Source organism: Vombatus ursinus, unplaced genomic scaffold (assembly GCF_900497805.2).
Source record: "Vombatus ursinus unplaced genomic scaffold, bare-nosed wombat genome assembly UNPS02014778.1, whole genome shotgun sequence".
NCBI classification, from domain to species: Eukaryota; Metazoa; Chordata; class Mammalia; order Diprotodontia; family Vombatidae; genus Vombatus; species Vombatus ursinus.
Genome location: NW_020954556.1, coordinates 50,411,466 through 50,546,573, shown reverse-complemented (window position 1 = coordinate 50,546,573; position 135,108 = coordinate 50,411,466). Strand labels below are relative to the sequence as shown.

The 135,108-nt window shown below is 36.7% G+C and overlaps 1 protein-coding gene across 2 annotated transcripts; it reads left to right on the top strand.

Moving 5' to 3' along the window:
• Positions 1-14,286: 14,286 nt before the first annotated feature.
• On the top strand, positions 14,287-90,906 carry PPM1B (protein phosphatase, Mg2+/Mn2+ dependent 1B). 2 transcript variants are annotated; one of them, XM_027865261.1, is made up of 6 exons: positions 14,287-14,472; positions 59,188-60,047; positions 72,164-72,281; positions 74,078-74,189; positions 75,376-75,433; positions 87,291-88,367. In XM_027865261.1, exons 2-6 carry the CDS (start codon positions 59,202-59,204, stop codon positions 87,594-87,596), a joined length of 1,440 nt encoding a protein of 479 aa, XP_027721062.1. In that variant the 5' UTR covers positions 14,287-14,472; positions 59,188-59,201; the 3' UTR covers positions 87,597-88,367. The 2 variants fall into 2 exon arrangements, with proteins under 2 accessions (XP_027721062.1, XP_027721063.1); XM_027865262.1 differs by lacking the exon at positions 87,291-88,367 and adding an exon at positions 89,118-90,906 and having other exon boundaries at positions 14,376-14,472.
• Positions 90,907-135,108: the final 44,202 nt, after the last annotated feature.

Sequence of the window (135,108 nt, the reverse complement as noted above, 5' to 3'; positions counted from 1 at the left end):
ATAGATAGATAGATAGATAGATAGATAGATAGATAGATAGATAGATAGATAGATACATAAAGGGCACAGGGTGAGCTGAAGATGAAGGGGTCATATCTGGAGAATAAAATTAAGGGATGAGAGAGGATTATACTAGGAGGAGAAAGGGAGAGGCAGAATGGGGTAAATTATCTCACGAAAAAAAACAGAAAAGGCTCTTACAGTGGAGGGGAAACGGGGGAAGTTGAGAGGGAATGAGTGAATCTTATTCTCATAGGATTTGACTTAAGGAGGGAATAACATACACACTCAATTGGGTATGGAAATCTATCTTACCCCACAGGAAAATAGGGGGAGAAGGGGACAAGAGAGTAGGGGGATGAAAGAGAGGAGGGCAGATTGGGAAAGGAGGTAATCAGAAGCAAATACTTCTGAGGAGGGACAGGGTCAAAAGAAAGAATAGAATAAATGGGGGGGCAGGATAGAATTAAGGGAAATAGAGTTAGTTTTTCACAGTATGTCTACTATGGAAGTGTTTTGCATAACTGCACATGTATAACCTATATTGAGTAGCTTGCCTTTTCAATGAGGGTGAGTGGGGAGGGAGGAAGGGAGAAAATTTAGAACCCAAAGTTTTAAAAGCACATGTTTAACAAAAATGTTTTCACATGCAACTGGGAAATAAGAAATATAGGAAATGGGGTACAGAAATCTATCCTGCCCTACAGGAAAATAGAAGGAGAAGGGGATAAGAGAATAGGGGGAGAGATAGAAGGGAGGGCAGACTAGGGAAAGAGTATACAGAATGCGTGCCATCTTGGGGTGGGGGAAGGGGCGAGATGGGGTGAAAATTTGGAATTCAAAATCTTGTGGAAGTAAATGTTGAAAACTAAAAATAAATAAATTTATTAATAAAAAAGTAGTGTTTGTTTAAAAAAAAGTAGTTAAAGTAAGAAGCTACCAGATGGGTTAATTCCTTTCTCTACATTTCCCTACCACCCTCAACCTCTACTTCAACTAAGGGATCCAATTTGTGCCCCTCTGCCCCAAACATAGCTTGAGATGCCTGAACAAAGCAGAACTTCCTAACTCTCCTCTTAAATATTTCCCAAGTACTTGTACATGCTTGCTTTTTCTTTTACCATCAACCTCACAATGATGAGAGGCAGAGAGAAAATCTGTAATAGGACACATCTTTGTCTTTCCTTAGTCACACCAGGTTTTAAACCCCTGACAATCAATCTTTGTGGAATTGAGTCTAAATGCTTGAGTCCACAGAAATAACTGTAATTAATTTCAAATAGTCAATTAGTAATTAGTTTTATATACTCAAACCAAATTTCTTAGTTTTTATCATTTTGTCAGTGTTCTAGTGTCTATAATCAAATTCAAGGTTGTTGCTTTTCCCTGATGCTCTGTATCATTTGTGATTATCATTACAACTTGCAATTATCACGTGAACATTTGTTAAAAGACAAAGATTTAATATAATACCCCCTAATTACCGACTGGTCCTGGAATTTACCTACACACACCCATTCTGCCAGTTCTTGTTTTTGACTTGTGTTTCTTTTCTAAGTCACCCTATGCTATTCCTCTCTTAGGCCTTGAAGCAACTAACTTTTGAGGCTATGGATTAAGAGGATTGTGAGAGGAGTTACATCATGATTACCATGATGCAGGAGGAAATTAAGTATGGTTGTATAATGTAATAGAATTGCCTATAGATCTTCTGTATCTGGAAATCTTGGGGACTAAGGACAATTTTAGGATAAGGAAGAGGGGAGGAAAGTAAAGGGGATGAGGCCTCTCCAGGTGCTTACCATATCTGCTGACTCATTTCTTCTTCCCCTTCTTCCCCTCCTTCCCCTTCCCCCAGCTCAGGACTAAAGAAGTGGGTTTATCTTCAGGACCAGCATTTTTAAGATTTCAGGGACAAACAGAAAGCCTTCTCCCTGAGTCCCCTCTCTGCCATGACATTTCTTCTTGTTTGTTATTATATGAAATTCTGTTATCAGGAGACCACCTTTTATTCCAATCACCTAACTGAGCTCCTTGTCTTAATAGTAATAACAGTTGACACTGATATAGTACTCTATGGTTTACCAAACAATTCACATACATTATCTCATTTGATCCTCAAGACAGCCTTGTGAAGAAGGTATGATTGGTATTATCATCTTCCCAGTTTTACAGGTGAGACTTGAAGCTGAACCTCAGAGACATTAAATGACTTTGCCCATGGTAATACAGGTAATAAATGTCAGAGGTGAGATCTGAACCCAGAGCTTTCCTAACTCCAAGTTCAGAGCTCTTTTCCCTACATAATATATCTTCAGTCTCCCTTCTACTATTTATCTTAAATGTTGCCATAAGATTGAGTTTCCTAAAATAGAGTTCTAGAATATCCCTCTTTCCAATTCCCCCTGCCCATTCCTACCTATCCAAATGTCATTTCCTTCATTAATCACAGAATGTTGGATCTGTAGAGGTCTTGGAAGATCATCTAGTCAAATACCTCATTTTATAGGAAGAGATCATATCACATAACATTACACAGTCAAGTCAAGAAGCATTTATTGTGTCTCCTGTATTCAATGTACTGCGGTAACTGCTAAGGATTAAAAAAAAAAAAAGGCAAAAACAGTCTCTGTTCTCAAGGAACTCACATTCAAATGGAAGTGAGTGGTATATCTTGGACTCAAATCCAGGTCTCTTTGACTTCAAGTTAAATTTATTTCCTTTCTTCTTCTGTTTTATATAGCCCCTATAAGCTCTGGGAATCCTTATCCTAACTACCACTCCCTCTGCTAGATTCAATTCACTGATGGCCTTGATCCCATAGATTTCCCAGGGCTATGCTGGTGGCAAGTTCTGGCATGGACCCTGTCCCTGGTCCTCTGGCAGCTCTCCTGACCTTTCAGAGTTCACAAAAGCCATTCTGTTTCCAGCACTTCTTTACCTAAGGCAGGAAAGAACAGATATACTAGGAGCAGAAGCAATAGCAAGGTCATGTGTTTATGGTTTCATGTTAATGTAGGGAGAGTAAATCACTGGTGCTAGCTTTCTCCCCCACCCAGAAGCTTAAAACAGTCCTTGCCTGGTCACTCAAACATAGCCAGGCAAGAAAGAGAGAGAAAGAGCTCACTTTGGCCTATTTTGAATACACACCCAGTTCCAGCTCAGAAGTCTATCAAAGGTTTGTTTCTTCATCATGTAGTTAGTGTATCAGAGAGAGTTATAGAATGAATTGCACCTGCTTAAATCCCTCCATTATTCATCATACATTTCCAGAAACAGTCTCACCAAGACTCCCCACATGGTTTGACAGCAAGTAGAGTGCACTGCTCAAAGGATGGGGCTTATTGGTAGATTCCATGCTATATTTAAAATATTCTAGTGATACTTAAAAAAAAAAGGGTCATCTCCCAATCTTCCCTCCTTCCCCAACTCCCATTGCCTGGAACTCTCTCCTTTAAGAGGTATAGTTAGGCAATGGCCATATGTGACAATATAAGCCTCATTCTGCACCTGTAATCTCCACTACCTCTCAGATAAAAGGAGGGAAGAATGTTTCATGGCCACACAACTGCCAAAGTAGTTTTTCATAAGGGCACATCTATGTTACTTCCCTACTCAAAAAACTCCAATAACTCCTATTGCCTCCAGGATCAAATATAAACTCCTCTTTTTGGCTCCATCCTAACTTTTTATTCTCATCATAATTAGTATCCTTCCTGTACTCTATAGTCTGGCCCAACTGGCCTTTCGGCTGTTCCTCATAAGCAACACTCAACCTTCCATCTCTGTGCCTTTGTACTGGTCACTTCCATGCCTAGAATGTTCTGCCTTCTCACATCTGCCTCATAGAATCCCTTACTTAAGACTCAACTCATGTACTAACTTCCGCAATAATCCTTTCCTAATCCCATTAACTGCCCATTTTCCTTCCCTAAACAACCTTGTATTTGTACATAGGTGGATAAGCAGTTCTGAAATACCTTCATAGTCCACTTGTCACCCAATTCTCATCTGCGGCTCCAAGAAATTATAACATGTAAAGTGGCCACACCCCAGTAAAACCATCTCAGCAGACAGGCTAAGGGAAACCAACAGGACTTAAACCTATCTGTGAGTTAGAGGGATGTCTACCTCAAGCATGTGAAGACTTCCCCCCCACAGAATGAGCAGATGAGAGTAGTTTGTTCCAATGGCCATGAAGGTGGCTGAAGCAGATGCTGTGGAGTGCTTAGAGCTTGGTCAGATATCAAAGATGCCAAGGTCATCCATTGCATTCTGGGCATTGCCAGTCATCTTGACTTTTGTCTTGGCATTGGACTTCAATGACTCTGGAAGAGAGTGAGGCTGACAACTTTGCACAACTCTGCTTCATTAAATGAATTAGATTTAAGATCCAATTCATGTGCAAGTCAAGATATCACCCATCATCCACTATTTTATCCCAACATTGTAATGTCATTGGTCCTTTTCAAAAACAGAAGATGAATAACATTTGTGTATGAGGTTGTATGATCTCTTTTCCCCAGAGAACTGAAGGAGTTGTACAGTGGTGGTGCAGTGGGGAGCAGAAGTCAGTGGAGGTGTTTAGTACACAGCTGAGTAGGATTGGGACAGGATGTGGAGATGGTCAGTAATCTGGGGCTGAGATGATGGGTGTGAGGGGAGTCCACAGCTCAAAATTTCCCCCAACTCCATCCCCCCTTTCTTCTGCTCCCAAGAAGAGAAAGAGCCAAAGTTGACCTTAATCTCTATGTTATTAAAAACTGTGGCTAACTATTAAGCTTTGTGGACTATTGCTTTGGATAAAGTGTTGAGGGGGCTGATTGGGAAAGACTCACAAAGGAGAGATTTAAAACTGCTACATCTGCCAGAGCAAGATCTCTGGCTGGAGATTTGTAACCAAAGGGCAGAAAGAAGTCATTTATTTTAACATCTTCCCTGGGCAGAGAGAATACATTCACTAGGTTTTTCTAGGCATCATAATGAGTCAATAACACTGCTGGAGGAGTAGTTGAATGAGTTAGGTGTGGCTATGCTTTGCTGTGGCTGATCTGAAAGGAAACCAACTCAAAAAGGGAGGTGGGAAAAGGGGTGTCCAAGGAGAAAGTCATGCCCCAAGGCAGGAGTGAGTCCTGGGGTAGATCAACCCATACAAAGCAGGGTAGGTGGGGGTAGTAAAGTGACTCACAGCTCTGCTAGTCTGCCTACCAGCCTAACAAGCACTGGATTTTTTAAAATGAATTTTTCTTGGTATTTTTGCCTTTAGATCTAAATTTCTATCTGTGACCCTCCCTTACCCCATAACAGAGAGCTATTCCTTATAAAAGCATTTTCTATTTTATATATATATTTATTTATTTATTTATTTTAGGTAATTGAGGTTAAGTGACTTGCCCAGGGTCACACAGTTAGTATAAAAGTATTTTTTAAAAGAAAGAGGAAGAGAAGGAAAAAAAATAGCAAAACCAATTTACATAAAAAAAAACAAAAAACAAACACCAACCCAAGAATCTGACAATATGTTCAAATTTTCACACCTGTGGATCCTCTGATCTCTGCCAAGGAGTGGGCATTTACAGTTTTCAATTCTTTGGACCCACAATAAGTGCTACTATAAATATTCTGCTATATATGGAGCCTTAAAAAAAAGTCAAAGACCTCATTGGGAAATATATCTAACATTGGAATTTCTGAGTTAAAAGATATGGACATTTTAGCTACTTTATTTGCATAATTATAAATTGCTTTCCAGAATTATACTAATTCACAGCTCCACTAACAATGTACTTCTGTGCCTGTGTTTCCACAATCCCATCCAACATTGACTATTCCCATCTTTTGTCCTCTTTGCCAATTTCAGTATTATTACATATATATGTACATGTTGTTTACCCCAATAGAATGTAAACTCCTTGAAAGGAACTTTTTTCACTTTTGTCTTTGTACTCTAGTGCTTAGTACAATGCTTGGCATATAACACACACATAATTAATGCTTGTGTGAGGAATGCTAACAGTTTGGTTCCCACAGAATTGATAAGAAAACAGGACAGGGGAGATTAGGTTATTGATTCCAGGTTTTCCAGCTCTCCCTTCCTTTTTTCTTACTTTCCTGCTGAACCAACAGTTCCTTGTTTGGCACCTTTTTGCAAACCTTGTTGACTGTGAGCTCTGAAGCCCAGCCAATGGGAAGAGGAGCTAGTGGGAGGGTGGGGATTCTGCCTTAGGGTCTACATAAACTGGCTTTGATCTACACTCCCTCGCACACCCTGGCTGGAGCCATCTTGAGCAAATGCTGGGTGTGTCCTTTCTCATGAGAAAGCAATAAAACTCCTTTTTGCCTTTCTTAAGAAAAAGTCTTTGATTATTTTTCGGGGTCACAAACACCCCACACACTTGTCAATTGATTAACTGATTGATCTGGAGTCAAGGTTGGTTATTGATCAGAGAACTGAAATCTTTCTCTCTCTCTCTCTATATATATTTACATTATTATGGTTACTGTGGAGGATGGATTGGAGTAGGAATGGAAAGCCAAGGCAAGGAAACCAATTAGAAGGTTTTTGCAATAGTCCAAGTGAGAAGTCATAAAAGCCTGAACCTGGATGGTGATTGTGTCAATGGAGAAAAAAAGATATATAGGAGAGACGTTGTGAAAGAAGAACAGACAAGATTCGACCAATTTTATTGTTCCATCAGCAGTTCGTTAGTGTGCCTATCTTCCAACAACCCCTCCAACATTTACCATTTTCATCTTTGCCAATCTCATATGTATGAAATGAAACCTCAGAGTTATTATCATTTGTATTTCTCTTATTACTAGAGATTTGAAGCATCTTTCACATGTTTGTTGATAGTTTGCATTTCTTCTCTTGAAAACTGCCTATTCATATCCTTTGACCACTTGTCTATTGGGGAATGCTTCTTGTTCTTACATACTTGTATCAATTCCCTATATATCTTGGATCTCTATCAGAGACATATACAGTACCATTGTCCGTTATTTTAAGCTGCATCCTTTCATGGTGTTCCCCATCTGGAAGTGAATCTTCCTTCTCCCAACTAACAGCATTGTATACTTACTATTACACTTTTACATTATATTTTTTATTATTGCTTTACGCATATATCTCCTATATTCTCTTCTATAGCCTAACAGGGGTTTCATTTTATTCGTTACATCTTTTGAAACCCTTTCTCAGCCAAAAGTAGTTCTCTAATCAAGTTTACTAACTCATGGAGGGGTTGCAATCTGTGTCAATGGAGGGAGTATTTATACCAACAAAATTCCAATATTAAAGTAAGACAGCAGGTTCACTCTTGAACATAAGGGAGTGATAAGAGTGGGACCGGGAGTCTGAGAATATAAGCGATCTTCTGATTTAGCAGCAGCCCCCATAAAACTCTACTTTGTGCCAATGTCCTCCCTAATTTCTTAAAATTGCTAGTGGGAAGCCTCATATGCAAATAGAATTAAGGGTTGTACTCAAACAAAACTTTCAAAAAACTTGAGTGTTAGAACACATTTAAAGATATTAACAGCAAGTTCATCTAACAGCTAAAATAGTCTTTTTACAATCAAATGAGTATTTACTAAGAGTCTACTATGTGGCAGCCACCGTGCTAGGTGCTAGGGATACAAATATAGTAGACGAAACAATCTCTACTCCAAGAGAGCTTTCATTCTGACTGGGTGAGACTACATGTAGCAGGGGATTTACCAATGCCCTGACCATGAATACATATGTAAGTATATACAGAATAAACATGTAGAATAAATACAAAGTATCACACTATAAGGTAGTTTGAGAGGGAGGACAACTAGTAGTGAGGAAGAGATCAGGAGGACTTCATGTAGAAGGTGGTACTTAGATTCTAATAGGCCTAAGTGAGGAGGAAGTACATTCCAGGTTTGGGGGTGGGGTGGGGCATTCAGTAAAAAGACAACAAGACAGGAAATAGTGTTTTGTGTGAGTAACAGAGAAAAGGCCAGTAGGGTTGGATTGCAGAGTAGAGCAGGGGTAATGACACTGGAAAGATAGTTTGGGGTCAGGTTGTGATGAATTTTAAAAGCTAAACAGAGTTTATGTTTGATGCTAGAAGAAATAAGAACCCACTGTAATTGGCTGAGCAAGAGGGAGTTGTGATTGGACTTGTGTTTAGGGAAAATCATCTTGGCAACAGTGTGGAAGATGGACTGACAGATTTTAGGCAGGGAGCAGACTTTGAAGATCACTGCAATAGTGTAGGGAGAAGTGATAAGGACCTAAACTAAGTTGGTAGCTCTGTAGGTAGATAGAAGGGGTTGGATGTGAGAGAGATTGTGGAGGTAGAAATGTTAAGATTTGGCAATTGATTGGATAGATAGGATGAAGGAGAGTCAAATGGGCATTTCTGAGGTGAAAGAAAGAAAAGGAAGACAATGGGTGGGCCATGAAGGTGCTCTGGTACCCTTTTAAGGACTCCTGAATTAAAACCCCAAAGGAACCCAGCCCTTTCCACTGTTTTTCAAGGGCTTACCCAAAAAATTGGCTGTTCTAGGAGCTAGGGATCACAACTTTCATTAATCCTCCTTCATCTGAGGGCTTGGTTTACATATATGTCAGACAGGCTAAGTAGTGTGATTTAAAGGAAAGCTTCTACTGTCCAATCAAAACTTCTATTTCCTTAGTTTAATCAAACCTTTCTAGTAACGCTTAGCACACTGTGTGAACGGCTGATAACTCACACTCCTCATATGTTTAACACAAATCAAACTCTAACTGAAAGCTTCATGGGAAACAAAGTATAGGTTTTCATACAATTATAGAATGTTAGAGCTGGAGGGAACTATAGAGATGATCCTGCCTCTGACACTTATGATTTCTATGACCTTGGACAAGTTATTTAATCACCTTGTATCTCAGTTTCCTCATCTGTAAAATGAAGGGATTGTATTAGATCACCTCTGAGGTCCTTTCCAGCTCCAGCTCTATGATCCCTTACGATCTAGTCTAACCCTTTCATATAAAAAAAGTCTTAACAATAGTCACCACACCAAACAAATTTGTCCCTAAAACAAAGATAAATTATTAAGTAAAATCAATTGGACCCAGGGCTGGAGTCCAACAGTGGATGCAATATTTTATACCTACAGACACCCATATGGACTCTCCAGCCCTTTCATTTTACAGATGAAGAAATAGAGAAGTGAGTTATCCAAGGTCACAGTCTAGTAACAGAACTAGGATGTAGAATCATAACATTTCAGAATTGGAAACGACCTTAGAAGTCATATAGTCCAATCTCTCCTGTCTAGAGCATCTCAATAATGATCATCTGATTTCCTTTAGAAGATCTTCAGTGACAAAGAGCTCACTACCTCTGGGAAAGCTCATTCCATTTTTGTTCAACTCTGTTAGGAAACTTTCTTATTATATATAGTAGGCCAAAACCTAACTCTGTAACTTCCAGGGTGTTTCAACTGAACCCAAAATACTCTGACTACGCATTTAGTGCTCTTTCCTCTAGACCTTTAGAAAACTCAGGGATATGATTGGAAGGGCAAGGCTGAAGCACAATTAAGAGCTAGGTTATGGTTAGTAGGGCTGTGGGAGAGAAGGGGCATGGCTAGGGCCCTAGACCTAAAGCACAGTTAGAGGAAATCAGTTTTAAGTAGTGGACAAAAATGCTAGACTTGCAATCAGGAAGACCCTGGGTACTAATCCTGCCACACTGCTGTGTGAATCTGAGTAGGTCACTTCACCTTTCCAAGCCTTAGTTTCTTTCTCTGTAAAATGGAGATAATGACACCTACCTCATAGGATTGTTGTGAGGATCAGATGAGGTCATGTATGTAAAGTGCTCTATAAACCTTAAAGAACTCTATAAATGTGAACTTATTATTAGGCTGGTTGGGGGGGGGGAGGCAGGTTTACATGCCACTTCTGACTCTAACATAGTTTTACCACCAGAGGATGAGCAGTTTGGAGTCAATACTTGGAGTGTTTGTTTAAGGTGTTAGTCCCAAAAGCAGTGGGTGTTAGACAAAAGAGGTGTGTTCAGCATTGTTTTCTGAAAAGAGTAAGTGTTATATAGGGGAGGTGTGTTCAGAGCTAGTCCCTGAAGATTGTGCATGGGATGTTCAACAACAGTAATTTTGAAGGCAGATACTCCTTGAAAGGAATGGAGTGTTAGAAAGGGAAGGTACAGGCACTTAATAAAATCTTTACTGAGTGTCAAATTAAATTTATTAAGCATGTACTATGTGCTAGGCATTGTGCTAAGAGATGGGGATACAAAGAAAAGTAAAAAAAAACAGCCCTGTTCTCAAGGAGCTTGGAGTCAAATGGAGGAGATAACATGCAACCAATCATGTGCAAACTAAATCTATACAGGATAAATTGGTGATAACCTCAGGAAAGGCACTAGTATTAAAGAGGACTGGGAAAAGGCTTCTTGTAGAAGATAGGATTTGAGCTGGGACTTGAAGAAAGTCAGGGAAATCAGGAGGCAGGGATGAGGAGGGAGGGTCTGTTTCATGCTCAGAGACAGCCTGTAAAAATACAGAGTGCAGAGAAAGAGCAAGGGAGCAGTGGCAAGAAGGCAGATGTCATCGTATCACTTGTTCTGTAGTTTTCTGAGAGGAGTCGGGCATTGGAGAGGGGAGATGAACTCTGGGCTCTTCATTAGAGGAGTTCGATGATAGGGGAAGAGCATGGGGGCTGTTCCCAGAGAAGGGGCAGGTGTGGGGCTGGGAAAGGGTCTGCAGGGATGTTTCCTGGGAGGAGTGGTCTGTTAGGCAGTTGAGTCATTTCTCTGAGGCTCACACTAGAGCAACCACAATTATTGTTGTAATGCTTCCTCACAGTTTGGCTGGGAGAAAAGCACTTTGTAAACTGTAAAATACTGCACAAATGGGAACTCATTATGAATCTATTTTAATCTCAAACAATGAGGACATTGTCTCTATAGGCAAAAGTCAGCAAAATAGGCAACGTTCATCTTTTTCAGCACATAGCAGTACTCAAAACTAGGCTCTGGGAGATTGGCAGAATAAATAATAATAATAATAATAGCCAGCATTTATATAGCACTTTAAAGTTAGCAATGAACTTTAAAATGTCCCATTTGATCCCAACAATAGCCCTGGAGGTTTTTGTCGTTGTTGAGTCATTTTCACTCCTGTCTGTGGCATGTCACTCATTGTGACCCCATTTGGGGTTTTCTTGGCAGATACTGGAATGGTTTGTCATTTCCTTCTCCAGCTCATTTCCCAGATGACAAAACTGAGGCAAACAGGGGTAAGTGACTTGCCCACCACCACACAGTGTCTGAGGTCAAACTTGAACTCAGGTCTTCCTGACTCCAGGCCCCAGGTGCTCTACCACTGTGCTACCTAGCTGATTATCCCCATTTTATAGATGAGGAAACTGAAGCTTAAAAAAGGTTAAGTAATTTACCTACGGTCACAGAGCTATTAAGTGCCCAAAGTAGAATTTAAATTAGTCTTCCAGATGCTAGATTCAATGCTCCTTTATCTGTTGTGCTACCTGTTACTAAAGGAATTCACATTGAGGCATGAATGACACATGTATTTGCATCTTAAAGTATTTGCAGTGTTTGTTGAAACAAATTGTGATTCTTTCACATCCCTATTCCTCAATGCCTCATGTTTCCAAGTGGCCTCTTGCTCTGACCTTCCTGCCATCTTACTCCTTCACCAATCAAAACTCCTATCCTTTCAGCATAAGATTACACCATCCCATGAGTATAGTTTTTAGGTCACTGTATAGTTAAACTGTGGAAGATGTAGGGGAGATATTCTCTAAACCCAAGCACAGGTAGCCAGACGGGAAGCACTTGCTTTCAAGAGGGCCTGAAGACTATAGAACCATGGCATTCAAACTGAATCACATGCATTTCTAGAGCTGATTCTTGGACTGACTGATTCCTCCATTTCTTGCAGCTATTTTCTGTTCCCAACTTCAGGCTCTCCCTTATGTGGCCCTGACTTTGGTCTCTGCTTCTTACTTGGGCAGATCTTTAGGTATGATGAAAGCAAAGAAAGCAATGTCCTGGCTCCAACGGCTGATGCACTCTAAGCATGAAGCTAGTCTGTTCAAATTGTGAGCCACCTATCTTTGGCATTCTTTTAGAAGATCCTCTAATAGACCCTACCCTCCTTTCTCTCCTCCCCCCACCCCTTTCTTGTCTTCCAGGTAGTAAAAATGTGGACTCAAATTTGCATCCACGCATTCACCTAACTCAAAACCTTTTCATTTTTTCCAAGTAGAACCCACAAGGCTCAGCAACAACAACAACAACAAAAAACAACAAACCCAAAAAACCCCAAAAGAAACAAAACAAAAAAAAAAAAAACAACATTCCAACAGCGGAGAAGGTTTCTTACAGTTTAGTTACATTATCTGGGGGAGAGGGAGGAGGGGAGGGAAAGAGGAGAGAAAAAGAGCCAATTATGGTGATCTCTCCTCTATTCCCTTCATAACAAACAAGATACATGGACAAGGGGATAAGGATATTACACTGTGTCTAGCACAGATGATTACATTGGTGGTAGAACAGCTATTCACTTCCTGGCTTCACAAGCACCCTCATGCTCCTTTTCTACTATACTCCAGTAGGTGCTTAATAAATGTTTATTGATTGACCGGCTGTTTGTACAACTGTTTGTTTGTTGGTTCCCCCATTAGACAGTGAGTTCCCTGAGGGCTGAGTCTGTCTTTTCCCTTCCTTTGTATCCTAGCGCTTGGTACAGCGCCTGGCACACAGTCAGTGCTTAATAAATGCTTGCTGACTGCCTACTGAAATGTCTGGAGTTGAATAACGGGTTAGCTTGGAAAAACAACCACAAAAGATCCTCCAACAATTCAGAAGTTGCAGAGCTGGGGACGCGAGTCCGTCACACAGAGGGACTCAAGCTCCGCACACTTCCCTAATTTCCCCCTCTCTCCCGGGCTCTCCTCCCGGCTGGTTGTTCCCGCTCCGTGGCTCTGATTGGCCGGCGATGATTTCATTGTCAAGGAACATCCGGGTCTCCTCTCCCCTCCCCCCCATAGGTTATCCCGTCCTCCGCGATACCGACCCGTCCCGCGACCGCCCCACCCCGTAGGACGAAGCAAAACAACCGCCTCTCCCTTGATCTCTTCTCCGTCCCGTCCGCCGCCTCCCGACTCGTCTCCCACGCCCCAGAGAGGCATCTTCGTCCTCCAATGAGGAACGAGGACGACTTTTTCCACCAATCAGAATTCAATGCTTGCAATCCGGGGCGGTGTAGGGCCTCTAAGCCCAAACCTGGGTGGTCTGTTGGTTCCTTTTTGGAGCTTGCTTGTACGCAGGGTTTAGAGGTCGGGAACAGCAGGGAAAACTCTTCATAGGGACGCGCCGGAGGTAGATGGGGACTCCGAGTTTGATTGATAGGGGAGTCCTGCCAATCGCGTTTCCGAGATCTCCCCGCCTTTTGCTTCCCATTTAAAAAAAGCCGGTGTGACGGACTTGGAAATTGGCTCAGTGATAGACAACCAGAGAAAGCCAATGACGTGAAGGTTTGAGCCAATTTGGACCAATAGAGAAAGGGAATGGTTAGGGTCGGGCTCAGCAAGATGGCCAAGCGTATGGGCGGTGTTTGATTGACAGCTCCCTTGACTTATGATCAAGTAGGCCACCGACACCAATGAAGGGAAGGTATTGCTGAGTCTGGTTAAGCATGAAACAAATCGCTTTAAGAGGATGGGTCTTCCTTAGTGGGCGGTGTTTGATGGACGTAGATATTGTCCAATTGAGAAAGGCCGTTGGTGCCCAATGGGAGATTTGGAACAGAGGCGAGGCCGTGGAGGCGGGGGAAATGAAATGCGGAGTTGCAATAGGGAGCCCAACTGGACAAGAGATCAATGACCGACAGGCCACTCAGCGAACCGGCTTCCGTGACAGAGCGCGTGGCTTCCTAATGGGCGGGGTTGGGGGCGGGGCCCACGGAGGGGCGGAGAGGAACGCGGACTTGAGGAGGAGGGGGGGGCACCCATCGCAGAAGGAGCCGAGTTGCTGCTGCTACTGCTGCTGCTCAATGGCGGAGAAGCCGCCCGGGTTCTGACCGACTCGTCCCCCGTTGGCAGTTGCGGGGGAGTTTCCTGCCGGCGCGGCTGGAGTCTCTGTTTCTCAGGGGTCGGTGGTTGGAAGATGCCCCAGAGAGACGAGGCCGCGACGGAGGAGGCGGCGGCGGCGGCGGCGGCGGCAGCGGCAGCAGCGACGGCGCTGAGGTGGAGGGAAGGAGGCAGCGGCGGTGGCGGTGTGAAGGGCCCGACGGTGTAAACAGCCCTTGAGGCGCGGCGGCCGAGGCCGGGGCAGAGGAGGAAGCAGCGGCGGCGAGGGGCCGCGCCTCCGTTGGGATCCCGGGATTAAGTGCGGCGGGGGTGGGGGGGAACTCTACGCGGGGCCGGAGCGAGACCCGAGGGACCTCTCTGTCTTCCCGCCCCAGGTAAGCGCCGCCCGTTGCTTCGGGCGAGGGGGAGAAAGATTCCGAGGGTGACGGTCGAGGTGCTCCTCCTCGGAGGCCCTTTTCGGCTGCTTAATCCCCTTCCCTTCCCCCACCCCTCCGGGAGCCCGGGACGCCAGGCCCGACTCCCGGCTAGGCCTCTGCCCTGGCCCTTTACTCGGCTTTGGCCCGGGGTTGGAAGCGATGGATGCGTTTCAGAGGTCAGCTCCTAGCGGCGGAGCAACAAATGTTGTTAAATAATCAGCTTCTTGCTGCTTCTCGCTCCTCAGTCAGGAAGCTGCTTTCTCTTTCTTTCCCGGGGGGAGTGGGGTGGTGGTGGAGGGGGTCCGCACTCCTGCACTTACTCTGGGCCTTAAATCATTCCTTCCTCTTCTGCCGGGTTTGCAGTCTTCTCTCCCCTGGACCCCTGCATCCCTTCCCATTTGTGATTTCCTTCTCACTTTTCGGCAGACCTTTCTTTATCTTGTCATTGCTCCCAACCATTATTTTAAGCCATATCCTTTATTTTCTTTAAATGGCTGCTTTTATGTTTTCTCCTTCATCCTTCCCTCCTCCCTCTGTTTTATCGTCTAGTTCTTTTAACTGTAGCTCTCTTGTGTCGCCATTCTTTGAAAAAATGAAAGCTTTAAACGGAATCTCGTGTCTCCAGGACTGATTTTAGACCCAATGTGTCTAGACCCAGTGTGGCTGAATCGCCCCACTAATTCTGTCAGAGGCCCTACACTGAATGTAGGTTGACCTGCTTTATTTGTAGTTTTTTTTAATTACTCTGTCTCATTCTTCCAGTACTTACTAAGAGTTAAAGGACAAGCTATAGACACTTGCTATGTAAATGAAGGGTTGGATGAGGATTAAACAGAGTTGATTCTTAAGTCTTGAAGTCACTCCTTCACATGTAGTTTAAAAGAAGTCAGATCTTTGCTCTTGTGTGTCAGTGCAGACTCTTGAAGCATCACCGACTTCTCATATTGATTTAGAGCTTAACTGCCCTAAAATCAGCAGCCCCAGGAAAACTTTTTTAAAAGAAGAAAAATGCACAATTTAGAAATGTTTTAAAACAGACCTCTTTAAATAAGCACCACGTGCTTAATATATCAAAATAAATTTGGCAGACTGTCATTCTTTAAAAGTTGTTTAGGAATTGGGCCTTGGGGATGTGTATCTACTTTGAATTTTGTTGTTGTTAAAATATTGACATCTCCTGTGATATGACGATTATTGAGGTTGATTGTTAGGGTTAACACAAGACTCCTTTGAATTTGCTACATGGCATGAGTGTAGATTTGTACAAGGATGAACAAATAAATCTCCATATGTTCTAGAGGATAAAGAAATGTCACCAAAACTGAATTTTAATAGACATTGGTATTTAATTTATTATTTTATGTTATGCAATAGCCAAGTTCTTATAGTTGGCCCACTTTTAAATAGAGCATTCCTAAGTAAACAATGAGGCAAGTTATTCTAGTTTTTTATATTTGCCTCTTCCAGTAATACAGGCTTCCTTTTTTATTATAACAAGGACAGACAGTAAAGTATTCAAGTACAATTCTTCTCAGAAGTGTTTCATAGGCCTAGTGAATCTATGTTAGGAGTTTATCTTTTAAAATGTTTGTTTTTTTTTATTGACTAAATGTAGGAAACTCCTACCAATTCTGTTTGGCATCTAGTCTGCAATTTATAGTTTTGGAGAGTTGTCTAGGGCACTGAGAGGCTGTGACTTGCCCAAGGTGACACAGGCTAGACTTGAACCCTGATCTTCCTGACTCGGGTTGGTCTTTTATCCCTATGCTGTGCTGTTTAATTATGGAAGTGTGTTTGTGTATGTATTTAGATAGATCTAAGATCTGTATTTATCTGCTTACATTATTTATCATTGAGACTAGGTTTTCAGCCATTTATGGCTTTTTTGTGTGGGAATTTTTCTGATTTTTTTTTTTAATCCCTTAATCTAGGGGCTTAAAAGACCCGTGTAGTGCCTTATTTTACAGATGAGGAAACTTGTGACCCAGAGATGTTTAAGTGATTTGCTTGAGGTCTCACCTCTGGTAGGTATAGATGGAAATTTGAATCCAGGTTCCCTAACTCCAAATCCATTGATCTTTTTCTTCTTTCTCCTGCTTCTTGCCCTCTCTTAGTGTCTCTGTTGTCTTTTTCTCTTTTTTGTGTGGACTTATTTTGCTATATCTTTATCCCTATCACTGTTTCTGCAACAGTCATTAGTATTGCATTATCAGTATGGTGTAATTTCAGTTTTTTTCTTGCATGTTAGTTAAGATTTCCTCAGTTCTTTGTGTGTCCTCTTGTTTCTGTGGTGAATTCACTTAGTGTTAGGTTAAAAATGATGAGCAAATCAATCATCTTTTTTTACAATACTCATAACAGTGAATGTTATACCATTTCTGGTTGTAGTAGAATAAAATATATATACTCAGTAATTAACATATAATTTCCAACCCCTTGAGACTGATTTGAAGGTATGTATGGTGCATGCAGTAGTCTATTTGAAATGATCAAGACTTCCAGGAAGAGCAGGTTTTTAACTTGACTAGGTCAGAAACAACTATTCTTGTTTAAAAATTCAAATATTTGGTATAAAGAAAAATTATAAGTTGGTTAACATCATGAAAATGGGGTATGTTGATCTTAATGCAATACCTGGAAGCCTGGGATTTACCATATTCCTCAGTTCTGCTAGGGGTTTAGTTAGAACATGGTTGGATAATTGGATGATCATAGTTTATGTAAGATAGTAGCATCCCTAAAATGTTTTAAGTTAACATCATTTTGAGTGGCATTGTTAAATATAAACATGTCTTTGGTAAATTACTTTTGTGAGTGATAACTACTTTAAACCTTTTCTCATATGAAGGCATTTATCTATATTTGACTGTACTTAATATATGGTTACACATAAAAGATTACAAAAATTTTACTTGTTGATAAGATAGAAACTGTATTTTATGTGATGGACAGTCCTCAATGCTAATTTTGTTAGTCACTCATCATAAATGTTGACCAAAGAGTAAAGTTACTGGCTTAATGTATGTTGGTAAAAACTTGAAATAAAGAATTGAAGGTTTGTGTTCTGCCTGTGAAAATAACCTGAATAATTGGCAATACTAAATAAAACACACACACGAAACTTGATATTGTTGATCTCCAAATTTTAGTTTCATAATGATGTTAAAAGAAATTTGAGATGCTGATTACAAATTTGTATAGTTCACTTTTCCCCCCTAATATTTAAAAATAATAGAATCACAGACTTGTTGACTAGGGATCCCTGGGAATGTGGTATTGTTACTTTTTTTCATTGATGTGTATACTTGATGTATTTTCTGTATTGGAAATTTGTTTTAGACTCAGAAATCATACTGGCAACTGCTGTGATCACTAATTATAGTTTTATAGCAAAATGTACCTTTTTAATATCAAATGAGTTGGGTATTGAAAGAACTGGTCAAATTTTATGTAGAGATTAATTGCTATATTGACTAGATTGAACAAGCCAATGTAGAGATAGATAGACAGGTAGAGACAGAGCAAGGTAGATAGCCCTTGAAGCTGTTATTCCATTATTACCACCCTCCTTCAAAGTATGAAGGCAGGGTAGGGTTTGGGGAAGTTTAGCAGCAAAATTTAATTGCTTTCACATGGTACTCCTGAAAGTTTAAGAAATGCCAGTCAATCCTTTTCACTGTCAGCTGCTTCCTGGTCTCTGTCCCTGCTGGGATTGACTTCATTTCTTTGTGCCTTACTTTCATCTTGGAAACTCATGGCTGGCTTGGATAATCTTGAAGGTCACTTCAGTTCTAATATTTTTTGACCTGAACTAATCCAAAAAATGTTGGGGGATGGGGGTGGGAAGTGGTGACTGAAAGAAGAGAAAGGTACAATAATTTACTGACATTTATAGTGATGGTTAGTTTATCTTTCCTCAAGATGATGCTTCTGTCATTAAATTCATTGAAAAAAAGACATTTTAGACTTTTGGTTAAGGTTAATTATTCTAAAAGGCATGTTAGGTTATCTGTGGCATCTGATCTGTGGTCTGAGGCCTTTTACTAAGTTTTCTAACTTCATTTTAAACTATAAATACTATATTCTGTAGAGTAGGAAAAGCATTTCAGCATGCTGCTCTTCTCTCCCCTCTTTTTATTAAGCACATGAGAATTATTCTGATTTGCTCTTATTGTTTTCTCAGTGCTGTGATAAAAAAGCTTTTTGATAGTTTTAAGAACTTTCTTAACCTTATATCAATAATTCTGTTTAGCACCTTTATATGTTCAGACTATGTTAAAAAGTAATGATAGGTTTTAGTATTACTATTAATGTGATAACTTTGGAGAAGTTTTGGCTTTTTAAAAAAAATTTTTTAATTAATTTATTTTGATTTATCAGCAATCACTTCCATAAGGTTTTGAGTTTTAAATTTTTCCTCTCTCCCCACCTCCCTCCCCAAGATGGCGAGCAATCTGATATAGGCTATACATATATATTCCTATTAAACATATTTTCACATTAGTGATGTTATAAGTAAGAATTAGAACCAATAGGAGGAACCACTAGAAACAGGAAACAACATAACAAACAAAACACAAACAAATCAGTGATTTATTCATTTTCAATGCTTTGTTTTCAAGCTTTTTAAAAATGCCTATTAAAATGTGTACTTTAGTGTGTTTTAGCTTTTACGTTCCGTCTTGTTTGTGTTTTTCATAAATCCTCCAGAGAACAACCCTCATAAACATTGAAGGCTTCTCCTGTGGACATCAGTGCAGCATTTGAGTTGCCCCTTTGTAATCCTTGTCTTTTGCTATATGTGATGTATGAATTGCCCTGCTACTTTTCTCTTCACACTTGACCTTGGTGATATCTTTTTTTCTGTTTCTTGTGTATAAGTTATCATTGGTCATATCCTGTAGAGTACTTAAACTCACCAAGTGAGCGGTGGAAAGAGCGCTGATTCTGGAGTCAGAGCACTTGTTTTCAAATTTTACCTTGGATAATTATATACCTGTGTGACCTTAGGCAAGTCCTTTCACTTTCCTGGATGTCAGTTTCCTCATCTAGAAAAAAGGGGCTTGGACTGGATGACCTCTTAGGTTCCTTCCATCATTGCTCATTTGTGTCGTCTGCAAGGTGCTTGATGAGTTATGGCCATATAGCATCACCAGGAGAATATTGGTGTTAAAAGATAGCCACCATGCAACAAGGAGTAGTTTGAGACTAATGAAAGCAGTGTTTGGATTATTATTTCTGAAACCACTTCCCTTCAAGTCAGCAGGCATTTATTAAGTCCCTGCTATGCCAGGCACTGTAAAATAAGTGGTGGGAATACAAAGAAAGGCAGAAATAAAACAATGCAAAAACCAAACAAAAAAGCTAGTCCCTTGCTCTCAGGGAGCCCACAGTCTAATGGGGGGGGGTTATCGGGGAGAGAGAATAACATGCAAGCAACCATGTACAGACAATTATATACTGGATTTTAAATTGGAAATAATCAACAGAGAGAAGGCACTAACTACCATTATTGTATTCCTTCCTGGCCTAGATTATTGTCCATCTTCAGCACATGAGATATTATTAATATTGATGGATAGATCATGCTAAGAGAAAGCACAGCAACGTTCTCAGAAAAATTTTCTTTGGCTTTTTTAAGTACCCACTACTAACTTGTACTGGTAATATCTAAAGTGTTGTAACTGCTTGTCATTAAATACTTTTCATAGCTTTTGTAACTAAAGTATTAATCAGTTTTTGAAATATTGAAATAATCAGCAACAATAATCAATAAATTAAAGAATGTAAATGAGAGCACTTTTGTTAAATTTATGTTAAATTAATGTTTAAAGTACAAATTATTAAACTTAAAGCTTACATTAATCCTAATAGGTTTTATCATCAGATATTGAAAATTGGTCCTTTTTTTTTTTTTTTTTTTTTTTAAGAGAAAGTTAAAATGTTACCTCAGGATTAAGTAGTTTGAATTAATTATAGAATCAAAGTCATGGGATTTTTAGGAACTGTGACTTTAGAAATGATGTAGCAAAACCCTCTCATTTTGGCTCTTATGTGTTAATAATTTAGAAATCTTTCATTTGTAATTGGGAAACTATTGTTTACACTGTGGAGGGATGGGGAGGATCATTTTATTTTTAATTTAGCATTTAACTCATCTTTTTAAACATGAAGGCTAGTGCTTTGAGGAAAAAGTTTGATTAGAAAATGATTGGTAGATGAGGACATTTGTGAAGGTTCTGAAGTGGAACTTTAGTGTCCTCTGGAAGGCTTTTTAAGTATTGATGACTTTGGGTTATATGTGTGATTTCACTTCAGAACTAATATCCTTTATTCTTCATAAAATTGTAGATTTTCAGAGTTGGAAGGAATTTCAGTAGCCATCTAGTCCAACCTATACCAGAGAAGATTGTGCACTAAGACATACCCCAAAGTGGTTACATACACCTTAGTATGTAGGAGTATGTAGGGGTTTGGACTGGGTTAGGAAATTAAATGCAGAAGGAGGTGTTGAGAAGTCCAAACTATTAATTAATAACTATGCTGGCATCTATCCTCTTTCTTTTTCCTCATTACAGATAATCTTTTTGACCTAGTTGTTGATTTGATTAAAACACTAGGCATCAAGGATTAAAAGAAGAGGAGGGGAACGGTTGCCTAAAATCTGTAAGCCTTGAAAGAGGCAGTGGGGGAGCAATGCAGATGCAAAATCCCTGGAGGAGGGGGAAGATAATGGGGGGGGGTAAATATAAGTATTGGAAAGAGGTGATTGGTCATGAGGCTTATTTAGTACCAACTACTAGAATCTGGAATCCCCATAATGAAAGGATTTGTTCTGTGAAGTTCGGATTCAGTCAAAGGACTGCAGTTGAGGACCTCAAGGGCCACGTGTAGCCTGGAGGCCTTGTGTTGTCCACCCCTGCACTAGGGGGCACTTGGAGCCTAGTGTAGCTTGGTTGATTTATGTGTGACTTAGTTTCCTAGGTTCAATGGGAATGTTTGTAGGAACATGTTTGATGATGATAATATTCCTTATGTTTTCTTACGTGAGTATAACTGAAAGCGTTCTGTAAGTAGTACATATAAATAACATCCTTTGGTTTCAGGTGATAGCTGCCACTCTTTTACTGCATCAGATTCTTTTGTTGTTTGACATATTTCCTTACAATGGCTGATAGAATCATCCTATCTCTTACTTTGTCACATTAAGGTTACTTTGTGTCACTTGTTTCTTTTTAATGGCTCCTTTTGACTTTTTAAATTTCTACTTGAAATTATCCCAACTTATTATACAGTAGTTACTTAGTCTCTCTCTTACCTGTCGTCTTTAAACTTTCAGCTTGGCCAAGCAGTTGATGAGTTTTGCCACAAGTATTGCAATTAAGTTGTCAATGAGATTTTCAGTTTTTATGGTTTAGAGTCAGCTAGGTGGTGCAGTGGCTAGCACAGTAAGTCCTGAATTTAAATTTGGCCTTAGACATGGCATTTCACTGCTGTTTGCCTTAGTTTTCTCATCTGTGAAATCGGGATAATAGTAGTGCCTATCTCCAAAGTTTTCTGAGGTTAAAATGAGGTAATATTTGTAAAACATTTTGCAAACCTTGAAGTGCTGTGTAAATTCCAGCTAGCTAATGTTATATATTTTGGTGCTGAATACCTTTTGTGGTTGTGCTAGGAGTAGCTTGGGGCCATTTGCCATTTTGTCGTCACTTGGGAATCACTGGTCTAGAAGATGAAAGGATCACATATTTATATGATGAACTTGATCAAATTAGTGATTAGGGCATGTTTCTTACATATCAAGGCAGGCTAGCTTGGGCCATTAAAGTAATTTTATTAGAATAATAATGAACAGTAGCTGTATTAGTGAAATGAGAGACATGACTTATTAAAAATGAGCAATTTTTTTCTTCAGAGTATTTTATTACTTTATTTGTGCTTCATGGGAAGGGAAGGATCTTTAAGCTTATTGTATTGACTTTCATTGTTCATTTTAATATTATTTATCTAAGATTTGTCTACAAGTCTCAGAGCCTGAATTTTAGATACCTTTCCCCCTTTCTATTTGATTTTTATAAATCTTATAGTTTTAAACTTTATATTCTTTTTGGGACTTGATTTTTATTTCTATAAAACTTTGGAGACTAAAGTTATTAAAAGATTTAAGCCTTTTTAAATGTACAGTATGAGAGTAGAATAATACTTTTATGATTGGGTTAGTATATTAAGATTTATTTGCTGCCTTATGAAATTTTATGCTTTAGTCTAAAATATTAATGTAACTGAATGTATTTTTTACAAGTAGAATACTTGGTTCACATAGACCTCTGTAGGGACTGAAAGATGTTGTTGGAGTTGGTTTAGAGAAATAATTAGGGAAGAAGTAGAATTATTAAGGTGGTCTTACAGCTAATTTTGGTAAATATGTTATTTCTTTAATTTGTGAATTGAATCATTTTCTCAGGTAGCAGGCCCGAGTCAGTTGAAGTTATAGGTCTTACTATCTTTGGCTTGCTGCTGCTGTGCCGCCTTGTTTTTGTCTCCATGTCTATTTAAACATTTGTAGTTAAGCTAAGTGGGACTATGTAAGTGGATGGCAGTTTTGTTTTCTTTTGATTTTGCTTTTATTTTCAAGGCTCTGTTAAAGAAGGAATGAAAAACATAGGGATGAGCAATTACTAATGGAGAAGATGGAAATAAATAGTTTGGAGTCTTGAAAGGAAGGAAAAGAATATAAAAATTGCAAGACAATGTGAAATGTATTTTTTAAACAAAGCTAGATGGGAAGTATCAGGGAGAATCTTGGTTACAAAAAAGTTTAGGGGCTATTCAATGGTTTCCTACTGTCACTGAACTTTTTGCAACTTGGTAGACTATAGAAACATTTTTGGTACCCAAACGGTGAAAAATGTAATGACATTGTAAGAGAATTTGTTTCTAGGCCTTGACATGAGAATTAAGACCTTCAAGGGTGTGAATTGTGAAATGCTGGTTGGTTGTTACACATACCTTTATAGTTGTGTTAAAACGGTTATAAAATCTTGCAGGTGGATGAAAATATTTTATTTAGTACCTGTGGAGTTTACAATTCATGTTGAACTAATGTGTTCATTTAAGTTTTTTTATTAAACTTTACAACAAAAATAAGCATACATATCAACATTAGTTGCATTCAGCAAGGAACATATAATCTCTTTAGACTATATGTTCAAATATATATACAATTTTGAAGTATATTTTACTCTCAGGCATTTGAAATTTCCTTTGATATAAAATCTTTAATAGGAATAAAACATCTGTCCAAAGTTGAATAGGTAGTTCTTGCACTTATAGTAATTTAGGTTCTTACAAAAGGCTTTTATGTTTTGTAATTCAGTTGTACAAATGTTTGTTGAGCACCTACTATGTGCAATGTGTAGTGCATATCAAAACAAAAATGAAAAAATCACTTGCTAGCAAAAATGTGTGTGTATGTATATATTTATAGATATGCACGTGTGTGGGGGGGGGGTATCTGGAGCTGAGTGGATCAAAAATGCCTCTTGATGGGAGGTGGCACCTGAGTGGTGCTTTAACAAAAACTAGGGATTCCACAAGGTCGGGTATAAGAGGGACAGTATTTCAGACTTGAGAGATGGAACGAATGCTTTGTACAAGAGATAGCTAGCAGGCTAATTTGACTGGAAAAGAATTAATGTGAAGGGGAAATATTATTAAATAAGACTGGATATATTGGAGATAGATTGTGAAGGACTTTAAAAACCAGTCTGTGGATTTTGTATTTTATCCTAGAGGCTAAATAGTAAACCCTAAAGGGTTTGGGTTTTTTTTTTTTTTAAAGAAGGGACAATGTGGCTAAATGTATATTTTCACTATATGAATTTTGAGAGACTAGAGGCAGTAAGACTAATGATGATGTTATTGCATTGGTCCAGGTGAGAGATGGAGGCTAGAGTTCTGTGTGATTGGAGAGGGATGTAATAGATGTTGATTCTCTTTCTACAGTAGGACTAAACAAGTGATTGAATCTAAGAGCTGAGGGAGAGGGAAGAGTTGAGGATGATTAAGAAATTGTGACTTTTAAGGATAGTATTGCCCTCAGCAGAAAAAGATTAGTTTGGGAGATCAGTGGGTTTGGGGGAGGATAATAGAGGAATATGATACCTTTGGGCTATCCAGGTAGAGTTGTGCCATAGGCCATTGGTAATGTAAAACTGGACTTAGAGTTGAATATATAGATTTGAGAATAATTCAATCTGTTGATCCATCCATCTTGGGCTAACTTCACCAAGGGAGAATGTAGAGAGAGAATAGGGACTAGAAACAAGTACTGGTTGACTTGGGGAGAACTCCTGTTCTTAATGAGCCAGAGGAGAATGTTGATTCAGAAAAGAAGACTGAGAAAAAATGGTCAGGCAGATATGATGAGGAGGAGGAGAGGACATTGTCATGGAAGCCACGGGAGGAGAGAATATCCAGATGGAGGAAATGGTTTACGGTATCAAAAGTTACTTAGGCCAAGTAGAATGAAATTGAGAAAAGTCCATTAGATTTGCAGGTAAGCTTGGAGAGGTGGCAAAAGGAGAAGTTAGCTTTGGCAAGATTTTTCACATTCTCATCATAGAATGAGGGATGATGAGCATTTTGAGGTGCAAAAAGGGGGAGAAGAGAAAGGATAGATTGCCTATCCTAGGCAGCAAGGTGTGCAGTAGATAGAGTGCTGGGCCCGGAGTCAGGAAGACTTGAGTTCAAATGTGGCCTCAGGCACTTACTAGCTGTGTGACCTTGGGCAAGTCCTCTATTTGCCTCAGTTTCCACATCCGTAAAATGGGGATAATAATAGCACCTTTCCCAGGGTTTTACTTCCTTGAGCTGCTCTCATGTACAGTAGCAACATGAATTTCTGCTTACAAAATACAACCTCAGGCAGAGGATAGAACCAGATATCTTGTGATGAATTTTCTGTCCTCTGCTGTCTTACCGGGTTTAGAAAGCAAACAAAATAAAAACCTCTCAACTGCTTTGAGTGCTAGCCAAACTCAGAGAATTAAGTATTACGGTTTCAACCTCAGGTCTTCCATATTGCCTCATGAACATGTTGTAACCATCACCAGCACATTCACTATTTTTTGCTTTTATCAGCCACTTAAAATAATTGTTTTAGTTATACTTTATATCCATTTAATGATTTTCTTTTTATATGTTTATCAGAAAGATATATACTAATGTGTATATGTGTATATGTATACACACACACACCTCCATCTCTAAGCAAGTGTTGCCATTGAAAAATAATTGCCTTGTTTGGGAGCCCCTTTAGAATTAACTTGAGCAGGTTTTTTTTTTTTTTAAATCAGGCACAGAAGAAAAGCTTTGTTATTTATTCATATGGCATTACCCCTTAATTGGTTCCTTTTTTCTCTTAGTCTCCTATCTATTCCGTTATTTCCTGCACCTTCCCTCTCCAAGGAATTCCCAGAGGGGGATTTTATTGGTGTTAGTTTGGTTTCAAGAGATTCTGGGGAGAGGGGCTGAGGATACCATGTGACCAGACTGAGAGTCCAGGAAAGCTTTATGTAGAGAGCATATCAGGAAGCATAGGCCTATAATTCATTTGTTTGCTACTGGCTTCTGTAAATGCCATAAGTAGGTGTGATTGGTTAGGTATCACAAATGCTAGGGTTGAGATGATAGAAATAGAGACCTACTGATTGTCTTTAAATATTGTAATACTTATTATCTGTAGTATAACGCATCCATTAGATCTCGTATTGAGAATGTTAGACTGGGCAACCTAGGATATTTATTTCTCTTTGGAGAAATTATCATTTCAGAAGGTATTTTTAAATCAAGCTCATTGGCCTATAGTTGTCAGACTTTATTCTTTTTTGAAAATGAGACTAACTTCTGTCCTCCCATCCCATAGGTCCTCTCAGCCCTCTTCTTTGTTTATGATTTTTCAAAGGTCTTTAACACAGTTCAGCAGTGACAGCTGTCATTTATTTTTAGTAACTGAGAATATGGTTCATCTGGGCCTAGTGATCTGAAATGCAATGATTTTGTATTCCCTCTTGCCTGCTTCTGTTTCCATCTTGTGTTTATGTATTTAAAAAAATCTAAGTTGGTTGCTAGGTTGTCCATACACCCACATTAGTCTCTTTTTGATTTGTTTCTCTTTATGTCTTTAGGATTTATCATTTTGAGTGCTTCCCATCCCTCCTGGGCTGACTTCCTCTATAAAATTTGTCTGTGGAATCCTACTCAACCTTCCTCTGAATCATTTGAAATCTGTTTTTCCCAAAATCTACAGAGTATGCCAGACTTATTTGCATGTCCAATTCTCTTTAGTCCTAGATTCTAAGATATAATGGCATACAAGTGTTTCTGAGATGAAGAGAATGGAAGAAGAGGTCAAATGGCCTCATTTTCTAATTAAAGAATCAAGGTCCTCCACTGAAAGAGAGGGGTTAGAAGAAGGTATGGGAAGCTTGAAGAAGGAAGAAAATTGGAATAGCTTCTGTGGGGAGTGAGATAGGAAGTCAGGAAGGAAAAACAAAACTGCCTTGCTTGCCTGAAAGTCCAGTCGAAAGGCCCAGTTGATGTTAGGTAACATGAATTTACAGCATATCCAATCAGCTCAGTTTTGAGATGTCCCCAGCTATGTTTCATAACTCCAATGGAAAAGAAGATGATGTTGAGAATGATCCAGGGCTGAAGTTTGGCAAGAAATGAGCAATGATAACATAAGTGATTGGAAAATACAACACAGTGTAGAGTTTAAATGACTGATAAATATTGGGTTGATGTTCATGTGAGAAGAAAGTAAAGTACTAGCAGAAGTAATGGATTGGGAAAAACTGAAGGATAGAGGGATTGAAGGTATGGATGAGGGGAAAGAATAGGTTTATAACTGGTGAAGGGTAGGGAGAGATGGAATGAAAGGAGGTAATAGATTAGAGGAGAAGGGAGGGGTGGAATGAAAGAAGGTTATAATTAGGGGAATAACAATTTCTAACTAGGGAATTGGAATACTTAGGCATGATAGTGAGACTTACCATATGACTGTCCTTGTGTGTGAACTGACGGGGGTTGAAGGATGAGTAAGTATGGGATTTAATAGGGTTATAGAATTGGGAGTTTAGGTAGTTTGAGGAAGAAGTTCAGTGGACATTAAAGGCCCCTAATACAAGGACAAGAGTTTGGAAGGAAAGGAATATGATGAGCCAGGCATGTGCTGACCCACTTCAGAAAGGAGAAAGAATGATCTGAGAGTAGTTGTGGGGAAGGGAGGGGTTGTATATGATAGTGATCATAATTTTGATTGGGTGGCAAATTATGATTGAATGGACTTCCAAAGAGTACAGGTTTCTGAGTAATAAAGGTAAGACCTGGAAATGACACTGGTATTTGGGGAGTATTCTTGCTCCCTCTCTAATTCTCTCTTTCCATTCCCTCCCTCCCCCCAACTTTCTCCTTTGTATCATACTCATATTCTCTTACCTCACCTCAGGTTTAGAGTTCCTTTTTTTCTTCATATTCTTTTCCCTCCCTTTCCTTCCTTCCTTTCTCCTTTCTTCCGTCTTTCCCTCTCTCCCTCCCTCCCACGTGGAATAACATTTTTAGGTAAGGAAATTTAATGTAAATTTGTTGCTTCTTCATGGTGTTATTCTTTGATAGAAATAGGAAAGTTAATATGTATGTAGAGCTGATTTGAGTGGGCATTTAGAGTTTTTAGGTGACAAAGGTCCAAGCCAAATATAAATGTCCAGTGGGCATTTAAGGGAGATTTGGGAATCATCAGCCAGAAAGTAGTAAAAGCCATGGGATTAGAGCTGTTTCCAAAGAAGAAAATCTACAGATTCAAATTTGTGTGGAGGCCCTTGGAAGAAAAGAAAGAACCATAGTGAAAGAGACTTAAGATATAAGGTAGGACAAGAGTCCTGGAAACCAACATACAGTAAAAAGAGGAGAGGATAATAATCAGTAGTGGCAATATGGTACAGTATACTGTCTTGAGTAATCATTCTACTCTGATTATTATGTTATCTGATATCTGTGTTGGCTTTTAAATATGTATGTGCTCACTCATAATCAGGAAGATCTAAGCTTTTAGTTTTCTGAGTAGTGATAATATGTTTTCACTTCCCTTGTAACCAGTTTTGTGCATTTGAGACTGGTTAGCGTTAAAGACTCAGTCTGTGACCAGAAACTATTTGGCTTCTGTAGGAATTAAAACTAGAACCATACTGTATTATGTTATAATTTTGTTCTCAACAACTGAATAAACCCATTGTAGGTGAAGATTACTGATGTCTAGTCAGGCAGACCCACAAAAATTTTTCTTGCAAAGATAATACAGGAGAGAGATGTGATTATTTTATGAAACTTTTGCTGTCTGGTTTTCTTAATTTGTTTTTTGATGGTACCTGGCAGCATCTTGGAGTGTTCAGGCTATCAAAATAACAGAAAGCTGCTGGAAGTCAGAACTCTTTCGTGCTGGCTCTTTCTTACATGCTCAGTGATAAAAAAAGCTTTTGGGACTGAATGGAGGCAGTTATTCTTGGTTTTTCCCCCCGTTGTCATGGTTAAATGACAGTCCTCTCAATGGTTATGAAAATAAGCCTTAAAATGTTCAAGTCTAAGATTTGGTAAAGACCAACTGTGGATATGGTTAAAAATGAATGTACTGTATAAACAAACATTTCTTAAGTAATATGTGCAAAGCAGTAGAACGGGGCTGCAATGGATAGAGTACCGGGCCTAGGGTCAAGAGGGTCTGAGTTCAAATCTGGCCTCAGAAAAGTACTAGCTGTATGACCCTAAACAAGTCACTTAACCCTATTTGCTTCAGTTTCCTCATGTGTAAAATGAGCTGGAGAAGAAAATGGCAAACTACTCCAGTATCTTTGCCAAGAAAACCCCAAATGAGGTCAAGAAGAATTGGACATGACTAATTGACTAAACAGCAGCAAAGATGAGCACATCTGTAGGCCTTGATTTCTTGGTGCATATTTGAATGGGATAGGAAACACGGTCTGGGGCTGACTAGATATAGTGATGTAGGTGAGTTTTTATTCATCATGATTTGTTTGGTCCCAGGGCAAAATACCAGATATACTCTCAGCATGGCAGAGGTCTCTGTCAGGTGGCTGTTCCTAGAAGGAGAAATGGGGGTGGGGAGCTGTAAAGGAATAGCAGAGATGCTGGATAGGTCCTGGTTTCCTGAGGGATGATTGATTATGAAGCATGATCTGGAGCCAGTTGACATGGTGGACTGGGTGAGTGAGTGATTAGGAAAAGCTTTCAAATAACAGGTTGAACTTGAGTTAGACCTTATAGGAAGGCATTTCAGCAAGTAAATATTGGAGGAGGGCATGAAGAACATATCCATTTCTATCTTAATACCTGGAGAGGCTAACTTGAGTTTGGAGTATTCAGTTTGTCTAGACCACTGAGTAGGTGAAAAGGTAAGGATAGGATAGGCTGGGATAGGTGTGGAAATACAGATTGGGGCCATGTTGTAGAGGATCTTGAATGCCAAGATTTTTTTCCCTCAGTGGGTAAAGAATAGAGGTTTAACTTTGTTTTTAAATGTATGTAGATACAAGTATACAGTAAATGTGTGGTTAATTGGATTTTTAAGATAGGGTAAACTGATTTTTTTCTAATTCTGTAAGGTTTACATATTTTGTTTCAATTTTTGTTGAAAATCTAAATGAGTTAGTGCTGTTTCTAGCCTTAGTGAGTGATGTTGAGCATGAAAGTTTTTTGCTTTTGGGTTTTTTTTTTTTTAATTCAAATCATTATACATAAGGTGATTAGTTCGGTACATTTGGATTTGGGGAAGGGAGCAAGCATGTCTTAAGTGCCTACTATATGTCAGCTGCCAACACTAATTTTGTCTGTCCAGAAGCTTTTTAGATTAATGTAATTAAAATGATCTATTTTATCTTTTTTATCTCTAACTTTTTTGTCTCTCTTGTTTAGTTAAGAATACATCTTCTACCCAAAGCTATGAGAGGTATAATCTGCTTCTTAAATTTTCTCACCTACTTGAAAAGTGTTTTCCTCATAGTATTTCTCAGTTCTCATAGTAATTCTGATTGATTAACCAGAAAATATAAATTGCTTAGGAAAGAACTTCCTATTTGTTAAAAACTGCTTGGAAAACTGGAAAGTAGACTGGTAGAAGTTAGCCTTAGATCAACACCTTTCACAATATTCCATAGTCTATTTTTTTTTTTTGCTTAGGCAGTTGGGGTTAAGTAACTTGCCCGGGGTCACACAGCTAGTAAGTGTCAAGTGTTTGGTCTGAGGCTGGATTTGAACTCAGGCCCTCGTGACTTCAGGGCTGGTGCTCTATCCACTCTGCCACCTAGCTGCCCCCATATTCTATTTTTTTAAAAAATTTTATTTTCAGTTTTGAATTCCCTCTCCACTCCAGCCCTTCCCCCACCCATTGAAAAGGCAAGAAATATGATACCCATTATACATATGAAGTTATGCAAAATACATTTCGACATTAGGTATGTTGCAGGGGAAAAAAAGAAAAAAAAGTTGCTTCAGTCTGCACCCAGAATTTGTCAGTTCTCTGGAGGTTGAATCCTTTGGTATTATTGTGGCTCATCGTATTGATCAGAGTGGCTAAGTCTTTCATAGTTCTTTGTTACAATGTTGCTACTCCTGTGTACAATGTTTTCCTGTTTCTACTCACTTCACTTTGTATCAACTCATGTAAGTCCTAGGATTTTCTGAAGTCATCCCCTTTGTCATTGCTTACAGCACAACAGTATTCTATCATAATCACATATTACAACTTGTTCAAGCCATTCCCCTTGATGGGCATCCCCTAAGTTTACAGTACTTTGCTGCCGCAAAAAGAGTTGCTATAAATATTTTTGTACACATGGGTCCTTTTCCTTTGATGTCTTTGAAATAGAGACCTAGTAGTGGTATTGCTGGGTCAGAAGGGGTATGCATGGTTTTATTGCTCTTTGGGCATAGTTCCAAATTGTTCTCCAGAATAGTTAGGTCAGTTATACTCCACCAGCAGTGTGTTACTGTCCCTGTTTTTCCACATCCCCTTCAGCATTTGTTGTTTTCCTTTTCTGTCATGTTAACCAGTTCAATAAATGTGACGTAGTACACTTCAGAGTTGCTGTAATTTGTAGTCCTCTAATTATTAATGATTGGGAGCCTTTTTAAATATGATTATTGATAACTTTGATTTCTTCCTCTGAAAATTTCCTGTTTATTTTCTTTGACCATTTAACTTGGGGAATGGCTTTTATTTTTATAAATTTGGCTTAGTTCCCGATATAATTAGGAAAGGAAACCCTTATCAGAGAAAATTGCTGTAAAAATTTTCCCCCAGTTTCCTGCTTTCTTCTAATTTTGGCTACACAATACACTCTAAATGGATATGTGATTTTAATATGAACATTTATGAAGTTTGAGGCCACATGATGAAGAATGTTGAATTTGGAGTCAAATTTAAGTTTCCCTATCCATAAAATGGGACTAATATTTGTGTTATCTACCTGATAGACTCATTGCAAGGAATACACTTTAGATTTTCACCCTGGACTGCTGTTGGTCAATTCTTGAGTCATGGTTATATAAAAGGGCAGCATAGTTTAGTGGATAGAGAGCTGGACTTGGGTTCAAGTTCTGCCTGTGGTATTTATTGGGTATGTGACCATGGCCAATCACTCTTTAACTCAGTGGCCCTCATAAGATGGGGATAATAATACTTAGTGGGCCTGTTTTGAGGCTTAAATGAGATAGTGGATAGAAAGCACATTGTAAAATAAGTACCTACAGGTGATAATTTTTCATTCTTTTAAAAAGATTTTCAGAGATTATGGTCTGTAATATATGAGGAAACTCATTCTGGTATTTAAAATTCGGTTGCTGATAAAGTTGATTTAAAATCAAATCAATTGCAACATAGTTCCTAGATGGCTGTCACTTTAATTTTTAGATATATCCACCATGCATTTTTAAATAGTTTGAATTGGGTTTTTTTTTTAGCCACCATTCTATATAGACACTGATTTGACTTAAAAAAAAACAACAACCCATAGCTAATTTAAGCAGATAGATACATGTCATCTTTTGAACATCAGTCATCTCCATATTCCATCAGGTATGTGTTTTTCAGAGTGTGAACTAGGAAATTTTACTTGCTTTATAAGTAAAGGAATATATCTATAATCCCATATTATAAATATTCACATTTGTCCAGCAAGCAACTGGGTTCTGTATTCTGGATTTTTTCACTTTAATATAGTAATGTAGTTGCTTATTCTTTAAAAGCTATTTTATAAATGTTTAATATAGCTTAATTAATATTGTTTCAGACAAGTCAGTATAGGGAAAGAAAATAGGATCATATTAACTTAAAAAATTTTTTTTCTTGGTTTCTTTTTTCGAGAAAATTGCTTCCCACCCCCCGCCCCCCTTCTTCTTTCTTGATTTCTCTGCTCTCCTCTGACTCTGCTGGTTGTACTGGCGACAGTTTTGGTAAGGTTAGAAGTCATTTTTGATTGCTGTAGGAGTTGAGCTAGTCAGTCTTTCCCTGTTCCTTTCTGGATCCTACTATTTGTTGTGTCTGGAATTATTTGTCCTGGAATGTAAGATGCCATAAGCACAGAAAAAAACTACCTCCATATGTATGTGTTTACCACTGCTTTCCTAGGTGGAGACCTATATAGGCAGTAGAGGAACAAACTAAAGTGAGAGTGGTCATATATGATTGAAAAATCTTTAATCATCACTTGCATCATGTAAATTTATGACTTTCTAACATTCTTTAAGTTACAAATTCTATTAAGAAAACTATTACTCAAATTTGGAAGGCTTATTGTCACATGCCAGGTAGAATATTAAATTCCTTTGTTGCTGTAGTTGAAGTCCTGAAATTAAATTCTCAAATACATAGCCACTTATTTTGTTGCCTGTTCTGTGCATTTTTAGTTCTATATAATTTCTTTGACATTGTCTTGCTAGTTGGAATATTCATTCTCAACTGCTTCTGCCTCTCCCCTTTCACTCCATGCACTACAAACTAATTTGTGTAAGAGAATGTTAAGTAACTTAACTTAAATTAGACACAAGGTAAAACGTAATTAGGAAGATAAATATGCTACATAAAGCCTTTCAATATATTCTGAAAACAATTAGGTTATGTATGTAACTGATGTAACAGTCTACTGTTTCTAAGGCTAGAGAGTTCATTGTTTATCCATTAATTAGGAGAAGAAAATATACAGGTACAGACTGATTCTTTTATTTTAGATAAAAGAGTTGTACTTGTAGTTACTAAATTTCTGGCAGTTAATATCTAATCTAGTCTACACCTCAAGACACCAAGACTCAGAAAGATGAAGTGAGTTGGCCAAGATGCTGCAGAATTACTTCATAAGATCATTGATTTTCAGCTAGAAGGAATGCTGGAGGCCATTCCAGCCCCTTCAGTCTTCCTGATTTATATCTTTCCACTGGATCCAGATGGCTTTAGAAGAGAGAGGCTAGTGATTTTGCATAGCTCTGCCTTACTTAAATCCAATTCACTTATAAGTCATGATATCACTTTCCTGATGTCATTGGTCCTCTTTGAGAATGAAGGACAAACAACAACAAACTATAACTTAATAAATGTTTGTTGAAATTTTCATTGAATTGATGTGAGTGTATCATTTCATAAAGAGTTTGGACTAGAGTGGTATTGTATAGTACATCATCTGTATTACAGGAGGAATTGAAAGTTCAGTTCTAAGGGCTTTGTAAAGTTTTATTGGTGCTTTTTATACCATAAGAATTTTTTAATAACCAAGCCCTCATAGAAATCCTTCCCCTCATAAAAAGGAAATACTTAAGCAAAACCAACATAGTCCCATCTTTACTTTTACTTTTTTCAAGTGTTTCGCTTCTGTTCTCAGTTCTTCAAATAAATTTTGCAGAAATTAAATTGGTTTTTCTGTTTGCAGATAACTTTAAATAAAATGATCTGTCATTTATGTACAAGTGTTAGACCTGGCGTCTGTTAAAACAGAAGTGACATTGTTTTTGGCAAAACAGTTTCTTTTCTGCATATGTATTTACACAGTATTTTCACACTCCATAAATTGAGCAGAATCAGTTACATACTACAAATTTGACTAGATCCTACTAGAACGTATACCCTACTACATGCAATTATTATTAGAATAAAATTATAATTACATATGGAATATGTAATATAAATGCAAATGTTTCATATAGCATGCACATAGTATTCGATAACATTGGACATAATATGCATACTTTATACAGTACATTATATGACCTAAAATATACAATTAATCGAATATTTTATATATTCTTTTTTTGGGGCAAGGGCTAGGTAATAGGGTTAAGTGACTTACCCAGGGTCACACAGCTAGTGTCAAGTGTCTGAGGCTGGATTTGAACTTAGGTCCTCCTGACTCCAGGGCCAGTGCTGTATCTACTGCACCACCTAGCTGCCCCATATTTTATATATTCTAATAGGAAAGAGTAGAGAAGTTGATATATCGAATCAAATGTGAGGTCATCATATGCCTGTAAAGGAAAATAGTTGTTCAAAGTAAAAACATTTCAATGTGGCATTTAATTATTAGAATTAAATATTGTGTAAGAAATATTTACATAAGTATGGAAAAGATATCTATAGCAATTATTATTCACTTTGTTAGTATGACAATATAAGTTTGAGTTTTTATTTTGTTTTGTTTTTATTTGGAAAGGTTTGATTCTTAGCTTATAGGGGCTTCATAAAATTCTTGTACATTTTTATAAACTTTATAGGTAGAATAGAAAATAATGTTTTATTGTAGTGGTTATATGCAACCATAAGTCTCTTTTATTGCTAGTTATCATTTATTACTAGTGCTGGTTGTCAGTTTTATTAAAATATTTTAGGTCTTTTTATAGGTGAAAATCATATGGTGAATTAATAAATAACATAGGAACCAGGAAGAATTCAGCCAAAAAGCCCTCTGATCACCCAGAATCTGTCCTTCACAAAAGTCCATGGACTTGGTGGCCATTTTTTCACCTGAGATTTGTTAGACCAAGTTGTATAGAAGTTTGTTTCCTCCCTTGTGGTGAACAAAATTGCTTTCTAATTACAGTGTGAAATACTGTTTATTTGGCTGTTATATTTCCGGAGAGACATACATAAAGAAGACATTTTAACTTGTACTCTTTTCCCATGATATCAGATCAGCTTGTTTAATGTTTATCTAGTTTTGGCAATGTTTTTATTGCTGTCTTTTTTTTTTTTTTTTTCATTGCTATGATTTCTGTAACATTCTTCCCTCTCATTCTCCTGGAGGGTTATCCCATATAACAAATAGTTTTTCTTAAAGATTAAAAAATGAAAGAAGAGGGAAAAAAATCAGCATAGCTCATCAGTGCATCAAAAGAGTATGAAAGTAATACATGCAATGTAGAACACTTGTGAACATCCCTCCTCTGTAAGGATTGGGGTGCGGGTGTCATCCCCTCTCTTGTTCTCTCCATACTTGTTCTTTATAATTTTGTAACCTACATTGTTGTAGCTATTGTATATATTGTTTTTTTGGCTCTACTTCACTTTGCACCCGTTCATGTTGATCCTCCCCATGCTTCTCTGTATTCCTGACGTTAACCATTTCACATTGCACAGAAACACTACGTTATATTTGTGTTCCACAACTTGTTTAGCTATTCCTCTGTGGATGGTCATCAACTTTGTTTCCAATTCTTTGCTTTTACAAAAAGTGCTACTGTAAATATTTTGGTGTATATGGGTATTTTCTTCTTATCATTGGCCTCTTTGGTGGATAAGCTGGTAATGGAATTTCTGGTTCAGAGAATATGAACATTTTAGTCACTTTATTTGTCTAATTCCACATCACTTTCCAAAACGGTTTTGCTCATTCACAGCTCTACCAGTAACTCCTCTAATACTTCATTATTCCTACCTTTTATCATCTTTGTCAATTTTTAGGAAATTTACATTTGTCTTAATTGTGATTTGGAATATTCTTTCATATAGTTGTTAACAGTTTGCAATTCTTTTGAGAAATGCCATTAGGTTTTTCTGTTCACGGAAGTAAAAAATTAATATAAACACTTTGAGGAGATTAATATTGGGTAGCTGAACATTTTAAATTTATTTTCTATTTATTGACTCTGGAACATGTATTAGAGTAAATTTGGATTTTATCATTTAAACTAGAATTTTTGAAACATTAAAGATGAATGTCAGAATTTAAAAATTTGTTATATGAAGGACTTCTGTTTTAAATATACAGAAGTTTTCTTTTATTTTTTCTGTTGTACTTAATAATCAAACTTAGGTATAGGAACTCTTAAAGAAGTTATTGGTGATCTCTTTTAATTGCTAAATCTCATGTTCTTTTTTAGTCCTCATTCTTCTGATTCTGCTTCATTTGATACTATTGATAACTGTTTTCTCCGGGATATTCTTCTCCCAAGAGTTTCCATGACCCTATTCTCCCCTTGTTCTCCTCTCTTTCTGGCTGCTCCTTCTTAGTCTTGATTTGTTGGGTCATCGTACATATAATGCTTCCCAACTGTTGTTGTTTCTCAAAGCCCTGTCTTTCTTTACTCCCTCTTGGTGACTTTATAGCTGTCATATATTTAATTATTATCTCTATGACAGTCACTGTTCAGGCCCATGTTGTTGTTGTTGCATTTGACTCTTCATGACCCCATTTGGGGTTTTCTTGGCAAAGATGCTGGAATTATCAATGACTTCCAGGACTGGCAGGATTGGGGAGTTAGCCTGGGACAAGCTGCTGCTGCTGCCCACGGCTTCCCCAGTTGCAAGCCAGCTCAGAGTCAAAGGAAATAACAGGATGCTACAGCTCTTTTAGAGAGAGTGAAGGAAGAAATTCCTTTATTCAGTTCTCAAGAGAATCAGGTGCACTCCCTCCCAAGAAGGAAGCACACTGAGCACAGAAGTGGGAGGGTATCAAAGAATGTGGGGCCCTGAGATTAGAAAGACCTTGATAGAAAGGTTGATAGAAATAAGAATAAGAGATAAGGAAAGACCAATTGAGTGGAAAATAGCCTCTGGCCATATCTTGTGACTTTGATAGTCACAGATAATAAAAAGATGATAAATCTTTGATAGTTCACAGAAAGTTTGGGCTGCAGACAAATGGGACCCAAATTCTTCCTGGGGTGAGGGGCAAAGGTTTTGGGTTAGGCCCATACCCTGTCGGTGGCAGAGGCATGTACAGAGAAGTTGTTAGGAGGATAGAAGTAGCAGACCTTGGTGGTGAGAGAGTGACAAGTGAAAGATGACACCTAGATTACAAACCCAGATGACTGGAAAACACTCACCGGTGCTAGGGAAGCGGTAAGAAAAGTAGCAGGAAAATTAGGAAGAAGGGAGTCTTTGTGAGGGGAAGATGAGTTCAGTTTTTGACATGCTGAGATGATGATGTCTGTGAGATATCTAGTTCATCATGTCCAAAAGGCATTTGGAGAGATGAAACTGGAGGTCAGGAGAGAGATTTGGGCTGGATATACAGTAGATCTAAGAATTATCAGCATAGACATGATAAATTCTGATCATGGGAACTGATGAGATTACCAAGTGAAATAGTACTGGAGAGATTAGAAGAAGGTGGTCTAGGAACTTGGGCAGCCAGTTGGTGGGCATGATGTGGATAAAGTTCCAGCATAGGAGACTGAGAAGGAGCTGTCCTACTAGCTGGAGGGGAAGTATTTTGAAAATCTAAAGAGAATGGTGTATTTTGGAGAAGGAGGTGATGGACCCAGGGCTTTGAAGCCTGTAGTGAGAATCCAGAAGTTTTTGAATGGTCCTTTAGATTTGTTAATTAAGAGATAATTGCTAACTTTGAATGGGGCAGTTCATTTGAATGACAAGGTCTAAACCCTGTGAGTGTTGGAGAAAGGAAGGTGGGACGTTGATTGTAAATGACTCTTTCTACATATTTAGCCCCAAAAGGAGAAGGGATATTGGACTATAACTGAAGGGGGTGAACTGATAAAAGGAAGGGTTTTGGAGGGGGTGAGGGAAGACTTGGACTTTAGCCAAGGAGCCAGTGGAAAGGGAGAGTTTAAAGATTAGTGAGAAAGGGCAGTCTGCTACATTAGCTGGAATGGAATGAGTTCACTTGTGCAGGATATGTATGTAGAGGGGGCTTGCCTTGGCAAGGAGAATAGTCACCTAAGGGATAAAGAAGTTAGTAGTGGAAGGCAAATGAGTAATATGAGATGGGGAAGAGAAGAAGGAACTCTCACTAAAATATAAGGCAAGGTTCTCTGCTGAGATGAGGAAGGTAAAGGGAAAAGGGAGCTCTTGAGGAGAGTCAATTATTTCATTGAAATGTGAAGCAAGGGGAGGTAAAGATAGAGCCAGTACAGTGAGCCTTCCACCCTCACACTCCTCCAAAAGACCTAAAAAACAGACCAGACTGAATCCTGATAGGGAAAGCCAAGAAAAAGTCTCAGTAAATCATTTTTCCTTCCTAAGTTGGCACAGGGACGCAGACAAACCTGCAGACACTGGGGATGGAGACTGGTCAGGGGTACCATGTTTCCAGGTGTTGAGGTTTAGAGTTGGGAGAGCTGGTTCAGGAGTGAAAGAATTCACTTAGACCTTCTTTGTAATCATTGGGAGCTTTATTGACTCAAAAGCAGCGGGCTAGCTTTGGAAAGAGGACTGGCAACTTAAAGAGGGACAGGGACAGGGACAGTTTTATAAGGACAGGATGGGGAAGATGGCTGCTTACAAGATAGTTTTAGAAGTTTTATGGGGGTTAAAGATTAGAGACAGGTCAAGAAAAGATTTTATGACATAGGATGAAGGAGGTGAAGGGAATTCTTTATGGACAGGGCATGAGGGCACAGGTTAAAAATTAAAGGACAGGGGGAACATAGGCTAAGGGACACAAAAGCAATTCTTTTGGTACCAGTTCAAGATAAGGGGGAAAGGACTTTAGGACACCCTTAAGTTACAGAATAAACTGAGGTTTCACAAAGTACTGGAAAAGCAACAATATTCTCTTAACTTTAGGGCACTATATGTCTTCTGCTTCATTGGGAGAGGCTATGTGTCCTATTATACAAACAAGGAATAGAATTTTGGGGGAGAATAGGCTGATACTGGAACTTCACTCTCATTTAAACTGGTTAGAGGAAGGAAAATATGCACACACAGATAGAAAAATACATCTCACTCAATAGAGAAATAGGAGGGAAAAGGGGAGGAGGGGGAATTTGAGAGAGAGTAGTTTAAGGAGGGATTAGTTCTAAATAAAACAACTGTAAGGATGTACAAAAATACAGCTTTTTCTTTTTTTGACAAAGAATGGGAATTTGGAGGGGGGGAGTTGACACAAGTTGTGCTGTATAAATGTCATGAAAAACTATTGTGCCCAGAGAAAAGATGAAGGGGATGATTTTGAAAAAACCTGGGAAGATTTATATGAATTGATGCAGAGTTAAGTAAACAGAGCCAGGAAAACAGTTTATACAATGGCAACAATATGGTTAAAAAAAAAAAAAGAAAAACAACTTTGAAAGAATTAAGGATTCTGATCAATGTAATGACCAGTCATGATTCTAGAGGACTAATGACCCCTTCTCTAGAGAGAGAGGTAAAAGACTCAAGTTTGAAGAATGAGACATATTTTTTTTGGAAATGGCCAGTGTGGAGTTTTGCTTGGTTATACATAATAGTAATAGGGGGTTTCATTTTCTTTCATTCTCCTTTGGGGGAGAAAAGGTAGATTTTTGTTGATTTAAAAAAAGATATGAGGCAAGGTTCTTAGCTGAGAAGGTGGATGGAGGAGGAGTCATGGGAGGTTTGTAGAGGGGTAAAAAGGTTTGGAAAACCCTCTGCAGAGTGGGATAGTGTATCATATAAGGAGGTGTAAAAGGATGCTCTTCTCACAGTGAGGGTCCAGTTGAGATGTAACATCAGTGAGTAGTGCATCTTGTCAGTATGGTTTGGTGACTTTCTCCAGCTTTGATCAGCAGCCAATGTGTTGGAATAAAGGCAATGGATGGATAGCAGAAATAATAAAGGCTGAGCTTCGACAGGGCAGGAATGGTGCTAGGGGTAAAGTGATAAGGAACTCAAGACCCCAGTATAAAACCGAACTGGTTTGTCGAGGGGTCAAAATAGGGAAGGAAGAAATGTGTAGCCAGTGTATGGGGTGATAGCCTGGGAAAGATCTGAGAAGTCAAGGGATTGGAGGTCACAGTATGGATGAAGAGTAGGAATTGGGGTTGCAGGACAGAAGGAAAAGTGGAAAGATGTCAAATTGTGATCAGATACAGAATTTTAAAGTTCAATGAACATGGAAGAATCAAGGTTGGTTCTTGGATTGATCAGAGTTCTTAAGCCTTTCAGAACTGTTTTTCTTTACAGTGTTGTTACTGTATAAATTATTTCCTTGATTCTCCTTCCTTCATTGTACATGAATTCATATACATATTCCTAGGTTTTTCTGATGTTGTCCTGTTAGGGGTGAGGGGTGGGCTTGATTTGGCCCACTCTGTTAGTCAAATGAGGCACTTCTAGTCACTGAACAGTTAACAGAAGGTTTACTTAATCTTAACATAGAAATATTGTTCAGCTAGAATATACAGCACTTTAGAAGTGCTCCTTCTTTATTGTGTTTATTGAGTTGATTCAGTCATGTCTGACCCTGACCATCTGTGACCCCATTTGGGATTATCTTGGCAAAGACACTGGAATGGTTTGTCATGTCCTTGTTGAGGTCATTTTACAGATGAAGAAACTGAGACAAATAGGGTTAAGTGACTTGCCCAGGGTCACACAACCAGTATGTACTTAAGCCTGGATTTGAACTTGTGAAGATAAGTGTTCCTGACCCCAGGCCCAGCACTCTATTCATTGTGCCACCTAACTGCCCAGACCCCCTTGATCTCAAGGGAAATGCAGTCTGAAAGGGTCCTTAGATGACCAGGAAGCCTAGTCAGTACTGCCAGAGACTGCCAGGAAGTTTCAAGTTTAAGCCTGGCCCCACCCTCAAGTCAAGGCTTTGTCTCCTTTTACTAAAAATCTAACCCATGCTGCGGGGTGGCTGGGAAAAGGACAACCTGGTAGATACTGGTACTGTCACATGTCCCTTTTATCATTTATAGCATAACAACATTCCATTACATATGTGTATACCATTATTTGTTTAGCCCTCCCTCAATTAATTGGGTACCCCTTTAGATGTCAGTTCTTTGCTGTAAGAAAAATTGCTGTATTTTTATGTCCTTTGGTTCTTTATTTTATCTCTTTGGAGTGTAGTCCTAGTAGTGCTGTCTCGCCATCTCTCCATCAAAGGGTTATGTGTAGTTTAGTTACTGTTGAGGTTCCAAGTTTCACTGAATGTCTGGAGCATGTCACTGCATTAGTGCATAGTGCATTAGTTACCTGTTTTACTGAAGCCCCTCTGACAGTTGTCTTTTCCTTTTTGTCACCTCTGCCAGTCTGATGGATGTGAGGTAGAACCTCAAAGTTGTTTTAATCAGCATTCTCTAATTATTATTGCATTTTTCACCCATGTAACTTGATAGCTTAGATTTCTTCCTTTGAGAACTGCCCACTTCTTTCCTTTGGTCATTTTATCTTTTGAGAAGTGGCTCTTGTTATTATTGTAATTTGAATCAATTTCTTATGTATCTTTCTCACCCTATATAATTAATCGCTTGCCAGATCTTACAGTTTTTATCTCCTCAACATCTCTTGCATCTGACCCCTTCTCTCAGTTTACACAGTTTCTACCTTAGGATCGTGGATTGTATATTTTAGATTTGTCACTAGAAGCCATTCTAGATGGAACCTCTAATTTTTACAGATGAGGATTAGGGTTAGTCTTGAGAGGTCAAGAGATTTGCATGTGGCTACAGCCGCTAAGTGGTAGAGACAAGATTGGAATTGAGGGCCTCAGACTCCATATCCTGCAGGCTTTACTATATAGTTTTTTGGACCCTCATCACTGCTTATCTAGATTATTACAGCCCCCACCTACTTGTTCTTTTTCTTTATCCTTCACTTTTTTTGCCAAAGTGATTTTCCTCTAGTACAGATTTGATCAGAGGTTGGAGTGAGCAAGGCCTGAATTGAAATACAGCTTCAAACACAGTTAGGTGTGTGACTCTGGGCAGGTCACGTAACTACTATTTACTGCCTCATTTTCCTCTACTGTAAAATGGGGATCATAATAGCACCTACCTCATAGGGTTGTTGTGAGGTTCAGATGAGATAGTATTTGTAAAGCACTTAACACAGTGCCTCTTATTTAGTAGGCACTTAATGAATGTTTATTCCCTCACCCCCACCTCTTATTTATTATGTCACTCTCCTAGTCAGTCAACTGGAGAGACTTCCTTTTGCCTCTCGGGGTAGCAAATATGAGCTCTTGGTCTCAGGGGTGGCAAATATGAACTCCTGTTTGGCTTGTAGAGCCTGGCCCCAACGTATCTTTCCAATTTCATTAGCTGTTACCACTTCCACCTTACCACCACATATATACTCTGTAGTCCAGTCAAACTGAGCTTCCTCTTTGTTTATAACACATGACATTCCATTTTTCATCTCCTGCTTTTTCATTCCCTGTCCTCCAAGCCTGGAATGCACTTACTCCTTCCCTATCTCATAGAATTCTTTTTTCTTTTAAGTCCAAGTTCAAATATCAACTTCTAGTTGAAGCCTTTTATCATACTTCACTTGTTAGTCTGGAATATTTGAGTTCAAGTACAGCCTATGGTATGTACACACTAGCTATGTGACCCTAAAAATGTCACTTACCCTTTCTGTCTGTCTGTCTTTCTACACGTCTTGTATCCCCAATGCTTAGCACAATGCCTGGAACCTAGTTGTTAATAAATGCTTGTTAATTGATGGATTAATAAAGCCATTGTTATAGAACATACACGTAGTAAGTGAAGGTGAGTCTTCTGTGTGCTTTCTTTAAATTGTTTTTTTTCCCCTAGATTTAGAGCTGGAAGGTATTTTGAGTTGAGATACAGAGAAGTAAGTGACTTGACTCAAGGTGGTATTTGAACAACAGTGACTGGTGATTGATTTAAAAAACAGAATCAACATGTTGATGTGTGTTCATAATGTTTAGTCCAAGGTTGCAGTTCATAGGGGAGTAATTGGTCATATGTTTTTCTGAATTTAATTTTCTTGAGGCTACTAATGTTGAGTTTTTTGAAGATTTAACAGTTTGTTTCAATTGTTTGAAATAATTGTGCACATTGAGGCTTAGCAAATTCAATTTCTATAAATAGCTTTGGCTTGTGTAGTGTCTTTTGCCTATGTGCTGTTAATACTATGCCAGCATCCTTTTTTTTCTTCTATATTTAGCAGATTATTTCAGAACTAGCTATGTTAAATGGCTTTTATACTAGTGATTACAGAGCAGTTCAAAAACAATTTTAAAAAAACCTTGTGTTTGGTTTGTTGGTTCTCTTACCTAATTCTGAATGACTTGAATTTCTTTCTTTTTATCTTATAGATGATTGACTGATTCCAAAGAGTTCCATATGTCATCTGAATTTTTAAAGTAGAAATGTTGCTTGAAATGTGTAGATATTAATCTAAATTAAGATTAACCTTAAGATTCATAACTGAAGATGGTTTGCATACTTTTACTTGGGAAACAACCCTGCTCTGTTGGTAATTAGTTCTTTGACCTTGGGGGATTCATTTAATTTCCCTGAGCCAGTATTTTCTAATTTGTTAAAAGGTAGTAATACTTATGTCTATCTTTGCTAAATTGTGAGGATTAAATGAGGGAATACAGTTTATGCATATGTATAATGCTGTATAAATGCCAGGATGTACTGGTGTTAGGGAAGACGAGTAACTCCTCTGCTATAGGGTCTACTGATTCATTTGCAGGCTCCTTTCCACCTTTGGTCACCCACTCTCACCTGTGGCTCCAAGAAACTGTAGCACTTGCCCTGGCCAAACTCTGGTAAACCCTTTTTGGGGATGGGCTAAACCAGGTTGAAGGTAACCAACCAAGAGTATGAGATAGGGAGGGTGTCTACACCAAGCCTGTGAAGACTTTCTCCTGGTAGACTGGGCAGATGAGAACAGTTCAAATGACCATGAATACAATATACAAACAGTAGATAGGACTGAAAGTAGATTTTTGGGAGAACATAAAAGACTATTTTGTGCTATAGTACATGTTTAGCAAAAGAAAAAGGATGCTTAAAGTATTAGAAAGATCTTTTACATGGTCCATGGACCAGAGAAGATTCTATCAGTCAATTAACATTTGTTAAGCTCTCCCTATATGTTTTGTTAGATAAAAGAAAGAGAAGTGGTTGAGTTTCTGGAACTATTCTTTTTTTTTTTTTTAGAGTTTTCTTTTGTAATCTTAGTGTAGTGATTGGGGGAAGGGTAGTACTGAAAGAGACATTCATTTATATTCATTTGCAGTATAGCACAAAACAGTCTTTTATGTTCTCCGAAAAATCTACTTTCAACCCTATCTATTGTTTGTATATAGTTGCTTGCATATTGTCTCCCACTTTAGATTGTGATTTCCTAGAGGTGGAGACTTAGTTTTGCTTTTCTTTGTATCCCCAGTGCATGGCATCTTACCTGGCACGTGGTAGATTCCTTAATGTTAATTGATGTGGACCCTCATAACTGCTTGCCTAGATGATTACAGCCCCCACCTGCTTATTCTCTTTCCTTATCCTTCACTTTTTTGCCAGTGATTTTCCTCTAGCACAGATTTGATCAGAGATTGTATCACTGTTTTATAGCTTCAGAATAGTTTTGTAAATGTTTAAAGATTTTATGATAAATTCATTGATATGATAAATTCAGTTAAATTGAATTGAACCAATGTTTGAATGCCTACTATATGCAAAAACCTGTGATAACAACTTAGGAGGTTGTAGAGATGCGTAAGATATGTTTCCTTCAAGAAGTTTGCAATCTATTACAGAGACTAAAACATGTATATAAATGATATTATCAAACAGGATATAATTATGAGTATCAGGGATGGTAAAATGGAGTCAGCTAGGTGGCACAGTGGATAGAGTGCCAAGCCTGGCAGGCAGGAAGACTCCTGAGTTCAAATCTGGCCTTAAGACACTGGCTTACTTTACCTTGCTTGCCTCAGTTTCCTCATCTGTAAAATCAGTTGGAGAAGGAAATGGCAAACCATTCCAATATCTTTGCCAAGAAAACTCAAATTGGGTCACAGAGAATTGGACATGACTGAAAAACAACTAAACAACAACAAAGGTAGTGCAGTGGATAGAGCACTGGACCTAGAGTCAGAAAGATCTGAGTTTAAATTGAGATACAAATACTTTCTGGCTGTGTGACCCTGAACAAGTCGCTTAACCTCTCTGTCTCAATTTTCTGAATTGTAAAATGATGATAACAGTAGCACATACCTCCCAGGAGTGTTATGAGGATCAAATGAGATAATAATGTGATAGCACAGTGCACGTAGTAGGTGATATATGAATGCTTATCTCTTAGCAGCCCCCCCCACACACACACTATAGGCATTCAGATGATTGAAAGGTTATATCTGGAGGTCAAAAAATCTTCATGGAGGAATTTGGTGTTGAACCTTGAAGGATAGGTATGGCAAGTGAGCACAGAAGCAGAGTGGTACTGGGTACATTATTGACAAAAACATTTCTGTGTGACTCCAGACATATCATTTGAACTTTTGATAATTATTTTCCTGAACTGTAAAATAGGGACATTAAAGAACTCCTATTTTATTTACTTCACATGGTTCTTGAGGAGTTCACATAGGATAATGTATTTAAAGTACGTTGCAAACTTTCAGGCACTATGTAAGTATATGTGATTATTAAATGGCAGAGGAAGGAATCCCTGTATTCTCAGGTCTGTTAGGAAATAGGCAGTAGCTCATTTTCAAGGCACATTTAGGAACACGTTATGATCATCTATCTTGAATTAAATGCCAGGTTTAGGAATCTGCGGTGTTGTTCCATCTTCTGATTGTGTCTGACTCTTCATGACCCTGTGGACCATAGTGTCCATGGGGTGTTTTTGGCAGAAATACTGGAGTAGTTTACCATTTCCTTCTCCAATGGATTAAAGGCAAATAGAGGTTAAATGACTTTCACAGGGTCACACAGCTACTCAGTGTCTGAGATTGGATTTGAACTCGGGTCTTGATGCCAAACCCATCGTTCTATCCACTAAGTCAGCTTGCTGCCTCTTAGAAATTTATACGGTGACACTATCATTTAACCAGTCACTTATTTACAAAACTTGTTCTTTCCTTAGACTTTTTCTCCCCAAGAATCCTTTAACAGCCCACCCAACAGGAGTTCCCCTCTTCTATGTCATCATCTTTGATATAAACAGGTCTTCATTTATCTTCTGTAGCCAAACCGGACTACTCATGATTCAAACATGTGCCTCTAATTTTGATCTCCCCCTCCTTCCTTCCTTCCCTCCTACCCCCCAGTTTTCTGTATTTGGAATGCCATCTATAACTTCCTCCTCTTGTGCTAGTTGAAAGCTTACCTATTTTTTAATACCCAATTCAAACTCCATTTTCCCAGTCCCTTTGAATGATGTTGCTGTACCTTTCGTTCACTTTTGTTTCATTTTGTATTTTTTTTTTATGCTCTCTGTGTATCATAAGACCCAGAAGATAGAAAGACAAAACAGTCCTGGTCTTCTGTAAAGTTTTCACTGGGAGCAAGTAGGGGGGATAGACAAAACAAGTAGACTGATAAATCCAAGTACATGTCAATTTCAAGAGGAAGAGAGCAGTAATGAAAAGGATGGGGGAAGGAATCAAGAAGGGACTAATGCCAGAGGTTGCATCTGAGCCATGTTTGAAAGATTGGGCTTCTAAGATGGAGAAGTGAGGAAGGAATCTATTTTCATGTATGTGAGGATAGCTTGTGCAAAGGCATGGGGACATGGAATATCATATATAGAGAATAGCTAGCAAGGTGGTTTGCAAAGGACAGTGTGTGAAGCAGTGTAACATAAGATAAAATAGGAAAGTGGTAGCAGATTGTGGAAGCTTTCAGATGCCAGATTGAGAATTTGATTATTTATCTTGGAAGACACTGGGGAATCACTGAAGATTTTTGAGTGATAGATGATATGGTTAGAGTCGTGTTTTAGAAATATCAATTTGGCAGCTCTATGAAGGATGGATGAGTGAAGGGAGAATGGAAGCGGGGAAGTCAATTGCAGTAGTCCAGATTAGAGGTGATAAGGAACTAAGGTAGTAACCATGTAAGTAAAAACAAGAGGATAAATATGAAGGATGTCAGTTCTACCTCCACAGCAAGACTTGGCATCTGATTTGTATATGGGGTTGAAGGAGGAGGGGCAATAAGTAGGGGTGTTTCCAAAGTTGTAAACCTGAAGGACTCTCAGGATCAGAGGGCCATCAATAGAAACAGTGAAATTGGGAGGTTTTGTATTTTGTAAATTGTGTTTTGAGGAAGAAATGAATTTTGTTTTGGACCTGTTGCATTTGACATGCCTGTGGAACATACAGATAGAAATGTATAGTTGTCAAGTTGGCAATTTGGGGTTAACATTCAGGAGAGAGATTAGAGTTGACTATACAGATTTGGGAAACACCTGCATGCCAACAGATGATGATTGCATCCACGGAATGTGATGAGACCTGCGAGAGAGGATTTAGACGAGAGGTTTACAGCTCAGGAGATTGAGAAGTCTTAGGTAGAAGAACCTAGAGAAAAGGATCATGGAACACAAAGGTAGAGAAAATGTCCAGGATAAGGAGTTATTCATCATTGTTAGAACCTGCAGAATGACCAAGTAGAAGGAGGCCTTGTTGGATTAAGCATTTAAAGAAATTGGGGATAACCTTTGGAGAGAACTATTTTAGTTGAGTGATGGAATGAGAAGCCATGTGAAAAGGGTTTGATTTGTGAATGAGTGAGTGACAAAATTGATAGAAGCAATGAATGTAGATGACTCTAATAGTTTGGCACTGCAAAGGAAAAGAGACAATAATTGGAAGGGCTGGCAGGGTCAGGTGAAGGTTTTTCCAGGTTGAGGGAGTCCTTGGCACCTCTCTAGGTAGAGGACAGAAAGCCAATGAATAAGGAGAGATTGAAGACAAGAGAAAAGGGGAATGACTGGAGGGGGTAATCCAATGTGAGGAGATGGGAGAGGCATGGGATAAAGATTGAGCACAAATAGAAGGGGTTGTTTTTGATGAAAAGGCCTGCTAACCTTTTCAATAAAGATTTGAACAAAGGCAAAAAGAATGGGGGATGATGAAAGGCAGAAGTTTTCAGTAGTCTAGTAGGATATGGTAGCATTTTTAAAGTTGTAAGGGATCTTAGTGGATATCTAGTCCAACTCATAGGTATGAGTGATAGCAGATTTTAGGTATGAGTGATAGCAGATTGTAGAAGGCTTCTAATGCCAGACTGAAAATTTTATTTTATCCTAGAGTTACTAGGGAACCACTGAAGATTTTTGAGTGATGAAAGAGGTGATGTGATCAGAGCTGTGTTCTAGGAATATCAGTTTAGCAGCTGTATGAAGGATGATCAATGAGAAAGGAGACTGGAAGCAGGGAAGTCAATTGGGAGGGTATTACATTCGTCCAGAGTAAAGGTGATAAGGGAACTAAGATGTGGTAACCATGTGAGAGCAAAGATAAGGGAGGAGATGTGAGGGATGTCAATTGAAGGAAGAATTTTCACTACCACGTACCTGACAGCTTTGCTTGAAGTTTTACAGTAAAGTTCTAAACCATTGCCTCCTGGAGCAGTCCATTCAACTGTTAGGAAGTGACCATCCTGCCAGTTGGAGAAACTTATCACCAAAAGATTGGCCTGAAAGGGATAGACTTTTTTTTTTTTTTTTGGTGAGGCTAACCATAGAGAAAGACGAGTTTCAAAACCAAGGAAGTTGTTTGGGGTGACAAATTCTGAAGGGAGGCCAAAGGGAATGAGATCTGAGAAAAGACCACCAAATTTAGCATTTCAGGGGTCACTGACAATTAAAAGGGCTAAGTACTCTTCTCTACCCTGAGTGTTAGTTTTGAAAGTGAACTCCCATTTTTCTTATTTGCTTTGCCCCTACTTCTTATTTCTGTTTGAGATTTCAGAATAAGTGAAGTTTTGATTTGTATAGGTTTTGCTCTATCATGTAAGCTGTTATATTTTTAATATAAATAAAATTTTGTGTTTTCTTTTGGGAGGATGTTAGTAGATTTATAATCTATTTACCTTTCATTTCCACAGAACTTTTTATGCTTTTTGCTCTTCAGCTTCATGCTTTCAATTTCTAAAAGTTGCTGTTTTGATCTGAAGTAATGCATTCTTTTGCATACTGAACAGATTCAAGGGCAACTTGAAATTTACATTTCTATCATAGAATACAGTTGGTAGGAAGTTTAATGATCATCTCTAGTACAATCTCCCATCTAATGCAGGAATTCCTTTTACAGCATCTCTGACAGATGGTCAAGCCTCTGCTTAAACACTTCTAGTAATAGGTAACTCGGTGTCTCATGAGCTGGTCTATTTGTTTTTACACAGCTGTAGTCTCTGAAGCTTCATAGGATTTCTATTTCCCTTTCCCATGACAGCCATTCAAATATTTGAAAACAAATATCATATCTTCTTGTTTGCTGACTAAACATCTTTCGGTGATTTTAGCTCTGCCTTTTAATGTTAAGGTTTTCAGGCATCACCCTTATAAACCTTATTGGTTGCACGGTATTTTATTGCCTTCTTAAAGTGTGACATCCAGAACCTAACTCATTAATCCAGACATGGTCTGACCAATGCCTGAGTATTTTCTCACTTGATTTGGACACTAATGCATTCCAAGATTTCAGTACTTGTTTTAGTAGGTGGTTGTCACTGTTGGCTCATTCTTTTTCATGTCATTAACACATAATTTCTAGTTGCTGTTTATTTTTTGCTTTTCATTTCTTTTTTTTGGCAGGGAGAGTGTGAACATTGTCCACATTGCCACAAATTGTACAGTTGAGTTTCCCACATGTAGGGAAATCTCATTGGTCAACTGCCTTATTGTTTTCTATAATAATATTTTGCTTTTGGCATTTCTAATCAAATTTAGCCCACAAACTTTGATTTCTGTTCTGGGAAGATATTTTATTTTCCCTTCTAGATTTTTTAATGAGAGAGTATAAGTTCACCATTTCAGACCTTTTCCAGAGTGTGATAATATTGCAGCTAATTAAATTTTAATACTAGACTGAGGATTTATATTGTGGGAAATATGTAAAATGTTATTTCTTTAGGTGTTTGGATATAATGTGTAAAATAACTAGCTTTTACCATAGCACTAAGAAAAACCACTTCTAAAGGGGTTTTCCAGTAGTCAATTCTGGTGCCCAAAATATCAGACCATAGTATGATATATTTTGTTCTTTTTGCCATTGTAACATTGAGTTATAATTTCAGTGCAGAGTTGAAAAATGTATTGTTGTATGTAATGTGGTAAGAGCATCAAGGTATTTCCTTCTAACCTGCTTTTTTTTTCTAGAAAGGAAGTTTGGGGCCATTAATTACTATTATTATACACTAAGATTGTCTTTATAACTTGAATGGCATAATGATGTTTCTTAATGATCATTAAGACTGGGTGTTGTTTCATTTAAATATCATAGAGCTTTGACTATAGTACAGTCATACTTTTTTAATAGCAGGAACACATGTACTTTGCAATTGGAAACCTTGGCACAGTAATCTTTTTCCCAACACTGACTTATAAAAAATCACTATCCCATAGGTTTATTTTTTCACAGAAAACTAAATTCGTCTTAAAAGTTTCTCTTGGGTATTAGTGTTACATTAATGAAGTTGAGGCTCGTGATATTTGTTTGCAGCTATTGAGACCAAAGATTAAGAATACCAACTAAGACATTGATAGATTCAAGTTTCTTAAACTGATTTTTCCAAATATATTTACTATCATTTTTGAGGAATAATTTTATACTTATTTTGAACATATTCTTTATTTTGAAAAGCTGTGTTATACTTGGGACAGGTTTTTTTCTTTTATTATTGATATATATATATAAATATATATAAATAAATATAATAAATTATTATTGATAAGCAAATACATTTATTCTCTTCAAAAATTTTTTAAAGGCTTTTAGTCAGAGGTAAGTATAGAATCAGGTTGGTACAATTTTAAAAGTTTAGAGGGGTTGGAGCTATTCCCTAAGGGAAGCATGTGTTTTTAATAATTGAGTGGAAGATGGTAAAACAACAACAATGTTTTAACATGTAGAATAATTTTTCAGACCTCTTAAAAGATACAATATTAAAATCTAGAAATGAGTTACAAAGGTTATACTAAAGGTTAAATTTTCTTTGTGTAGGCAGCTAGTTGGCACAGGAATCAGGAAGACCTGAGTTCAAATCTGGTATCAGACACTTGACACTTAGTAGCTGTGTGACCCTGGGCAAGTCACTTCACCCCATTGCCTCATCCCCTCCCCCCCAAAAAAATTTCCTTGTCTAATGAAAGCTTCACAGTATTGATGGTAGTACTTGAAAATTTGAGTGTGTGAGGTACAGTGGTTTCAGAATTAGGTTACCAGTGCCTAAAACTACTTTGAAATGTCTCTATTTCTCTTTAAACACATTTTAATTTCTTTTAAACAAGTCATCTTACAGCTCCTGTTACCTTTCCACTTTACTATTCCATGTCCCTAATTGTTCCATATATATGTATGCATAAATTAGAATGAGTAGGATGTTATATATATCCATAAATTAGATAGAGTGGGATGTGTGAAACAGACTTGATTTCTCAGCATGTTGCTAGATTTTTTTGTAGTTTCTAATGGATAAATATTATTTGAAATTTCATTATATTAGTAGACTTTATTGTCTTTTAAAAGCTTGTGGAATTTTTTACCTTCAGTTTCAGCTTCACAACTCTCACACTGAGAGGATAAATTCTTAAAATATCACAGAAAATTATATTAATTTTAATATTTTTTCCACTTGTAATGCTATTTAAGTTTAAAGTGACAAAGCACTGCTTTCTCTTTCACATACTGAATACCTGGCCTTTGTTTTTGGTAATTTGAGAGTTCTAGATTTATCAGTCAGCCCCACAGGTTAAAGAAAAATACATCAACCTCATAAAACCTTCTCTACCCTTGTTAAATGCCAAAAATATAATCTAGGCATTGATTTGTTAAACTATTACATGATGACACTTGTAATGCTATTTTAAAATGAATGGTAGGAAATATGGAGACTACCCAGCTCCATAGTTAAATATAACTGCAAAAGAACCTATTGAGTTTTAAAAATTAAATCTATCTTTGAAAATTTCATTGACTGTTGCTGAATAATTTTTTAAAGAGAAGACTTCTTAATATTTAAAGTTGTGATGACATATAACTTTTCTGGAAAATATTTGGAGAAAATTTTAAGTTTGATAATAGGATCATTCTTTGATTTAAAGAATATGCTCTAATAATATTAAAACTGTTAATGTCAGATAAGCTGTAGGAAAAATGTAGGAACATTTTAGATGCTGAGAATTTGGAGTATTTCAGGTGATAAGCAGCTTGCATTTGTTATTAACATTTTAAGTGCCTATGTGCCAGGTACTCTTATAGGTGCTAGGAATACAAAGAAAAAAAATGAAATAGTCCTTATCCTCAGGGAGTTTACATTTTCTTATGGAAAACATGATGCACACGTAAAAGTAAATACAGAAAATACAAAGCAAATAGAAGATAATTTGAAGAACAAAAATTTTAAAACTTGATAAGGCCTTCTAAATACAATCGACATATACCTTGATCCTCTGTGACTTCTGTGCGCAGATAAGTTGGGAATTGATAAGATGGTTAAAAAAAAAAGTTGGAAAATATGGATTAGCAATAAGAAATGAGAGGGCAAAAATTTGTGGACTACAGAATGATTAAGAATTGGGAAGGTTGGTGCTAGATGAGGCAAGTGTTGTATTGACAACACACAAAAGAAGGTGACTTGTTACTAATAGGGATGTCATTCTTGAATCACTTGTTTTTGTATATTTAGGGCTCCAATTTGTTAGAGCAAAGATTAAAATTAATACCCAGATGAAGGAAAGAAAAATAAGAAAAAAATAGGCCATACAATTAAACGGTTTCAACCTTGTTGACAAAAAAATAGAAGCAATGACATCTGCACTGATCGTAGTGATTTCACATGGATGTTTAACACTATAAACCAATTACTATAAAGAAGAGACCCAACTGAGCCCAAAAAATCACCTTAGCAAACGTGACTTGCTTGATAAGCAGAGAGGCATAACAGCCAGAGACATCACAGGTTTAGATTCATTTGTATAATATTATGAAGGAGGATGGCAGAAGATTATGAATAATATATTTTCATAAAACAGAAAAGCAATGGTAGGTAAAATTAGTTTAAAGAAAGCTTGATGAGAGACCCAACTAAGTAAGGTCATGGTGAGAACATTTAAAGATCAAACTGAAAGGGAGTCAGCAATTAGAAAAAATATAGGAAAGATCTATACACTTTTTAAGAATAATTTTTCTAACCATTAAGCAAAGAAACACAGTTGGACTATAACACTGTAGACCCAGATGTGCTTATAGAGGAGATAAGCATGGCAATAAAGAAAAGAAAGGTGGGAAAATCAGTTGGATTAGACCAAATGTGTATAGAGGTGGTTTTGCTAATGGCAGTCAATTGTGAAGGTGTTAAGAAAATGATTCACAAGGATCTAAAGGAGGGGAAGATACCAAAGGAATAGAAAATCTTGGACTGTATTAATAGTGTTTTTTTTAAAAGGCAAGGGAATATTAAATGCATACTTCCGTGTTTATATTTTTTTATGAATATACATGCACCAGAGGCATTCTTGATGTTAATAAGGAATATTATGCAAGCTGTATACCATAGTAACTCATATATTTACATCACACAATTGATTGAAAGATGTGGAAAACCTACCATACTTATATACATTAGTTAACATATATAGTTAACAAACTATAAAAAAGTCATTTGAGGAAAAATGCCATCTTAAAGGTTCTCTCAGTGTTTTCCATACATCAGGATTATGCATGACTCACTGAAAGATATAACATCAGGGAAAAAAGCCCAATAGCCTTATTTCAATCCCTTCTCAATCAATTAACAAGTATTAAGTGTCTACTATGTGCCTGGCACTATGCTAAGGTGTGAGGGATATAAGTCCTAAAAATAAAACATTCTCTACACACTATAAGCTTATGTTCTGATGGGGGAGGCAAGTACATGTAAAACCTATATAGTATAAATGTAAAGTTTATAAATACAAATATTTGCATACATAATAGTTAAATACAAGGTAGTTTAGGAGGGAGAGCATTCGTAGTAGGGTACAGGGGAAATCTTGAAAAGCTTCGTGCTGAAGATGATGCCTGAGCTACATCTTAAAGGAAGAGTAGTGCTCTGTGAGGTGGAGGTAAAGAACTTACATTCCAGGTTTGAAGTATAGCCAGTGAGTACAAGCACATTGGAGAGATAGTGTCTTGTGAATGTGAAATAGTGTCATTGTGAGAAAAATTGAGAGGCCAGTTTGACTGGGTTGCAGAGTTCAGAGAGACAGTAATATTCAATAAAGTTGGAAAGATGTTTCTGCCAGATTGTGTAGGGTTTTAAAAGCTAAATAGAGGAATTTATATTTTATCCTAGAGGCAATGGGAAACTACTAGAGTTGGTTGAGTAGGGGAGTGATATGGTCAGATATTCACTTAAGGAGAATAATTTGTTAGCAGAGTATAGAATGGACTATAGATTTGAGGTAGGGAGAACAAGCAGGAGGGTGTTTGAACGATTTAGGTGAAAGTTGATGAGAACCTGAATTTATGTGGTATCTCTATTAAGTGGAGAGAAGAGGCAGATGTGAGTGAGACTTGTTATGAAGCAAGATAAAGGAAATAGAAAGATTTGGCAACTGATTGACTTTCTGGGATGAGGGAGGGAGAGGAAAAGAGATAATGGCAAGCTTATGAACCTTTGACACTGGGAGGATGGTGGTACCTTGCATAGAAATATGGAAGTTTGAAAGAGGAGAGACTTTAAGCGGAATGAGTTTGAGATGTCTTTGCTACATCCAGTTTGAAATGTGCAGTTGGCTTGATGAAGTAAGAAAAGGTTTTGAATAGCTTTTTTGGAGAGTGAGCTAGGGAGTCAGGGAAGAATAAAAAGGTCCCCATTGCTTTGGGATAGTGAGGGCCCTATTGAAGCTGTATAAAATGCATTTGTAATGTACTCAATCAGCACAGTTGTGAGACTTATTTAGCTTCAGCAGCAGCTGGTGTGGAGGAGTGGAAGTGGATTGTGGAAGTAATCCATATTGATGTTTATCTAGAGAACAATGGTGATGTAACAAAAAGGCAAGAGTGGAGAGCAGAGTATTTTGAGATGAACACTTCTCTTATTCTACACGTTGCTTCTATTAATGCAGCTTAAGATCCCATTACCTTTTATGACTGCTATCTTAATAAATCTTCCAAATCTTTTTTATGTAAACTTGTTCTCTAGCTACTTTCCAAAAGTTTTTTTTTGTTTTTTTTTTCCTAAAAGTTTTTTTTCCAATTCAGCTGTAGTACTTGAAATCTAATGGGAAAGAGATGTCTTTTCAGATTCAGCCCATTCTAATCTATTGGTCTTTTTGGATCCTAATGCTATCATGTAAAACACCAGCAATCCCTTCCAGCTTTGTATGAAATTTAATAAGCATGTTATCACTGTTATTCTACTAGCATATTCCCCTTAAGTTGACATCAATTCATCAATCAGTACTTCTTGTTGTTAGTTGTTTAACCAGTTCTGAGTTTACTTAAGTTATGTAAGCTTTCTTAAGTTAAAATCCCTCTGTCTTGCCTATGATGACTAAATAAACTTTGTTGGGGTGAGTTGGTGAAATCCAAGCATCATGATGATAATAATTATCATGATGATAGTGATAAGATGTCTAAGGCATTCCCATGATTTGCTATTACTTTAATTTGTCACCGAGTCTTATGACCTTATTGATGAAAGTCATTGGGTGTTAAGCTGAAATAGAAATGGGGGACATGAACCAGACATAATTATCCTTTTGGGCCATTTATTGACTTAATTTTGAAATTAATGTTTTATTACATTTTAAATTATTTTGTTAAATATTTTCCATTTACATTTTAATCTGGTTTGGTCTGCGCTCAGGAGTGTTGTGGACCGCATCTGATACTTCTGTTGTAGGTGATCCAGAGATACAGTGCACATTTGAACCATGCCTATATAGTGTACCTATATAATAGCCTCATCTGAGAAGGAAATTAGGTTCATCTGGCATAATTATTTTTTTAATGAACACATGCTGATTCAGTGGTCATTACTTCTCTCTCCAAATGTCCACAACCTGTCTTGAACAAGTAATATAACTTCTGAGTTTTCTGTTAAATTGTACTGACTTGTTCTCAAAGTTTTACTATTAGTAGTGTTTTTATACTTGCAAAGAACTGAATCAATAGAGGAGAAAATAGAATAAGTAGAAATTTTTTCTTTTCCTGTATATTCTGCTTTGAAATCTTTTAATTATTTGCAAATGGTGGGATTAATGTTTCCATTATACACTTAATGTTTCATATGTTTGTTTCTTATTTCATTCATTTGCAGTGAAATAAAATTTCAGTTTTAGCTTTTGGATAACCCTTAAGATTTTCTGTAGTAAAATTACTTTTATTTTATTTTTTATTTTTTGGTGAGGCATTTGGAGTTAAGTAACTTACCGAGGGTCACACAGCTAGTAAGTGTTATGTGTCTGAGGCCAGATTTGAACTCAGATCCTCCTGAATCCAGGGCCAGTGCTCTATTCAGTATGCCATCTAGCTGCCTCATAAAGTTACTTTTAAAAAGCATATCTTGACTATGTGACACTGGGCAAGTTGCTTAAAACTGTAGGTTTTAGAGCAGTTGCTAATACACGTTGGAAGAGCTTTTCTTTGCTGGGAGTTCATTATACAGGTGAAATGATAGACCTGGACCAAAAATCACCCCCAGAATTTACCTCTCTTTTTTCAGAAACTAGACTTTTGGTTTAAAGTCTCCAATGTGTTAGTGCCTTTAGAATTATATTCATGATTATTTTTGTGACTTTTAATTATGTGTTACAAGATTGCCCTTCTAAGGATTCTAACGGTGAAATTTTTCAACCTATTTTTCTGCAACCTGGCTGAATTGAGTTATTTAAGACTTTTACATATTTTTGGTTTTTGCCGTTTTTGAAGACTGTGAAGTAGCACCTTTAAATTGTTCTAATTTTCATTTCTCTGGTTATCAGTAGATTTGAATATTTAAAAAGTGATTGCTTAAAATAAATGAGAGGTAACATGGTATATAGTGCATTGGCTTCAAAGCATGAAGATATAAACTTCACCTCTCATACTGGCTGTGTCATGAACAAGTCCCTTCACTTCTCATTGCTCTACACAGCATCCTAAGAGTATAAATTTCAGAGATGGTACCAACTTGCATTAGTAGAGCAAATTTTTCCATCTAGGAAATCACAGGTCCTAGACCTTACCTTTATCCTTATAACTTATGCATTTATTTAAAAATTATCTGTACCTCCTCTTTGATTATTTTTTTCTAATCATGATTTAATTCGATTAAATAATTATGTAAAGTAGTTAGTGTTTTTCAATGTAGCAACTGTAAGATCTATTATAAGAACTGTTCTAAGATTTCTAAATGTTCTTTCCATACCAGTCAAAGAGCCATAGGTATTCTAAGCCTGTTAAAACGTAGATGTGACAATGCTCTGATTGAAAGTGACTAAGCAAGTAGATTATATAACCATTTTTGGGAACATGCATCCATGTTTGAGAGAGAAATTTCAGAACAAAGTTCAGTATTTAGATATAGTGTTTATTAGGATTTTGACTAAATTTCTTTCTTCCCATTCAACAATTTGTTTTAGTGTTTTGACTTGTGATTTTGAGTGAATGCTAATCAATATGTTATTAGTTAGGATACATAAAACACAGAACATATTCTCACTTTCTGGAGTAGCATTCTTCCTGCAGGCTCTCCCTTATATTTGCCTTCATCTCTGAAATTTACCCTGTCAGAAACAAAATCTTGATGCCGTATTTCTTGGTTTATAGTATAAGACAAGCACATATCCTCAGTTATTTTATAAGAGAATAATTTGACATTTTAAAAAGCTTCCAATCAGTTTTGAAAAACTGATTAAAATTAGTGCCTTAGAGTAAATTTAGTTTTTACTCAAATTTTTATTTGATGCCCTTTATCTCCCCAACCCCATATTAGTGGTTTTAAAATAATACTGCAAGAGCTGAGATTTCAAGAGTCTCTTCCGTGTGTATGTGTATATACATATGTATACACATATGTATATTATATACGTATGTACATATACACATGCTGGTACACTTTAGTAAATGTTTATTTCATTAAAAATACTTTTGAGTCAGAGTCACATCTATTAATGTATAATAAACCTGGATAGTATTAGTGTCTTAGCTTTTGACAATTTGAATCATTTTATATAGATATATATTTTTCTTTTTAAATTGAAACATCTATCCTTTTTTTTTTTTCCAGATTCAGTACTAAACATGGGTGCATTTTTGGACAAACCCAAAACTGAGAAACACAATGCTCACGGTGCTGGGAATGGTTTGCGTTATGGCCTAAGCAGCATGCAAGGATGGAGAGTAGAAATGGAAGATGCTCATACAGCAGTTGTAGGTATTCCTCATGGCTTGGAAAACTGGTCATTTTTTGCTGTTTATGATGGTCATGCTGGATCTCGAGTGGCGAATTATTGCTCAACACACTTATTAGAACATATTACTAATAATGAAGATTTTAGGGCAGCAGAAAAACCTGGATCTGCTCTTGAACCTTCAGTGGAAAATGTTAAGAGTGGAATCAGAACTGGCTTCTTGAAAATTGATGAATACATGCGTAACTTTTCAGATCTCAGAAATGGGATGGACAGGAGTGGCTCAACTGCAGTGGGCGTTATGATTTCACCTGAACATACCTACTTTATCAACTGTGGAGATTCACGTGCTGTCCTTTTTAGGAATGGACAAGTCTGCTTTTCAACCCAGGATCACAAACCTTGCAATCCAAGGGAGAAGGAGCGAATCCAAAATGCAGGAGGCAGCGTAATGATACAGCGTGTAAATGGTTCATTAGCAGTTTCTCGAGCTCTGGGGGATTATGATTACAAATGTGTGGATGGCAAGGGCCCTACGGAACAACTTGTTTCTCCAGAGCCTGAGGTTTATGAAATTTTAAGAGCAGAAGAGGATGAATTTATCATCTTGGCTTGTGATGGGATCTGGGATGTTATGAGCAATGAGGAGCTCTGTGAATTTGTTAAATCTAGGCTTGAGGTATCTGATGACCTGGAAAAAGTGTGCAATTGGGTTGTGGACACTTGTTTACATAAGGTATGTAAATATTGCTACTAATGAACTGTTACATTGGGTTTGAAATAGCATATTAAACAGCAACTAGGGTTGTCTAACCAGTAAAATTTAGAGCAAAGGTCTGATATTAAAGATTACATTAGGAGAGACTCTTGTCCCAAAGTCTTTTGTTAACCACAATTGACATTGAACTGTTTTCCTATCATTTTCTACGTGACAGTGGGTGGTGGGGAGTTCATAAAGCTCCCTAAACTTAATGTAATTGTTGGTGGGAATAATTATAACCTGAACTTGAAGTTTGTACAAGTTGGGTTGTTTTAGGATGTGTTTCTGTGACATAGCCAAACCTTCATTGCAGGTAATGATTCTAAGTCAGACAATCATCTAGCATTTATTAAGCACCTACTATATTTGTCAGGCTTTGTGCTGAATGTTGGGGATATAAAGAAAGGCAAATAAAATGAAACTCAATTCCTGGCTCTCAGGGTGCACATGGCTTAATGAGGGAGACAGCATGCAAACAGATAAGTATAAACAGGATATATACAAGGTAACTTGGACATAACCTCAGAGGAGAGGCACTTTTATTAAGAAGAATTGGGAAAGGCTTTTTGTAGAAGATGAGACTGTAGCTGAAACTTGAAGGGAAGCCAGGAGGGAGAGATGAGGAGGGGAGGTTCCGACCTAGGAGGACAAACTAGTGAGAACACTTGCCATTGGGAGATGGAGTGTCTTGTGGAAGGAATAGCAAGGAGGCCAGCATCCCTGAATTGTAGAGTACGTGGAGAGGAGTAAAGTATAAGAAGATTGAAAAGGTAGGAAGGGGCCAGATTGGGAAGGGCTTGAAAAACCAAATAAAGGATTTTATGTTTGATCCTGGAGGGTGATAAGGTGCCACTGGAATTTATTGAAAGGGGAACAGGCAGTGATATGTTCAGACCTTCACTATAGGAAATGTTCCAGGGATGGAAGTTAAGTTATCAATTAATATTAGGTGATTTCCAATTGCTTTGTTTTGATGCCAGTGCTCTTTAATTTTTTCTTTGAACTATTGTTCATTCTAAAAGTGGTGGCCTTTTGAGTTTTTAAAAGTTCATTCATGTATTTGTCAACCAAATTTTAGTTTTAATTTCTTCACTCCTAGCAGATCAATTATCTTGGTGATATATTTTCTGTCTGGTTGGTTGTAGGTCACAACCTAGCCATGCCTTTTTGAATAACCTCACTTTATTGAAGGATGCATTATTTCTGTCACACTCTTAAGAACTTGTTTTTTCTTTTTAATACTATATTTAGTATCCTAATACAAGTGTCTTTAAAATGTTATTATGACAAACTTTTCATATTGCTTTCTTAATAATTGGGTTCATTATTTCAACCTCAGGTCTTTTTCTTTGTTATCTTTTTTGTTTGGCTTTTTGATTAATCCAACTATGTATGATTCTCTATTCATTTTCTATGTACACATTCCTTTTTTTCCCCCCACTTTTTTTTTCTAACTAGTTGTTTCTAATAGAGTGAGGATTATTGATGAAGACTTTTTTTCCTTTTTATATTCTGTAAGTTTTTGTAGTAAGATGAATAAGACTAATCTTCAACTTTTTTAGAAGCCCAGATTGGTCCATTTTATAGTTGAAACTTGACATTCTGTGTTATTTGCCCAGTGTAAGGTTTTTCATTTTTGTTTGGAGTTCTGCAACATTTTTTTGCGTAGGGGATCCATAGAAAAATGAGAATTGGAGTTCCATGACTTTGGAACACAGTTTTGTAAATCTGTTATTTTTGTGATAGGACAAAATGTACCTGAACCTAAATGATCAGCAGCCCAGAACTTCTGAGCAAATAGCCCATGATTTGTGATGTCCTAGATCTTTGAACCAGCCAAAGAGCTTCCTTTAGCTCTACTGTGTTCTAATTGATACCTGGGTATTTTGTTACAGTCTTGCTTTATATTTGTCAAGGACTGACATGTGCTTTGTCTCCTTGAGACCTTGTTTCTCTACAGAATTCTTGGCCTGACCACCTGGCTACATTTTTGCCCACTTTGTTTCTGTTTTAAAAATTTTCAATCTTGATTTTTAAGTGAGGTTTATTTCTTCATGTTGTGTTTTCAGTTGTTCTGTTATGAACCTCTACGGTATTTATGCATTTCAATATTTGTGATTCTTTTAGTAACTCTAATGTTGTCTATTTTCTAAATTCCTAGTAATTATTCCATTTTCTAATTTATTCAATGGTAGTTTGATCTCTTGTTTGGTTCTATTCTAGACTTACACATTGTCTTATGAGTAGTCTGAGCAGGACATCTGTAGAGCATTTATTGGTTGATTATTGTCAGTTCGAAGTTAAAAATTTAGATTTACTGTAAACTGAAATAATTATAGAAAAGATCCAGTGAAAATCATAACTTGAAGTGCAGTAACACTGTTGTAGAGCTTCAGAGTTTGTGGTAAACTGCCATTAGAGAAGGAAATTGTGGGGTCTGTGATTCTATTGATTCTTTAAAAGCCTATGTCCAAAAATATCTTTCCTAAGGTGGGAGAACATAGTTCTTTTCTCTGGAGGTAAATATTCATACACTGGACTATCTGCTTTGTGTCAGGAGCCTGTATTAATTTTTATTTATATCTTTGTACCTCACAGTATTTATACATAAATTAGGTGACTGTATTTAATCACTCTCTCTGCCCCCTCTACTATATAAGAAATCAAGCATTGTGGGTGGCCAGAGAAAATTTCAGTAAATGTATCTTTCATTTGTCTTAAACTCAGGTGGATTTAAGAAACATCACTGCATTGAATATTGGAGGAAGAAATGTTTTTTAAAATGTCCTTATTTGCAGCTTAGGATTAGGGTTAGGGTTAAATTATGCTTTTAAGAATTGTTGAGGGGCAGCTAGGTGGCACAGTGGATAGAGCACCGGCCCTGGAGTCGGGAGGAGCTGAGTTCGAATCCGGTCTTAGACCAGACACTTGACACTTACTAGCTGTGTGACCCTGGGCAAGTCACATAACCCCAATTGCCTAGAGCCGCCCCCCCCAAAAAAAGAATTGTTGAGTACCTACAATATATTAAGTACTAGCAGGTAAGAGGGAGAGATAAAAGAAATGTAGGGTATGTCCTGAACCCAAGCGTCAAATGGAGGGTTAAGTGCCTCAAGTAATAATTATTGTAAGTCAACAGACATTTATTAAATACTTGCTGTGTGCCTGGCACTGGCATTTTTAATTATAAGAGTTACTAGGAGTGAGTGATCCTTTTATTTATTGAATATTGTTGTGATAAGTAAACCCAAATAAACTCAACAAACATACCACAAAAGACATTCTAGGAAAATAATTCAGTGAAACAGTAGAAGAAAGTGAATCTGACTATGTGAATCCTTATGCTTTTGTAGCTCATTAAAAGAAATGTAGGATTAGGATATGTACTTTAATAAATTTAGTACTAACATTTATTTGTTGTATTAACCCTGAATTTTGTTGCCTTCAAATGTTGTCTTCATTCATGTAGCTATAGTTGCTGTGTTTTACTGTATCTTTTGTTCTGTTGAGAAATATATTTTGCTGGAGTGTTTGGAGGAGGTCTCATAAGGAAATGAGATTTGAAATAGATTGAAATTTCAGGTTTTAGGAAGTTGAAAGTAAGGCCTTTTTAGGGAGCTGATATGAACAGTATGAGAAGAAGTATGAATCCAGGAGAACAGTTTCATCCTAGGGACAGTAACCAACTGTTTAGCAGTAATAGTAAAAGGCTGAAAGTGGAAAGCTTCTTGAGGCCTAAAATAATGGCCTAGAATATAAAAATGAAGTTTTAATTTTGCTGTATAGACAGTTGGGATCCATTGAATGTTGCTGGAAAGATTAGGTATGCAATCAGTGTAATTTTTTGGGAAGAGAGTTTTGGACCCCAAAATGGATTGGAAAAGATTGAGAAGAGACAAGGAGATAGGTTTAGAGGCTGTAGCAAGTAATCTGCATGAGAAGTGAGGCATTTAGTTGTGACCTAAATTTTAGTGGTGCTAGTAGGAGTAGAAAGGAATGGTTTTAGTGATTTTTTTTTTTTCTTCAAAGGAAGAGTCTGTCAGGTATGGGAGATTGCTGAGAGGGGGGAAAAGATGAAATTTTGATCCTCGGTGATTAGAAAAATGGAACACCATTTAGAGGGGTGAATCCATTCTCCCACTCCTGCTCTTGGAAGAAGAAAACATTTTGCTCCTCTTCTTCCCTTTTCCCCAAATGTTAGTTGGGGAGGGAGACTTAGGAGTGGAATTGGCACGATAGATAGGCATTTCATTCCTGAGAAGTCAGTAGAGAAATGATTGATTACTTTGAGAGTAGTGGATATTTTCAGCTTGCTGGTTGATGTAGACACTCACTGGTAGGGATCTTGAGTTATATACTTAAAGATTTGTTTTTTGGAATGGAAGTAAAATACTTTATAGTATTCTGACATTTATTATAGAGAAATATAGATATTACAATTTACAATTCTCATAATCCAAAGGTAAAGCTTTACACTAAAACATCAAGCATTTAATAGGATAGGGACTGGACCTGTGATTTCATTGACAGAGGAAAACTTGGGTGAGAGATCTTTCTTTTAATGCAGTCTGACACCTTTGGAATTTGGGACTTGCCTACGGCTTCAAGAAGTTTAAATGACTATGGTCACTTAGCCAGTATGTATCTGGTATTTAACAGAGTTCTGTGGTGAGTCATCTCTAAATTAACTGCTTTGTAAAGCCAGATTTCACATGTCGTGTTCCTATATTTTCACATATGTAGTTCAGGCACTTTGTTACTTTCACTTGGACTGTTGTGATAGCCTATTGTCTCAAGTCTTTTGCTTAATAAATACTTGTTGACTGATCTCTAGTTTAGGAACTGTGGAGGAAACTGGATGTACATATAAATGAATAATAAATACAAGGCAATCAGAGGAATTGTAGTAGCAGCTGCCGGGATCAGGAAAAGGTTCCTGTAGAATGTGGTGCTTGAGCTGAGTTTTGAAGGAAGGAAGTACCTTTGTGAGTAGAGTCCATTCAAGGTGATAGCCAAAGCATAGGCACAGGGGTGAGAGATGGATGTACTAGCATGTTCCCCAATCACCTCTGTGACTGTAAATTAGAGAAGTGCAGTCCATTTGCATCATTGAAGGTAGTTCTTATACTGGAAGTTCCTACAAGGGTGAAATCACATGTTCTAAATGCAATTCAAAGTTGTCAGTACTTATAGACCCTGACAAATAATACTCCTTAAGATAGGATATTATTATAAGAACCTAGACTTTAAAATTTTAAGATATTTGCTTTATGGAATTATGTCTTAATTAAACCAACTGCTTGGTTATTCATGGCAACTGAGGCGTAGAGATAATTGAAGCTTATTGGTATTTCTAAAATATTATATTACTTAGTTTCAATATATTCCTGCACTAATATCTTAACAAAAATTTCTACTAACTCGTAAAACTGGTTTGCTTATTTAATTTTCCCACCCACCATCTGCTGTAGATACTAATGAACATTGAAATTGCCAAAAGGCAGATAACCAAGAAGAGAAGGACCAGAAACAAGACATCAATAATTGATACATCCTGGATCTTCAATCCTTGAATCATTTTAGAAAATTCACTGTCTTTAGAAGTAATACCCTCTGTAGTTTTATTGCTTCTTGTATTGGTTTTTCTAGAGGCAAAGACCAAAAATTTGTGTTGCAATCCTACATGATGGGGCAGAGGAATTTTTAGTTATTCTAGTCAGTCAGGTAGTCTGTCAACAAGCATTTATTATATTATATTCTAAAAGCGTATCTGACACTGTGCTGGAGGCTTAGAATGCAAATATGAACAAAAAAGAAAGATTGTCTCTGCCCTCATTCTAATAGAGGAAGACAACACATGGAAGATGAAATGAATGAGGGAAAGGAGGTACCTTGTAGGAAGCATTATGGAGAAGTCTGGATTGCAGCCTGGTGAGAAATGAAGAGAAAACTGGCCTGTGCACCCTCCTTAAAATGGAGGTTCTGTGAGGAGCTAGTCAATCAGAGAGATTAGCTGCAGAGGGCTAAGAGGATTTCTGAGGTGTGAAAGAACTGAAATGATCGTACAGGATTTCTGAAGGATCAGAGAATAGTTCAAGTCATAGCTATTGATGTGAACATAATGAATTCAAAGCATTTGTTTCATTAAAGTAAGTCATTTGTGTTGTACTTTTAAGGTTGATAAAGTATTTTCTCTGCAGTCTTTTGTGTTAGGTAGTAAAAGCATTGCTGTCTCCATTTTTCAGATGAAGAAACTGAGGCACAAAGTATGAAGTGATTTGCCAAGATTGACACAGCTTATAGGTTGCAGACATATTTATACTTGGTTCAAGGGATGAGTACTTTTCTCACTACACAACAGTTCTATCCCATAAATTGTAATAATTATATGTATAAAGATGTAATGAGAAATTGTTTACCACCTATATACTTATGGAACATCAAGTGAAAAATATATTTATCTAAACCCTTATCTTGAAAAATATTTACATATTCCTTCATAAAGTTTTTATAACTTCATTGAGCATATTTCTTGTTCATTAACTGACTTAAGCTATTCCTGACTTAAAATTAGCAATCAGGAAATTATAACCTATGAAGGCAATATGATTAACTTCTTTGAATTAAATGAAGAGTACGTGAGTTATGAGCAGCAGGCTTTTATTTCACTTAGCAATTCAAATAACATAATTTGATAGGAACTTATAAAAAGCAAGTAAAATATTAAAATGTTTATTATTAATACAGTACTGAAACTTAAATATTTGGCAAAGTACAAAATATAAAGTTTTAATTAATAGAGAATTAGAAGTACAGGTAAATGTAAAAGTAGAGCATTTGGATGAATGCTTATTTCTTGTAGGCAATTATCTTTTCTACCTACTGATTCTTTGTTTATATTTGAAAGAAATGTTTTGTAATTGCTTCCTATTATATTATCTAAGATCAAGGGGGGGCTTGTGGATTTTTGGCTGGCTCATCAGGTAGCACTTTTAGCTCATGTTTAAGTCTTCTCCTTGGCTTTAGAACAACAGGAAGCTTTAAAAGTATGGTTTTAGCATGATACTAACTTTTGGACTCTTGTATATTTAACCTATGTAGGATGGGTGGATGGGACATAATAAATCAAGAGGTAGAGAGGCTCTAGCTCCATATAGAATATTTGTCCCCTTTGTTATAGTCAGCCCTGCCTGTCTAGGTTATGTTATCCTAATGTTTTTTGTTTGTTTTTGGTAGATGAATAAACAGTCAGAAATTTAGGTATTTAAGTCAACCATTTTTTATCTTTCTGTAGTAATTAATCATCACTAGTTGCTCTAAAGCTTGTCTCTCTTATTCTCAGAATGGATTTGGGGGATACTTTACAAATTTTGATTTAAAATTTTTTATTTGAAAACCTTGTAGATTTTATAGCTATACTTCATTACAAAAAGGAACTTGATAAACCAAGGTTAGAACATCACACTTGATTGATGATAAAAAATCACAATGACCTGCATTTGCCACTTACCATCTTTGTGACCTTGTACAAGTCACTTCACCTCAGCCTCACCTGCAAAATACTGTTGTCTGAGGTCCTTTCTAGATCTAAATCTGTTTATGTTTGTAATCACAGAGTCTGAAATGGCAGGGATTGCAGAGATCATAGTATGCAAAAGCTGGAAGAAACCTCAGCGATCATCAAATCCAATTATTTTTTTTCTTTTTCTTTTTTTTTTTTCCCTTCAGATGAGAACATTCAGGCCCAGATCTACAGTAACAAATGCCCGAGCCAGGATATTAACACTAGCTTCTCCAATTTCAAGAACTCTTCCCTCTATACTTTGTTTCTTCCCCATAATGTAATCCCTTCCAAGGGATTCCAGGAATCTCGTCTATCCCCCCCATCCCGGACAAGAAGCCATTGAGTTTTTGCTCGATTTCTGTTGATGGAGAACCTGCCAAGAGAGCTGATTGCACTTAGAGATAGCTCTTAACTGTTAGGAAGTTGGCTTTTTTTTTTTCTGGCCAGTTAAATTGCCTAGAAATTTGCTCCCCTATATCTTCAACTTTATGTTCCTAGTTCTGCCCTCTGTGTAGGGCCAAACAAAATTTATTATTTTATATAAGACAGCCTTTTGTATTGTTCAAGATCCCTATAACCAAATTTTCCCTCTTAAATTTTCTCTGGATTAAACAATCACCAGTCCAGCGCCCTTAACAGTTATTCATCCTGTCTTACTATAGTGAAGGGGAATGGAGAACAAAAAACCAGCCTTTGGATTTGGTGATAAAGAGGTTGTTGGTGTTTTTGAATAGAAGATGGTTAGTAAAATGATATAGTAAATGATATAGTTGCAAAAGGTTGAGGAGTGGGTAGGTGGTGAAGCAGCAGATGACTGCTTAAAGGACTGACTGAATTTGGGGACAATGAAAAGATTCTTTATTAAACTGAGATCCCTGAAGTTAGCTCTGTTTCTAAAACCAGCTTTTTAAAAAAAAAAATGAGAGTAAAAAAATTTCAGACGATAAAAGCCTATTTCACTGGAATCAAATTTAGGGAACCTTGTCAGATTAGTTCAACTTTCCTCATAAAGAAATACTTGAAGAAACTAAGATCAGGAAATCTCTTGTATCCCATTTCCCATCTACATACAAGAAGGTTGATCTCTTCTTCCCTTTGAATTTGTTTGACTCAGAGGTCTGATCTGTTTTCCAGTCAGCAAATTGTGAGTGGGCTAGAGCTAAAACTGGGATTTGATAGAATCTTACAATTTGTCATCAGTCTTCTTCCTTAAACAAAGATCCCCACCACTGCACTCTTCACCCTTACCTCCACTATAGTACCTGGAAGATTAAAAGAAGATACTACTTTGTTCTTCACACCTTGCAATATTCTCTTTTTATTTATAGAAGCTTTTGAATATGTGTCAAACACTTGAGGAATATGAATTTGTATAGTATTAGTCCTGTAAATCTTGCTTAAGTCTAGCTGATAAATAGATATAAGTAAAATAGATGGTTGAAACCTCTAATTTGGGTGTTACTATTTACCTCTCAGATACAAGAAAGCTCTTTCCAGAATTACTCAGGAACTCATCACTGTTAGAACATTACAATCTTCTGAGACCTGAACTTTTGAGTGCCTAAAATAAACATAGACTAGATATTTAGTTTCTGTTCTGCAAATATCTTTTGTCTATTTTAACCACTCCCTAATATTCCTTCCTTCCTTCCTTTATTTATTTATTTGGCTAGGCAGTGGGGTTAAGTGACTTGCCCAGGGTCACACAGCTAGTCAGTGTGATGTGTCTGAGGTTGGATTTGAACTCAGGTCCTCCTGACTCCAGGGCAGGTGCTCTATCCATTGCTCCACCTAGGTGCCCCATTTTTTTTTTTTTTTTTTGTGCTGCCTAATATTTAATTAAATACTTTAAGCTTGCTATAATGTTAGAAATAAGATTCTATGGATATTTGGCTTTTAAATTCTTAGTGTGTGTATATATATGAAATAATAGGTGGCAAAATTCTGAGTATGGAAGCTGAGTAGTTAAAAGAGTTTGGGTAACCCTTTGATACCATGAGTTATACAATAATGTTATAAGAATAAAATTCTTTTTAGTTCAGATTCCAGAAAGGCTCTAAATTGTCAAATGGAATATACTTCAGGCATAGTTCCCTAGAGATTATTGATTTTGTGGTATGATTGAAAAACTGTTTGTTTTGCAAAAGTTCTTATTTATTTTATGAATAATATAATTGGGAAAATGTTTCAAGAATTATGGGTTCCATATTGGAATGAAATAGGTAGGTGTCATTCATTTGGAGGCACTAATTAGGCACTGCGGATGTGGCTCTGCACATACCTCTCACATCCTCTTCTTATCTCCCTCTCCCCCAAACAATAACAGCAACAACAATTCCCAGAGCCCAGGGAATTGAATTGGTTAGACCATACATATCTCTTCTGGAACTTTTGAGACCAGCACTTTCAAAGCTCCTGACCCTCTGATTTCTGTGAGGATCTCCTTGTTACTTCTGACTCTTTGTTAGATGAGGGGAAAACAGATAGCCTTCTCAAACCACAGCAGTTTAAAATGGCATTGGAGCTGGACAGATCTGGGGAAGTAGTGGGTGCCCCTCATACCTTACCCTTCCTTTGCAGAACTTGAGCTATTGTAGAATGGGTTTTGACTATTGTCCTGATTTTTAGTTGGGTGGACTCCCTGAATAACTCATACCTGCCTCCTTTTTGGTGCCCTTTGTGGCATTCTCAGTACTGACAACCTTCTCAGGCATAAAATATATTGGAAAGTACAGTTGGAAAAACAACCATATGATTTTAAAAAGATTTAATTTAAGTATTTTCCCTTAGAATTAGCAGACAGATGTTTTAAGCATGTTGCTTTCAATCTTGTAGGTGAATGCTATATATTGGTAAGACTTATGTAGGACTGGCTGTTCTTTCCACATTGAATTCATTAATTAGTATTTTAACCATCTGAAAAACCTCATTGTGCTAAAATACTCTCAACAGTGAGCTTAAAGTCGATCCTCAAAAAAAATTTTAACTCCATTTATCTGAATGCTCGTTATTTGGCTATAATTTTGATTCTCCACAGTCATGTTATCTGGTTAGTGTGTTTTAGAATCCTTAAATTGTTCTGCCCTTTTTGCATCCCTGCTTTGGTTCATCGTCTTTTTTTGGGGGGGGAGGTCTGGGCAATGGGGTTAAGTGACTTGCCCAGGGTCACATGTCTAGTGAGTGTTATGTGTCTGAGGCTGAATTTGAACTCAGGTCCTCCTCACTCCAGGGCCAGTGCACTGAGCCACCTAGCTGTCCCTGGTTCACCTTCTTGATTTTCCTGGTATTTATTTATTCCTTCTTCAATACAGTGTAATTGTGATGAGCACTATTTGGATATGATCTACCAGTTAGGCTAAAAACAAACAAACACACAAACAAAACCCCCTTTTTTTTTTCAGTGAATTCAGCTTTTAGAAAAGGGTAAAGGGCCTAGACAGGCGGAACAGATGTAACTAATTGGAGTATAATTAACAGCAACCACTAAGGAGACAGGAATAAGGAAAGGATCATCAATAAACAATTTATTAAGCTTCTATTATATGCCAGGCATTGAGCTAAGCTTGAGAATACAAAGAAAGGCAAAAGACAGCCCTTGCTGACAAGCACTTCATAGTCTGATCAAGAGGATACAACATGCAAACAAATATGTACAAACACACTATATAAAGAATAAACTGGAAATAAAAGAATCAAGGGGCAATGGAAAAGGTTTCCTTTAGAATGTGAAATTTTAGCTGGGACTTGAAGGAAGCCCAAAGGCAGACATGCAGAGGGAGAGTATTCCAGGTATGGGTGAAAAATGCTGAGTTGGGAGATGGTGTATCTTGTTCAAGGAACAGCAAGGAGGTTAATCAGAAAGTATGTTTGGAGGTGTGAGGTGTAAGAAGACTGGAAAAGGAGGTGGTGGGCAAGTTCTGAAGAATTTGGAATTCCAAACAGGTTTTATATTTGATCCTAAAGGTGATAGGGAGCCATTGGAATTTATGGAGTGCAAGATTGGGGGTGGAGAGGGGATGATGACTGAGGAGTGAGTGGTGTGTGACATGGGCAGACTTGTGTTTTAGGAAGACTACCTTTGGCAACTAAATGGAAAATGCACTGTGATAGATGAAGTCTTGTGACAGGCAGACCAACTAGCTGGCTATCGGCATAGTCCAGGTATTGAGGGGATGGAAGGTGGTGGCAGTGTCAGAGGAGAAGAGGGTGTAAAAGGTAAAATCCGTAGGCCTTGGCAAGAGATCAGATATGGAAGATGAGACTGAGTAAGGAGTCAAGGATGGTGCCACCTAGGTTTTGAGCTAGCTTGTGTAAAAATCAAATGAATAGCTACTTAAGGGTCTGTATGGATATCTGGAAACCATAGCTCTTTCAGGTCATTCTCAGATTGTCGTTAATCCAGTATAAAGCTGTATTTTCTTCCAGGATACTTACGTATTTGTATAATTCCATTTTAGATACTTTAAAGGGAATGATTAGAAGCTGGTAAGCAAAATCTTATCTAATCTTCTCCTTTTTTAATATACAGGGAAGTCGAGATAACATGAGTATTGTGCTAGTTTGTTTTTCAAATGCTCCTAAGGTCTCAGATGAAGCAGTGAAAAAAGATTCAGACTTGGATAAGCACTTGGAATCACGGGTTGAAGGTAAGAAAGCTACTCTGGTTTATTTAAGAAGAAAAGAGGGGGGAAACTGCCTCTGCTTTTAAAACAAAGAGGTTGGGGTTGGGATTGGGATGGAATTTATACAAGTAGAGATTTTTAAAGAAACCCTTTTTTGCCTTGTCAGTATTTGGGCCTAAGGTACTTGAGGGTCCCATAGAAAAAGAAAAAAGTATATGCTTCTTTTAAAATTATTTTCTAAATGGCAAAAAGTGGGGGTATATTATTTCAAAATAGTAACAGTTCAAAGTCTACATTGCTGGTAATACTGAATGATTATAATGACACTTGTCCTAATTCATCATTAGTAACTATTATGTACTTTGTTTTCATCACTGAAATTCTACTAGCTTAAACTCTTTTAAGAGTTTTGTTATTAGCTGTCATATTTTTATTCAGGTTAGATTGCCAAACAGGATACAATGGAAAATTTTAGTTTAGAATTTACCTTCATACTGATGGTCGTATGATGTTTATGCTGACTTTGTTATTAGCACATACCTTTTAAGAGGTTGGTAACCACCTTTTGGAAACCTGTGTATTAAAATGTACAAAGTTGGTACTAACTGCAGGAGTAGGATTAGGGCAGACAGTTTTGTTTATAAAGGCTTTCTGTACATTTTCACCTGTTTTTAAATATTTCCTCAAAATCCATGTTTTCCTCCCCACTAAAAGCCACCAAAGTTTCTTTTAATGTATGCTCCCCATTCTCCCTGCCGAGTAGTACCTACCCCATCTGACCTCTTATTCAACTTGAGTTCTTACTTCTTCTGTGACATGTTCCTATGTCGTTAGATACTCTACCAGTCCTTTCCACCCCTTTGCACTATTTAAACTGTTGATCATATCTTATTTATCTAGTTCTCTATTTTAATTTCCAGTTTTTAATACAAGAAGTATACTTAGCTGGTGTAAGAATAAAATTGGTGAGATGAATAAGATACTATCTGTGAAAGCACTTTGGGGAAAAAAAGTTTAAAATATTACATAGATACACAAAAAGTATTACTATAGCTAAATTAAACTATTTACAAAGATTTAGTTATGAAAGTAGCTTACATTTCTAGTGACATGTGGTTCTTCAAAATATGCTTTTCTTCACCCATGAAAATGCCTAGTTAGTAGTTACTTTTAAGGTAAGTGGCTATTTTTAAATTTATACAATGTATATTATAACTCCAAACATTTATTTAATTTAATTTATTATGTAAACATTTATTAGAGTTTTGTATCTATATAGTTCTTTTTTGTTGTTCATAGTCATTAATATAATATATATTTAAGATATATATTATGTAGCTCTGTTCTTTAGGAGCATTTTTTCCATAACCAAATTTTAAAAGGAATATTCTGAAGGGACTCAACAGTACAGTTTGAAGTTAAGTTCTCTAGTTTTCCTAGGTGTTTTGTTAGAAGATACAGACAATATCTAAATATCTTACCCAACTGGACTAACCCTTGGTAATATCCAGTTCTTGGGGATCAGATATCAACTAGCTTTGTAATTTTATAAATAAATTTTGAACCTTTTAAATTTTAGTAATTTGTGATTATAACTTGAAACAAATTGCAATGTTCAAGAAAAACCATTTCTTATATACAAGCAAAGGTGAAATTTCAAAGTATGTTAAACATTTACAACAAGACTTTATTTTCTGCTCTTTTTAAAAATGAATACTTTTGACATAACAAGGAACCAGTGTATGGGTTTGTTTCTGTCTTTGTTTTTTTACTTCCTCATGATCATCTTATTAATTCATGTGTTATTTATTTTCATGCAGAAATTATGGAGAAGTCTGGTGAGGAAGGAATGCCTGATCTTGCCCATGTCATGCGCATATTGTCTGCAGAAAATATCCCTAATTTACCTCCAGGGGGAGGTCTTGCTGGCAAGTAAGTAGAAGAAAGATAACCAATTTTGAATTTTCTATGCATAGTAATTAAATCTCACTATGAATAAGAGAACATAAGTATTCTTATGATAGATAACTTACTCATTTAATGCTTCAAAGTTTACAAAATACTTTATATTTATCTCATTTAATTTTCATAATAACCCAGTGAAGTAAATGTTACAGTTATTTATCTTCATTTGATAGATGAGGAAACTCAGCCTCAGAGAGATGGAGTGACTTGGTCATGGTTGGAAAGTGAGTGCTTAGTGAGAAGGGGACTTGGTGCCTGAGCCTTTCCTTCTTCCCATGTTCAGTAGTCCCACCCCTGTGCCAAGTAGCTTAAACACCTTGATTCTCCAAACCTAGTAGGGGCTCATCCAGGGCTTCCATTAAATTAGATCAATTTAAAGAGCTTTGCAAGCTTTAAAGCATTATACAAAAGCTCAATTGTTTTTACTATTTTACCTACTTTCCTTAAAGGACTACTAGGTAAAACTTGGAAAAGGACTATTTTTTTTTTTAAAGGAAATTGGGGTTAAGTGACTTGCCCAGGGTCACACAGCTAGTAAATATCAAGTGTTTGGTCTGAGGCTGAGTTTTGAACTCAGGTCTTCCTGACTTCAGGGCCGGTGCTGTATCTACTGTGCAACCTAGCTGCCCCTGGAAAAGGGCTATCTTGCTAGATAACTCTTTTTCTTCTTCTTCTTCTTCTTCTTCTTCTTCTTTTTGATTAGGCAGTGGGGTTAAGTGACTTGCCCAGGGTCACACAGCCAGCAAGTATTATGTGTCTGAGGCTGGATTTGAACTCAGGTCCTTCTGAATCCAGGGCCGGTGCTGTACCCACTGGGGCACCTAGCTGCTCTCCTAGATAACTCTTAAATAGTCTTCTAGCTATTTCTAATGGACCTTTCTGCTCTACGAGGCAGGAGCGTTTTCAGGAACAGGCTATAGGCCCCCTTCATTGCTAAAGTAATGAAGAATGTGTTGTGCAGGATAAATCAAGATGATTCAGCAGATTCTAGGAACTAGAATTTTTTTTGTGGAAAAAAAAATCTGTCTTGATAGCATTAATTTTAAAGCTGGCAGTACACTTTGGATATAGTGCAAAATTAAAGCTATATTATTAATTTACTGATTAACTTATTTTAAAATATTTTCACAAAGGTATTTCTTCATGTTTTTAGGCGCAATATTATTGAGGCTGTTTATAATAGACTAAATCCACATAGAGAGAATGATGGGGTAAGTTTTTGTTTTATAAACTTTAAAAGTAATTTTATAATATGATAAATTAAATATAGCTAGAGTATACATAGTAAACTTTAGATGTGATAAATGTTTCATTCATAACAATATAAATCAGTTGTCATAAGCTAGTTTTTAATTCTGTTTTTACAAAGGAATATGTAGTGCCTGCCTTTGGAAAAATTCAGTTATAATATAGATTTTTTTTCTATTAAAAGTTGTGTTAGTTAAAAGGAATCTTTTATGAATTGATTTAAGCTTAAGTTATTAGAGTTAAAAGTACCTCTTTATGTGGGTTTGATATTGTCTATCTTTAAAGTAGTAGTTTTTATGTTTATTATAAACTTACTCAAACATTTTACCTCCTTTCATTTCCCTTTCCCATCTCTACCCCTTTCTTTATTTTAGAGAGGCAATATGCTGTCTCACCCCTTGTCCCCTGTCAGTAGACTGTTAGCAACAGGCAATAGATTTAAAATTATGAATTTTCTTTGTTTTTTTCTGAGGCCAGATAAGCAGAACAGTTCAGTTTAATTTTCCCATACACCTATTCATATGAATATCTGAAAATAATTGGATTTTTCTGTTATCATAGAAATATAAGAATCTTAGAGAAATCCTGCAGTAAGCTCTTAGGGGAATGTGTAAATCTGAACTGAATCATTATACTATGGGATGATCAGATCATGTCCTTTCCCCTATAATTTCTTATTAATGCTCTTTTGAAATTCTGATGAACTTTTCAGCTAGTCATCAAAATATACACAGTCATATCAACTATAGAGAATTTTTAGCGCTCCAAATTTTAAAGTCAGTTTCTTCCCCCCAGGTGAGAGCTTATTTGCCCATAGCATGTATAAGGCTCTACGTGTCTCAAAACAAGTTACTTGGGTTTTTAAATTTTACTTGGAAAGCTTAGATAGGAACCATAAAGCTCAGTGGAAAAAATCTTTCAAAATAAATAACTCTAACACCATTCACATATCTTTAACTATTCTTATGAGGCCGTAAGAGTCTTGGTTGCATTGTTGCCAGAAGTTGTTATTTTCAGAGCAGGATCATCATATCATTCACTCACCCTATTTTAGCAGCACAAATACTTCCAGGAAAGTATCATAAATACATAAGGTATTTAATGAGTTTTAAAGAAGTTGATCCTGAATAACACTATTGATACACAGACAGAAGAACTTTGACTAAATGAATATAGGGCATTAAGATATCAAAATTGTGTGTGTGTGTGTGTGTGTGTGTGTGTGTGTGTGTGTGTGTGTCTCTTCAGCCATGTTGTAAGCTCCTTGAGGTCAGTAGCCGTGTCATAAAAATGTATATACTGGAATATTTAAATTGACATATAGGAGAGTACTCTACTATTTGTTTGAGCAGAGGATTATCAAGCTGAAAGGGCCTTTAGAGAAGATTTCATCATAGACTATTGATGTAAAGGTGGGCAGCTAGTCTAACCCCTTCATTTTATGGATGAGACCCCAACAGGACAGGTGGCTGTAACACAGTTACACAAGTAATAAGTGGCAAAGCTGAAATTGTTAGGCTTCTCAGCAAGCATTTATAGTTGTGGAAGACTTAAAATGCTACTTCAACTATGATAAATATTTTTATTTTAGTCAGCCAACATTGTGCTAGACATTTTGACATCTTCCAGAAGATAAAAGTTAGTAGTTTGGTGAGCAGAAGTGGAGTCAAAATCACTTACTTTTATACCTATGAACATTTTGTTTTTAATACATTACTCTTGTATATGTTAAAAAAAAAAACTGGGCTAAAACATAGCTTCCTAATATTTATATAATCTGAAAAGAAAAGCATTTGGAATGTTTTTCTTAAAACATTGTTGAAGTATTATTACCTGGTAGATCCATTTAAATATTTAACTTTTTAAAAATAAGCCCTCTCAATCATTGTATATCTTATAATTCCTCGATCATTGTTTAAACCTTCCAAACTTTAAAACAAAATCTGATTCTGCTGAATTGAATTGAGCAGATATTCAATTTAGCATATGCTTATTAAGTACCTAATATATACAAGGCACACAAGGCAATTTGTCAAATATTTCAGAAAGTAAAAATTTGCTTTTTTAAAATTAGTGTGGGGGCAGCTAGTTGGCGCAGTGGATAGAGCACCGGCCCTGAAATCAGGAGGACCTGAGTTCAAATCCGGCCTCAGACCAAACACTTGACACTTACTAGCTGTGTGACCCTGGGCAAGTCACTTAACCCCAATTGCCTGAAAACTAAAAAATAAAATAAAATAAAATAAAATTAGTGTGAATACAGTCAATCCCTCTGGGGGGCCTTTATTAAGACAGCTTTCATGTTGTAGCTATGACTCAAAGCAATTAATTGCTTAGTAGCTGATGATAAAAGCCAGCATCTCCTGGAAGTCTTTCTAGTTTGGTACAGATTCTGTCCAAGTCTTTGCTTTCAGGAATTCCCAGTCACATCAATGCCATAATGCAGCTTTAGAATAGGGTTTGAGTAGAGGTATTTATGAAATATTTGAAAATAAAGTAAAATATATAAAAATGGAAATAGTCAGGAAGGTATATAGTGTGATGAATTAATTGATTTTTAATAAAGTGGGGGTTATCAGTTGTATAATCTGAGTGCAAATGTTGAACTGATCAGTGCAAAATGTTGAAAGTCATAAGAGAGGCTTCCTTTGTGTTGGCTAGCAACCTTGTATAGGAATTATGAGCAGTCATGGATAAGAATTGCAGAAAATGTTGTCTGTATTATAATAGGAAGTTTCCACTCTAATAAGATCTTTAATAGATAAGTGAAATTTTTTAAGCATATCAATTCACTACTTAACTAATTCACTAAACCTAATTCATTCATTTATCCAAGAAAGATTTTAGTGCCTTCTTGTAAGATACCACTAAAAACTAAGAAACAAAAATAAACAAATGAATAAAAAGAAAAGAATAAGACATGGGTCTTGTTCTTAGGGAGTCATAGTCTAATATACTTTAAGGTTATTTTTACTTGGCTGTATATAATTTTAAGTATATATTAGTATTTATATAGATTTCTCCCCTTAAGTCCCTGAAATTCTTGAAAATAATAGCCCTAATTTTTTTTTTCAGTGCAAATTGATTATTAATTAAGATTTGCAATATTATTCTCAGAGAATAAGTTATACATGGGATTGACACAAGTTGTGAGGACAAGAAAGTTAGGGTCTCTGGAGGCTGAGTAGTATTTAATGTACTTTAGAAAGTAACATTATTATTAAAGAATAATTCTTGTAACTTTTATTACCTTCTTATTACCTTTATTCTGGTAAGTATATAGTGCTTGCGTGTGTCTGTGTGTCTGTGTGTGTGTATCTGTGTGTTCATGTTCCCTTTTAGGTGTCTGTAAGATATTCAAAGAGATTTTGTGATAGCCAACTTCGTATAGCCTTTTTATTCCTCAGGTTTCTTAAGTGAAGTAACAGTTTTATGTTGAACCCTGTTTACATGCCCTACTATGGAACTATATGAAGTTAAAGTGTTTCCTGGTATTATAGGATACCATAGCATATAATCTTGTCCTAAATATCCTAAGTGGATACATTCCTTTATTTAGTTCCTAATTTAGAAGAATCTATTAGAGGTTTTGAGGAAGTGCTTCTGGATGATAATTAACTTTAGTGTAGAAACTTTTATATTCCTTTGGGAAAAAATGTGTTGTTGCCTACATTTATGAAAAGTACACAATAGGTGTATGAAATAATAAAGAGCCTTCAGGGAGTTTTCACTTTATTTAGGTAGATGAGGTTCAGTTGTTTAGTCATTTTTTTCAGTCATGTTTTCTTGGGAAAGATATTAGAGTGGTTTGTCACTTCCTTCTCCAGCTCATTTTACATATGAGGAACCTGAAGCAAACAGGGTTAAGTGACTTGTCCAGGGTCACACAGCTAGTAAGTGTCTGAGGCCAGATTAGAACTCAGGAAGAGAAGTCTTGCTGACTTCAGGCCTGGCACTCTATCCACTGTGCCACTTAGCTGCCCTAGTTACATGAGATGCTAAGATATAAAAGGCTAAATAACAGTTTAATACACTAGAAAAAATGTCAGAAGGCAGAACGTAATTAATTGTCAGGTGAATTGTGCGGACCATAATTGCTGTAGGAATTTAAGAGGCGCAGTAGAGGTTATTTCACAGTATAGATAGCTCTTAGTCGTGGGTAAAGGTTTTTAACTGTCTTAAAAGAGAGATAATGTTTAGATCAGTGGAGAGAAGAAGAAGGCATAATTCCAAATCAGAGGAGCAAGCAGTTACAAAAGAGTAAAGGCAGGAAAACTTAAGACGTGTTCTGGATTGAATTAGTAAGTTCATTTTTCTGAAATGTTTAGAAGACTAGTGGGAGAGCAGTTATGTTGGGACCTGGCAGTGAGGAAGTTTTGAATACTAGAGTAAGCAGCTTTGGACTTTATTCTGATGGGAGCCATTGAAGCCATTGAAGTTTGTTTTTTGTTACTAAGATTTAGGAAGATTCTGAGGGCCAGGAAAGAGCTAATCAGATAGAGATCAGTTGTGTGACTATTAAAATTATCTAGTCTAGTGACAATAAGAATCTGACAGTGGAAATGGAAATAATAAAAGTGACAAAAATTGCAGAGAAAGATTCAACATTATTTGGAGATCTGATACTTGGTGGGGAGAAAGGAGTGGAGGACGGAAGCAGTGTCAAGTCATAGCATATGGAAAAAAGTTTGAAACTAACACATGAGTGTGTTTTAATCTTTAATGTTAACTTTTAGATTTATTTGTGTCATAGTCTAACTTATTCTGTGCTTTAAAAAATAATTAGGGAAGAAGCCAAATTTTTGTTTAAAATTCACCTGGTTTTCTCCTTGGGTTTGTTCCCATTATTTAGAAATGTTGGCATAATGACCAAATCTTTTAAATTGGCATTCCTTTTGGTATAAAGAACACAGTTTAGTTTAAAGGAGAGTTTTCTACCCTTACTGTGATAAATTCTGTGTACTTTATTTTACTGTTCTCTTTAGTAGGTCATTTTATAAGAGTGTGATACTGGAAAATTTCATAAATAGAATCACAGAATATTAGAGTTTGCATGTAGTTTAGTCCTCTCACTTAGGAATTGAAGAGACCAAGACTTTCAAAGGTGAAGCACCTTGTCTAAGGTCATAGCTAATAAGTAGTAGTATGAGGTCTTTAGCTTGAATCTCCCAGGTTAAGTCTAGTACATGTTAATTCCGCTATATAGAAACATGAAAAATTATCTTTAAAATCTAATATGCTTATTGTCATTTTACTTTTTCCCTAAATGTAAGATTCTTTCATTGGGACATGAATGGCCACTGTTCTAACCAGTATTAATTGGTGGTTTCATATCAACTAAAAAAATGTTTATGGAGTGCCTTAAAAGTTTACAAAGCACCATGTATTCATGGATGATGGCATAGTGAAAAGAGTACTGAATCTGGAATCAGAGGATGAGTCTAGGCTTATATATATGGGTTCTGCTGCTTTCTACCTGTATGACTTTGGCACAATTCACCTAACAAAGGGAAGATCACTTCCCTTTTGGGTCTCAGCTTCCTCTTCTATAAAATGAGGCAGTTGAAGTAGTTGATTTCCAATGTGCCTTCCTGCCATCCTCACAACAACCCTGTAGTTATTATATTGCCTTACCATATCACCAGTAGCATCCTGTCAGCCTTGGATGACTCCTACTTTTTGCTGCTGTCACTCTTTATACAGGTGCTGCTGAATTTTCTCCAAAGGTGGAGAAAATAATGCAACCATTCTGACTGGGTTCACTATGTTGCTACACAACCTCAACTGGGTCCTTGATAGCGCTAGGCAGTGCTTCTACACTTCCCTTCTTAACTTAGTATCCCACTCTTTATGGTGGCTCTTTATCCCTCCTCAAACCTCTCATGGCTCCCCTTTTCCCCTACTCTCATCATTCCACTGGAACTGATGCCCCAAGTTGTTAGTGATCTCTTCACTGTCATATCTAAGGAGGACCTTTTCTTAATCCTCCTTCTTGACCATTCTGCAGCCTTTCACACTGTTGATCCCCTCTTCTCCTTTGTACTCTCTTTTCTCTAAACTTTGAGACAGCACTCTCTTGGTTCTCTTCCTACCCATGTGACTGCTCCTTCTCAGTCTCCTTATGCATTCTCTCTGTCCTGGGTCCTCTTCACTTGCTGATGTCATCAGTTTCCATGAATCTAATTACCATCTCTGTGCTGCTGATTTTCAGATCTGTCTATCCTGCTCTGATCTCTCTGCTGACCTCCAGTCTTAAATTTGCAGTTGCCTTTCATTCATCTCAACTGGATATCTAGTAAACATTTTAAACTAAACATGTGCAAACTGAATTCATTGTGTTTCCTTAACCTCTCTTCGTCCTCCCTCACTCAGTCCCCACATAATTTCCCTATTACTATTGAGGGCTCTGCCCTACTCCCAGTCTCTCAGGAGCATATCCTTGGAGTTATCCTAGACTCCTTGCTATCTGCTGCCCCTACTGCCCACCCCTGGCTGCCCTCATCTGTTGCCAAGGCCTGTCAGTTTCACCTTTGTATCACTTCTTGAATATGCCTCTTTCTCTGATTTATACTTTCCCCTCCTTGATACTGCCCCCTCTCTAGTACAGTCCATCATTACCTCATACCTGTATGATTGCAATAGCCTGCTGGTGGGTCTGTCCGTGTCCAGTATCTCCCCCTCCAATTTATCCTCCATTTAGCAACCAAGGTGATTTTCCTAAAACACAAATCCAACCCTCCACCCCACCTTAGTAAACTCCAGTGGCTCCATATCTCTTACAGGAGCAAATAAATATAACATCTTTTGTTTGGTGTTGAAAGCCCTTTATAACCTAGCCCTCTTTTACCTTTCCAGTCTTCTCACTCCTTATTCCCTGCCTCGTACTCTTCAATCCAGTGTCACTAGCTTCCTTTTTCTCAAACAATACATTCTTCTCAGCTCCTAACATTTTGTCTGGTTGTTCCCCCATGCCTGGAATGTTTTCCCTCCTCATTCGGAGGTAGCATGATGTGAATCTCACTGAACATTTCATTTTCTACAGGAAGCCTTTCCTTGCCATACTCTTAATTCCAGCCCCTCTCCTCTCAGTTATTTCTTATTTTTCGTATAGATAGCTTGTTTGTTGCTCTTCCCATTAGATTGTGAGCTCCCTGTGGGCACTGTTTTTGTTCAGTGGTTTTGGTGGTGTCCCAACTCTTGATAAAGATGCTAGAGTGGTTTGTTTGCCGTTCCCTTCTCCAGTTCATTTTACAGATGAGGAGACTGAAGTGAACAGAGTTAAGTGACTTTTCCAGGATCGCACAGCTAGGAAGTGTCTGAGGCCAGCATTGAACTTAAAAAGATGAGTCTTCCTGGCTCCAGAGTTTAGCATTTTATCCACTGAGCCACCTGTCCTTCTTTGAGGACAGAGACTGTCTTTTGCCTCTTTTTGCATTTTGTATTCCTTACCACTGTGCCTAGCAATTTAGCACTTAGCACTTAATACTGTGCCTGGCAAAAGGTAGTACTTAATAAATGGTTATTTTCTAAAGTGGGTTAAGTGGTAAGGATATTATTTCTTCTTTCATAGTCTAGGAAACAGGTAAGTGACTTGCTCAGGGTCACTTAAAGCTTATTAGTAAGTGATTCTAACTTAAATTTCTCCAGTGTTCTTTTCATTGTACTATCACTATTGAAAAGAGCCTTAGTATTACTACACAGGCTTCTTTTACTTCTTAGCTATTTTCATTTCTAAAGAAATTTTAATATCCTTTTGAGACATTGAAATCATATACATTTGATTAACTGCTATTTTAAAATTTCTGTCAGTTGGATTTCTATTCAGGTGAAAATGTGATTTCATTTCCAAGGAGGCAAGACCTATAAAAATCATTGAATCTTTGGCAGTGTCTCTTCATGCTATCTTTTCTACCCTCTGTGTCTATTAATAATGTTTGATTCCTGAGACTGATTTTAAATAAATTTTAGAAATATTAAAGCCTATAAAATAACAGATTTTGGGAAAGAAGACAGGTTAGCCACTGTAGCCTTTTTCTTTAGTGACAGATATAACCGCAGATAACGGGAAGTAAATCTTCTAGTACACTCTTAAATGTATTGATTTCAGGTTATAAAACCTGTGTCCTTAACTCAGAAGACAATGTAGTGTTGTGAAAAGAGCTCCAGCTTGTGAGTCTCAAGACCTGCCATCATGTTGCTATTCCAGTAATTAGTAGCCATGGTGTCATAGGATTTGAGGGAAAGAACTCTTGATTTCATTGGAATGGAAGCCAAAGTGAGGAAACTTCCCAAAGCTACCAGGACAGTTCAGCAGCTGTTCTACAGCAGTATGTCTGGTATAGTCTATATCAAAGGTGATACTTGAACCCAGGGCTTCTTGATTTCAAGACCACTGTTACACTCTCTCTCAGGAGAGAACATTTGAGATGATCTGTGAGCTGCACTGTTTTTGCAGTTCAAGGCACCTTATTTTAGTTTGAGAAAGTCTGTCATATACTAGAAAGATTGCTGGATTTGGAATCAGAACTCAGTCAGGCTCAAATCTGGTTCTCTTATTACAGTCGTCAGTTCATTTGCCTTGCCTACACCTCCATATCCTTATCTTGTAAGATGAGGGAGATTGGACTAAAATTACTTCTCTGTTCCTTTCCATCTTTAATTTGATTCTGTGATATTGTTTATAGATTATAAAAGTAAGGTCCAGAGGTTTTAAATGAACCTATGCTCATACAGGTAGTTAGTTACAGATCCAGAATGTAACCCCAGGTCCTCTGACTCCAAATATAACCATGGGCAAGTGATTTTCCCATTTTGGGCATCTATTTCCTCATCTACCAAATAAGGAAATTGCATCAGATAATTTCTACCATCTTTTTTGTGGCTGCTGGGTGTAATTAGACTAATTATTTTTAAAATCATAGGCTACATTCTAGCAAATACCAGGGTATATGAAAGAATTATACAAATTTGTAGAGAAACATAAACAGCTCATAAGGGGGTTAGTGTTAAGAGGTGAGTTTCATCAAATTAAAATCAGCAATCATTAAATGCCTTTTTTTTTTTTAATAAGGCACTGTGACAGGTTTTGAAGATGTGATCCCCCAAATAGTCTCAGGCCTCAGCAAGCCTGAATCCTCCACTGGAGTTGTGCGTATTAGATACAGAGGGATTTGAGGAAGAAGAGAGCACACATAGTTGCTTCCAGATTGGAATCTGGCAGAAAGTCATCTAGTAGCTCTGCTCATTCGTTCACATCTCCATCAATCTGAAGGCAGGGGAGGGGGGTGGGTGAGAGGGTGGGGAAGGAGTAGTCAAGGCAGAACTGGGAAAATCGTAAACTTAGAGGGCACATTTCTTAGACATCGTAGGTACTCAATCCCAGAAGAAACTGATAGAGCTTTAGAGCATGGGTGACATTCAGTTTTAGTGAGGGTCCAGAAAATATTCCAAATAAAGACTTCAGAATTTCTAAGGCAGAAACATGTATGAATGTCTTTTTGTAGTGCATTTTCATGCCCCAAGAACATGGCCATTAGTCCTTATGAGAGCTTTTAGATATTTAATGTAGACATTTTAAACCCCGCCCCCCCCATTTAAGATAAATTGTGTGAAGTTGTCAGCAGAGAGAGATTGACAATTCATTTCTATAAGGTAACATTTTTTTTTTTCCCAAAATGTCATCTTGAGGTTATTTGAGGAAAGTTAGTTTTTAGAAGAGAGTAAATGGGCTGTTTTCCCAGCCCATGCTTATAGCTATTTACTTGTACTCAAGCTACTTCTGGCCTAAAGTATTTTAGTGTCTTTGATGTGTGGAAGCCTTGAAGTGGGCGGTATGGTTCAGTAGTAATAGACATTCAATGGCATTCTTTTCCTTTGCTTTCTTTTTAAGGATGATTACCTAGCAAAGTATTAGGCTGTTACTATTACAAGCTACTAAGCTTGAAATCCTTAGGATTACAAGATTTTGTTAGAGATGAAAGTAACAATAGCAGTTGAAATAATTATGAATTTAAAGATATAATGTTATTTAGAGTTTAAAGATCTAATATTTGGAAATAGTTTTGCATGATAAAAGCTAACCTGAAGCTTTAAAATGTGAGTGCTTTGATTTATACTAGTTTTCTAATCTTTATAATAATGAGCAGTAATTATATTCCATCAATAGAAATTGGGAATGAGAATTTTGTTATGTTGACAAAACATTTGGAAGAGGGAATATTGAGCTTCCAGGACCCTGCCTTCTATCAGCCATACCTTTAGATGAGGAGAAAGCTGTGAGCTGCTCTAAAAGATTAGAAATATTGTCTTAAATACAAAACTAGACACTAGGTCAAATTTAATCAGATTCCTCTTATTTGTATTTCATTTGGCAGTAATTGAGACGGATCCTCCATAAATAGCACAAGTTTTCGCCATTAAAAAATAAGAATTCATTAGATCATTATTTTGCCTAATACTTTTTGTTATTTTCATTCCTTTAAAGATCCATGGTTTCTTTGATTTGAATATTTCCTCTAACACTGTAGAGTACAGTCCCTTAATAATGGCCAAAAATTCATCATAAGTTGTCCAGCCTCTTCACAATTAGCTAGGTTTATCCTTGGGAGACAAACAAAAACATATCGCCCGTCTTTTTACTCAAATCCTTTCCAGCTCTTTTTTTTAGTGGTGGGGGAGGGAAGGAGTGAATTTTATTTTAATTTTTTTTAATCTAAATTTTTATATACTGACAATCCAGAAGAACTGATAAATTAACAAAAATTTAAATATACAGAGAACCATGTAGGGAGTTGGGATAAAAAGTTAGCAGTTTTTAAAATAGCTCATTAGGTAAAATGTGCTCCCTTAATATGGAAATGCAGATCATATTTCTCCAAAGGTGATAAAAGGTTTATATCAGGTTATCTTATATCAAATAACCCTTGATTGATAATCTGTAGAGAACTTCAAGTAGATTTTGAGTAGAAGGTAATGAAAGACTACACAGTAATAGCTAAAATTTAATAGTATGTAAAATTCAAGTTGTTCATAGTTTGAATTAAAAACATTTAAAAATCACTTATATCTATATTAGTATCCTAAGCTTGGTTTAAGAAGAAGAGTTTTTTTTTTCTCTTCCAAAATGTTAAGTTACCCAAACCAAGTCCAGTTTTGAGTAATAATAATTTATAGACAACCTTCTAACATAGCTGTTTTTAAAGCAGATTCATGTGGTTGTTAACTAATACTTTTATGTTCTTTTGCAAGGCTTTAAAACATTATTATATATTAAACTTAATTTTTTGTTTTTATAAAAATTTATTTTGTTACTTTTTGGATGGGAGCTACTCTCAAATTCCCATAACACTAAAGGCATTTTTTTGGTTATCATTAGGAATACTTATTTTTCAGATAATTTGGAGTTATATGATTTATTATTAATAAACATCATAAGACCATTTGTTAGATGTACAGCAGGGTATACTGGAAATTATAACTAAGTTATATAAAATGAGATCATTGAATTATTGTTATAAGAGTGCTTTCAATTTCAGAAATTTTAAATGCTTTCTAATAAAATATAGCATTAAAGAATATAAAGATCTGTTCTCTAAAAATAGCATTTTGAATACTGCATATTTAATTGATGATTAAGCGTGGACTTTTTTCATATGTACATGGTCAGACTCCTTAGATTCTGCTTGCTTAATAAAATGGTCTTATGTTTAGATAGTATACCTCATGATAGAAAAATGAGTGTTTTTGCTATAGTATGTTATGTTATATGTTAAATTATCCTAGTTTGTCTACTGACACTGGGGTCTTGAATCTTAAAAAAAGGCCTCCGATGATGCTGAGGAAAGTGGATCACAGGGAAAATTGGTGGAAGCTCTCAGGCAAATGAGAATTAATCATAGGGGAAACTACCGACAACTTCTGGAAGAGATGCTGACTAGTTACAGGCTAGCTAAAGTACAGGGAGAAGAAAGCCCTGCTGAATCAGCTGCTGGAGCTACTTCTTCGAACAATGATGCTGGAGACCCAGTGACAGTGCTGGAACCCCATACTGAAACAAAATGTGATCTTGCTGAATTAGAACATTCTAATGAAGATGCAGGGACAAAGATGAGCGATTCACGCATATGAATTCTCTCTTTTGTTAATATGTTTATGGTCTTTGATTTGACGGTTTTGCCTAGCTAGTATAATGTATGCATTTGTGTATCAGTTTGTTATGTGAATCTTGGAAAACTAGTTTTATGTGTACAGTCTTATTTTTTAAGAAGGCCATTTTTGCATATATTTTTTATCAGATAATTCAAAGTTTGGTATAGTACTTTAAATTTAATAATTATATATCCTATTTCATTTTACAGGGTGTGCCTGAAATCAGGTCACCAGTTAAAGTCAGTAGTTTGGGGTTTTTTTCTGTTTCTTTCTTGAAATTGGACTACACCAGATGAGTTCTTACCTGTTTCATTAAACTGAGATTAATTTCTGTTGTGGACAGGTTCTTTGTTAATACAGAACTTTATTGTTTTACATTGTTTTACGTATTAGTGAACTCAAAAGTTTTATAATTTTGCCATTTGTTTAGTATTAGTTATTACAGAAAGGCTAATGGTGGCCTTTATTTCTTTCTTGGAATGCTCTCTGACATGTTTGAAATTGTATTTATTTTAAAGCACTGTAGTTTTATTTTTAGAACTTGTGAGAGATTGAATGTTTCTTTTGACTTTGTGTATTCTCTATAAAACAAATATAGTTTTAGAAAAAGTGTACTATACCTGAAACTGTGGTTTGTAGTTTCTGTATAGATGATATCTGTACAACAAAATGTATATGGAATTGTTTAGTATGGAAAAAAAAAGTTTGTGTTTAAGACTTCCCCCCAATAAAGCATGAAATGTGGAATAATTTATGCATGCTGTAATTTTTTAAAATGGATTTTAAAGATTACAGTTTTTATATCCAAGTGTATACTGGAAACCTAATCCAAATTAGAAATTTGTACTTAATATGTGAGCAAATCTTTTATACAAACCTTTGGTCATTTTTAACTGGCAGGAAAAAAAAGTACATGTATGAAAATATAAAATTTTATTTTGTCCATATAATTTTTAAAACTAGCTACTTTGATAAAAGTATTCGTTGCTTAGAAATAATAAAACAATTGCTTTCTATTTCTTATGCTAGGAATACTTTTAAAGCTGTATTTTTTGCTTTTGTTATAATTTATTTTCAAATAAAAAACTATTGATCACTCAGCAGAAATGATTTTTGTTTTTCCCCTGATGAATGTGAAATTCTGTACAAAATCAATTTTCTGGCTCAGCTAAGAAGGCTTGTTTTTCTGAAAGTAATTTATGGATAAACTCTTAAGTTACTTTAAGTGGAATGGAAGTGGCAGTGATACTCATCGGTATATCTATCTTCCTGCCATTTCCAAATGAATTTTTGAAGTATGATACAATTGTGATTTGGAATTTTTAAAAAGGCTTAAGATAGTGGGAATGGAAATGACCTGTGTATAAAAGCAGCTTTTCAAAAAGAAGGTACTTTTGTTTGTGTGATTTTTGTTTTCCTTTTTAAACTTTTGAAATTCAGTCCATCATGGGAGTAGTATAGGTGAATAATATTAATATTCTTCCTTTTCTCTTCCTGTAGGGTGCTGGAGATCTAGAAGACCCATGGTAGCCTTACAAATCTACTAAAATGCTTTTGATTCTGAAAATTGGGGGAAAAACTTTTAATCACAGTTTTCTTCAATACCAGGGAATAATTCTGGTGGATTTCCAACATTTTGTGAAATGAGCAGAAAATTATCAGAATTTTCCATCATATGTTCATTTTTGTGTTTTCTGATATTGCCACTCTTAGCATTGCCTATACTACAGTATTTTTGCCAACCTCAGGCATACTGATTACATCTGTATTGAACTTGATTACTAGAAACCAATGGAGTGATTCTACCATAAATCAATAAACAACCATAAATCAATAAATGTGCCTGAGGTGCATGGGATTATAGTTGTACTCTGAAGATACATTCTGATTTTTATTTTAACAAAACTCACAACATATAAGCATGTAAGAGTACAAATAATTGTCTGAGACGCTACTTATTTCACTTTACCAAGTTGGAAAGCTTTTGAGGCTCTGTGGCTTGAAATGTCAGTTGGGCAATATGCTATAGGATGTGAATTTATTAGTATTGTTATTTTTATTTTTATTTTTATTTTTCAGTTTTACCTGTAATACCAGACTGGGTTCTCCAACAGTGTCCAAATTGTGATGTTGCCTTGCTTCAAGATAAGTGTATTTGGCAATAATAAGATCATTTTAGGCATCAAAATTCCTTCAGAATTTTACCCATGTGCACAACACATCTTTAACTTCTAACTTTAGAAGTCTCCTTAAACCAAACTGATTTAACTTATAATTAGTTGCAATTTGCTTTGACATCTCACTGCTTCAGTTTTTTATTATGAAAATTTGCCTTTATAATGTAAATTGTGATTTTTTTTGTTCTAAATGTGGTTTTTCTATAGTTTGAATTTTCAGCTTAAGATAAAAACAGAAGTTTTATGTAAAATTGGTATTTTTATTTTGTATTATTTTCAGAACTCAGAATATCACTTTGAGATTACTATAAATACAGTTAAAATTATCTATTTTAGATCTAAGAAAATATTACAGAGATATTTTCATGGGTTCCGTGACCTTTCATTTTATAAACAGTGGGCATGGTACAGAGTGGCTGTCATGTAAGGTACTTGAAGATTCTTAGTTTAATTCTATTTTTGCAATAACATTAATTTTTCTGAATTCTTTTGAGTTGTGCATGTATTAAGCCCAGTTAATGCTGAACATGAAGAGTATTTATCTAAAAGAAGCTATTGGGTAGGGGAAACAATGAATGTATCCATCTGTATATGATTTACATGATGTGGATGCCTTGTAAACATTTTTCCTATTTGTTTAAACTGTGTTTCAGCGAGGATGTTATTGCCCTGTGTGTAGTTTAAGCTAATGAGTCATCAACTGGTTTTGTGTGAAATGGAATTCATGGTATTTTCTGTAACTTTTTCCGTAAGCTGTGTCTGTAAAGTGATACATTTGCCTACAGCCAGCTTTTCTAATCATCCAATTTCATTGTGCATCTGATTTTTTTTTTTTTTTTTTTGGTCTATAGACAATTATTGCCACGGTATTATTTTATTTATTCATTAGATTTTAGCCTTGTAAGTTAAAGTGTTTTAAATAATGTTAACCGGGTTTGGGGGTTGTTAAAAGATAGGGAATGAAGAATGCAAAATGGTTTATTGTTCAGACTGTTCGCTCTGGTCCAACCCTGTACTGATGATAGTACCTCCCAGTATGATATTGTGATGTTTCATACAATGCAGTGAACATAACCAACTTGTTATCTTCAATAAAGGATTGATAAAAACAGTGTGATATGTTGCTATTTTGTATAAGGCATTTTTATAATTAATATATTTAGAGTATATTATTTTAAATTACAAAATATGCAATATACATCTTGCTATAAAACTTGATAGAGAATCAAGTAGGTAAAAAATTATTTCAAGAAAGAAATTTTAAAAAAAAATGCATAGAGTAATACTAATTAAACTCCATATTACTCTTAAAGTAGAATTGTACCAAAATGTCTAACTTTAATTTTTATCCACCTTTTTAGGGGGATGGTCAGAGTGAAATCAATTCTTATAACTTCAGAGGTTTAAAAAAAAAAAAGAAACGAGCAGGTGTCCGTATTCAACAGTAAGTTGTTAACAGAAATACCCAGTTCCTTTTGAACACTTTAATGCTATTCTAATTTGTTGGCCATATTTAAAATTCCTGTAACATAGACTTGATGTCTCTTGGGCCATTGTGATATTGAAAGTTTTTTAAATGTACAAGGTAAATCTAATGTATTACAAATTTCCCCTCCCCCTCCCATTACAAGTTAGAATGTAAATGAGAGGATCTCATAATTTGAGGTTAAAAGTAACTTTTGAAACTTTAACACATTCTGTAACCAAATCACTTTCAATGTGTTATAATCTAGGTATATATTATATATATAATGGCTAGATATATATTATTTTTGTGATGATGTCTTTTTCTGAATTCCATCAGTCCTTCAAATTCCAAATAAAACAACTTTAACAACTGTCAAAAATCAAGTTTGACTAGGAAAGAGAAGTAGAACCTTCACTGTTTTTCTGTACTGTTACTTGGTGCTAGAACTTTTGTTTGAGCTTGCTGGAACTGTGGAGTTTAGCTTTTGATCAGAATTGGGAGGAAGGGGTGCCATTCGGGAAAGAGAAAGGTAATGAGTGGTGTTGTTTGAATTTTGGATCCATTATTTCTGTCATCAAAACTTCAGAGGTTTTAAAAAAAAAATCCCCAAAATACATGGAAATCATTAGTCTTAATAGTGGAATTACTTCAAACTAATAATGGCTTTTTATCTGCAAGTCTTGAGTGTCTGGTGTGTGTTTATGGTCAAGAATTATTCATAGTGTTTTCTTTTACATTTCCAGGTATTTCCAGTGGCTTTTTCACCTATATGATAGTTAAGCTAAGTTTTAATCCCCTCATAGGGACTTAATTCTGTCTTACTTAGACTCTTGAATTTTTTTTTTTATTAAATATCTCTACTAAGCCTGAAAACAGGAGAAAGACTGTTATTACTGAAATGAAACAGTAGCAGCCCTGTCTAAAATATCCATTTCCTCAGGTCAAATTTGTGATTTTAAAGTTACAGCAAATATATTATCAAACCAGGAGTTCGAGGTACTTAAAACCATTATCATGCTAAATTTTTATATGTACTAATTCAAATTTATTGATAATATGAAGAAATTATCACCTTAGCAGACATTTTGCCAACAATAATAATAATTATTATACGGTGTTCTCTTTAGTTCAAAGGTGGTGTTCTGACCTTTCCTGGTGGTTTTTTTTCTTTCTTTCTTTCTTTCTTTTTTTCTTAAGGATATGTGCCTTGATTTTTCTGCCAATAATATGACTCTGGCTAAATATTAACTTTTTTTTTTTTTAATTTCCAATCACATCAGCCTGATTTGAACTAGAAATTAGAGTGAACTTCTTAATTAATCAGGTTAATTTTTCTAACCTAGACAGTCTCCATGTGCCCACCCGCCTCTAAATCATTGGAACCCACTCTTATAGGAAAGTAGAGCGTTAGGCAAAATATATACATTCATCAAGTTGGATATCATGTACCTTATTCTGTGCCTGTAGTCTGCTCCTTTGGTTTGAGTTCTGTTGTCCTATATTTTCATGTTTTATATTACATGTTATAGTCATATATATTGGTTATTATATATATTTGAAGTAGAAGTCTCCTGAATTTTCTTTCTTTTTTTTTTTGAGTGCTAAAAAATTATTCTAGCTTTGATACTGAGGGAAAAGCAATTGATGATTTTTGTCCATCAATAAAAATGTATCAAGTGCATGCTCTGTGCTAAGTACTAGAGATACAAGGAAAGGCAAAAGACATTCAGTTCCTGCTGTTAAGGAACTTGTAGTCTAGTTGGGGAGACAATGTGCAAATAACTATGCGCATAAAAAGCTCTGTATGGGGTAAATTGAACATAGTTAATAGAGAGGAAGCCCTCGAATTAAAAAGATTAGGCAAGGCTTCTTGTAGAGAGTAGGATTTTAGGGGCAGCTAGGTGGCGCAGTGGATAGAGCACTGGCTGTGGAGTCAGGAGGACCTGAGTTCAACTCTGGCCTCAGACACATAATATTTCCTAGCTGTGTGACTCTGGGCAAGTCACTTAACCCAATTGCCTCACTTTAAAAAAAGAAAGAAAATAAGTAGGATTTTAACTAGGACTTAAAGAAAGCCAGGAAAGTCATAAGGCAAATGTGAAAAGAGAGGACATTCTTATTAATGGGAGTCAAGTCAGTGAAAATGCCCAGAGTCAGATGAAGTGTCTGCTACTAGAGTTTATTGAGTTAGGCCAAGGTCTCAGACTGGCACCTTAGGTAGATTGCTTTTTCAACTGAGTAGAGGGTAGACTAAAGTGGAAAGAGACTCCGTGGCAGGGAAACCAGCAGGTTATTGCAGTAGTTCAGGTGCAGGGTGATGAGAGTCTGCATGAGAGTGGTGGCAGTGAAGAGGGCATACGTGAGAGATGTTATGAAGGTATGAATATCAACAGGCGTTGGCTACGGATTGGATATAGGGAGGGTGAGAGTGAGCAGGAGTCAAGGACAACACCTAGGTTGTGAGCTTGGGTATTTGAAGTAGGTGTCTCCTGAGTTTCTTTTATTCAGGTTCTGAAAGATTAATCTGGCTTTCAAAATGAGGGAATTGTATTTAATGATTTTTATTAGCTATCTAGTGTTTATTGAAAAGGAATGTTCATTGAATGCAGAAGTAACATTCAGATGTTGTTATAGGTTTTAAGAAACCATACCAATTAAGTCATTACAGACTTACATTAAGAAAACTTTAATAGTTTTCAAAATGGCTTGATATTATGTATACCACATTCTTTTATTCAATCAGAAAATTGATAGGCTTTGCAATTTTTAGATAAGTTTCTGCCTGTATTCATATTTTATTTGTAATTTGAGTAGTAATTGTCTGAATTAAAGCATAGTGCCTTGAACATAAACACTTAATATGTTTGTTCAATTGAGTTGAATGAAAAATCAGTGTAGTGAGTGCTTTTAATAGTTGTAGGGGCATACAGTTTATATTGTCTTAAATTCACCCTGTCTGTCTCTTTCTACTTCTTTCCCCTTCTGCTCCCTCCTTATCTTCTTGAGGTCATTTGAAACATGACAACCCTGACCAGACTGCTCTCTTTTTTGGCATAACTGCTTCGCACACCCATTACTTCCTCTCTCCAGCTATCTTATCCAGGTCACTTGCCCTCATGAATCTATTCTCTGTTCCTTTTTCCAGTTTACCTGTAGTGTTTCTCTGCTTACTACCTTTCTGGTATCTATTTCATTTGTTAGTTTGCTGTGATGTATTTTCTCTTGACCTTTTATTGACTGTGGACACTTGTTCCATAATCCAGATAAATTAGGATCATAAATTATGAGCTGGACCTCTTAAAAATAATCTAGTCCGACGTTCTCATCTTACAGATGAGCAAACAAACTTAATGAGATGAAGTGACCTGCCTATGGTCATACAGCTAGTAAGTACCAAAGCTGGGATTTGGGCTCATCTCCTTTTGACTCTAAATCAGTCAACAAATTTTTTTTACTAAGTACTTAGTACATGCTAAGCAGTGAGGGTATAAAAAAAGGCAAAAACCTGGTCCCTCTTCTCAAGGAGCACGTGTTCTAACTGGAGAGACAAAATGCAAATAATTTTGAATGCATAGGAAAATAACAGTGAAAATGAATGAAAGACAATCTTAGAAGGGAGGGCAGAAGTGAGAGGTGAGGAGGAAGCTGGGAAAGGCCTCCTGTGGAAGCTGAGATTTGAGCTGAAGTGCTTTCTGTTTCATTAGGCTACCTCTTGTAGATTATATTTCCTGATTCTTTCTTTCTTAGCTATATTAGTGTTTCTAAAAAGAATTTTGGTAATATTGGCATAAATTTGTTCTTGTTAATCCTGCCACCTAGTGGCAGCATCAACACAGACATCTCTGTGGAAATGTATTCCCTGAGAGATGTGCTCATGGACTCCCAAACATTCACAGACACCCTTTCACAGAAACAGACTTAGAGACATCATCAGGAACACAAACGACCCCAGAGTTTTGCCCCAGAGATACACTTATAAACAAAGACTCTAGAGACGTAGGTATACCCACAGAGGGAGATGCACCAAGAGAAAAGGGAAACGGACACACCCTTGGAAAGCAGAATGTAAAGAATCAGATAATGTAGGGTGTAATCCTCTGTTCTGCCACATCTTTCTTGTGTGAAATTGTGCAAATCATTTAATCTTTCAGGTTCTATATTCTCTTCTGTGAACTGAGAAAGTTGAAGTGCAATATAAAACTTCTTACATAACTCTTAAAATTAAGTTTCTGCTAGCTCTAAATCTATGATCCTGTGATTCAGAGGCAACTTAGCTTTTATGTGTGGGTAGATGATCATGTTATAGCAAACAGAACATTACACAGAATGGTTGTATTTAATAGCTATGTTCCTGTCCTAGTAGAGAGACAGTATCATATAGTGCCAAAGTTGTCAAACATGCTGCCTGCAGTCTGTTATGCTCCCAAGTGCGGCCTGAATCAGAAAAAAAGTGGAATTGGGAACTATTCAACAGAATAAATAAAAATATAATAAAACATACATAACAGGGACATTTTAAAACTAAGTATGTGGATTGCAATGATCCTTATGTCTGAATTAGTGATCCTCATTTCTGTGTCTGTATACTAAACACTTTACAAACTTTAAAGCCCAATGAGAATGCCAGTTATTATTTATACCATGTCACCAGAGGAATATTGATGTAAAGAAGGTGAACCTTGGGGTTATGAAAAGAACTACAAAATGCCCTAGAGTCACCTCAATCCATTCTTTTTAATTGTGCATGTGCACGTGCAGTCTCTGTCAAAGATACGTGTTTTGATGGATCCACTTAATGGGCTGTACATCCAACTGCTTATCGTGGCCCAAATAATACATATTTTTCGCTCCACTTGATTTTTCCTGTGTGGATTGTTAGATAAAATTTATGAATCATTATTGATCTCATTTAGGAGGTTTTGCAGTGTTTGGACTTTGGAGTAGTCAGGATAATAGCATCTGCAAACAAGCATTTGGAGGACCTCACCATTATTGAAAATCTTTCTTTGATTTAGGCTTTGTGCTGGTTATCATTCATGAGAGTAATACTGTTGACTATTTTGCAATACCATTTATTTACCATAGTACCATTTAATACCATAGTATTGCAATTATCTTCTCTCTTTCTAAATTCTTATAATGAGAAGATCTTTAAAGAAAGTTAGTTTTTAAGTAGTTGTGTATATTTTAAACAATTATATGTGTTGGCTTGTTGGAGGAGAGCCTTTTGCTTTACTGAACTTTTTAATTGACAGGCACAATGAGGATCTTGTATTATCTGAGCTTTTCCATTGAAATGTATGTCAGTAATGATGTAATATGCTATAAGAGTGTTATTTGTAAAAGCTCACTTCTTCTTTCTCATACTTTCATGAAAGATGTCTTCAGTACAGGTGTAGATGTAGGTCACGTAGGGCCAGTTGTTATGCTGATAACCTCGTGGTTGCATTTTTATGTATTAATGGGGTCTGTGATTTTTTCCCCCTAGCCATTTGGTATCCTTTCTTTCAGATATCTTAAGAATCAGTATCTAAAATATCCTCAAATTTGTGTCTGATCCAGTATGTGTGTTTGGTCTAGTCTAGTAGTCCTTCCCATCTTTGTCATCTTCAGGGTCATTTCTACCCCTTGGTGCACCACATTGGGCACTGTTACATAGGTCCGTTGCTATAGAAAGAAAACGGTGTTATCAAACTCTTGACAGATCTTTTTCCTTAATCAGTTATTTGTTGTCTGTCCCACTTTCCTTAGTCTGTTATTTGATCTGTTCCACAGTTTTTATCATCAACAGCTTCTTTAGACCACTTCCCTCTTGTGTGACATAGATGCTTATTTTTTACTTGTTCTTTTAGAACCATAGATCTGAAAGAGACCATAGAGGTCACCTAGGTCAACCCTCTTGTTCCACAGAGGAGAAAACGGGCTCATGAAAGGGAAGTGATTTCCCAGTGTCACAGATGTCAAAGACAATATTTGAAACCAGGTCTGGGACCTAATAGTGCAGAAAGATTGATCTTTGATCCAAGAAGAATGGCTGGCCATAAGCAACTGATTGCAGAAATGACTCGTATCACTTATCAATGATTTCCTTTTTTAGAGAACATAATCAATATAATTATGTACTGTTTGGTACTTATCATGTGTAGCACCTTCTGACTACCTTCTGGAGGAAATTTTACATATCATAAAAGCCTGAGACTTGTGTATAGTCTTTGAGTCTCTCGTCTCTTTATTCCTGAGCCGTATTATTTTTTTAACATTTTTTGCTATCCTCCCCGTTGCTTCACATTCAAATTACTGAGTAATGAAGTATATTTTTATTTCATTTGAAGGATCTTAGCAAGTTCTTGTCATTTTTCTCTCCTGTCATCTCTGCAACATATGCTGGCATATCTGCTGCGATTATATTCACGGTGGCCTTTTTGTTTTTCACAAGCATAATTGGGCAGGGGGAGGTATGGGAAAAAGCATTTGTTAAGTACCTGGTATATGCCAAGCACTGTGTTATGTATGCCCTTTATAAAATATTATCTCCTTTAATCCTCACAACAACATTGTGAGATGTTATTATTATTCCCATTTTACAGATGAGGCAACTGAGGTAAACAGAGGGTAAGTGACTTGGCCAAGGTCACATAACTAGTAAGTGAATGAGACCAGATTTAGAACTTAGGTTTTCCTGACTGGAGGCCAAGTGCTCTATCTACTGCATTACCTAAGTGTGTCCAGGTAATAGAAGATGACCAAGTATTCTGTGAATTCTGTGAAAATCTGATATTTATTATTTCCCTTGGTTGCATGATAAAACTAATCTACTTCAAGGAGAACCTGTGAGCTCACTTATCCTTTGCTTATAATTCCTTTTGTTAAGAATTGTCAATATTAATAGGATTTTGGTCCTCTTAAAGTATTTGAGCAAGCATCTCACGTTTAGATTAGTGGTAGTTGTGTCATAAACTGGTCTATAAACTCTGGAGTTCTTAAGACTATTGGCTACTTTTTCTGCCTTTTTGTCAGTATCATTGCAGAAGCACAGTATTGAAGGCCATTTTGTACTTTTCTTTGTTTTCCTAAGTTTCCATCACAAAAAAATTTATTACTAAATGGCCAAACTACTGGTATTTGGCTAAGCTGCTTCTTAGAGTGAGACTACTCAGCCTTTCTAGTATGGTAGAACTTACCATGTCTTTCTCGCATAGCTTTTAAAATCCCAGAGTCACTTTCATGCTATAATGAGGCATCAAAGGAACACTTCGTGGTTGGATATGCATCCTGTATACCAGTGTAATTTTATATGTGAGCTGTATATCCAGACCTGATACATATGTAAAATTACAAATTCATGTGTGAGTTGGCAACTTATAGTCTGAGGGATAGTGTAGTGGATACTTTTGGTCATGGGATTTTGCCACCGAGACTTGGATCATAGATTTAAACCTATATGATTCAAATCCTATTAGTTGGGTAACCCTGGGCAGGTCACTTAAGTGGCACCTTAGTTTTCTTTTCTTTTAAATGGGGATAACAGTAGTAACCTAATTATTATCTTTAGCCAGTCTTTTTTATAGAACTATATAGGGAATAAATATAGGCATTAGAGCTCATTAAAGAAATATTTCTTAGTATACACATTGTGGATTTAAGAATTTTCAACTTTTTTTGAAAACATTCACGTAGGAAAAGTTTTTCAGAAAATTTTAATCTAGGTCATCAAGTCATGCATCCATTCTCCTAAAATCGCATAACCATCAAAGAGTACTTGCTGTTTTTTTACAAATACCTAGGCCTGTGAGGCACAAAAGTAGATCTTGACTTTGAAAGTCTCATCAAAGTCTTTGAAGGTATTATTTGGGTAATTCTATTTTTAGGCTTACATTTTATCAGGGGAGAAAATATATACATGAGATAATACATTTAAAGCACATTGCATATGTAAGTATATAGATATATATTCCTTTCTCTTCAACTGAAACATGTAGTCCTGGACATCAGTGATGGTTTTGTGACCTACACCTTGTCAAGCTCAAGTGCTACACACATAGACATTTAATAAATGCATGCTGAATGAATGACAGATATATTCTTGAATTTGTGATATTTATTGTAGAGTATTTAATACTGAGAAGTGTTTTCTTCCATTTGTCAAATAGAATTTTATTTGGTATTTCTACTGTATCAAAAGGATGGCATATAAACAATCACTGGAAAACAGTGATACTTTTGTAACCTTATAATAAAAGTACATAATTTCTTTATAATAAAGAAAAAAGGAGAAAAGGTTCAGCAAACCTAAACACCATATAAAAAAAACTAACATGCAGTGTTTCATACTCTTTTTTTTACACATTATCTGCAAAAGAAGGGGGAAGAGGAGTAATCTAATATATCTTCTTTGGGCCCAGCTTGGTCATTATAATTTCACAGCATTTAGTTGTTATTCTTTCTGTTTACTTTGTATTTGTTTTCTTGGTTCTACTTACTTCACTTTATATAAGTTCATGTAAGTCTTAAATACTTTTCTGTATTCATCATTTCTTACAGCATGATAATATTAAATTACATTTGTTTACCACGATATGTTTAACTTCCCCAATCACTGGGCATCTACATTGTTTCCAGTTATTTACTGCTAAAAATTTTTACGTATATTTAGGGCCTTCTAGTCATTGACTTCCTTGTGATAAGTACTGAGCAGTGAAAAATCTTTCAGTCAAATAGTATGGATATTAGTCACTCTCAAATTGCTTTTGTTGTTTTCTTTTTTTAGGCAATTGGGGTTAAGTGACTTGCTCAAGGTCACACAGATAGTAAGTGTGAAGTGTTTGGTCTGAGCCTGAATTTGAACCCAGGTCCTCCTGATTTCAGGGCCAGGGCCCTATCCACTGGGCCACCTAGCTGCCCCCTCAAATTGCTTTTGAGAATGATTGGACCAATCTACAACTTGAAAAACCTTTTTGGTTCTAAGTTGATGGTTGAAAAAAAAATTGTGGCTTAATAATTATACTGTTTTGGAACTTTTATGGATTTCTAACTGATCTTCATGCTTGCTTGCTGAAAATAAATTTGGGAATATTTTAAATAATTCTTATGATGACAGTCTTTCTTATCAGTTTTATGGAATGAACCTTCATGTGCTTCACGTTGGCATTTCCCTGTGACAGGTTTTGGTTTTATATTTAAAGATTTGAGGCATGCTAATCAGTGATTCAGTTTTTAAAAATTATTTATACTGATTTTCAACTTCTTTATATAGATGACTTCCAAACTTATTTCCAGTTTCAGTATCTTTTAAACTCCAGTTCTCTGTTTTGAACTACTGTCATCTTAGCATATCTGAAAACAAATTTCTCTTTTCTAAAACCAGCTTTCCCTTCCCTGTTCCTATCTGGCATCATCATTTTTCTAGACTCACAAGATTGAAATACTGAATTCCTTAACTTTTCCTTCTACCTTACTCTCTTCATGTAGTCAGTGGCCAAATTCTATCAAATTGTTTATATTTATGAACATTATATATTCCTTTCCACCCTTAATTTTGATCAGTAATACTTAGTATCTTGATTATCTAATTTCTGTGCTCCAGAGCTTTGGTTAAGTCTTGCCTTATTTTCTCCATGAAACCTTCCCAGATCACCACAGCACATGGTAATTTTCCTTTCCTCTGAACTCTGAAAGCTTTGTGTAGCACTATATAGGGCTCATTTGGAAGCCAGATTCTGCCTTGTATTGTTTGATAGAGATAGGTATTATCATTTTCCCAGACTGTATATTGTAAAACTTTGAGAACCAGGACCATGCATGACATTTATTTTTATTCCCTTTAAGAAGGATTTCCTAAGAGCATAGGATTTAGAGCTTGAAGGGACCTTAGGGCTCATATCTTCCACAGCTTCCTCATTTTGTTAATAAAAAGGGCTAGAGGCATGTGAAGTGATTTGCCCAGAGTCTGAAAGATGTGAGTAACGATGCGAGTAACAGAGCTGAGGTTTAATCCAAGACCGTCTGCCTCTAAATCCAGTGCCCTTTCCACAGGATGTCCGAACATTTCAGACAGGGTGACTCTGCTGGCAGATGGGTGTTATTCCAGCCACTCCTGGATCAGGGAAGTGTTTCATTTAAGTGTCAGAAGCTCTTTGTATTCTTTGAATAATATTAACATGGGATAGGTGATAAGATCTCTTTTCGTTTTCCAAACGTAGGGCCATTTTAATAAACCACTATTAACTGTCTCCTGCTTAATGAAGGAGAATGAATGATTTTAGTAATGGAATCTAAAGGTTTTATGTATGCTGGAGGTCATTTGAAATGCAGAGGTGCAAGGCAAAGCATAGTGGTATAAGAAGAGCATCAAAACTCCAAATGTTTGAGTCTCAATATGACAAATAGGGGTCTTTGTTTATTTTAAACTCTATAGTGAAAAAGAGAGAGGAGGGCAAAGCTGGTGACTGCTCTGGGTTGGTAGGCTGACACCTGACAACAGAAGGCTGAACTGCCCAGTTTTATTTTGCTTCTGTTTTCTCTCTAAAAGAATGACCTTTGGACTGGAAAGAGCAATAGAAGTAATTGGGACTAATAGGGATTTGATACCCAAGTTAAGTCTGGAGGTAATAAGAAAACATCTGGTAAGATGAATTATACCCTCAGGTACTGAAAGAATTGGATATGTTTACTGAACTACCACAGGTGCTATTTGAAAGAGTAAAGATTGTAAGGGGTACTACAAGAGTAAAAAACAGTAACTGTTTAACTTTTAAAAAGGGAAGACAATGCAATCCTACAAGCAAAGACCAGTGAAATTGATTTGGATTTCTAGTAAATTATAGGATTTATTATTGAAAAGATTGTTAGTGAACACTCAGAAAAAGAAGCATAGTTTCATTAAGAACAAGTCATTTTTGACATTTCTTTTTTTTTGGAAGAATTAGTAGACTGGTATATCGGGATTATTGTAGATACAATATATATTGAGCTTAGCCAAACATTTGATGAAAGTTTTGTGGGAAAAAATAGAAGTGGGGTATATAGTAGTACAATTGGATGGATTCAGAGCTGGTTGGTTTTAAGGGTTTAATGTCATGTTGGGAAAATCACCAGTGGAGTCCTTTGCTATCAAAACATTAAACCATTTTTATCAGTAACTTGGATGAAGGTATAGATGGCATGCTTATCACTTTAGGAGATGGTACAAAGCTGAGATGAAAGGATTCCCTTCTAAAAATCTTGATGGACTAGACTTGGACCAGATAATAAGAAAATTGAATAAATATCAAGTCTTACACTTGAGGCTTTTTAAAAATTATCTCAAAAGATTAAGGAGGCATGACTACATGATGATTTGTCTAAAAAAGATCTAAAGGCTTTAGTAAACTATGAGATGAATGTAATATGGCAACCAAAAAATTATAATAAAGAAGGTTTATGCTTCTAGTCACAGGGGAAGTTCTGCCCATCCCAGTAAGGCAGCTTCTGGAAACTTCTCAGGCTCTCTCTGGATGGATGCTTCATGAAGCCAACTGGGATGGTCCCTTTTCTTTAGGCCATCTGTGACTAGAGTCACATAGGCAGTTGTTGCAAATAAACCAGTTCCCTTGCCTGAGCATTGGTGTAACACATACTACCTGGCAACTCGTCAGCTGTTGCTTATACTTCCACTGGTCAGGTTCAGACAGAGTTCAGTACTACAGCTGGAACTGAGAGGAGACCATATGTTCAGTCTCTCTTGATACGTAGAGTGTTATATAAATTCCCTATTGCCTTCCGTGGGGAACATGATAGCTATTTTCAAATGCTTGGAAAGCTGTCACAAGAAGCAAGAATAAGAATTGCTCTGTTTATCTCTGGAGCACAGAGCTAAGAGCAGTCAGTGAATGGAAGTTGCACTGGAGAGGTAAATTTAAGTTTGAGATAAGGAAAAACAACAATTAGATTTACGCAAAAATGTAAGAGGCTGCTTCAAGAGCTAAATTTCCTTTCGGTAGAATTCTTTGAGTAAAGACTGAATGATTATTTGCAGAGTGTTACTAGGACTCTTATTCAGACTTAGACTCAAAGGTCTCCAAGGTTCTTTTTGAAGTTTGAAATTTTGTAATTCTTTGGAAGGGCTCTTGGACATCATAAGATCCTAGATTTAGAGTTGGAGTAACCTTAGTTGTGTCATACGCCGTCCTTCTGCAGAGAGGGCAGGTGATTTCTTGATGGGCATTGAACAAAGACTAGTGGTGGAGCTGGGACCCATTCCCAGAGCCTTGGATTCCAAATCCATTGTTTTTTACCCTGTACCACATGACATCCCACATTCTGGTCCACAACCCTAATTTTTCAGCAGCAATTCAATAGAATGAACATTAATAATCCTAGTACTTTTGTGACACTTTCCCCAGCCTCCTTATTCTTTCAAGGAGCTTATTGAAGGGATACTTATGATGAAAATAGGTAAATACAAGGTCATTTGGTGGGGGAGAGTACTAACAGAGCTCAAGAAAAGCTTTCCTGTGGGAGGTAGTTAGCATGTGAGCTTAGCCATGAAGAAAGTTATGGCTTCTAAGAGGTGGTATTCCATTGCAGGCATAAGGGACAACCTGAGAAAAGGTGTGGTGGTGGAAAGTAGAAGGTTGAGTTCAGGAAGTAACAAATAGACTGGAATGTAGAGTGTATAAAGGGGAATACCAGGTAGAGGAGAGGTAGTCTGGAGCCAGTTTGTGAATAGCTTTAAATACCAAGCTGAGGAAATTTTATTTTGTCTTGGGGATTTTGTCACTGAAGATTTTTGAGCAGGGGAGTGAAATGGTGATACTTGTGCCTTAGAAAGATTATTTTGGCAGATATGTTGGAGAGATAATGGAGAGCATAGAAGAGAGTCCAATTAGCAGACTATTTTAATTGGCAAGAGGTGATAACCTAAAGTAGGATGGTTTACTGTGAGTGAAGAGAAGGGAGTGGGTGTGAGGTGTGTACATAGAATCTACTGGCCTTGCCATCTGTTTGGATATGGAGGGTGAGACAAACAGATCACTCATGGGTTGTAAAACTGGGTGACTGACAGGACAGTGGTTCCTTCCACAAAAATAAGAAAGTTTGGAGGAGGGATTTGTTTAAAAGGAAACATGAGGAGCTCCATTTTGGACATAATGAGATGCCGAGGGAGCATAAAAAACAATTGTCCAATTAGACAATTGATGATATGGGACTGTAACACAGGATAGAGATGAGGGCTAGCTAGAGATGTACACTTGGGAACCATTAGCATAGAGAAGGCAATTTAACCTATGGGAGCTGATGAGATCGCCAAGACAAAGGGTGCTAGAATAGCAGAAAAAGAGAAACAGATTCAAGACAACCTTGGGAGACACTCAGAATTACTAGGTGTGACAAAGATGGTGATTAAGTAAAGGAGACCTAATGATAGGTAGAGGGTGATCCAGGAGAGAGGAGTGTCACTCAAGCAGAAATGAAAACATATTTGGAAGAAAGGCATGGTCGGAGAGGAAGCTGGAGTTGAGCTGGACCTGAAAGGATGATCAGGATTGATAAGGAAAGGACAGCATCCCAGACAGGAGCAGCATGAGTAAAGAGGTTTACACTCTTGTTTAAACCAGATGGTATCACACATACTTCTATTACTTTTTTCAAGCTTTCTGATGCTTTGATCATTCTTTTCCTCTTGACTTTCTTTTTAACCATAATTTTAGGGGTAATATTTTTGTAGACTTTTAAAATTTTATTTAAGATATTTCTTTGTCATTAATAGTCTTAAAGGCTTATTATAATAAGAAAATGATCGTGAAGTCTCGTCTATGGTGTCTATGAAAGAAAAATTACAGTAACTTAGTTTTGCCCTATGTCCTTTATATGATATTATGTAACATTTATATAGTGTTTAAAGTTTACATATGGAGTACTTTCCTCACAACAACTATATACTATTAGCATAAGTATATTGGTACAAGTATTATCTTATTTTACAGATCAGGAGACTTGTCACGATCACACAGCTTGTAAGAGTGGCTGCTGGTACTGTGGAAAGAGCTGCTGAATTTTGCATCAAACGGCTTAGGTTTGAGTTCTGGCTTTGCCACTTTCTACATTAGGCAAATCACCTTATCTCTCCAGTTAGTGAATTGAGACGAATATATACCAAGCCAACCCTCAATAGACAGTGGTCAAAGAAATTAGACATATTTCTGAATGGGAAAAAAAAAGGGAGCATATCAATAATTATCTGAAAAAAATGTTCCAAAATAGGAATAATAAGAGAATGCAAATTAGAACAATTCTTTGCTTCTATTTCATATGTATCATATTGTTGAAAATGGCAATCGGAGTGGCCACAGGACAGTCACAGTAATGCACTACTTTTGGAGCTATGAATTGTTCCAGACATTCAGGGAAGTGATTTGGAACTATGCCCCCAAAGTCACTAAATTGCGTAATACCTTTTAAGATGCAGCAACGTCACTGATAGGTATATATCCCAAAGAGATCAAAGAAAGAGGGGAAAGACTCATTAAATAAATTCACAACCCCACTTTTTTATTTTAACAAAAGAGCTGGAAACCGAGTGCCCACGAATTGTGGAATGGCTAAATAAATTATGTATAAATGGACTATTGTTGCGCTATACAAAATGACAAAAAGTAACAGATTCAGGGAAGATTGGAAGAACTTATAATGAACAAATTCAGCATGAAGTAAGAACAATTTATACAATGGTTGCAACGCTAAAAGAAAACAGCTGGAGAAACTTAAAGAACTCTGATCAACATCTTGACCACGTCTACAGAAGAGAGAAGTAGGAGTGAAAGGATGTTCAGAAAGAAACAGGCAACCAGGGCAGTGTTGGAACTATCAGGTTGAATTTGAGGTATACAGAAACAAACTGTATGTAGCAAAAGTGCAGTATTTCATATCTAGCCCTTTTTTCTCCTGTTCTTTATAGAGAAAAACATTCTTGTTTCTTGACATTTGTCCAATTTTAATAATAAAAAGAAAAAAATTTTTTAATACCTCCATGCTTCAGTCTTCACATCTGTAAGACAAGAGGGTTGCACCTCTAGGGTCCTTTCTTGCTTTTAATCAATGTTCTAAGTGATGTAGGATTTGAACCCATATATCTTCATTTCAGTAATACACTTTAAATTTATTTTTAAATTTTATTTTTGATAGCTTTTGTTTTAGTATCACCTACATTTTCCCCACCATCCCTTCCCCTTATTTCTTTCCTGAGAGCCATTCTTTTACAATATAGAATGTTTTAAATGAGAAAAAAATTCATAATAATATACTTTTTAAAGTAATAATTTATTACTGACTCAAGAAGCATGCCCTAATGAAATTTATTTTTTGTTGTTTTTGCCTTAAAATATACCAGCCTTTTTGCCTCATTCATTCTGTTTGCTTTTCCTTAGTGATCTCATAGGGACTGTGATTTCTAGGTTCCTGTTACTCGCTGCTGTTTTTTAATATCTTGGCAATCTGAAGTGAGTTGAACCTTTTCTGAGGCATAGAGGAAAAGAACCAGTTAGGTGTTCACATGAAAAATACAAACTGGTGTCCCAAAGAAAGACAGGCTTTGAAGCCCTGTGGTTCTCAAGTAAGTTGGACTACTGAGTTCAGAAGCAATGAGTTAAGAAATACCCAGCTTTCTTTGTAGCCTCAGTTCAGACCTAAAATTGTTAGGAAGCCCATTATGTATTTGATTTAAATTTTAAAATAAGATTAAAATAAGCATAAGTCCCGCCACATGTGTTTTTATCGTTTTGTTACAAGAAGATCTCCTGTGGTGTCAGTTGAAGGTGGAGCCAAAATGACAGAGTGGCAAGAATAAAAAGTAGAGCAAACTCCTCCACTTCTACCCTACACACAAAACTTCCGTACATCTAGAAGAAACCAACCAGACTGAATACTGATCAGGAAACCCCGTAAAAAGTCGCAATCATTTGTCCAGCCTAGGTTGGCTTAGGAAAACAGAAGTCTGTGAAAATTGGAGAACAAGTTCTGGCCAAAAACTTGGGGACACACTAGACACAGTGCCTAGGGACTGAAAGAACAGGACCTTTTTCAGGGTGTAGGAACAGGGGCCAAGTGTCAGTTTTGTTCTACCCCAGTTCTAGATCACAGTTCCTGGGCAGATTAAGGAGGGGAGACTTGCACCTAGGTTAGATATTCCAGAGAAAACAACAATTGCTGGCCCTGCACTGTGTACTGAGCAAAGGAGCAGGTTCAGATGTGAAGAGCTGCTGCGTGGCTCTGACACCAAGAGCAGAGGAGAATCTCAGTTCCAACTTCTCGTCCATTATGGAGCCTATAGAGAAATAACTAGGGCAGGAATTCCAGATCAAAGGGAAGCCTATAGTTCTGTAACTCTAAATCAGCGGAGCTTTCTACCTGGTTGTTTGTAGCTGAAACTACAGAAGGAGGCATGTCCACCGGTCTGTTGCTCAGACCCAAATCCGGGGTAGGAACTTACAGAGCTTAGACCACAGGGAGGCAGAGGTTATACTTTACCTGCAGCAGATTGCTGAAGTAGCACTGAAAGCTTGCAAATCTCTAGTCTCGAGCTATCCCTGAGATGCTGGGATAAGAGAACCCTCAATATGCCAAGAAAGCAATGGTAGGACCAGCCCAGACATTCCTTTCTGAAGTGCAGGGTCTAATTCAAAGTCTGAAGTCAGGAAGCAGGCTGGAAGAATGAGCAAACAAACAAAAAAGATTCCTACTTTAAAAAGCTACTATGGTGACAGGGATATTCAAGATACAATTCCAGAAAAAAGAGAATGATTCTGAAACATCTTTATGCAAAGCTTCAAAGAAAAACACAGCATGGGCACAAACTCAACTAGAATTCCTGAAAGAGATAATGTAAGACTTTAAATTTTGTTTTATTTTATAAGTTAAGTGAGAGAACTAGAGGACAAAATAAGACCTATGGAAAGAAGAATTGAAGCAGCAGTTTAGAGCTTAACAGAAGAGGTACACATCCTTTCCCAAGCAACAGACTCCCTGAAAATTATAATGGGCCAAATAGAAGCTAATGACTGTGAGACAACAAGAAATATTAAAACTGAGTCAAAAGACCAGGGGAAAAAAACAAAAGAAAAGGTAAGGTGTATAATGGCAAAAATAACTGACCTGGAAAACAAATCAAGAAGAGATCATTTAAGAATGATTGAAAGTCACGACCAAAGAAAGAGCCTAGACATCCTATTTCAAGAAATCATAAAACTGCCCAGATCTTTTAGAGGGCAAAATAGAAATAGAAAGAATCCATCATTCACTTCGAGAAAAAAGCCTCAAAATGAAAACTCCAGGAACCTCATAGCCAATTTCCAAAGCTCCTGGGTTAAAGAAGTAAAAACAAAACAAACAAAAAACAAAAACAAAACAAAAATTATGCAAGTAGCCAGAAAGAAAGAATTTAAGAAGGGTCAGCTAGCTCTGGCCTTGGAGTCAGGAGGACCAGAGTTCAAATCCAGCCTCAGGCACTTTTGACACCATCTGTTTGATCCTAGGCAGGTCACTTACACCATTGCCTCACCAAAAAGCAAAAAGAAAGAAAGAATTTAAGTACCAAGGAAGCATAGTTGGGATCACCCACAGTATAGCTGACACCACCATAAAGAAGCAGGGAGTACGGAATGCAGTGTTTCAGAAGGCAAAGAATAGGCTTATAATCAAGAATATTGTACCCAGAAAAAATGAATAATGCTGCAGGGAGAAAATTAACTTTTAATAAAATGGAGAATTTTCTAGCATTCCTGTGAAAAAACCAGAGCAGCATAGAAACTTTTTTTTTTTTTTATGGTGAGGCATTTGGGGTTAAATGATTTGCCCAGAGTCACACAGCTAGTGAGTGTTATGTGTCTGAGCTCATATTTGAACTCAGGTCCTCCTGACTCCAGGGCTGGTGCTCTACCCACTGCGCCACCTAGCTGCCCCAGCAATAGAAACTTTAAAGTTCAAATCTGGGAGCTGAGAGAAACATAAAAAGGTAATCATGAACAAATAATCATAAGGTTCTAAATAAAGGTGAATAGTTTACATTCTAGCATGGGAAGATAATACTTATGTCCCATCTGGACCCTGTTAGCATCGGAGGTCATAGTGGGTGTTTAAATTAGTTGGAAAACCTGGGAGTGGTTCATAATCTTTAGCAGGAGCCTGCAAACTGTCTGGCAGGCCAAATCTAGCCTGCCTGTTTTTGTATGGAGCCAAGACTTTTTTTTTTTAATATTTTAAAACACAGTAAAACTGTATTAAAAAAAAATAAAGTCATTCTTAGCTTGCAGATCATACAAAAACAACTGGTGGGATTTGGCCCACCAGCCATTATTTGCTAATCTCTGTTGTTAAGAGAATAATGGAAAAGGAGGGGAAGAATGCTTTGATGTGCGTAAGTTGTTTCTTATAATTGAGGTGCACAAGTTCATCCAAACAAGAAGGAATGGGTAGGGGAATGACTGATAAGGAAGGGGTGGGGAAAAAGAGGCTGACATTTGAACCTCACTCTCATCTGAAGTCAAAGGAGGGAAAAATGCACGCACAGGAGAGCACTACTTCAGAAATACATTTTACTCAACATGGAAACAGGAGGCAAAGGGGAAAGAAATTAGATTGAGGATAGATTATTTCTTGTTCCGTTGTGTCCGATTCTTCATGACCTCATTTGAGGTTTTCTTGGCAAAAGAACTGGAGTTGTTTGCCATTTCCTTCCCCAGCTCGTTTTACAGATGAGGAAGCTGAGGCAAACAGAGTGAAGTGACTTGCTGAGGGTCATCCAGCAGGTAAGTGTCTGAGGCAATGTTTTAATTCAGGTCTTCCCCACTCCTGGCCCAGCACTTTATCCACTGTGCCATCTAGAGGGTAGACTAAGGGAGAGATTAATCCTAAGTAAAATGTTCTAACAACCTACAAAAATAGTCATAGCTCTTTATGCCATAAAAAAATGGGAAACAGAGGGGATACACTTCAATTTGGGAGTGACTGAATTTACTGTGTATAAATGTGATGAAATACTGTGGTGCTATAAGAAATAATCCATGCGATGATTTCAGCAGCCTGGGAAGATTTGTATGAACTGTTGCAGGGTGAAGTAAGCAGTGACAAAAATATTGTAAAGTCAAACAATTTTGAAAAACTCGGAAACTCTGATCAGCATCATGACCAACCATGATTGCTGAGGACTGATGCTGAAAAATGCTCCTCATCTCTTGATGGAAAGATAAAAGATTAGAGTGCAAAATGGCACATTTTTGAAGGACATAGCCAATATAGAAATTTGCTGTACTTGACTATGCATATTTGTAATGGGATTTTATTTTTCTTTCATGGTGGGGGAGAGAAAGGAAGGCAGATTTTTTGTTCATTATTTAAAAATAAAATTTAATTTTAAGAAAAGTATTTGATGTTATTTTGAAATTATTTTTGTATTTGATGTCTTCTGCCTCTAGCTTGATTGCTATATTTCATTAGCTTAAACATATCAAAAATCAGATCTGTGCCAGTTAAATCTACATTTCATACTTTTCCCCTTACTTATTTTTGCAATCTAGAACCATGTTTTTAATACCAAGTGTAAAATTCTGCCCCTATGTTTTAAACAAATTCTCTAATATTCTAGTTGATGATCCCTATTTCACTGTTGCCCAGGTGGCAAGTATTTTGGTTTTAAAGTTTGTAATAATTTGTAATAATTTTTGTTTCAAGACTTTATTAAAATTTTTATTCTTCTCTTTGATCTTTCCAGCTACCTGTTTGGCAACACAAAACAACATTAACAAAACTGGGTCATTCAAAAGTTACTTCTGTGTATCATGTATCATTCAATACCTTGCCTGTTTTTTTTTGCCAATGATGAACTAGATTCTTAATTAAATTCTTATACAACACACTCAGAAAGTTACAAATTTTCATATTATTTATCATCTCTTTATATATTCAGTTATTTCTATTAAAAATAAACCTCAAACTTAATTCTGCATCTCTGACCTCTCCAACTCTACACCTCTTACCAGATATCGCATGCCTTAAAATTTCTTTTTAAAAAATTGTCTTTCCTTTCAACTTTGCCATCATCTTCCTCATACCAGATATCCTCAGAGAATGGACAAACAGCTTACTTTCTGAATGTCAGTCAAATACCTCAGGCTTAGGGTCAGAAAAAGGCAATAATAGCATCATAAGAGGATATTATAATACTTTATCCTTTGACAATTGTTTAGCTGTTGTTACATATAGAATCATCCTTTGTCCTTTGCTAATAAATTACATTTTCCTGTATTTATATTTATCCTTTCAAATTGTAATCCCTTATGGGTAGTGATTGTCTTATACAATAAACTATATTTCCCCAAGTATGCATTGGTGTTCTGTACATATTGAGCACATAATATACATCTAATTATTATCATGTTTTGCCTTTTCTTCCTGTCCTTTGCCAAATCACATCCAGTCTGCCATCAAGTATTGATGATTCTCTTTGCATTATTTTTCACATTTGTTCCCAGTTGTTTATAGTTTAAATGTTTATCCCCAACACTATTGTTTGCATATAGTAGGAACATAATAAGTCTTTAAAGAATGAATGAGGGGAGGTGCAGCCTTGGAGTCAGGAGGATCTGAATTTAAATCCAGCCTCAGACACTTGACACTTACTATGTGACCCTGGGCAAGTCATTTAACCCCCATTGCCTCACCAAAAAAAGAATGAATGGCTCCAGGTCCTAATTGACCTTTATTAATGGATCCTAATGCCTAGATTGATGGATCAAGCTTCTTTTGTTGCATTTTACCTCTTACAATTGATACAATTGATCCATGTACATCAGGAAGAGATATCTTTTTTATATATATTCATAGTATATAATCTTGTACTTTCTTCAGTTGCTTTATGACACAGTACTCTTTATCTTTCATCATGCAAATAGGTGGTTGGGTGATAATTTATGGTACTTGGAGCACTGCTTGAAATACTAAGATTAAGTGGCTTGGGTCAGAGGCAGTATTAACAGGGAAGGATGAGAAGGAAACATTTATATAGCACCTACTATGTGCCAGAGACTGTGGTAAGCACTTTATAAATATCTCATTTGATACTTACATCTTCCTGACCCACCAAGGCCTGCCCTCTCCACCATAGCCAGCTGCCTCTGATATTTAAAGAAAATTAAAATTTTTTCTTGATATTAATGACATTTAACAAGGCTTTTATTTATCCCTTAAACATTTAGAGGAGTCATGAAGCTGTATTTAAGAAACTGCTCTAGTTATACATGTGGAGGGAAAAAATGGAGAAGCATTGTCTTCATGAAAAACTTATTCCATCTGGCTTTTGTTTGTGATGTTGGAGGTTTCTCAGCACTTTACTTTTTATTGACTTTGGCACCAGTGCTTTGTTTTGTATCACCAAAATGCTTTTTTTTTTCTCCATTTCTATTCATGTAGCTAAGATATAACTTTCCCTTCTACTTTTAAATTTCTCCCCCCTCAGCCAAGGTTTGTATTACACCAACTTACAACTTATTAAAACTGGATCTCTATCACTGGTTCAAACATAATAAAGATAATTGCAGATCTGAATATCTGTTTTCACAAGTGGGTGTTCTGTTGGTATATCAACATGTCCAAAAGGGAACTTATCTTACCTGAGACAGTGTCTTCCTTTTGAATTTCCTATTGTTGTCAATAGTACCATTAATAAGTCATCTATGCTCACTAGTACCAAGGTTTCAAAATCATTCTTCTGCTACTGACGGAGGAATCTAAAATGTGCAACTTTATACATCCCAAAATAAATACCAATGTGCTATTCAGAGTGTAATTTTCTGCCATAAACAGGCAGCCACGCCATTATAAAGTAATAGTAGAAAACTATCATTTATAATATATCCTCACTATGCTTGGATGACTTCTTCCCTTAAGCCCAAAGAAGTTAAGTGACTTGATCATAATCACACAATCGGTAAATGGAAGAGCCAGGATTCAAACCCATCCCTTAAGTGCAAATCCAGCACTTTCCACTGTACCATGCGGTCTTCTGTCTAGATGGATGGCATTCTAATTGGGATGGGAAGAGGAAAAGGGAGGTTTTTGAGGAGGGATAACTATTCAAGTCACTTAACTAAGTAATGAGGACACAAAATTGAAAAATGAAGTTCTTGCCCTTAAAATCTAATAGAGGTCATGGGGAGGTGGAGCCAGGATGATAAGAGTAGCAGAAAAAAGTGTTGCAATTCTTCCATCTATAAAACTCTTTTAAATAGACCTAGAAAGTGCACCAGAACAAATACTGATTGGGAAGTCCCCAAAAAAGTCACCATGATTGCTTTGTCCAACCTAGGTTGACAGAAGGAGAGAGAGCTACTGACACTGGGGACTGGATCGAGGTAGGAACATGGTATGAAAAGTGCTCCGTTGTCTAGGCAGAGGCTGTGTGCTAGCATGGAAGGAGGTCCCAGACCCATGTAGGGGTACCCCCGAGCCCATACCAGGGCACTACAATGGCAACAGGTTGCACATGGCAGCTTTGTCACCCACTACCCATTTCTAGTTCACAGATCCAGGGCAGACTGGAAGACCTGTGCTAGAAGTGACATTCCCAGGTAGGGAGGCCCTTGTTGATGTGTAGCAAGAAAAGACATTCGAACACAGGATGGGAGAGAGGCGTAGAGAAGGTAAACATGAGTGTGAAGTCAAAGGAACTGTTAAACTGTTTACATTCCCAAATGGGAAGATGACAAACGTAACTCCTAAGAACTTTTGTAGTAAGAAGTTCAAAAGCAAACGTTGCTGCTCTGATTCAGACCCCAGGAGCCAAGTGGGATCTCAGTACCTGCATCTAGCCCATCCTGCAGAGGAATACTAGGGCCAGAATCCCAGAGTAAAGAGGACTGAGCCAGCAGAACTTAACTGGTTAATAGGGGCTGAGTCCAGCAGTATTCCATTGTTACTCTGACTGAAACCCAGGTCAGAAACTTGCAGAGCTCAGACCAAGAGGACAGCAATAAGACTTTGCCCTGGATCAGACCACTTTGGGAGCATTGAAAGCTTGCAGGTCCCCATGCAGTCCCTGAAATCTTGGAATACAATACTCAATAACCCAAGCAAGTAGTAACAGGACTAGCCTAGAACTTCCCTCCAGAAGTGTAGCAGACCCCAGACCTACCATTAAGTTTGAAGTCAGGAAATCGGCTAGAAGAATGGGCAAACAAAAAAGAACCTCACCATAATGAACTATTATCTTGGCAGGGACGTTGGAGACACCGATACAGAAATAGAGAATGACTCCAAAACATCTACTAGTGTCCCGTCCCGCGGGACATCAACGGAGGTCCGGACCTGTAAAAGAAGGAGGGGAGCAGGGGACACAGGAAATGGAGACAAGACAGGCTTTCTGATCAAGTCTCGTTTATTGAAGGCAAGCTCAGGGTAGTTATACACACCGTAAGAGGGAGTGGGGGAGTTCCACCACCGGTATAGGGGCGGGGTATTCCAGGAAGAGGTACAGCTTTGTCCGTAATTTGTTCTTATCACAAGGACCACCAAAGGTATAGGGGTATTCCAGGAAGAGGTACGTAATTTGTTCTTATCACAAGGAGGCCTTGACAACTGCAACCTAGTAATTTTCCAGAGGTCATACTGGGCCTGTGGTCCCTTACATACTAGCAATGCCTCAGAGAAAAACTCACTCGACAAGATTTCTTATAAAAGATGAAGCAAGAGTTTAAAAAAATAAAAATTGAAAGGGATCTCAGAGGTTGTCTTATCCAACCCCTTGATTTTACAAATGAGAATTCGTCGTATCAAGTTATTGTTAGCAATGTGCCATAGCCTTCTTATAAATACAATGTCTTAGAAACCTTTTGGTTTATTTGTAGTTCTAATTCTTCTGAGATTTGGGGCTCCATGTTTATGGCCACATAACATCACCAGAAGAATATTGTTATTAAGGAGATGTGCTTTTGTAACAGTAAATAGAAAAGTAAGAGGGAAAGGGTCTAAGAGAAGGGATGGTGTGGTAAGGAGGGTGAATTTAGGGATGCAGTATTTAGAAGTGGAGCCAAGATGGTGGAGTAGGAGCATTGTAGCATCCCAGCATTCCCCTCCAAACGACTTTAAAATAGTAAATCAAAGCAAATTCTGGAATGGCATAACCACAAAAGTTTGAGGGGAGACTTTTTTCCTGCCCAGGACAACTTAGGAGGTCATAAAGAGAGGTCTTTGGCACAGGGGTGTGGGGGCTGCCTGGGAGCACAGTATGTCTGCAATACCTGCCATGGACCTTGGAGTTGGTGGCAGCAACAACAGCAGTAATAGCAGTAGGAGTACAGAAGCTCTCACCACCTAGAGATGGGGATTAGACACTTGGTAAGAATGATTACAGGGGATCCCTGTACGTGTAGTGGGCACAGGACTAGGCACCGTTTGAAAACGTCATTGTGCATTACTCCATTCTGGGTTGCAGTTCCAGGATGGAGAGGAGCATTAACCCTTGCAGTCCAAAGTGAGCAGAGGCTTTTTCTGAGTAAAGACCAGAATGCAGACCAGGAGAGCAATGACCTTACTTCTAGCTGGATCACATCACCTTAGAAATGCTGAAAACTTACAAATCCCTAGAACTAGCTGTGAAAACAATGGGACAAAAAAGCCTGAAGCTTAAAACAGTGCCCATCCACATGAAGAGGGAAGCAGAACTCAACTCTTCACATAAACTTCAAAGTCAAGAAATAGACTGGAAAAATAAGCATGCCAAAAACAAACAAACAAACAAAAAAAAACGCAACGACGACAACAACAACCCAAACCTGAACATAAAAAAATCTCTGTGGTAACAGGGAAGCTCAAGATATAAACTCAGAAGACAGTGATGTCCGTAAGCAAAGCCTCAAGGAAAAATGCAAAATAGACACAAGCCCAAGAATTCCTAGAAAAGCTAAAGAGCCAAAACAATTAATTTTAAAAATCAAAAGTGGTAGAGGAGAAATTGGGGAAAGAAATGAGAGCAATGCAAGAAATATTTGAAAAGACAATTAAAAGCATAAATAATTTATTAATAGACAAGGCCTGTAGTCAGTGTAATGGCCTTGGATCTGGAGACCCCAGAAGTACTGAAGCCCACAAAGTGCCCTAATCTTTTTCAGTCGCTCCAGATCTTCATGCAGCTTATTATCCAGACTGTTGGCCAGAATTTGGCTGTATTTTCCATCCTTTATATCTTTCTGCCTGTTATGGAACCAGTCTGGAATTTTGTATTGCTGAGGATTCTGCATGATGGTGATCACATGTTCCATCTACATCTTCAGTAAGCTCACTAGTCCTCTTGGTGAGGTCAACGTCTGCTTTCCTCAGTACTACTTGGGCATATCTTTGACCAATAGCTTTGTGGATTTTATGGCAAGAGCTATTTTTCACCATCCATCAATGTTGGTGTTGAGCACTCTCAAAATATGCTAGAACTTCTTGATGATTACAGGAGACATGGCTGCAACAGCAGCATGAGAGCCTTCTCTGGAAGAGCTGATTAACAGCTTGTTGAAAGAGTTACAAAAAATGCTTAAGAAAATAACTTCTTAAAAAACAGAATTGATCAAATGGTAGAAGATTATGTTCACTGAAGAAAAAAATTCCTTCAAATCAAATCCTTGCTTCACTCTCGTGTTTATTGTAAAAGGTTCTAGTGTATACCCATTGCATATGATGCTTGCTTTTGGTTTTAGAAACATATTTTTTATGATATTAAAAAAAGTTTCTCTTTGCCTATACTGTAGGGTTTTTAGCTTAAAGGGGTGTTGTACTTTGTCAAAGCTTTTTCTGCATCTGTTGCAATGATCATGTGGTTTGGGTTTTAATATGATTAGTTATGTTAATTGTTTTTCTCATGGGAAACTATCTTTGCATCCCTGGTATAAATCCTATTTGGTCATAATGAATAATTTCTTGAATAAATTTCTAGTCAGTTTGATATGATTTTGTTTAAAATTTTTGAATCAATATTCATTAATGATATTGACCTCTAGTTTTCCTTCTGTGTTATATTTTCCCTTGGTTTGGGAATTAGGACTGTATTTGTCATTTGACTCTTTCATTTTTTAGTATTAGATTATTTAGTTTCCAATTTTTTGGGGGGGGCAGGCAGGGTTAAGTGACTTGCCTAGAGTCACACAGCTAGTAAATGTCATGTCTGAGGTCAGATTTGAACTCGAGTCCTTCTGACTCCAAGGCTGGTGCTCTATCCACTGCACCATCCACTTGCCCTCCAATTTATTTTTAATCTATCTTTCCATGGCCCTTTATTCCATGTAATTTTTATTTCATCATGATTTGAAAAGGATGCATTTAATATTTCTGCCTTTCTGCATTTGAATGTAAGGTTTTTATGCCCTAGTACATGGTTAATTTTTGTATAGGTGCCATGTACTTGTGAGAAAAAGGTATATTCCTTTCTATCCCTATTCAATTTTCTCCAGAGGTCTATCATATCTAACTTTTCTAAAATTCTAGTCATCTCCTTAACTTCTTTCTTGTTTATTTTGTGGTTAGATTTATCTAGTTCTGTTTGGCTTTTTTTTTTTTTTTGAGGCAATTGGGGTTAAGTGATTTGTCCAGGGTCACACAGTTAGTGATTTATCTAGTTCTGAGAGAGGGAGGTTGAGGTCCTTTACTAGTATAGTTTTGCTGTCTGTTTCTTCCTATAACTCACTTAACTTCTCTAAGAATTTGGATGCTATAATAGTTAGTGCATATATGCTTAGTATTGCTATTACTTCATTGTCTATAGTACCTTTTAGCAAGATGTAGTTTCCTTCTTTGTGTCTTTTAATTAGAACTATTTTTGCTTTTGCTTTGTCTGAAATCAGGATTACTGCTCCTGCTTTTTTTTTTTGTACTTCAGCTGAAGCATAATATATTCTACCCCAGCCTTTTACGTTTACTCTGTGTGTGTCTCTTTGCTTTCTTATAAACAACATATTGTGGGATTCTAGCTTTTAATTCACTCTGCTATCCACTTCTGTTTTATGGGAGAGTTCATTCCATTCTCATTCATAGTCATGATTACTGTGTATTTCCCTCCATCTTATTTTTCCCCTGTTTATACTTTTCTTTCTCCTTTCACCCTGTCACTCCTCACCAGTGTTTTGTTTCTGACCACCACCTCCCTGAATCTGCCCTCCCTTCTATCACTCTACCCCTTTTCCCCCTTCCCCTCGTACTTTCCTATAGGGTAAGATAGATTTCTTTACCCAACTGAGTGTGTATGTTATTCCCTCTTTGAGCCAAATCTGATGAGAGTAAGGTTCAAACAATGCTCACCCCCTCCCTTCTTTCCCTCTACTGTAATAGGTCTTTCGTGCCTGTTCATGTGATATAATTTACCCTATTCTGCCTCCCCCTTTCCTCTTCTCTCAGTATAATCTTTTTTTTCACTCCTTAATAGATTTTTTTATTATCACATCAAAGTCAATTTATATCCACACCCTCTGTCTAAATATACTCCTTCTAACTGCCCTAATAGATTTACAATTCTTAAGAGTTACAAGTATCATCTTCCCATCTAGGGATATAAACATTTAGCCTTATTGAATACCGTGGTTTTTGTTTTCCCCTTCCTGTTTACCTTTTTACGCTTCTCTTGAGTCCTGTATTTGAAGATCACATCTTCTGTTCAGCTCTGGTCTTTACATCAGCAAGGTTTGAAAGTCGCCTATTTTATTGAATGTCCATCTTTTACCCTGAAGATTGTGTTCAGTTTTGCTGGGTAGTTGATTCTTGATTGTAATCTGAGCTCCTTTGCCTTCCAGAATATCATATTCCAAACCCTGCAGTCCTTTAATGTAGAAGCTGCTAAATCCTGTGTAACCCTGACTGTGGCTCCTTAATATTTGAATTGTTTCTTTCTATCTGCTTGCAGTATTTTTTCCTTGAATTGGTAGTTCTGGAATTTGGCCACAATACTTCTTGGAGTTTTAATTTTGGGATCTCTTTCAGGAGGTGATTGGTGGATTCTTTCAATGACTATTTTACCCCCAGGTTCTAGGATATCGGGGCAGCTTTCCTGGATAATTTCTTGAAAGATGCTGTCCAGGCTCTTTTTTTGATCGTGGCTTTCAGGTAGTCCAGTAATTCTTAAATTATCTCTTCTGAATCCATTTTCCAGGTCAGTTGTTTTTTCCAATGAAATATTTTATATTTTCTTCTATTTTTTTCATTCTTTTGATTTTGTTTGACTGATTCTTCGTGTCTCATAGATTCATTAGTTTCTACTTGCCCAATTCTAATTTTTAAAGAATTATTTTCTTGAGTTAGCTTTTGTACCTCCTTTTCCATTGGCCAATTGTACTTTTCTTTTTTTAATTTTTCTTTTTTAATTTTTATTTTAGATAAATACTAAAACTTAAATATATAATAAGAAAGGAAAAAGAAACATTATAAACTTAAATATAAAATAAGAAAAAAAAGTCCTGTGCACAGCAGAACATAGGAGAGGATTCAAAATATATAGCAATAACTTTTCATTTCAAGAAAGCCTATATATTAAATACTCTGTATTATGTTGAAAGCTGTCTATCTTTTCTTTGCTTCCTTGTAGGTTTTCTTTTGTTTTCTGCTGTACATTTTTTACTTTGTTCTTTTTCCCCCTCCCTCCCCCACTACCCACCACCCCAAGGCTACAATTAAGCATTGGATATATTTGTATATACATACACTTATACATATATACACATATATACATATATACATACATACATATGTACATATACAAACATATACTTTCCCTAAAAGATTCTAGTCCTAATCTTTGTGTTTATGTTTGTGCATATCTCTTTTTTCTTATCTCTCCTAACTCCTCTACTTTACTTCTACCTGCTATCTTACCCTCTTATTACTTAACCTACCCCCACTCCAGCAATCCCTCCCTTATCCTCCCATTTTCCTAAATCTAAACCCCCTTCCATAGCCCTCTTTTAACCTATTCCCACATCCTGCCCTCTAAAGATCCCTCCTTTATTCTCTCCCCCCTCCCTATTCCTTTAGAGTTTTATTTCTTTCTAAATTTAGAAGATTTTTATACTCTTCTAAATGTATATGTATTTTCCCCTCTTAAACCCATTCCTGATGACAGTAGGTTTCCAGAACTAACAGCCCCCCCATCTAATTCCTCTATATTGGTTCTTCATCTTGCACCTCATTTGTAAAAGATAATTACTCTTTTAGCTGTATTTGAATGGTTTTACTTTTTGAAGTCATATCATACTCTACCCCAATCTTCCTTATGTTACCTAATTACTACTAACAATCTTAGACATAAGACATTTTTCATACATAAAAGGTAAACATTCTATCCTTATTTAGTCCCTTGTAATTGGTCATTGGTATATTTCTCTCAGTTCTCGTATGTTAAATCTACTGAGTTCGTGTTGTTTTTTTGTTTGTTTGTTTTTTAACAAAGACCTGAAAGTCTGACAATTGATCAAATGTCAATTTTTTTTTTCATTTAGAATTATGCTTAGCTTTGCCGGGTATGATATTTTCAGCCAGAAGTCCGGTTCTTTTGCTGTTCAATATATAGTGTTCCAAGACCTGCAATCTTTTAATGTTGCCACTGCTAGGTCTTGTGTGGTTCTAATTGTTGCACTGCCATATATAAATTGTTTTTTTCTCGTTGCTCATAATATTTTGTCCTTGATCTGGAATTTCAGAATTTGATTGTAATATTCCTGTGAGTTTTCCTTGGTGGTTGGTGGATTTTTTCTATTTCTACTTTCCTCTCTTGTTCTAATGCTTCAGGACAATTTTCTTTAATTATTTCTTGTATTGTTGTATCAAGATTCTTTTTTTGATCAGAACTTTAAGGTAGTCCTATTATTCTTATGTTTTCTCTTTTTGATCCATTCTCTAGATCCGTTGTTTTTCTTATGTTTCACATTCTCTTCTATTTTTTCATTCTTTATATTTTGTTTTTCATTTCTTCATCTCTTATAACTTTGCGGCCTTCCCCTTGCCCAATTCTGATTTTCAAGGAGTCATTTTCTTCCTTAAGATCCTTTTCTAATTGGTTGACTTTCTTTTCATAATCTTCTTGTTTTTCTTGTATTATTATTATTTTTCTTTTTAGTTTTTTCTCAGTCTCTCTAATTTGATTTTTAAAGTCTTTTTTAAGTTCTTCAATGAATTCTTTTTGGGCAGATGACTCATTTGACATTATTCTTTGGGGTGGAAGAGGGTTTCTTTGCTTCATTATCTCCTCTGAAGATGCACCCTGATCTTCTCTGTTCCCGTAGTAGCTCTCTATGGTTGGATTCTTTCTCCTTTCCCTGTGCTTTTTTTTTTTTTTTTTTGGTACTAGTTTAGTTTTTATAATCACCTCTAGTCGTGGGGTATGAGGGATGGTGCCTCTGGCCTCTAACCTCTTTTCTGACCTTGAATTCAAACCAAGACCTCCAGCCTCCTGTAAGTTCCCACAACCAGTGGTATCCAGCCCCACTGCTTCTGCACTAACCAGGCATGTGCTGGTTCCTTCTCACTCCCACCGCATCCCTACAGCACAGCTGGGTCTGGCATTCCCCATCAACAGAAGTTCCCTCCATCTTCCCCAGGTCAGACGCCCAACTCTCCTCACTGTCCCTGGGGTAGAAGTTCCTGTGTCTGGGGCCGAGGCAGTCTCCCAACTCGGCTAACCCAGGACTTCCTGCTTATTGTTGAAGTGGATAGTAGCCTGGAGGTGTTTGCTCTTCACAGGGAGGACATCTCATCCTGGGATTTTCTTCAGATCTTCTCTAATTGTCCCAAGAGGACCTCTCTTCTGCCCCTACTCTTATTTGTTTTCATGGATCTAAGTTTGCCCAGAGGCGCTATTTTATCTCTTTTGTGGAGGAAAATCTTGAGAGCTTGAAATTTTCTGACCTACTCACCATCTTCCCAGAATCCTTTCCTAATTCTACTTTTAAAGGAGATGTTTTCTTCAGTGGATTATTTTTCTATTTGGCCAATTCTATTTCTAAGGAGTTGTTTTCTTCAGTCACTTTTTGTGCTTTCTTTTCCAAGCTGTTGACTCTTTTTTTCATAATTCTCTAGCATAATTCTCATTTCTTTTCCCAATTTTTCTTTTTTTGCATATATTAATTTTCATTATTAATTTATTTTTAGTTTTCAACATTCACTTCCACAAGCTTTTGAGTTTTAAATTTTTCTCCACCTCCCTTTTCGCCTCCCTCCCCAAGATAGCATGCAATCTGATATAGGCTTTACATATACATTCCTATTAAACATATTTTCACATTAGTCATGTTGTAAGGAAGAATTAGAACCAATAGGAGGAATCACAAGAAAAAAGAAACAAAACAAAACAGAAGAGAAAAAAAAGAGCAAATAGTATGCTTCGATCTGCATTCAAACTCCATAGTTCATTCTCGGGATGTGCATTCCATCATGAGACTTTTGGAGATGTCTTAAATTTTTGCATTGCTGAGAAGAGCTAAGTCTATCAAAGTTAGTCATTGTACAATGTGGCTGTTACTGTGTACAACATTTGCCTGGTTCTGAATTTCACTCAGCATCAATCCATGCAAGTCTTTCCAGGTTTTTCTAAAGTCCACTTGCTCGTCATTTCTTATAGCACAACAGTATTCCATTATATTCATTTACCACAACTTGTTCAGCCATTCCCCAATTGATGGGCATCCCCTCAATTTCCAGTTCTTTACCACCACAGAAAAAGCTGCTATAAATATTTTTGTACATGTGGGTCCTTTTCCCATTTGTATGATCTCTTTGGGATGCAGTCCTAGAAGTGCTATTGCTGGGTTGAAGGGTATGCATAATTTTATAGCCATTTAAGCATAGTTCTATCTTTTCCCAATTTTTCTTCTACCTCTCTTACTTGATTTTTAAATTCCTTTTTGAGCTCTTCCAAGAGGACCTTTTGAATTTAGACTAATTTGTATTCCCCTTTGAGGCTTTGCATGAAGGCATTTTGACATTGTTGTCCTCAACTAGGTTTGTGTGTGGATCTTCCCTGTCACCACAATAGCTTTCTATGGTCAGGGTTCTTTTTGCTAATTTTTAAAAGTTGAATTGTACTTCTGGGGCACAAGGGGCACTCCCAAGCTTCTTGCACTGGGCCCAGGGGTTTGGCCACTGACTTTCTGCATTGGGGCCTCTGGGACTGGTGGCTTGGCAACTGTGCTAGGGTGGCCAAGTCTAGTTGTACCAGTTGTGCCCTGGGTTCTGGGGCTGGTAGTTTGCCTGCTTTGCTGGAGCTGGAGGCCTCACAGCTGGCTTGCTGAGCCAGGACCGTGGGGCCTGCATTGCTGATCTGTGCTGTAGCTAAAAGCCTCCCATTGGTGTACCCAGACACTGCCTGTGCTGGGCTCCACTCTCCTTTTATCCCAAGTGAGACAAACCTTTCTTGAAGTCCTTCTAGGTTATCTTGGGCTAGAAAATTGTTTCATTCTGTCTTTTTGTGGATTCTGTCACTCCAGAATTCTTTTAGAGGCTTGACTTAACATTGTTTCTCAGGGAAACTGGGGAGAGATCAGGCAACTTCCTGGCTTCTTGCCATCTTGGCCTGTATTTATCTTATGAAAGGATTCTGGTATGGTGCTTCCCTTCTCAGTTTTTGAGAGTGATTTGTGAAGTATGGGTACTAATTGTTCTTTAAGAGTTTTGATAGAATTCTCATGTGAAACCATCAGGGCCTAGAGTTTTTTATTTTTCTTTAGCAGTTACTTTACAGCTATTTTTATTTCATTTTAGGAGACTTTTATTTAACATCTCTATCTGCTCTTCTCATAGTTTGAATATTTTATATTTTTGAAAGTATTTCTCTATTTCTTTTGTGTTCTCAATTTTGTTAGCATATAACTACATATGCTCTGAAGTTCTTTTTCTTCTGGTTTTGCTGTGATTTCACCTTGCTCATTGGCTATTTTATTGATTTGATTTTCTTCTCTCTAATTTTTATTCAGATTAGTTAAGAGTTTATCAATATTATTAGTGTCTTCAAAGAACCTACTATTGATTTCATTTATTATTTCTATTTTTTCCAGTTTACTCATTTCCCCCTCTAATTTTTAAAATATTTTCTCTTTTGTGTTTATTCTAGGTTTGTTTATTGGCTTTCTAATTTTTAAAAAACTGCACATTCAGTTCATTGATCCTTTCTTTTTCTATTTTGGCAACATATGCTTGTGTGAATATGGTTTTTCCCTATGGATTGCTTTAGCTGTGTCCCAGAATTTTTGCATGTTGTTTTATCATGTTTTTTAAAATAGTCAGTAAGTGTTTCTATGATCTGTTCTTTGGCCCACTCATTTATTTAGACTTTTCATTGTTAAGTCTCCATTTGGGTCTATGTGTTTTGTCTGTGATACCTGAACCAATTACCATTTTTATGGTATTATGGTCTGTAAAAGATGTATTAACCATTTCTGCCTTTTTACATTTATGTGCAATATCTTTGTGCCTTAGTACATGGTCAGTGTGATGCTTAAAAATAGGTATATTCTTTTGCTATCCCATTTAGAAGATGTCTTTTTAACTCCAATTTCTCCAACAATTTGCTCTGTTTGTTCCATTTTTTACCCATTTATCTTTCTGTTAGACTTATCTAAAACTGAGCAAGGGATATTGAAGTCTCTTGTCACTATTGCATTATTGTCTTCTTACAGCTCAGATATTTCCTTTATGGATTTGAATGCTAAGGCATTTGGAGTGTGTGTTTATTTCTGTTACTGGTTTGTTGTCTATTGTTTCTTTCAGCATAATATCGTTTCCTTGTTTATGCCTTTTTGTTTTTTTGCATGTTTGTTTTTACTTCGTCAGGTAACATGATTGCAACTCCTGCATTTTTGGATCCTCGTGATGCATAGTAAGTTTTTTTTGCCCATACCCTCAGTTTTATTTTGAATATGTCTTTGTTTTTAAAATGTGTTTCTAATAAGCAACAGATTGTAAGGTTTCACTTTCTTATCCAATCTGTTGGTCATTTTATTAGATTGTTTAATCCATTCACATTTAAACTTATGGGTTAGTTTTATATTTTCTTTCATTTGTCTCAAATTTTTTAAAGTTATGATTTCCCCCCTTTTGTGCTCTAGACTCAGTGCTAGGCTCCTTCATTTACTTTTTTAAAATCTTTTAAAAGGTTACCCTATTCCTACTAGTTCTCTTCCCCTCACCCTGATCCCCTCTTCTTGTTTGTTAGCCCTTTTCCTTTGGAGTTTTGCTTATTCATTACTCTTTCTCTCCTGCTTCAGGTTATATAATCATCCCCTCTTTTTCCCCCTTTGTTAGTCAAATATATTCCCCCATCCTCTCCTCTCCATCAACTAGTTTTGTTTATTAGTCTTATGTTTTTTTCATTTTTTGTGCTCCTTTCCAAAAAGGATTTCTCTCACTCTCTTCATTATCCATCCCCTTTGTCTACTCTAGACCCTTGTTCTGATTCATGACTGCTATAAATATCTATAATATCTGAATCCTATAATCATTTAGTCTCTACTCTCTGTATTCCTAATGGAATCAAAGCTTCCAAGGCATATTCATTCTAGGCTCTCCCTTCTAGTCAGATTTTACTACTGCCTTATAGAGCCTACCCTGTGGATTCCCCTTTTCCATTGAGCCTCACTCCCAGAATAATGCCAATTAATTTAGGTGTCAGAGAGGACATTGCTTTATTGTAGGGCTGTCCTCAACCATATCCCTGATTATGCAGTCTACCCTGATCTATACTCTCTGCAGGTTACTTTTTTTTTAATCCCTATTTGAATCAAAATCTCCCTGCATCCATAATTCCTGCACTTCAGGTGCCAGTTGACCCTCGAAAAATTCCATCTCTCCCTCTCTCAAGGCAAGACAAGTACACTTTTCAAGTACCAAATGTCCTAGACCATATCCACTGTAAGGTTCCTTTCTCCCTTCACAGACCATCTCTCTTCACCCATAGGAGCTTTTATCAACATAATCCCATTTAACCACCAAAGCAAAGCCTCCTTCCTTTCTCCCACTCCCTTTGCAATCCATTCTTCCTTTTCTGCACCCACTCCCCTACAAACTCTTCTCTTACTCAGCTCTTTTCTATTCTTTCCTACATTAAGGTGTTAAGGGGTTTTTGTCCTGTTGTGTTCTTCTGGAAGATCTCTGATCCTTGGGTTTTCTCTATACCTCTTATCTTCGAGATCCATATGTTTTGCTTAGATAGTGGGCATATTTTCTTTTAATGTTATTGCTTTTTGCTTCTCTTCTTCCAGATTGTCCTTCACTTCTATAAATTTGCATTCCTGATCTATTGTTCTGTGTTTTGATTCTTTGGTAAGACTTATCATCACCAATTCCAGTTTTTCTGTCCTGCTCATTATTTTTGCTGGCCAGGCCATAAATTAGGCTCTCATAATTCTCATTTCTCAGGAATAGCATGTTGTGGTTCCATGTTCCCCTCACATTTCACAGAGCTCTCTGTCTCATTGAGTGTTGGATTGTTTTCTTTTGGTTTACAGTTTTTATTTATAAATTCCTGAACTTGTTTACTAAATCTGGAGGCCATATTTTCTTCTGTTGTTAATGTTTTCCCTGTAATTTATCTGCTTACATTCAAGGCCTCTGACTTTTTTTTTTCATGCTGCATTTTAAGGTTTTCCCCTCCTGCATTTCCCTATTGCTCACTTTCTGACTCTCTTCTCTCTGATGATGTTTCCTTTGGGTCTGGATCTCAAAGCATCTCAGCCTCCTTTTAGAGTGGGCTCACCAACCCAGGTCACTGCCCCAAATGACTTTTGAGTGGACAAAAGTGTAGCTGGATGTAGCTGGATGCTGAGCTCTTTCCCTCAGGCTTAGAACCCTGCTGTGCAGACCTCCCCCTCCACTCCCACCATGTCCTATCCTGGTTTTCTGTCGGGCCTACTCTGCTCCTCAGTTCTCTGGCCCATCACTGACACCTCAGAAAGCTACCACACTGGTGCTACAGGGTTCTCTCCTCAGGCACCAACAATTCAGAACTTTGTAGCACTGGTGCTACAGGATTGTTTACTAGGGTACTGTCTGTCAGACAGCCTCAGCAAACTTCCATAGCCTGGAGCTGAGCTCTCCAGGCACTAAAAGAGGGAGGGAGGACTGGAGTATGGAGTTCATTTTTGTTTCAAGCCCATATGTTGAGTTCTTGAGTCTGCTAGGGCAGACTTTGTTGTTGGTAGCAAGGGGCGTAGGGTAGCAAGGGAGTGAACTCAGGGTAGGCATAAGTTCATGAGTTTGTTTGTTTTTTAACCTTATTTTGGATGCTGAGACTCTAAAGGCATGGAGACCTCTGAAGTTGATTTATCTTTGGCACTAATTTCTGTTTTGGAGAGGCCTCAGTAGTCATAGAGATTAAAGAAAATCTCTATCTTGTTGCTCACATCACCCAGAAGTCTCTGCCCTTGTAGTCTTAACTGGCTTGAATATAGAGCTTAAGTTGTGGAATTTTTTTTTTTAAGTTGTGGGATTTTGAAGAAATATACTTGTATGTCTTGCATTTCTTAATTCAAAACTGGAGAAATGGAGAATAGTGAATGTTTTACATTTCTTTAGTTAAAAACAATTGCTCCAAATTACACTACTTGGTGCTTGTGGTCTCAGATAAAGCTATTCTTCAGATCAGTGGCTTTTTCCTTTTCTTTTAAGCATATTAGTGTACCCTAAGTGAAGATTATTTTAATTTTTACCATTTCCACCAGGTGTCAGTCTTGTGTATGATCATTTGTTACAGCAGCATACTGGTTTCAGGCAAACCTGTACAGCTCAGAGACCTCTCAAACCCAGAAAAACACAATAGAAAAAAAAATGAACAAAATTTGAAAGAAAATTAAAGCCAGCATTTTATAATTATAATGTTTATATTATGATTAATCTTAATCATCCAACCCATTAGTGAAGGCAGAAGAGAACTGTCACAGTTTCCTTAACAATCAGGTTTTTTGGGGAGTTCATGTGATAAACACTAGTGACTTCTTGGTATTGCATTTGGTTATAATCTATGGACTCTAATAATTAAAGGAAGTCTGAACTTTTCTAAGTCATCTCTTAAGTATGCCATTCAATTAAATAGTTACTGACTATTTCTGTGTATGGGGTAATCATTGTGTCTTTTACTGAGACATATCTAAAAATGAAGCAGGAGTGGTAATCATTACTTCAGATAATGGAACAGTAAAAAATACATAGTATAAAGAGATGAACAAAGAAACTACATTATGCTTAAAGGCACCATAGATAATAATCTAGTATCAGTACTTAATGTATATGCACCAAATGGCATAGAATCTAAATATTTAAAGGGAAAATTTTTTAAAAATTTAGAGAGAAATAGATAGTAAAACAATATCCCAATATCAGGGGGGAAATTGAACAAGCCATAAATCAACTCCCAAAGGAAAAAAAAAACAAAGATCAGATGGATTTAGAGGTGAATTCTATCAAATTTTGAAGGGATATTCAATTCCAATATTATATAAACTCCTTGTAAAAATAGGAAAAGGAAAAGCTTTTTTAGTTTCTATAAACTAAAAAACTCATTCTATAATACAAATCTGGTTTTGATACCTAAACCAGGAAGAGACAGAGAAGAGAAAGAAAATTATAGACCATTATCCCTAATGAACATTATGCAAAGATATTAAATTGTTAGCAAAGAGGCTACAACATATTAAAAAGATTATATACTATGAACTTTGATTTATACCAGGAAGTCACTGTTGGTTCACATTAACCCACACATTGAAATCAGTTACTGAAAAAACTTTTGACAAAATTCAAGACCCATTTCTCTTAAAATCTTTAGAAATCACAGGAATAATGGACCTCTCCTTAATATGGTAAGTAAAATCCAAGAGCCAACGTATGTAATGGAGAAAGGCCAGAGTCAGGCAGTCAACAAACATTTTTAAGCATTTACTATGGGCCAGACCTTTACAGTAAGGTCAGGGATAAAGTAAGGATATCCATTATCATCACTATTATTTGACATTGTTCTAGAAATACTAGCAATATCAATACAACAAGAAAAAAATCAAAGGAATAAGCCCTGAAAAAGAGGAAACTTGCATATAATATAATGGTTTATTTAGAGAACTCAAAAGAATCAGCTAAAACTTAATTGAAACAATTATTTATTTTAGTAAAATTGCAGGGTATAACATGTATCTACATAAATCACCAGTATTTTTTTTATCTTACCAACAAAAGCCAAGTGGAAATAATAAAGAAATTCCATTTAAAATGACAGAATGTATAAAATACTTAGGAATATATCTATCAAGATTCAGAAGGAACTATATGAGTATAACTACCAGACTTACTTTACAGAAATAAAGATAGACATAAATAATGTTTTTCAAATATTAATTACTCATGACTGGGTCATGCCAATATAATAAAAATGATAACTCTAAAAATGACTATTGCTGTGTGTATTCAGTGCTATACTAATCAACCTACCCAAATGGTTACTTTACAGACCAAGAAAAATTCATTAACAAAAGGAGTCTGGAGGAGTCTGGAGGAACAAAAATGCCAAGAATCTCAAGAGAATCAATTTTTAAAAGTGAAATAAAGGAGAGTCTACCAGTACCAGATTGCAAACTATGCTACAAAATAGTGATCCTAAAAACAATTTGGTACTGATTTTAAAAACAGACAGAGAAGTCAATCAATGGAGCAGGTTAGGTACACAATATGGAAGGAAGAGGGAAAAGACCAAGCGGTTTTTAAATTTTTTTTAATTAATTTATTCTTAATTTTCAACATTAACTTCCATAAGCTTTTGAGTTTTAAATTTTCTCTCCTTCCCTCCTCTCCTCTCTCCCCAAGATGGCACGCAATCTGATACAGGCTCTATATATACATTCCTATTAAACATATTTTTGCATTAGTCATGTTGTAAGGAAGAATTAGAACCAATAGGAGGAACCACAAGAAAGAGGAAACAAAACAAAACAGAAGAAAAAAAAGAGCAAATAGTATGCTTCGATCTGCATTCAAACTCCATAGTTCTTTTTCTGGATGTGGATAGCATTTTCCATCATGAGGCTTTTGGAGATGTCTTAGATCCTTGCATTGCTGAGAAGAGCTAAGTCTAGCAGAGTTAGTCATCAGACAACATGGCTGTTACTGTGTACAAAGTTCTCCTGGTTCTGCTTACTTCACTCAGCATCAGTCAAGAACAAGCATTTGTTAAATGCTTATTATGTATTAGGTATTTGCTATGCACTTTACAAATATCTCATGTGATCATGTAGAAACAAACAATCATAGTAGCCTATGGTTCAATAAATCCAAAGACCTCAGTTAACTAGGGAAGGACTCACTATCTGACAAAAATTGCTGGGAAAACTGGAAAGCAGTTTGGGATAAACTAGGCCCAGAATAACATTTACTCACTACATATTTTTTTTGGTTAGGCAATGGGGTTAAGTGACTTGCCCACGGTCACACAGCTAGTACGTGTTATGTGTCTGAGGTCAAATTTGAACTCAGGTCCTTCTGACTCCAAGGCCAGTTCTCTATCCACTGCGCCACCTAGCTGCCCCTACTCACTACCTATATCAGGACAAGCTCCAATGGGTACATAACTTTTATGTAAAAGACCATCTCACAAACTAATTAGAGGAGCAAGGAAGGAAATAGCTTCCACAACTACTGATGGAAAAAGAGTTTGTAACCAAACAAGGGATATAAAAGATCAGAGAAGATAAAGTAGACAATTTTGATTACATAATATTAAAAGATCTGCACAAATAAAATTAGTGTAGTTCAAATTAGGAGGGAATTATTAACTGGGGGAAAATTTTTTGCAGAATGTTTTTCTGATAAATTTCTTAAGCCCAAGATATATAAAAAAACAGATTCAAATTTATAAAAACAAGAGCCACTCTAACAGATAAACGGTCAAAGTGGCAGAAGTGGTGCGGTGAGGGAATTCAAGCTATCCAAGTCATATTTTTAAATGCCCCAAGTCACTAATTATTAGAGAAATGTAAATTAAGGCAGTTCAGAGGTTCCATCCCATGCCCATCAGATCGATAAAGTTGACAATAAATGAAAATGACAAATGTTGTAGGGTTTAATGATGCACTGCAGTTGGAACTGCAAACCTGTACAACCATTTAGAAAAACAATTTGAAACTTAGCCCCCAAAGTTATTAAACTGTGCATACCATTTGACTCAGTGATACTACTAATATGCCTACACTCCAAAGAGATGAAAGAAAGAAGAAAAGCATCCATGTGTACAGGAACATGTGCACACAGCTCTCTTTGTTATAGCAAAGAACTGAAAGATGGTACTCATTACTTGGGGAATGGCTAATCAAATTATGGTGTATTAATATAGCTGAGTGTTATTCCTTTGTAATAATTGATGAAAGGAACAATAACAGTAACATGTAAAGACAAGCAGCTTTGAAAGACTTAAGAACTCTGACCAATACAACGACCAACTATGATTCCAAAGGACCGATGATGCAGCCCACTATCCCAACAGAGCAGCAACGGGTTTAATGTGCAGAAGGAGGTAATACATTTTCTGACACAACCAAGGTGTGATTTTGTCTTTTTCTTGACTACGTATTTGTTACAAAGGTTTTATTTTCCTGTTTTCCTAAACCGAGGGTATAGGAACTGTGTAGAAAGAGGAGCTACGGATAAAAAGATTCATCCCTCCCCCCCAAAAAAAGAAAAGCTAGAAGAGGGTCATTTAAACATGTTTTTAAAACGTTTAGATGAGACAGCATGCCAAAATTTCTGGGACAACATAATGCTTTAATATATAAATTGATAAAATGGAGGGTTAATGAACTGAATATACAATTTTTAAAATGAAAAAAAAAATCAACAAGTAAGCCCAAAGTAAGGACAGAAGAGAAAAGTTTTGAAAATAAGAGGAGAAATAGATAAGGTGAATAAGAGAAAGAAGGAAAATGGGACTGGTAAAACTTAAAGTAGTTCTTTGAAAAGACTAATAAGTTCGATAAACCTTTGGTTAACCTTATTTATACAAGCTAAACAAAGTAATACCAATTTATTTGGAAGAACAAATGGTTTGGAATCTCAAATGAAATAATGAAAAAAGTAGAAATTAAAGGAGAACAGTGCTTTTACATCTCAAATTATACTGTAAAGCAGAAATCAATAATTTTGGTACTTTTTTTTAAAAGTAGATCAGGACTACATAAAAGAAGAATCAGAAATAATTGAACTCATTAACCCAATGTTCAACAAACATGATAAATTATTTGAAGGGGGAATATTCCCTATTCAGCGAGAACTGCTGGGAAAACTGGAAAGCAGTTTTTGACTACAGGATTAGACCGACATCTTACACTGTTTGTCACAATAATATCAAAATAGATATACAACCTAAGTATTAAAGTTCCTGCTATAAAAAACAAACAAACTAGAAGAGAACCATATTGTGTATATTTCAAAGCTATGGCTAGAGGGAAAATACATAACCAAAGAAGGGATAAAAGTCATCACAAGATAAAGTAGATAATTCAGTTCCAAGAAATTGAAACAATAAAATCCATACAATTAGTATAATAACAAACATGGTTAGTTGGGAGAAAATGGGAGAAAAATAGAGAACTAACACAAATAGGTAAGAGTAAGAGCCATTCCCCCAGTGGGTAATTAATTAAAAGATAGGGAAAAAAATGATAATTGCAAGCTATTAATAGCTATATGAGAGGTTGTTAATGACGCAGACAAATTAATAATGAGGGTGATGTACATCAAAACAACTCTCAAGTGTAACCTCATATTCATCAATTGTCAAAAGATGACAAAGGATGAGACTGGTCAATTTTGGAGGGTTGGTTGAAAGACAGGCACACTAATGTATTTTTGGTGGAACTGTTTCTGAAAGCAATTTAGAATTATGCAAAGAAAGTTATTAAAATGACTACTCTTTCAATCAAAGATTCTACTACTAAGTATATACCCCAAGGAAGTAAAAAAAAATAGAAAGGCTGCTCATGTATCAAAATATTTATCACAGCACATTGTATGGTAGCAAAGAACTAGAAACACAGTATATGTCTATCAATTGGGTGATGAATAAACAAATTGTGGTTAGTGAATGTAATGGAATATTACATTGCCATAAGAAATTATATAGAAAGTTGTTATTTGTCCTTTGTTTTTGAACAGGACCAGTGACATCATGGAGTGACGTCTTAACCCATGTGTAAATTGGATTTAAGTGAGGCAGAATTGCACAAAGTCGTTTGCCTCTCTCTTCCAGAGTCATTGAAATCCAGTGGCAAGACAAAAGTCAAGATGATTGGCAATGGCCTGGAACGCAGTGGATGACCTTGGTGTCTTTGATGTCTGACCAAGCTCTAAGCATTCCGCAGCGCCTGCTTCTACCACCTTCGTGGCTATTGGAACAAATTGTTCTCATCTGCTCATTCCACCGGGGGAAGTCTTCACGTACTTGGGGTAGACGTTGCCCTAACTTGCCAATGGGTTTTAAATCTCAAGCTGGTTTAGCCCATCTACCAAGTTGGTTTACTGGGCTGTGGCTGCTATACATGCTACAGCTTCTTAGAGTCACAGGTGAGAGTTGAGTGCCAGGTAGAAACCAAAGGTGGATGAGCAGCCCTAAAAAAGGCTCAGCAAGCCCTCACACCAGAGGTGCTGGTCCTCCTTGAATATCCCATATACTCCATAAGTATATATAGGAAGTAGAACCAGGGAAATATTATACAGAACTACCACAATGTAAATGGAAAAAACAATAATACCAAATGTTGTATAGTCTTTTCCTTGTCTCCAAGGAAGAGATTTGAGAGTAGACTTGCCTTCTTTGTATAGGTTGGGAGAAAAGCATGTGGAATACCACATATTACTATTAGAGTCCACTGATAATTTAATTTTGCTGAATGTATTTGTTGTTTCGTCTTTCTTTTTTTGTTTTTATATGGGATGGCATTTTGGGTCAGGGAGTGGAGAGGAAGACTGGCAAATAAATGTGATATAAAAACCAAAGGTCAAAAAAATTAGAAGGGTGAAAAATTTTTTCAAAAAGAAAAAATTAGAATCAACAGTTTCCAGCAGTTTCCATCATCTATGGGAGAATGTTGTGGGAGGAAGAATGTGAGAAAGGAGAAGGACTTGAGCTGAGTAAGAAGAAAGAAATCATATAACTGACTTAGATTTGGAATAGTGAAGGAGGTTAGAAGTTACATTTCAGGAGGAGAATTTGGCAAAATTTGAACGTAATTGAGAAAAATTTGAGGCAGAAGAATCTTCAGCCTCAGATAGTGGTCCACTTACAGGTTGAAAGAGAGCACAATCCAAGAGAATTAAGAAAGAAATAATGGAATAAAGGAGGATCAAGTAGAATCAGGGAGTAAGTAGATCCTGAAGAGGAAGACTCAAAAAGGGAAAGGATAAGGTAGTTGGCAAGAGAAGGCAAGGCAAGTTAGAAAAGGTGATTGGAGCAATTAAGTAAATTAATTTGTAAAGTAGAGATGGCTCTGGCTGTAGAATAGTTGATCCAAATGAACGGAATCTGAGTAGGATTATCAAAGTTTTAGGTAATAGCTAATGTAAGCAACAAGATGGAGGACTAAATATTTTCTTTGATCCCCACAACCTCTCAGACCTCCCCAAAACAGAAATTATGCAGCAAATATAAAACAATTTTGGTTGTTTTTATGGTCTAGGTCACCCAGAATCCAAAAGAAAGTTTAAAAAAACCCACAAATGGAAGCCTACTCAGAGCTTTCTCAACATCCCTCTCCCACCTCCCATGCTACCAGCAGTGATGCTACACTAGCAGGCCCAAGGGCTTACAGACATTATGCTGAAAACAGCTAAAAAT

What these genes read in the sequence shown, in the direction of transcription:
- PPM1B (XM_027865261.1), top strand. Translation starts at nt 59,202, where the DNA reads ATGGGTGCATTTTTGGACAAACCCAAAACTGAGAAACACAATGCTCAC. An exon ending in GGGGGAGGTCTTGCTGGCAA is followed by an intron (nt 74,190 to 75,375) that starts GTAAGTAGAAGA and finishes TCATGTTTTTAG; the next exon opens with GCGCAATATTATTGAGGCTG. An exon ending in CACATAGAGAGAATGATGGG is followed by an intron (nt 75,434 to 87,290) that starts GTAAGTTTTTGT and finishes TCTTAAAAAAAG; the next exon opens with GCCTCCGATGATGCTGAGGA.